Raw genomic sequence first — 144179 nt, 5'->3', positions numbered from 1 at the left:
CCCGTCCTTCACAAACGTTGGTCGTTGGCAATTTTTAATGTCAGTAAAGGCCTTTTGACTGACATTCCATTTATCTATTATAATTTGTAATTTATTCTTTTCGTTCAAAGCTTTTTCTAATCTTTCTGTAAGATCGTTAATGATAAAATCTTTTCTAAACACAAATTCTTTAAGAGTTTGCATTTCAGCTAAAGTTGAATTCAACTTTCTCTGATATGCAGCCTCGTTCTGTTTAAGCTCATTGTTAAATTTTAAAGCTTTGTCTTTTTGTCTTTCAAATTCTAGATTTAAGGATTTGTAATGTGCCACGACATCAACGCATGCAGGTGTGCATAATTTTTCTTTAAAACTAAGTGGAATACTGTTTACCAAGTCCTTGTCAGCCTTCTCCTTTGATGAGTCTGCTTTCATGGCGGTTGCTGGGACCTTTTCCTTACCCTTCTCAGATGCCTCTTTCGCAACATGCTCCTCTGCTTGTTCACACTTCTTTTCATTTTTAGGCTCCACTGAAGTTAGAATGCTTTTCAAACCTTTGTCTGCAGTATTGTCTCCTTTTGGAATTCCAGCTGTCTGCTTTTCGAACTGCCTTGATGAGGATTCACCTGAGATCTTGGCCATCAGAGCTTTGTTGACTTGCTCCTTTGCTTCAGTAATTTCCTCACTCCAATCATAGTCTTCGACGACCAAAGCTTTTGGCGTACTAGGAGACGCGTTGTTCTTGTTCTCTTCAACTGTGATTTGCTTTACAGCAGGAATGGTTTCACTGTTTCCTTCTTTCAACAGAGGACAATCACGCTTGAAATGTCCTAGATTCTTGCAGTTGTAGCACCTAAGTTTAGATTTGTCAAAGCCAGCTTTTCCAAGACCCAAACGCTTCCCTGTTTTGTCTTGAAATTTCTTTAGCCTCAAGGTGATCATGGCCATTTGCCATTTCAGATCCATTTCCTCCATGTCATCTGGATCCACCTGATACATGTCTTCAGCAGTGAACATCTCCTTCTTTAGTTCTCCAGACATCAGGGCTTCATAGCTGCTCAGAAATGTGTTGAAAAGTGCCACGTTTTCAGTGGACACTTTTAACGCTTGAGTGTCAACAGTGATATTCTTCTCAACAAGTTATGGAGCTTTCGATGCGCTTGCGGAAGCGTTTGCGTAGATTAAGTCAGAGGCTTGTGGAGTGATGCCCCCTGAAGCAAGAAATGCCACATTTTTCAAACCAGCGGTGGTTTGAGTTGACTTTGGTGGGTAACCAGCAGTGTTCATTTCTCTTTTGTTGACATCCATTTCAAAGGCTCTTAGGGTATTGATCAGATCAGATAGAGTGACGGGATTTGGATTGTTGAGGAAATCCTTCTTGATCATCATGCATTGTAGGCTCCATTCCTTGGGAAGTGAATCTAGCAGCTTCTTTATTGCAGCACGATTTGTGACAGGATTTCCCGCCTTCTTCATTTTGGTCATCATATTCAGGAAACGATTGATGTGGTCAGAAAGACTTTCTCCACGAACTCCACAGAACATGTCATATTGTTTCTGCACCATATCTCTCTTGCTTTTGATCAACTCTTCATTTCCTTCATAGTACTCAATCAATGCATTCCAGAGTGCATTTGCAGTTCGGTGTTCTTCAAACATGTTGCAGTCGTTGGTTGATAGTGCCATGGTTAAGGCAGCATGAGCACGACGATCACGTTGGATTAGAGCCTTGTCTTCATCAGTAGTCAGTAAAGGGCTGGATTTTTACAATACATGATCCTCACGTGTGATCCTAACCAGTGATCCTTGTTTCTTTGGCAGGTAGTGATCCTCAGCAGAGTTCCAGGATCAGGATCACGGACCATTATAGGATCCTCATGCTAACAGTTGATTTCGTTGAATTTAATGTTGTTTTGCAGGACATCTAGCAGGATCCGCTCTTAAGCATCACAATTAAAGGACACGTCTTTACAACTATGGCATGTGCTTAATCGGAGATGGACGTTGTGAAGGATATGGAAACATGGCATGATTTAAGGGCGATAATTTAGGCTAGATTTACTTTTATTTCTAAAGGGGTAATGAGCTGATTATTAGTCTTTTTACCTAAAATAGGTCACCTACACTTGTATATATAACACTCTTCCTCATTCGGAAGAACACACAACACAACTCTCACTCGCTTAGACACTCGAAACTATAGTGATCCTTGTACTCAGCTCATTATCATCCAAAGTTGTAACCATTTTTCTTATATTGAAGTTTGGTGATCGGTAGTTGCCATCACCCGAGGTTTTTTATGCCGGAGATCATACATTGATCAAGGGCTTTTTCCTCGTATAAATCATCGTGTCTTTGCATATTTCACATTGAAGTGATCCTTTACTTTTTCTACAAACCAAGCATCATACCCCGTTTACATAAAGTTTGGTTGCATTATCCTTATGTGATTTTTGACCAAAACAGTTTGGCGCCCACCGTGAGGCAATTGGTGCTTCATTCATAAGAAAACCTTTTGTTCGAAATCATTTCAAAGAATTACATGGCTTCATCATTGAAAAACATGTCCACGGCGATGTCTGCAGTCACCTCATCTCAGAACACTCTGCCTCCTCCACCGGCAGGATCCCAGAAGAATGCTGAGAAGAGACCAACTCCTACTAACTCTAAACCCCCATCTTCCTCTGCTATGAATTCTTATACTCCCAGTACTAGTGACGTATTTACTTTGATTTTGCAGATGAAGGATCGCATGCAGCGGCAGGATGAAACTAATGATAGGATCCTCAGGGAAATTGGAGATCTCAAAAGACAAAAGAGAACGGCAGAGGATCATTCCCCACTGATGCCCAAATCCTTGAACTTTGATACTCCAATGATCACTTCTCAGCCATCGGAAATTCCAGACGTGCAAATTATGGGAGAATCAAGAGGATTGCACCTCGGATCAACAGCAATGACTCAGGCATCAGGCTCACACTTTCAGCCGGCAGGATCCTATCCCCAGCATATGGGATCCTTCATGAATTCGGGAGCCTATCCGGGAACACAGCAGTTTCAAGGATCCTACTTTGTTCCAGGAGCATCCCAGGGTCAAGGATCCTACTTTGTTCCAGGATCATCCCAGGGTCAAGGATCCTCCTTCGCTCCAGGATCCTTCCAGATACCAGGATCCTTCCAGATGCCAGGATCCCTAAAAAGTTTGCAAACAGGAAGTCTAGATGTCCATCAAGGGGACTTCATTCCAATGCAGACCATTGCTTCCACTGGTCCATCCGTTATTCCAGAATCCCAGCAATATGGATTCACTAACTTGAATCCAATGGGAGGTAACACTTTAAATAATTATCTTACCCCTAACCATGGATTCATGCAGGATACAGGTATCAATCATGCTATGGCCAGGGAGTTGCAGAAGCTAAAAGATATGATCTCAAGTGTTCCAGGGGTAGTCAAGCCTATCCCAGAGATTGCAGATGGAAGCCATAAGGTATCTCGCTTTGCACCACCAATTTGTGATGCAGAGGTACCCAAAAGGTTCCATATCCCTACTATGAAGCTGTATGATGGTACAACGGATCCAGAGGAACACGTAGCACAATACAGGGAGAGGATGGAGATCAATCCTATCCCAGAAAAGCTGAAGGAAGCATGCCTATGTAAAGGATTTGGATCCACTCTTACTGGATCAGCTCTTAAATGGCTGCTAAGTCTTCCCCCTTACTCTATTACTTCATTTGCTAATTTAGTTAATTTATTCAATAACCAATTCTCTTGTAGTAGAAAATTTGAAAGATTAACCAGTGATTTATATAGGGGAACTCAAAGTCATAATGAATCATTAAGGGATTATATAACTAAATTTAGTAAAGAATCCTTGGACATTCCCAACTTGGATATGGCTACGGCTGTTGAAGCCTTCAAAATGGGACTGCTTAAGGATTCATTATTCTATGATGATCTTGTTATGACACCATGCAGGAACCTAGATGAAGTAAGAACTCGGGCACTCAGGTTCATCCGGCTGGAGGATGACAAGAGGATCCAGGAGAGACAAGTAGGATCCTCAAAACAGGAGAAGCAAGGATCCTCCTTCAAGAACAACAAATTCAAATCCTACCATAGAAATGAGAACCAGAATGTGCATGCTGTTGACCAAGAAGAGGATGATGAAGATTATCCTCCAATCTCAGAATATTGTTTTTCCGTTGATAATCATGAACTAATCCTTGCAATGCAGAATCTAGGTGAAAAAGCTAGGTGGCCCAGGAAGAATGATAAACCATCCGGGACTAAAGACAAGTCAAAATGGTGTGCATACCATGAGGATTTCGGGCATCTAACTGAAGAATGCATAGCTTTAAGAAAAGAGATTGGATATCTGTTAAGCAAGGGGCACCTAAAAGAACTGTTGGGAAGAAAAAAGCAAAGGACTCAGGATCCTGAAAGGATCCCTGAAAAGGCTCCAGCACCTCCGGCAAATGCAAAAGTGATCAACTTTATTTCCGGAGGATCAAACATCTGTGGTACATCCTTCTCGGCGGCCAAAAGGCATGCAAAGGAGTCAAAAATGGATAATGGAGAAAGACCTATTAGAACATCAAGTGTCTCAGAGGGGAAGATGATAACGTTTGATGAGGATGATCGCATTAACATTCAGGATCCTCATCATGATAGTTTGGTTATTACTCTCTTTATCTCTAACCACTTTGTCCGCAGGATCCTTATCGATGGAGGAAGCTCAGTGAACATTATCCAGCTTGATGTTCTGAAGAAAATGGGTATTCCAGAATCAGACATCACACCAAGATCCTCCGTGCTTGTAGGATTCAGTGGAGAAACGAAGAAAACTCTGGGGGACATCAAACTCCCAATCTACGTGGAAGGATTACATAATTATCAAAAATTTTGTGTTATTGACTGTTTATCTTGTTGCAATGTTATCCTTGGCAGGCCCTGGATACATGATATGAAAGCAGTCCCATCCACCTATCATCAATGTGTGAAACTCCCTAGCCCATGGGGGATAATCAAGATCGACAGTGAACAGCAGGAGGCTAAGGATTGTTATACCTCATCCATGAAGCCAACCTCGAAGCCAAGGGAGCAATAGCAATTACAGTATCCTCTGAGGAATGTCTTGGAGGCAAGGGAACAAGATGTGGACGAAATCCTCTTGGATCCTAGTGATCCTGAACCAAAAATCTATAGCGGATCAGGGATCCTTGGCAAGATGAAAGAAGACTTAATATCCTTCCTCAAAAGAAGAAAATCTACCTTCGCTTGGAAACATGAAGATATGACAGGTATATCTAAGGATATTATTACTCACAAACTTGGCATTGACAGGTCTATCAAACCAATCTATCAAAAAAGGAGGAAGTTTGCACCGGAAAGGAATGCCATTATCCAAGAAGAAGTAGAGAGACTACTTCGAGCAGGTATGATCAGAGAGGTAAAGTATCCAAAATGGTTAGCCAATGTGGTCGTTGTCCAAAAGAAAAACGGAAAGTGGAGGGTATGTGTCGATTTCACTGATCTGAATAAGGCATGTCCCAAGGATCCTTTCCCATTACCCCACATTGACTCCATGGTGGATGCAACAGCGGGGCATGAACTGTTGACTTTTATGGATGCATCATCTGGATTCCAACAAATTCAGATGGAACCATCTGACCAAGAGGATACAGCCTTTATGACCCCAACAGGTTTGTATTGTTATATTGCCATGCCTTTTGGATTAAGAAATGCAGGTGCAACATATCAAAGGCTGGTGAATATGATGTTCAAAGATCAAATTGGACAAACTATGGAAGTATACATAGATGATATGGTAGTAAAATCAAAGAAAGCTGAGGATCACCTAAGGGATTTGGAAGAAGCATTTGATATCCTTGATAATTATAACATGAAGCTTAATCCTTCAAAATGCCACTTTGGTGTTAAGGCAGGTAAATTCCTAGGATATATGGTAACTCAGAGGGGCATTGAGGCAAGTCCGGAGCAAATTAAAGCACTAGTAAACATCAAGTCCCCTGCCAATGCTAAGGATGTGCAAAGGCTAACAGGCAGGGTAGCAGCTCTGAACAGGTTCATATCAAAATCCTCAGAAAAATGTAAAGAATTTTATGATATCCTAAGGAAGAACAAGAAGTTTGAATGGACTGAGAAACATGAGAATGCTTTACAAGCCCTTAAAGAATATATGTCCTCAGCACCAGCATTATCAAAGCCCGAAAAAGGAGATGTGTTATCCTTATATTTGGCGGTATCCTCAACCGCTGTAAGTGCTGTCCTTGTTAAGGATCATGAAGGTACACAATATCCTGTCTACTATGTAAGTAAGAGTTTACTTGATGCCGAATCCAGGTACTCACACCTCGAAAAACTTATTCTTGCATTAATCATGGCATCAACTAAGTTAAGGCATTATTTTGAAACCCATACTATTGTTGTTAGAACTAACTTTCCAATTAAGAATGTCCTCAGGAAACCAGAGATGTCAGGAAGAATGGCTAAGTGGGCAGTAAAGCTTAGTGCCCATGATATAAGATATGAGCCAAGAACAGCCATTAAATCCCAAGCATTAGCTGATTTTGTGGCTGATTTCAGTAGTGATCTACAAAAAGAAGCAGAATTGGAAGTCCAGCAGCTGGATGAGACCAAGGATCCTTGGATACTACACACTGATGGATCCTCAAATGTCAAGGGCACAGGGCTCGGGATACTACTAAAATCGCCACAGGGGGACATAATACCCCACTCCATAGCCTGTGAGTTCCAAGCAACTAACAATGAGGCTGAATATGAAGCCTTAATTGCTGGTTTGCAAATTGCTAAGGATATGGGGGTGAAATATCTTAAAGCATATGTAGACTCATTATTGATCACCAATCACTTTAATGGATCCTATGCTGTTAAAGGTGAAAAACTAACCAAATATTTAGAGGTAGTCAAAAAATTGGCACTTTCTTTTGTTTCTTTCAGCTTAACACAGGTACCAAGGGAGGATAACACGGAAGCTGATGCATTGGCCAACCTAGGATCATCCTTAAAGATTCCAGAAGATATAAGTATCCCTATCATCCATATCCTGGCTCCTGCTATTGAAAATCAGGTGGCCATGAAAATAGAAGAGGATACTGCAGTAATCCCTAGTGAAGAAGATCAATCTTATGCAGGATCATGGATCTCACCAATCATGAGATACTTGCAAAACGGGGAGATTCCGATGGGAGAAAATCCTAGAGCCTTCAGGATTAAGGTATCTCAATACACAATCTTAAATAATGTGCTATATAAACGATCTCTTGCAGGACCATATTTAAGATGTATCGAGGATCCTGAAATTAAAGAAGTGTTGAGAGACTTCCATGAAGGAGATTGTGGAAATCACACTGGGGGCAGGGCATTGTTCTCAAGGATCCTTAGAACAGGATACTACTGGCCAACCATGAAAAGGGATGCTGTAGAATATGCTAGGAAATGTGATCCTTGTCAAAGACACAGCAATATCCTTCATCAACCAGCTGAATTGCTACACCCCATACCATCCTCTTGGCTATTCATGAGATGGGGGATGGATATAGTTGGCAAGCTCCCTAAAGCACCTGGTGGAAAAGTATTTATGCTTGCCATGACTGACTACTTCTCTAAGTGGATAGAGGCTGAAGCTTTTGCTCAAGTCAGAGAAAAAGAAGTTATATCCTTTATCAAAAGAAACATTATAACTAGATTTGGCATTCCCTCTTGTTTTGGTCAAAAATCACACAAGGATAATGTAACCAAACTTTATGTAAACGGGGTATGATGCTTGGTTAGCTATGAAAGTAAAGGATCACTTCCGTGATAAAGATACAAAGACACAGTGATTTATACGAGGAAAAAGCCCTTGATCAATGTATGATCTCCGGCATAAAAAACCTCGGGTGATGGCAACTACCGATCACCAACTTCAATATAATAAAAATGTAGTTACAACTTCGGATGATAATGAGCTGAGTACAAGGATCACTGAGTGTCTAAGTGTTGAGAGTTGTGTCGTATGTTGTGTGTGTTCTTCCGAATGAGGAAGATGGGTATTTATACATGTGTAGGTAACTTATTTTAGGTAGATAGACCACTAATCAGCTCATTACCCCTTTAGAAATAAAGATAATCTAGCCTAAATTGTTGCCCTTAGATCAAGCCATGTTTCCATATCCGGCACAACGTTCATCTTCAATTCAGCTCTTGCCATATTTGTAAAAGCGCGTCCCTGGATCATGATATGTAGGGCATATCCTGCTAGATATTCCTGCAAAATAATATTGTAGTAATCGAAAATGACCGTTAGTATAAGGATCACCATATCGTCCCATGATCCTGATCCGGAAGTCTGGCTGAGGATCACTATCTGCCAAAGAAACAAGGATCACTTGTCAGGATCACGTATAAGGATCATTTATAGTAAAATCCAGCCCCAACAATTGCCCCCAAAATATAAGGAGTTAAATGTAAATGGATGAGTTATATTTTGTTTCGAGCTTATCTCTAACGGACGATTCCGATTTACTAGCCGTTGCACATGGACTAGCCGTTGTGATATTTACGTCACTGATGTGACGATCCCTGCAAATCATCATTATAAATAGGAGATAGGGTTAGGATCATTTTGTATTTAAATTCGAAGTATCTCCCTTTATAACCATCATTGAAGACTCTTGATCAGGTATCATCCTCCTCTTTCTCTTCTTTGCTCTGTTCTTTCGTGCTTTTACTCTGTTTTCATCTCGAATATGCTTCTTCGTAATTCTCCGCACAAGAGTCCCAAGGAGAGTCCCTTAAAGAGCCAGGGAATTATCAAGGATTCTCTCGTGGAGAGATGCTGCTTTACTGATATCCACATAGACAAGATTCGCCATTGTTTCCCAGCGAATGTTGTTTTCAAACCCTTTGATCCTACTGCTTTGAGCGATCTTGTCTCAGATGTCTGGGTGGCTTTTCCTGCTACTCCCTTCCTCATTGGGTATTCATATCCTTTTCCGATGTTCACCCAATCTTTCTTTTCTCTTACCGGCATCTCATATATCCAAGCTATGCCGATGATCTGGAGGGTTCTATATACCTTTGAGAGGATCATCGAGCAAGAAGGGATTGATTTGGGGATATCAGAGTTAGCTGAACTTTATGATCTCACCACCTTTGGTTCTCACCGGTACTTGTTGAAACGGAAAGCTGGGGAGGATCATCCAATTTTCAAAGTGACCAAGAATGATGCCAACTGGAAACGTAGATTTTTCTTTGTTAAGAGGGATTCCATCCCGGATGGGAAGGATCTGCCCAAGGAATGGGCCACTCATGGTAGGATAGAGGATCCTCGAAGGATCACTATCAGTTCTGTCTCATATGATGAGGATCACTGATGTCTTTTCCTTTTTTTGTCTTTTTATGCAGCTATCTCCGTTGCTCACTTAAGGTTGACCCCTGCTGCCAAAGAAAGAGTGTTAGCTTTCAAGAAGCTTGATCCTGAAGTTCGAAGCTTTCAGATTATTATCCAAGATTCTCAAGAGATATCCTCTGCATCTGCCACAATGTCAAGTAAGTATCCTCATAGAAAATAAGTTTTATGTGAAAGTATTTAATTTAACAAGGGAACTTATCTTGTTTTTGAATTGTGTAGGTGCCGGAAAGTCTGCCAGGTCTGTTAAATCTGCCTCCATGTTTGGGATAAGTGACCTTGCCAATGTCACGTCTTCTAAGAAGAAGAAGGCTCCTGCTGCCAGCCCTTCAGTCTCAGCCCCTAAAGCGTCCATTCGGGGCAAAGGAAAAAAGAGGAAAGCTTCTGATGAACTCCAAGGATTCCCTCTCCTTCGCCAGCAGTTTCTTGATTACGTGAATGAGGTAAGGATCACTGCCCCTGTAGGTTATCCGCCTATCATATTTTATGTATCCTGCTTTTCTTGAGGATCACCTGAGTCTGAGCTTGTCTTTATTCTCTTGTTTGCAGAAACTTGCTGAGATCGAAACTTATCTTGGCAATGTTGAGGACCAGGAGAACCAGGTTGCTGATCTTCAACAAATGGGCGTGCTTAAGGATCTCAAGATAGGAGATCTTGAGAAGGAGCTCCGGGTCATGAAGGCTGAGGCTGCTCAGAGGTTGATTGATATGGATAACGAGAAGCAGGAGATCACCCAAGATGCTAAGGTCTCCGCGGCAATTGCTATGTATAAGATTCAACTTCAGATGGCCGAGGAAGCTCAGGATCCTACCTTTGACAAAGGCTCGTGGGATGTTGAAGGTTGGAAGGCAAGGCTGGCAGACCTGGAGGATGAGGATGAGGCTGAGGAGATCCCCATGCTGGAAGGTGGTGATGCTGGCAAGGATCAGGGTGAAGCGAGTGGAGCTGGTGGTGATGGTGCAGCGAAGGTTTGAGCTGCAAGATTGGGCAATGATGGAAACTTCTAGACATAGCCGGAGCCCAATTTTTTTTTGTTTAGTGGTTGTGATGTTTTTAAAACAATGATGGTCTGTATTTGAACAATAGTTTAGGGTTGAGGATCCTGGATCCTTTGAACAACAGGTAGGATTACAAAAGGTGGAGGGATCCTCTGTTTGGGGGATGAAGCCTTTGTGATCCTGCCGCTTTTACTTTCCTGCAAAAATGCTAAGACCGCATAGACAATGGACACCCTTTGCCAACCCATGTGGACGGGCCACGTTTTGCTGGTAGAAATGTGGGTTGGCAATTTTGACAAAATTTTTTTTTTTTTTTTTTTTTTTTTTTTTTTTTTTTTTGAAAGGGTTAATGATCCTTTGGTTTAATAATATAACTTTAATCTTTCTGGCTTATCTTGTGTTGTTATCCTTTTTGATTTTCAATTGTTTTGACACATGTTTGTTTGAAAAGTTTGAGCAAATTATGTTTAAGAAATTTAGGATATGATCCTGGATCAAATATCCTATAATCGAAAGTTTCCAAGATAGTTTATTTTAAGGATCATAGGTTCAGTTGTCAAGGTCTAAAGGTTATTCAAATGAATAATGAAATTAAAAGTAGTTAAGGATCATACCTGAGGATCCAAGTTTGGATCCTAACCTTTAATTGGAACAACCGTAGGTAAAACTTTAATGGATAATAAGGATTAAGGATCCTTAATCGTTTAACTTCGAAAACCTGAAAAAATGGAATATAACTTGGGACTAAGCCAATATAAAAGATAAGTTAGTAACTGGGGACAAGCCCAAAGGATAACTGAGAATGATCCCGGAGGATCACTGGGGACAAGCCCAAAGGATAACTGGGGATGATCCCGGAGGATCACTGGGGACGAGCCCAAAGGATAACTGGGGACAAGCCCAAAGGATCGTATGTAAACTGGAGTATGGCCCTTTCTGGCAACTATCCAAACTTAGTGACATGAAAATGTCAAAACCTTAGCTAACGTGAAAACGTTAGAAACCTTAGGAACGGATGTATGGTGCGTCCACCATTATACGTAGGATCCCAAGTATAGCCAGTACGATGAGGTCGCCAGCCCCGAAAATGGGTACTGATCCCAAAGACATGAACTATATCAGGATCATCGTGCGCTGCTGGCGGAAACTGGGGATAATCCCAAGGATAACTGGGGTTGGACCCGAGGATCTGTGATGCTTTTGAAGATCTTTGATGATATGCTGGAGATACCTGAACTATCATAACTCAAATGGTTTGTGAGTAGAGGATGAAGGATACATGATCCTTATCCTTAGGCAAAAGGTAAGAAAATGCAATAGTTTTAGGATAAGCATATTACCTGAGTAAGGATCAACGATATCTCCAGGATCCTTCAAGGATATTTCAATGTAAGGATCACATGCAGGAAGGATCATGTTCACATGAAATATTTCTTTAAGTGAACAGCATTCCAGGCTCTTGGTAACAAGTTTCCTTCCATGGTTAGCAACCTGTATGCCCCCTTTCCTGCTTCAGCTTCAATCAAGTAGGGACCTTCCCATTTTGGTGCTAGCTTCCCGTCAGCAGGATTGATGGTGTTTTGAAATGCTTTTCTCAACACCATATCTCCGACTTGGAACTTCCTTATCCTGACATTCTTGTTGTAGGCACCAGCCATCCTTTGTTGGTAGCTTGCCATCCTTATCCTAGCTAGATCCCTGTTTTCCTCAATAGTATCCAAATCCTGAGCTAGGATTGTAGCATTTTCTTCAGGATCACGAGCACTTGTTCTAGCGGTTGGGATCACCATCTCTGTTGGGATCACTGCTTCTGCCCCAAATACTAAAGAGAAAGGTGTTTGGCCAGTGGCATTCTTGGGAGTTGTCCTATCAGCCCATAGCACATAAGGTAACTCCTCTGCCCATTTTCCTTTCTTGGATCCTAGCTTCTTCTTCAGATTGTTGATGATGATCTTGTTGGATGATTCTGCTTGACCATTGGCTTGTGGATGAACTGGTGTTGATGTTATCATCTTGATTCCCCAACTGTCACAAAAGTTAGTGGTTCTCCTTCCAATGAATTGAGAACCATTATCACATATAATTTCAGAGGGGATGCCAAATCTGGTTATAATGTTTCTTTTAATGAAGGATATGACTTCCTTTTCTCTGACTTGAGCGAAGGCTTCAGCTTCTATCCACTTGGAAAAATAGTCAGTCATGGCAAGCATAAATACTTTTCCACCAGGTGCTTTAGGGAGCTTGCCAACTATATCCATTCCCCATCTCATGAATGGCCAAGAGGATGGTATGGGGTGTAGTAATTCAGCTGGTTGGTGAAGGATATTGCTATGTCTTTGGCAAGGATCACATTTCTTAGCATACTCTACAGCATCCCTTTTCATGGTTGGCCAGTAGTATCCTGTTCTAAGGATCCTTGAGAATAATGCCCTGCCCCCAGTGTGGTTTCCACAATCTCCTTCATGGAAATCCTTCAACACCTCTTCAATTTCAGGATCCTCGATACATCTCAAATATGGTCCTGCAAGAGATCGCTTATATAATACATTATTCAGAATTGTGAATTGAGATACCTTAATCCTGAAAGCTCTAGGATTTTCTCCCATCGGGATCTCCCCGTGTTGCAAATATCCCATGATCGGTGAGATCCATGATCCTGAATTAGGTTGGGCTTCTTCACTAGGGATCATTGCAGTATCCTCTTCTATTTCCATGGCCACCTGTTTTTCAATAGCAGGAGCCAGGATATGGATGATAGGGATACTTATATCTTCTGGAATCTTCAAAGATGATCCTAGGTTGGCCAATGCGTCAGCTTCCGTGTTATCCTCCCTTGGTACCTGTGTTAAGCTAAAAGAAACAAAAGAGAGTGCCAATTCTTTGACTATCTCTAAATATTTGGTTAGTTTTTCACCTTTAACAGCATAGGATCCATTAAAGTGATTGGTGATCAATAATGAATCTACATATACTTCGAGATACTTTACCCCCATATCCTTAGCAATTTGTAAGCCAGCAATTAAGGCTTCATACTCAGCCTCATTGTTAGTTGCCTGGAACTCACAAGCTATAGAGTGGGGTATTATGTCCCCCTGTGGCGATTTTAGTAGGATCCCTAGCCCTGTGCCTTTGATATTTGAGGATCCGTCGGTGTGTAGTATCCAAGGATCCTTGGTCTCATCCAGCTGCTGGACCTCCAATTCTGCTTCCTTTTGTAGATCACTACTGAAATCAGCCACAAAGTCAGCTAGTGCTTGAGATTTAATGGCTGTTCTTGGTTCGTATCTTATATCATGGGCACTAAGCTTCACTGCCCACTTAGCCATTCTCCCTGACATATCCGGTTTCCTGAGGACATTCTTAATTGGAAAATTAGTTTTAACAATAATAGTATGAGTTTCAAAATAATGCCTTAACTTCGTGGATGCCATGATTAATGCAAGGATGAGTTTTTCGAGGTGTGAGTACCTGGATTCGGCATCAAGTAGACTTTTACTTACATAGTAGATAGGATATTGTGTACCTTCGTGATCCTTAACAAGGACAGCACTTACAGCGGTTGAGGATACCGCCAGATATAAGGATAACACATCTCCTTTTTCCGGTTTTGCTAATGCTGGTGCTGAGGACATATACTCTTTTAGGGCTTGTAAAGCATTTTCATGCTTCTCAGTCCATTCGAACTTCTTATTCTTCCTTAGGATATCGTAGAATTCTTTGCACTTTTCTGAGGATTTCGATATGAACCTGTTCAAAGCTGCTATCCTGCCTGTTAGTCTTTGAACATCCTTGGCATTGGCAGGAGACTTGATATTTATTAATGCTTTGATTTGTTCTGGGCTTGCTTCAATGCCCCTCTGGGTTACCATGTATCCTAAGAACTTTCCTGCCTTAACACCAAAATGGCATTTCGAAGGATTAAGTTTCATGTTGTAACTATCAAGGATATCGAATGCTTCTTCCAAGTCCCTTAGGTGATCCTCAGCTTTCTTTGACTTGACCACCATATCATCTATGTACACCTCCATAGTTTTTCCAATTTGATCTTTGAACATCATATTTACCAGCCTTTGATATGTTGCACCTGCATTTCTTAGTCCAAAAGGCATGGCAATATAACAATATAAACCGGTTGGGGTCATAAAGGCTGTATCCTCTTGGTCAGATGGTTCCATCTGGATTTGTTGGAATCCAGATGATGCATCCATAAAAGTTAACAGTTCATGCCCCGCTGTTGCATCCACCATGGAGTCAATGTGGGGTAATGGGAAAGGATCCTTGGGACATGCCTTATTCAAATCAGTGAAATCGACACATACCCTCCACTTTCCGTTTTTCTTTTGGACAACAACCACATTGGCTAACCATTTAGGATACTTTACCTCTCTGATCATACCTGCTCGAAGTAGTCTCTCTACTTCTTCTTGGATAATGGCATTCCTTTCTGGTGCAAACTTCCTCCTTTTTTGATGGATTGGCTTGATAGACCTGTCAATGCCAAGTTTGTGAGTAATAATATCCTTAGATATACCTGTCATATCTTCATGTTTCCAAGCAAAGGTGGATTTTCTTCTTTTGAGGAAGGATATCATGTCTTCTTTCATTTTGCCAAGGATCCCTGATCCGATATAGATTTTTGATTCAGGATCACTAGGATCCAAGAGGATTTCATCTACATCTTGTTCCCTTGCCTCCAAGACGTTCCTCGGAGGATACTGTAATTGCTATTGCTCCCTTGGCTTCGAGGTTGGCTTCATGGATGAGGTATAGCAATCCTTAGCCTCTTGCTGATCGCTGTCGATCTTGATTATCCCCCATGGGCTAGGGAGCTTTACACATTGATGGTAGGTAGATGGAACTGCTTTCATGTCATGTATCCAAGGCCTGCCAAGGATAACGTTGCAACAAGATAAACAGTCAATAACACAAAATTTCTGATAATTATGTAATCCTTCCACATAGATTGGGAGTTTGATGTCCCCCAGAGTTTTCTTCGTTTCTCCGCTAAATCCTACAAGCACGGAGGATCTTGGTGTGATGTCTGATTCTGGAATACCCATTTTCTTCAGTACATCAAGCTGGATAATGTTGACTGAACTTCCTCCATCGATAAGGATCCTGCGGACAAAATGGTTAGAAATAAAGAGAGTAATAACTAAACTATCATGATGAGGATCCTGGATGTTGATGCGATCATCCTCATCAAAGGTTATCGTTTTCCCTTCTGAAACACTTGATGTTCTAATAGGCCTTTCTCCATTGTCCATTTTTGATTCTTTTGCATGTCTTTTGGCCGCTGAAAAGGATGTACCACAAATGTCTGATCCTCCGGATATGAAGTTGATTACTTGTGCATTTGCCGGAGGTGCTGGGGCTTTTTCGGGGATCCTTTCAGGATCCTGGGTCCTTTGCTTTTTTCTCCCCAGCAATTCTTTTAGATGCCCCTTGCTTAGCAGGTATCCAATTTCTTTTCTTAAAGCTATGCAATCTTCAGTCAGATGGCCGAAATCCTCATGGTATGCACACCATTTGGACTTGTCTTTAGTCCCGGATGGTTTATCATTCTTCCTGGGCCACCTAGCCTTTTCACCTAGATTCTGCATTGCAAGGATTAGTTCGTGATTGTCAACGGAAAAACAATATTCTGAGATTGGAGGATATTCTTCATCATCCTCTTCTTGGTCGACAGCATGCACATTCTTGTTCTCGTTTCTATGGTAGGATTTGAACTTGTTGTTTTTGAAGGAGGATCCTTGCTTATCTTGTTTTGAGGATCCTACTTGTCTCTCCTGGATCCTCTTGTCATCCTCTAGCCGGATAAACCTGAGTGCTCGAGTTCTTACTTCATCTAAATTCCTGCAAGGTGTCATAACAAGATCATCATAGAATAATGAATCCTTAAGAAGTCCCATTTTGAAGGCTTCAACAGCCGTAGCCATATCCAAGTTGGGAATATCCAAGGATTCTTTACTAAATTTAGTTATATAATCCCTTAATGATTCATTATTATTTTGAGTTATCCTGTACAAATCACTGGTTAATTTTTCAAATTTTCTACTACAAGAGAATTGGTTATTGAATAAATTAACTAAATTAGCAAATGAAGTAATAGAGTAAGGGGGAAGACTTAGCAGCCACTTAAGAGCTGATCCAGTTAGAGTGGATCCAAATCCTTTACATAGGCATGCTTCCTTTAACTTTTCTGGGATAGGATTGATTTCCATCCTTTCCCTGTATTGTGCTATATGCTCCTCTGGATCCGTCGTGCCATCATACAGCTTCATGGTAGGGATATGGAACCTTTTGGGCACCTCTGCATCACAAATTGGTGGTGCAAAGCGTGATACCTTGTGGCTTCCATCTGCAATCTCTGGGATAGGCTTGACTACCCCTGGAACACTTGAGATCATGTCCTTTAGTTTCTGTAATTCCCTGGCCATAGCGTGATTGGTACCTGTATCCTGCATGAATCCATGGTTAGTGGTAGGATAATTATTTAAAGTGTTACCTCCCATTGGGTTCAAGTTAGGGAATCCGTATTGCTGGGATTCTGGAATAACGGAGGGACCAGTGGAAGCAATGGTCTGCATTGGAATGAAGTCCCCTTGATGGACATCTAGATTCCCTGCTTGCAAACTTTTTAGGGATCCTGGCATCTGTAAGGATCCTGGTATCTGGGATGATCCTGGAACGAAGGAGGATCCTTGAACCTGGGATGATCCTGGAACAAAGGAGGATCCTTGGCCCTGGAACGATCCTGGAATAAAGTAGGATCCTTGAAACTGCTGTGCCCCCGGATAGGCTCCCGGATTCATGAAGGATCCCATATACTGAGGATAGGATCCTGCTGGCTGAAAATACGAGCCCGATGTCTGAGTCATTGCTGCTGACTTGAGATGTAATCCTCTCGTCTCCCCTGTGATCTGTACGTCTGGGATCCCTGATGGCTGAGAGGTGACCATTGGAGTCTCAAAACTCAAGGATTTTGGCATCAGTGGGGAATGATCCTCTGCCGCTTTCTTTTGTCTTTTGAGATCTCCAATCTCCCTGAGGATCCTGTCATTAGTTTCATCCTGCCGCTGCATACGATCCTTCATCTGCAAAATTAAAGCAAACACATCACTAGTACTGGGAATAGAAGAATTCATAGCAGAAGAAGATGGAGGTTTAGAGAAAGAAGGGGTTGGTCTCTTCTCAGCATTTCTCTGGGATCCTGCCGGTGGAGGAGGTAGAGTGGTTTGTGCTGAGGTGACTGCAGACATCGCCGTGGAAGTGTTCTTCAATGATGAAGCCATGTAACTCTTTGAAATGATTTTGAACAAAAGATTTTCTTTATGAATGAAGCACCAATTGCCCCACGGTGGGCGCCAAACTGTTTTGGTCAAAAATCACACAAGGATAATGTAACCAAACTTTATGTAAACGGGGTATGATGCTTGGTTAGCTATGAAAGTAAAGGATCACTTCCGTGATAAAGATACAAAGACACAGTGATTTATACGAGGAAAAAGCCCTTGATCAATGTATGATCTCCGGCATAAAAAACCTCGGGTGATGGCAACTACCGATCACCAACTTCAATATAATAAAAATGTAGTTACAACTTCGGATGATAATGAGCTGAGTACAAGGATCACTGAGTGTCTAAGTGTTGAGAGTTGTGTCGTATGTTGTGTGTGTTCTTCCGAATGAGGAAGATGGGTATTTATACATGTGTAGGTAACTTATTTTAGGTAGATAGACCACTAATCAGCTCATTACCCCTTTAGAAATAAAGATAATCTAGCCTAAATTGTTGCCCTTAGATCAAGCCATGTTTCCATATCCGGCACAACGTTCATCTTCAATTCAGCTCTTGCCATATTTGTAAAAGCGCGTCCCTGGATCATGATATGTAGGGCATATCCTGCTAGATATTCCTGCAAAATAATATTGTAGTAATCGAAAATGACCGTTAGTATAAGGATCACCATATCGTCCCATGATCCTGATCCGGAAGTCTGGCTGAGGATCACTATCTGCCAAAGAAACAAGGATCACTTGTCAGGATCACGTATAAGGATCATTTATAGTAAAATCCAGCCCCAACACCTCTGAAATTGTATGTGATAATGGTTCCCAATTCATTGGAAGCAGAACTACTAACTTTTGTGACAGTTGGGGAATCAAGATGATAACATCAACACCAGTTCATCCACAGGCCAATGGCCAAGCAGAATCATCCAACAAGATCATCATCAACAATCTGAAGAAGAAGCTAGGATCCAAGAAAGGAAAATGGGCAGAGGAGTTACCTTATGTGCTATGGGCTGACAGGATAACTCCCAAGAATGCCACTGGTCAAACACCTTTTTCTTTAGTATTTGGGGCAGAAGCAGTGATCCCAACCGCTAGAACAAGTGCTCGTGATCCTGAAGAGAATGCTACAATCCTGGCTCAGGATTTGGATACTATTGAGGAAATCAGGGACCTGGCTAGGATAAGGATGGCAAGCTACCAACAAAGAATGGCTGGTGCTTACAACAAAAATGTTAGGATAAGGAAGTTCCAAGTCGGAGATATGGTGTTGAGAAAAACATTCCAAAACACTATTAATCCTGCTGACGGAAAGTTAGCACCAAAGTGGGAAGGCCCTTACTTGATTGAGGCTGAAGCAGGAAAGGGGGCATACAGATTGCTAACCATGGAAGGAAACTTATTACCAAGAGCCTGGAATGCTGTTCACTTAAAGAGATACTTTATGTGAACGTGATCCTTCAAGCATGTGATCCTTATATTGAAGTATCCTCAAAGGATCCCGGCGATGTCAGTGATCCTTACTCTGGTAATGTCCTTATCTTAAAACTATTACATTTCCTTACTTTTTACCAAAGGATAAGGATCCTGTATCCTTCATCCTCTTCTCACGAACCATTTGAGTTATGATAGTTCAGGTATCTACAGCATATCGTCAAAGATCTTCAAAAGCAACACAGATCCTTGGGTCCAACCCCAGTTATCCTTGGGATTATCCCCAGTTTCCGCCAGCAGCGCACGATGATCCTGATATAGTTCACGTCTTTGGGACCAGTACCCACTTCCGGGGCTGACAACCTCATCGTACTGGCTATACCCAGGATCCTACGTATAATGGTAGACGTACCATACATCCGTTCATAAGGTTTCTAACGTTTTCACGTTAGCTAAGGTTTTGACATTTTCATGTCACTAAGTTTGGATAGTCGCCAGTAAGGGCCATACTCCAGTTTACATACGATCCTTTGGGCTTGTCCCCAGTTATCCTTCGGGCTTGTCCCCAGTTATCCTTTGGGCTTGTCCCCAGTGATCCTTTGGGATCATCCCCAGTTATCCTTTGGGCATGTCCCCAGCTACTAATTTATCTTTTACATTGGCTTAGTCCCAAGATATGTTCCATTTTTCAGGTTCTCGAAGATTAACAAATAAGGATCCTTGATCCTTATCATCCATTAAAATTTCACTTACGATTATCTTGATTAAAGGTTAGGATCCTAACTTGGATCCTCAGGTATGATCCTTGACTATTTTGATTATACTAACCAACCCCTACACTTTGACAACTAAAACTATGATCCTTGAAAATTTTCAATGATAGGATATTTGATCTAGGATCATATCCTAAATTTATTAAACATGGTTTGCTCAACTCTTGTCACTCTAACAAATATGTTTCTAAAAACTGAGAAATAAGAAGATAAATAAAGGATAACAACACGAGATAAGCCAGAAAGATTAGAGTTATATTATTAACAAAAGGATCTTAAACCCTTTCAAAAAGTTGTCAAAATTGCCAACCCACATTTCTACCAGCAAAACGTGGCCCGTCCACATGGGTTGGCAAAGGGTGTCCATTGTCTATGCGGTCTTAGTAGGTGCAGGAAATTAAAGGCGGCAGGATCACAAAGGCTTCATCCCCCAAACAAAGGATCCCTCCACCATTTGCGATCCTACCTATTGTTCAAAGGATCCAGGATCCTTAACCCTAAAAACTATTGTTCAAAGTACAAACCATAATTGTTTCAAACATCAACAACCACAAACAAACCAAACTCAAAAAATTGGGCTCCGGCCTAGTCTCGAAATATCCATCATCGCCCAATCCAGCAGCTCACACCTTTGTTGCTCCATCACCACCAGCTTCTCCACCCTGATCCTTGTCAGCATCACCGCCCTCCAGCATTGGGATCTCCTCTGCTTTGTCCTCATCCTCCAGCTCAGCCAATCTTGCCTTCCAACCCTCCACGTCCCATGAGCTCTTGTCAAAGGCAGGATCCTGAGCCTCCGCAGCCATTTGTAGTTGTATCTTGTACATAGCAGTTGCGGCAGAGACCTTGGCATCCTGGATGATCTCCTGCTTCTCGCCATCCATGTCAATTAGCCTTTGAGCAGCCTCATCCTTTGTAGCCCGGAGTTCCTTCTCAAGATCGGCTATCTTGAGATCCTTTAACACGCCCATTTGTTGGAGGTCGGCGATTTGGCTTTCCTGATCCTCGACATGGCCAAGGTAGGTCTCAATCTCGGCAAGTTTCTGCAAAAGAGAAAAAAAAAGGGTAAGTTCAGGATCAGGTGATCCTCAAAGAAGCAGGATATACAAGCAGAATACACAAGCAGGATACTCAACCAACAGGGGCAATGATCCTTACCTCATTGACATAGTCGAGAAACTGTTGGCGGATCAGGGGAAATCCTTGGAGATCCTCAGAAGTCTTTCTCTTCTTTCCCTTACCCCTAACAGGTGCTTTAGGGGCCGAAGCAGAGGGACTGGCAACAGAAGTCTTCTTTCTTGAAGACTTGACATTGGCAAGTTCATCAATCCCGAACTTGGAGGCAGACTTGGCAGACTTAGCAGATTTCCCAGCGCCTACACAACCAAAACAAGATAAGTTCCCTTACTAACTAAACAGTCTTACATATAACTTACTTTTTAATAAGGATACTTACTTGACATAGTGGCAGATGCGGAGGATACTTCTTGTGAATCTTGGACGGTGACTTGAAAACTTCTGATTTCGGGATCAAGCTTCTTGAAAGCTAAGACCCTCTCTCTGGCAGCAGGGGTTAACTTGAGATAAGCAATGGAGATAGCTGCACAATAAACAAAAAAAACAAAGAAAGACATTAGTGATCCTCATCATAAGAGACAAGTCTGATGGTGATCCTTCCAGGATCCTATATCCTACCATGGGTGGCCCACTCCTTGGGCAGATCCTTCCCATTAGGGAGGGTATCCCTCCTCACAAAGAAGAAACGACGCTTCCAGTTTGTATCATTTTTGGTAACCTTTAGAACAGGGTGATCCTCCCCGGCCTTCCGTTTCAGCAAGTATCGATGAGAACCAAACGTGATAACATCATAAAGCTCGGCCAGCTCTGCCATCCCTAAATCAATCCCCTCATGCTCGATGATCCTCTCGAAGGTATACAAGACCCTCCAGATCATCGGCATAGCTTGGATATAAGATATGCCAGTCAAAGAAAAGAAAGATTGGGTGAAGGCCGGAAAAGGATACGAATATCCTATGGTAAACGGAGTTGCAGGAAAGACCACCCAGGCGTCTGAAACAAAGTCACTCAAAGCAGTGGATGTGAAGGATTTGAAAACAGCATTCGCCGGAAAGCAATGACGAATCCTATCTACATGAGCATCGGTAAAGCAGCATCTCTCCGTAGGAGAGTCCTTAATGATCCCTTGGCTTTTCAGGGGACTACTCTTCTCGTGATCCTTATGGGGAGAATTTCGGAGCAACATACTTGTGGCGAAACAAAAACAGAGCAAGAGCAGAAAAAAACAGAGCAGGAAAAGGAAGAAAGAAAGAGAATACCTGATCAATCTTCGGTGGAGATTATAAAGGGAGTATATCCTGAATTTAAATGCAAATCGATCCTTACCCTATCTCCTATTTATAATCATGATTTGCAGGGATGTCACTTCAGTGACGTAATGATCGCAACGGCTAGTCCGGTTATAACGGCTAGTTATCCGAGTTGTCCGTTGAAGATAAGATCAGAACAAAATATAACTCGTTAATTTACAATGAACTCCTTATATTTTGGGGGCAATTGTTAGGGCTGGATTTTTACAATACATGATCCTCACGTGTGATCCTAACCAGTGATCCTTGTTTCTTTGGCAGGTAGTGATCCTCAGCAGAGTTCCAGGATCAGGATCACGGACCATTATAGGATCCTCATGCTAACAGTTGATTTCGTTGAATTTAATGTTGTTTTGCAGGACATCTAGCAGGATCCGCTCTTAAGCATCACAATTAAAGGACACGTCTTTACAACTATGGCATGTGCTTAATCGGAGATGGACGTTGTGAAGGATATGGAAACATGGCATGATTTAAGGGCGATAATTTAGGCTAGATTTACTTTTATTTCTAAAGGGGTAATGAGCTGATTATTAGTCTTTTTACCTAAAATAGGTCACCTACACTTGTATATATAACACTCTTCCTCATTCGGAAGAACACACAACACAACTCTCACACGCTTAGACACTCGAAACTATAGTGATCCTTGTACTCAGCTCATTATCATCCAAAGTTGTAACCATTTTTCTTATATTGAAGTTTGGTGATCGGTAGTTGCCATCACCCGAGGTTTTTTACGCCGGAGATCATACATTGATCAAGGGCTTTTTCCTCGTATAAATCATCGTGTCTTTGCATATTTCACATTGAAGTGATCCTTTACTTTTTCTACAAACCAAGCATCATACCCCATTTACATAAAGTTTGGTTGCATTATCCTTGTGTGATTTTTGACCAAAACAGTGGTCAGAAAGACTTTCTCCACGAACTCCACAGAACATGTCATATTGTTTCTGCACCATATCTCTCTTGCTTTTGATCAACTCTTCATTTCCTTCATAGTACTCAATCAATGCATTCCAGAGTGCATTTGCAGTTCGGTGTTCTTCAAACATGTTGCAGTCGTTGGTTGATAGTGCCATGGTTAAGGCAGCATGAGCACGACGATCACGTTGGATTAGAGCCTTGTCTTCATCAGTAAAGGTAGTTGCATCATTGTTGGCAACTACCGCATCATTGTCTTCATCTCCTTTCAACTTTGGTCGCCGAGTAGTGGTTCCAGTCTCAAGTTCCGCTTGAGCAATTGGACTTAGTTGATTCAATGACATCTTTGCTTGATTTTGACAAAATAAGGCTGATCAGAAGCTAATTTCGCTGACAAGTCACAGAAAACCAGTGACAAGTTAATTTCGCCGATGACCGAAGAAGCTTGATCAATTTTGCTGACAGATCTTTAACCTTCGCTAGTACTCTAGGTAGTCCTGCACGAGCGAGCAAGCTAATTCCACTGACAAACACAACATAGACGTTAGTTGGGTTAATTCCGCCGATTAATGTGATAAGAACGCTGTGGTTCAGTATCACAGTTCTCGAAGTCGCCTTCGATAATTTCGCTCAAAGGTCACTGGACACTATTTCGCTGATGATCAGTAATTTCGCTCGAATGATGATCGTCGAAATTAATGATCCTGCGATGAGTTTCTCAACGATTTGGCTATGTTCGCTATATTCAACACTATATTCGTATTCAAAAAATTAATTTCGCTGCCTTCATAAATTGTTCGCTGCATTTATGTTAATTTCGCTGGACAGAGGGTTTAACACGAACTAAAACCCTCTAATCCCTCAAAAACAGCTCAAAAACCATGTTTTGATGCATCAAAATGTCCAAAATGACTCCCTAATCATGTATTAACAACAACCTATCGATTAAACACACCAAATCAATCCATTTTAAGTCCAAAAATTTGAAAACTTTAAAACTCTTGAAAAACCTTCAAAATTATGAAAAATCTCAACAAGAACACAACAACCAAGAGCACTAAGGCTCTGATACCAAAATTGTAAAACCCAAAATGAATCCGGATCACAGTGGTTGGTTGTTTTAACCCAAAACACCCATTGATTAAGTGTTTGAGCTATGAAAAGTTAAAAATGATCAAAGATGAAGGTGAAGCTAATGGATTAATGAATACAACCAGTGTTGTATTGAATCCAAACAATAAGATAAAGCAATAGAACATCTTGGATATCAGATTTGAGCACAAGATCAACAATAGAATGTAACAACACCAATATTCATTCAAGAGCCAAAAGCTTGACATGGTTACAATGCTTGGGCTATTTATAGTGCTCCTGATTAGCCAGCAAATTTATAAATTTGCTGGAATCTTATCTACACTAGATCAGGAACCTAACTTCTAGAGAATTACAAAATAAGCCCTTGTACATTCAAAATAGCTACAAACTATGACTAAAACTAATCCAGCACAAGTATCAACCATCTCAAAAGTTCTAACAAATCCTTGGATATCCCGCACCTTGATGTCGCAACAGCTGTGCAGGCTTTCAAGATGGGATTGCAGAAAGATTCGAATTTTACCAGGATCTTGTGATGAATCCCTGTAGGAATCTGGATGAAGCTCGTAACAGGGCATTGAGATATATCAGGCTGGAAGATGATAAGAAAATGCGAGAGAGGATGAATGCATCCTCAACATATGAATCAACTAACAGGAAGACAGAATCCTCGTACAAACCATACCGTTCTAAGCCATATGGTAGAAATGATAACAAGAAAGTGAATGCTGTTGAAGACGAGGATCCTGAAGAATATTCTGAATTATCTGAATATTGCTTTTCTGTTAACATTCCAGAATTAATGTATGCTATGCAGGGTTTAGGAGACAAAGCCAGGTGGCCTCGAAAGAACCAACAAAAAGCTGATGGAAGGATAAATCCAAATGGTGTGCCTTCCACGAAGATTTTGGTCATGTGACTGAGGATTGAATTGCTCTAAGAAAAGAAATAAGTTATCTCCTGAGCAAGGGATATCTGAAGGATCTCCTAGGAAGAAAGAAGAATAAGGGTCAGGATACGGAGAAGGATCCTGAACGAGCGGCATCACCTCCTGCGGATGCCAAGATAATCAACTTTATCTCGGGAGGATCCGACATTTGTGGGACTTCGTATTCTGCGGCCAAGAGGCATGTAAAGGAGGCTAAGACTGAAAGGGGAGATAGCAGCCAGGATGACGACCCTTACAACTGATAAAGTGATCACTTTCGACAGTGGTGACCGGGATACTGTGCAGGATCCTCACCATGATGCTCTCGTAATAACATTATATGTTGCTAACCATTTTGTACACAGGATATTGGTGGACAACGGTAGCTCTGTCAACATAATTCAGCTGGAAACATTGAAGAGGATGAATGTATCTCCGATGGACATTACTTCGAAGTCTACTGTGCTCGTCGGTTTCAGTGGAGAAGCTAGGAATACCGTGGGAGAGATAAAGTTACCAGTATATGTTGAAGGGGTCAACTCAATACAACGTTTCTGTGTGATGGATTCCCTATCTTGCTATAACATTGTACTGGGCAGGCCATGGATCCATGACATGAAGGCCGTCCCATCAACCTATCATCAGTGTATCAAGATCCCTACTCCTTGGGGGGTTGTCAAGGTGGAAAGTGATCAACAGGAGGCAAAAGAATGTTACTCATCCTCAATGAAATCCTCAACCAAGCTCAATGCAGCATAGCAATTAAAGATACAAGCCCAGGATATCGCAGAGGCTTCAGAACAGGATGTTAAGAAAATTATCCTGGACCAGGATAATCCGGATATCTCGGTGCTCGTAGGGACCAATATCCCTCAAGATATTGAGGATCAGCTTACTAACTTTTTGAAATGCAGGATGTCAACATTTGCATGGAAGCATGAGGATATGACAGGTATATCCAAAGATGTTATTACTCACAAGCTTGGAATTGACAGGTCTTTCAAGCCTGTCCAGCAAAAGAGAAGGAAGTTTGCTTGAACTAGGATATGAGGGTTTATCCCCAGCATATTAAGGGTTTATCCCCAGCATATTAAGAGTTTATCCCCAGCATATTAAGGGTTTATCCCCAGCATATTAAGAGTTTATCCCAGGATATCAGGGGTGATCCCTGGATATTCAGGATCTATTCAGTAAAGCTAAAGTATGACTGTATCTGCACTCCTATGTTAAAAACAGGGGGACATATATCATACAATTTAAAGGATGGATCCAAGTTTGTAAGTGTGCACTGGGAACATTTCTATGGTGGAAAATTGGAGCTGATTCCTTAGGGAATTCCTGGTATGATCTCTCCTTTTTATTTGGATAACTTACAGATTGTGTGTCAGTATCCTGATCAGGATATCTTTCAGGATACATTTACAATGTGTTCCCAAAAATGTCCAGAAAAAATTATCTTTGCAAGTAAAATTCGTGTAATGAAAATATAACAACATAAATAAAGCCAAAAAAGGGTTATATTATTAACATACCATAAAGTTGTGCTCTTGGTTTCACCTCAAACCAAGGACCATCCACCAAGAGCACAAATAGTTCCTAGCCATATTTACTTAACAATTAAAGGCTTCGTCTTGGAACCCAAGATACCTCCACCTTCAATTGTTAAAAGTGTTCAAAATAAACTGTACTAACTGATGACCAAGGGCTTTGTCCTGAAACTCAGGATCCCTCCACCTTTGGCCATTGTTATGGGTGAAATTCTGAGCCCATATCCTGGAAAATATTTTGATATATATCCTGTTCATATTGTATCTGTTTACATCCGGGATGCTGATTCAGGATATTGGTAACATCCTGAATGGTATTCTCAGGATCACTAACGTATTAAATGCAGGTACGTGGGTTAGAAGCTAGCAACGTTAACAAGACCTATTCCACGGAGGACTCGGTCCAAGTCGTTCAAGGAAAGACGTTGGAGCCGTATTACTCGGTTTACAACGTCTATAATGGAATATTCGGAGTAGCCCATATTTGTAGGGATTATTGTTTGTAATTCGTTACTATAAATAGTGGGTATATCAGATCAACTAGGACATCGCAATCACACTCTCTACACTCTAACACTTGCTCTCTCGCAACTTTCACAAATTCATTGTAACACTTAGCGATCTGATCTATATCCTGCACTGTATCCTGAAGTTTAAAGCAATAAGAAGAACTAGGCAGCTGCGATTGTCAGCTCCCGAGGTTTTATGCCGGCGGTCTAGATTGATCAAGGGCTTTCCTCGTACATCTCGTGTCATTTACTTTACCTTTTTGCTCATTGTTTGATCGTAGATACAGCTCAATATCCTGAGCCATATCCTGAACACTGTTTTTCCAAAGAACATAACCAGCATATTTTCAACACACTTTTTAGCACACTACCTCACTTAACTAATTTGATCACTTAATTGCTTCGGTAATTTTTGACCAAAACAATTTGGCGCCCACCGTGGGGCAAGTGGTGCTCTCTTTACTAAAAATCTCGGTGAAATCGTTAATTGGTTTTCTGTTTTCAAAACTTTTTGCCACATTGTTTACAATGGCCTCAAGATCAAACATGAGCTCTTCTACTGTGTCTGCTACAACTTCTGCAACAGTTGGTTCGGTGCTTCCACCACCTCCTCCAAGGATGCCAGCCTCTACACAATCTCAAGATGTTATCCCTACTCCGAGTGTCCAGGGATCTGCTCCTGTTTTAGCTTCTAACGATGAAATTCTAACCTTATTTGGAAGTGTGCAGGAACAAATGAGGTAGCAACAGGAAACGAACCAAATGCTTTTAAGAGAAATACAACTCCTGAAGTCTGGCTCGAGCAGATCTGCTGAGGATAATGTCACTCCATTACATCCCAGAGCGTTGAACTTTAGTTCAGCTGTGTATATTGAGGATAACAGGGGGAATATTGTACCCAGCCTTCCTCAGAATCATACTCCTGAAATACCCTCCTCGGTCAGGATATCAACCATGAGGAACTCAGGATATGCTTCATGATATGGGCTAAATCCTCTAACGGGTAACGTATCAAATAATAATAATGTTATTGCCACTAACAGTGTTGGATCTCTGCAGGATACAACTGTAACGTCAGAATTATCCAGGGAGCTTCAGAAGTTAAAGGATATGATATCCAGTGTACCTGGGGTGGTGCAGCCAATTCCTGAAGTATCCCAGGATAGCCACAGGATATCTCGGTTCGTGCATCCCATATGTGATGCTGAAATCCCAAAAAGATTCCAGACTCCAAACATGAAGCTTTACGACGGAACCACAGATCCTGAAGAGCATATTGCCCAGTATAGGGAAAGGATGGAGATCAACCCTATCCCTCCGGAGCTCAAGGAAGCGTGCCTGTGCAAGGGTTTTGGTTCAACCTTGACAGGATCGGCTTTGAAATGGCTTTTGAATGTTCCTCCACATTCGATTACATCTTTTGCTCACTTAGTAAATTTATTTAATAGTCAATTTTCTTGTAGTAGAATCTTTGAAAAATTAACAAGTGATCTCTACAGGATAACACAAGGGCCTCAGGAATCCCTTAGGGATTATGTGAACAAGTTCAGCCGGGAATCACTAGACATTACCCATCTTGATGTTGCAACGGCTGTGCAAGCTTTCAAGATGGGGCTGCAAAAGGATTCTCAATTCTATCAAGACCTTGTAATGAACCCATGCAGGAACCTGGATGAAGCCCGGAACAGGGCTCTAAGATATATTCGGTTGGAGGATGACAGAAAAATGCAAGAAAAGATGAATGCATCCTCAACATATGAATCGACTAACAGGAAATCGGAATCCTCATATAGACCATATCGCTCTAAGCCATATGGCAGAAATGATAACAAGAGAGTGAATGCTGTTGAAGACGAGGATCCTGAAGAATATCCTGAATTATCTGAATATTGTTTTTCTGTTAATATACCTGAACTAATGTATGCTATGCAGGGTTTGGGAGATAAAGCCAGGTGGCCTCGAAAGAATCAACAAAAAGCAGATTGGAAAGACAAGTCGAAATGGTGTGCTTTCCATGAAGATTTTGGACATATGACTGAGGATTGCATCGCTCTGAGGAAAGAAATCAGCTACCTTCTAAGCAAGGGATATTTGAAAGATCTCTTAGGTAGAAAGAAGAATAAGGGTCAGGATACTAAGAAGGATCCTGAGCGAGCGGCATCACCTCCCGCCGATGCCAAGATAATCAACTTCATTTCAGGAGGGTCCGACATTTGCGGAACTTCGTATTCGGCGGCCAAGAGACATGCAAAGGAAGCTAAGGCCGAGAGGGGAGACAAACCTATCAGGATGACCACGCTCACAACTGACAAAGTGATCACTTTTGATGCAGATGATACGGATACTGTCCAGGATCCTCACCATGATGCTCTGGTAATAACATTATATGTGGCTAACCATTTTGTACGCATGATATTGGTTGATAATGGCAGCTCCGTCAACATAATACAACTGGAGACTCTGAAGAGAATGAATGTGTCTCCGATGGATATCACTTCGAAGTCTACTGTGCTCGTTGGTTTCAGTGGAGAAGCTAGGAACACAGTGGGAGAGATAAGGCTACCCGTATATGTTGAAGGAGTCAACAAGATGCAACGTTTCTGTGTGATGGATTCTCTATCCTGCTATAACATCATCCTAGGAAGACCATGGATCCACGATATGAAGGCCGTTCCATCAACGTATCACCAATGCATCAAGATCCCTACCCCTTGGGGGGTTGTCAAGATCGACAGTGATCAGCAGGAGGCAAAAGAATGCTACTCATCCTCGATGAAATCCTCAACCAAACCTAGTGCAGCATAGCAATTAAAGACGCGGGCCCAGGATATCGTGGAGGATCCGGAGCAGGATGTGAAGAAAATTATCCTAGACCAGGATAATCCCGATATTTCGGTGCTCGTGGGAATCAATATCCCTCAGGATATTGAAGAACAATTAATTAACTTTTTGAAATGCAGGATGTCAATGTTTGCGTGGAAGCATGAGGATATGACAGGTATATCTAAAGACATTATTACTCACAAGCTTGGAATTGACAGGTCGTTCAAGCCTATACAACAAAAGAGAAGGAAATTCGCCCCTGAGCGGAATGCAATTATCCAAGAGGAAGTTGAAAGATTACTGAAGTCCAGGATGATTAGAGAAGTTAAATTCCCTAGATGGCTAGCAAATGTGGTGGTGGTTCAAAAGAAGAATGGGAAGTGGAGAGTCTGTGTAGACTACACAGACCTGAACAAAGCTTGTCCAAAAGACCCATTCCCTCTGCCTCATATAGACTCGATGGTGGATGCCACTGCCGGTCATGAAATGTTGACCTTCATGGATGCATCCTCAGGATTCCAGCAGATTCAAATGGAACCTTCGGACCAGGAGGATACTGGTTTCATGACACCAACAGGTATTTATTGTTATACTGCTATGCCTTTCGGTTTAAAAAATGCAGGTGCAACGTACCAGAGATTGGTGAATATGATGTTTAAAGACAAACTGGGGGACACCATGGAAGTGTACATTGATGATATGGTGGTCAAATCCAAGAAAGCTGAGGATCATCTTCAGGATATTAAAGGTGCATTCGATATCCTGGACCAGTATAATATGAAACTTAATCCTGCAAAGTGTCATTTTGGAGTGGGGGCAGGAAAGTTTTTAGGATACATGGTGACAAAAAGAGGGATAGAGGCAAGCCCGGAGCAGATCAAGGCTATCTTGAATATAAAGTCTCCCTCGAATATGAAGGATGTTCAACGGCTAACAGGACGAGTGGCAGCCTTAAATAGATTCATATCAAGATCCTCGGAAAAGTGTAAAGAATTCTATGATATCCTGAAGAAGAATAAAAAGTTTGAGTGGGGTGAGAAGCATGAAGCAGCCCTGCAGGATTTGAAGCAGTATCTCTCAACCGCACCTCTATTGATGAAGCCTGAGGATGGTGAACCATTATCCTTGTATCTGGCAGTATCAGGGAATACAGTAAGTGCAGTACTCGTAAAGGATCACGAAGGTCAGCAGTATCCTGTTTATTATGTTAGCAAAAGTTTGTTAAATGCTGAAACTAGATATTCTCACCTAGAAAAACTTATACTAGCTCTAGTAATGGCGTCAACAAAGCTTAGACATTATTTTGAAACACATAGGATTCATGTTAAAACTAATTATCCTGTTAAGAATGTGCTTAGAAAACCGGAGATGTCGGGTAGAATGGCCAAGTGGTCAGTAAAATTAAGTGCCTATGATTTAGTATATGAACCTAGAAATGCCATAAAGTCTCAGGCTTTAGCTGACTTTGTGGCTGATTTTATTAGTGACATTCAGGACGAGGTAGACCTAGAAGTTCAACAGTTAGGAGAATCCTCAGGATCCTGGACATTATATACTGATGGTGCATCTAATGTAAGAGGAGTAGGATTAGGAATACTACTAAAATCGCCACAGGGGGACATAATACCCCAGGCTGTTAGATGTGAATTCCCTGCTACTAATAATGAGGCAGAATACGAAGCCTTAATCGTAGGATTAGAATTGGCTAAGAATATGAATATTAAGAATTTGCAAGTATATGTTGATTCCTTGTTAATCACTAATCACTTTAATGGATCCTATGCAGTCAAGGGTGAGAAACTAATGGAATACCTCGGTATTCTTAAAAAATTAGCAGGATATTTCGATGTTTTTACACTTGAACAGGTACCAAGAGAGGATAACGCCGAAGCAGACGCATTGGAAAACTTGGGATCATCAATCAGGATACCGGAAGGAATCCCAATACCGATATTACATATCCTGTATCCTGCAACGGATCCTCAGCATAAGGAAGTTGCAAGTATTCAAGATCCTAAAGTGGTGTATCCTGGAGAGGATCCTAAATCCTGGACAACTCCAATTATGAGATATCTCAAGGAAGGACATATCCCCAAAGACGAAAATCCTAAGGCATTTAGGATGAAGGTATCACGATTCACTATCATAAATAATATTCTATACAAAAAATCTCTTGCAGGGCCATACTTGAGATGCTTGGAGGATCCTGAAGCCAAAGAAGTACTTCAGGATATACATGAAGGGGATTGTGGTAACCATACCGGGGCAGGTCATTATTTTCGAAAGTGCTAAGGACAGGTTATTATTGGCCAACAATGAGAAAAGATGCTGCAGAATATGCTCGAAGATGTGATGCATGTCAGAGGCATAGTAACATATTGCATCAACCAGCTGAACCACTATATCCTGTAGCATCCCCTTGGCCGTTCATGAAATGGGGGATGGATATAGTAGGGAAGTTACCAAAAGCTCCGGGAGGAAAAGTCTTTATGCTGGCAATGACGGATTATTTCTCTAAGTGGGTTGAAGCGGAAGCATTTGTGCAAGTTAGAGACCAAGAAGTAGTATCCTTCATAAAGAGGAATATCCTGACCAGGTTTGGAGTACCAGCTGAAATCATTTGTGATAATGGGTCCCAGTTTATAAGCAAAAGGACTACTGACTTTTGCAAGAATTGGGGAATCAAAATGATAACGTCTACTCCGGTGCATCCTCAAGCGAATGGACAAGCTGAATCTTCAAACAAGATAATAGTGAATAACTTAAAGAAGAGACTTGGAGCCAAAAAAGGAAGATGGGCAGAGGAATTACCCTTTGTGTTATGGGCTGATAGGACAACGGTAAAAAATGCAACCGGCCAAACCCCATTCTCCTTAGTATTCGGAGCGGAAGCAGTAATTCCAATGGAAATGGCAATACCTACTGCAAGATCTATCCTACAGAATCCTGAGCAGAATCCTGAAACCTTATGTCAAGATTTGGATACTATAGATGAAAAAAGAGATGCAGCAAGGCTAAGGATGGCAGCATATCAACAAAGAATATCCAGAGCATATAACAAAAACATAAGGACTAGGAGATTTCAAGTTGGTGATTGGGTGCTAAGAAAGGCTTTTCAGAATACTACTAATCCTGCCGATGGCAAGTTAGCTCCGAAATGGGAAGGACCATACGAAGTTGAATCAGAAGCAGGGAAAGGAGCATACAGACTCAAGAATATGGAAGGGGATATGCTACCAAGGTCTTGGAATGCTATACACTTAAAGCTCTATTTCAAGTAAGAATAGAATTTAATTTCTATCCCAGAACGGTATGTATTCTATCTCTTTTAAATATATTTGTTTATTATCTTGAACACAATACTGACTTAGGCATCGGAGGGGTGTTAGCCAAGCTAACACCCACCTTAGTTCACAATTGTTTTGCAGCATATGCTCCAGGATATAGCTCCAGGATGTATACTCAGGATAACTCGGAAGATTAGAGGATTGGCCCCCTCTCTCACGTTTAAGGGATACTGATCCCTTCACAGGTTTAAAGGTATTCACCTTTCTCCCGAATTGGGTTTAAACACCCCGCCTGGAGCGCAAGTTATCCAGGGATAGTTCAAGGTGGCGGGACCAGTTCATGTAAAAGTGGCTGACAATTTCGTTACTGTTGGCTATACCCTGGATCCTCAAGGTATATGAGGATTGATCACCCTCTCTCACGAAAGGGTATTTTCATACTCTCTAAGGTTTAAAGGTTTTCACCTTTCTAAGTCTTGGAGTTTATACACTCCCGCCTGTAGCGCATGAAACTCAGGGTTTATCCCCAGTATACTAAGGGTTCATTTCAAGATATCAAGGGTTTTGCCCTGGGGTATTTGGAATTCATTCGAGTCAAAAATATGAATACATTTGTGTTTCTATGTTAAGTACAGGGGACATACGTTATACTATTCTGAGGATGGATTCGAGTTTATAAGTATGCACTGGGGACAAGCATATAATGAAGAATTGAAATTGATTCACTGAGAATCTCTGGTATGATCTTTCCTTTTTATTTTGACAACTAATAGGTTGTATTTTAATCAGAATATCTTTCAGGATATTCACCGGGATACATTTATAACGTGTTCTCAAAAATGTTCAAACAAAACAATTTTCACAAGTGAAATTTATATATCAACAACAACAATGGTAAAACCAAAAAAGGGTTATATTATTAACATAGCAAAAGATTATGCTCTTGGCTTCGTCTCAAACCGAGACCCATCCACCAAAAGCATAGTTAGTTTCCTAACATATTTACTTAACAAATGAAGGCTTCGTCTTGGAACCCAAGATACCTCCACCTTCACTTGTTAAAAGCGTTCAAAGCAAACCATACTAACTGATGACCAAGGGCTTCGTCCTGAAACTCAGGATCCCTCCACCTTTGGCCATCATATTGTCTACGTGCAGGAAATTGAAATTGTTCAACAAACAAGAAAAGTAAATTGTTCAAGACATCAACCATTAAACCTAAAAAAGTGGGCTCCGGCCTAGGCATCAATATCCATCATCGCCCACTCTGCTGCCCTCACACAGCGGCATCCTCTCCTGCTTTCCCCGGCTCCTCAGCACCAGCATCCTCACCAGCATCCTGTCCAGCATCCTCACCAGCATCCGCTCTGGCATCCTTCTTGTCTCCAGCCTGATCCGCCACCTCTGCTGACTTGGAAGATTCACCGGCTTCAGATGGAAGTGGCACAGCTTTTCCTCCAAGCTCCTTTAGCTTGGCCACCCAAGAGTCAACCGGCCAAGCTGGGCACGCGAGGCCTGTCTCCTTGGCCTCGTAGGCCATCTTGATGCGTGCTTGTAACAGGGAGACAATAGCGGAAGTCTTGATTCCTTCCCGGAAATTGATCATGGCCTGATCATGATCCATTTGCACGGTGGCCAATTTGAGCTCGGCATCCTGGGTGACCTTTTTCAGCTTATCCTCATAGTGCCGACTCTTCGCTTCAGCAATGGCACCTTGGTCGGCAACAGTAGTTTCAAGCTGCTTAATCCTGGCTTCATGGAGTGCAACAGTACCACATGCATCATTGTACAAGTGGAGCAAATGCTGGAGGCCCTGCGCATCAATAACAGGTACAAATTAGAATATATGTATCTATAATGACCAAGATATCCTATCAGGATATCCTGTTAGGATATCCAGGCAGGATATATGTGCAGGATATATATGCAGGGTATGCGTCAGGATATTACCTTGTTAAGGAAGGATGTCATTGGCTCTAAGGAATCAGTAAAGCTGAGATCGTCATAGGAGAACCCTCCTGAGCTTGGAGCACTGACTTCAAGGCCGTTCCTCTTTTTCGCTGTGGAAGCACGAGTCCTTGGGTTGGCCTTGGGAGCTGGGAGTGGCTTGGAGCTGGTGGCAGCAGGAGCCTCCTTCTTGACTATGGTTGGAGTTGGATAGCTGTCAAGCTCGTCAAGGTCTAGATAGACTGGAACTTTGCTGGAATCTGCACACAGGGAGTAAAATTCTAAACCTTTCCTAAAGATATCAAATAAAAACATGTATCTACAGGATATCTTGCAGGATCCTTACCAGACATGTTTGTGCTTGAAAGAGGGCTTGGAGTTGGTGGAGATGGGTTGAAACTTCTCTCTGCTTCGGTAAGGAGCCTGATGGCGTCTATTCTTTTTTGAGAATCTGCAAGGGGAGGTGCTAGCTTCCTAAAATCAGCTGTACAAGAAAACGACAAAGTCAGTTCAGGATATAAAGCAGGATAACAAGCAGGATCATCTTTAAACCCTAAATCCTACCCTTCTTCAACCAATTCACCGGATAATCCGCTCCACCAGGGATTGAATCTCTTTTTACAAAAAAGAATTTGGATTTCCATTCCTCTTCGTTCCTGGTGGCTCGGAGGATCAATGGGTCACTGGAGGTAGAATAAAACAAGAACCGACAAGAGCCGTGGCACCTAAGTCGGTATGCTAGAGGGAGGTCATTAACAGAAAGATCGGGGATATGGTTGTTCTTGATTTGATCAAGAACAGACAAGACTCGCCAAAGCATTGGCATTGTCTGACTGAAGCAGATCTTTGTGACATTAAAGAACTCAGTGATGAAATCCGAGAAAGGAAATTGCAACCCTAAGGTGAAAGGAAAGGCATTAAAACACAACCACTCGTCAGAAACCATGTCTGATCGGATTTCCCGATCAAACGGCCGGAACACCGTCCCTTTTGGGAAGATGCCGGAGGTTTTGAGGGCTGACAAGTGTGCACCGTCGAAGGTACATATTTCTTTCTCCGGATCCTGGAGAATATTTTGATGGATGAACGTGGGAGCAGAGTCGCCGGAACTAGATCTTGTCTGCCTTGCCATATTATCACCGGAATATTGGGGAGAATGAAGAATGGAGTTGAGAGAGAAATCTTTACCTTTTTTCTCCGGTAGAGGTTAAATGAAGATCAGGATGAGAAGATATAGGGTATGATGAGTAAATATAGGCCGGGTGGTTGAAAGCTGTCACATCAATGGTCTTATCTCTTAATTGCCTCGGCCATTGTGAAAAATGTAACCGTTAGGATATCAAACGGTAACATTTTTGGGGACAATTGTTATGGGTGAAATTCTGAGCCCATATCCTGGAAAATATTTTGATATATATCCTGTTCATATTGTATCTGTTTACATCCGGGATGCTGATTCAGGATATTGGTAACATCCTGAATGGTATCCTCAGGATCACTAACGGATTAAATGCAGGTACGTGGGTTAGAAGCTAGCAACGTTAACAAGACCTATTCCACGGAGGACTCGGTCCAAGTCGTTCAAGGAAAGACGTTGGAGCCGTATTACTCGGTTTACAACGTCTATAATGGAATATTCGGAGTAGCCCATATTTGTAGGGATTATTGTTTGTAATTCGTTACTATAAATAGTGGGTATATCAGATCAACTAGGACATCGCAATCACACTCTCTACACTCTAACACTTGCTCTCTCGCAACTTTCACAAATTCATTGTAACACTTAGCGATCTGATCTATATCCTGCACTGTATCCTGAAGTTTAAAGCAATAAGAAGAACTAGGCAGCTGCGATTGTCAGCTCCCGAGGTTTTATGCCGGCGGTCTAGATTGATCAAGGGCTTTCCTCGTACATCTCGTGTCATTTACTTTACCTTTTTGCTCATTGTTTGATCGTAGATACAGCTCAATATCCTGAGCCGTATCCTGAACACTGTTTTTCCAAAGAACATAACCAGCATATTTTCAACACACTTTTTAGCACACTACCTCACTTAACTAATTTGATCACTTAATTGCTTCGGTAATTTTTGACCAAAACAGCCATCATATTGTCTAAGTGCAGGAAAGTAAATTGTTTTAAAGACAAGAAAAGTAAATTGTTCGAAGGACCACAACCATCAAATCTAAAAAAGTGGGCTCCGGCCTAAGCATCAACATCCATCATCACCCACTCAAATGCCCTCACACAGCGACGTCTTCACCAGCCTTCTTCGTCTTCTCAGCTTCAGCATCCTGAGCAGCATCCTCACCAGCATCCTCACCAGCATCCGCCTCAGCATCCTTCTTGGCTCCATCCTGGTCCACCACCTCTGCCGACTTAGAGGATTCACCAGCTTCAGTAGGAAGAGGCACAACCTTGCCTCCAAGCTCCTTCAGCTTTGCCACCCAAGAGTCAACTGGCCAAGATGGGCACACAAGGCCTGTCTCCTTGGCCTCATAAGCCATCTTGATGCGGGCTTGTAGCAGAGAGACTATTGCAGAAGCCTTGATTCCTTCCCGGAAAGAGACCATGGCTTGTTCATGATCCATTTGCACGGTGGCCAGTTTGAGCTCGGCATCCTGGGTGACCTTTTTCAGCTTATCCTCATAGTGCCGACTCTTCGCTTCAGCAATGGCACCTTGGTCGGCAACAGTAGTTTCAAGCTGCTTAATCCTGGCTTCGTAGAGTGCAGCAGTACCACAGGCATCATTATAAAGGTGGAGCAGATGCTGGAGGCCCTGTAAGTTAAAATTCAGGTATAAGTCAAAATTTACTAACCAGAATATCCTGTCAAGATATTCTATCAGGATGTAGTGCCAGGATATTACCTTGTTTAAGAAGGATGTCATCGGTTCCAAGGAGTCGGTAAAGCTAAGTTCATCATAGGAGAACCCTTCGGAGCCTGGGGCACTAACTTCAGAACCCTTCCTCTTTTTTTGCGGTAGAAGCACGAGTCCTCGGATTAGCCTTGGGAGCCGGAAGCGGCTTGGAGCTGGTGGCTGCAGGGGTCTCCTTCTTGACAATGACTGGAGTAGGGTAACTGTCAAGCTCATCAAGATCGAGAAGGATTGGAACTTTGCTGGAGTCTGCATACAGGGAGTAAAATTCTTTCCTAAATATTTCAAATGGAAACATGTATGCAGGATATCGAGCAGGATCCTTACCAGACATATCTGCACTAGAAAGAGGGCTTGGAGATGGCGGAGATGGGTTAAAACTTCTTTCGGCCTCGGGAAGGAGTCTGATAGCGTCAATCCTTTTCTGTGAGTCTGCAAGGGGAGGTGCGAGTTTCCTGAAGTCAGCCGTGTACAAGAAAACAAAAAAGTCAGTACAAGATATAAAACAGGATACAAGACAGGATCATCCTAAAGCCCTAGGTCCTACCCTTTTTCAACCACTTCACCGGATATTCCGTTCCACCAGGGATTGAGTCTCCTTTTACAAAGAACTTGGACTTCCATTCCTCCTCATTCCTGGTGGCACGAAGTATCAGTGGGTCGCCTGAAGTAGAATAGAACAAAAATCTACAGGATCCGTGACATCTAAGCCGGTAAGCTAGGGGGAGGTCGTGAACAGAAAGATCAGGAATGTGATTCTTCTTGATCTGGTCAAGAACGGATAAAACACGCCAAAGCATCGGCATTGTTTTGCTAAAAGAGATTTTTGTAATGTTGAAAAACTCGGTGATAAAGTCTGGAAAGGGGAACCATAACCCTAAGGTGAAAGGAAAAGCATTAAAGCACAACCATTCGTCAGAAACCATATCCGACCGGATTTTCCGGTCAAACGGCCGGAATACCGTCCCTTCTGGGAAGATACCAGAGGATTTGAGGGCCGACAAATGGGCACTATCAAAGAAGCATATTTCTTTTTCCGGATCCTGGAGAAGATTCTGTTGTATGAATGTGGGAGCGGAGTCTCTGGAACTCGATCTTGTTTGCCTTGTCATATTATCGCCGGAATGCTGAACCGAAAAAGAGAAGAAGATGGAAAAGAGAGAGAGCTTTTTACCTTTTTCACTTCGGTCAAGAATAAATGGGATAAGGATGAGAAGTTATAGGGTGGTGATGAGTAAATATGGGCTGAGCAGTTGCAAACCGTCATATCATGGGTCTAATCTCTTAAATTGCCTCGTTCTCTGGAAAAAATATAACCGTTAGTGCCAGGATACTAAACGGTAACATTTTTTTGGGGACAATTGTTATGGGTAAAATTCTGAGCCCATATCCTGGGAAATATCTTGAGTTATATCTTGATTGTATGATATCTGCTCATATCCGGGATGCTCATTCAGGATATTGGTAACATCCTGAATGGTATCCTCAGGATTACTAACGGGTTATGTGCAGGAGTACGCGTCCAGATGGAACAACGTTCACAAAGACCCTTTCTCCGGGAGACTCGGTCCAAGTCGTTCAAATGAAGACGTTGAAGCCGCATTACTCCGTCTACAACGTTCACAATGGAATATTCGGAGCATCCCATATTTGTAGGAATTTTTGTTTGTATTTCGTTACTATAAATAGGTGGGTATATCAGATCGAATAGGACATCACAGCTACACTCACTACACTCTCACACTTGTTCTCTCGCAATTTTTACTTTCACACAAAGCATTGTAACACTTAGCGATCTGGTCAATATCCTGCACTGTATCCTGAAGTTTGAAGTAATAAGAAGAACTAGGCAGCTGCGATTGTCAGCTCCTGAGGTTTTATGCCGGCGATCTAGATTGATCAAGGGCTTTCCTCGTACATCTCGTGTCATTTCCTTTACTTTTTGCTCATAGTTTGATTGTAGATACAGCTCAATATCCTGAGCCGTATCCTGAAAACTGTTTTCACAAACAACATAACAAGCATATTTCCGGTACACTCTTTGGCACACTACCTCACTTAACTAATTTGATCACTTAATTACTTCGGTAATTTTTGACCAAAACAGAAACGTCACAAGAAAACCGAGTTTTTTACTAAAATAAAGGGTTGAAAAGAAAAAGGTTTTGGTGGTAAAGGGTGTTTGTTTTATGGGTTTAGAAATGAAAAGGTTTAGGCTCAAAGGGGTTAACTAGGGGGATTTTGGGTAGGTGATAAAGAAAATGAAAAATAATGGTGTTAAAGAGAAAAATGGGTTAGTCCTAATGCCTCTATCATTACTTACTTGGGTTTAAGTTGGTAAGGATCGGGAATGTATCGTCGTGGCAAGTTCTAGAGTTGTAAGAACCAAGCGGCTATTCACACAAGAAACGAAAAATGAGCATTTAGTTTAAAGATGTATGCTTATATGCTCAATAAAGGCTCAAAACTCACTTATTGTGGGAATGGGTTTATAATGTGATCAAGTATATATAATCAAATTTTAACTAGATTTGTCATGCCGTTTCATAATTTACTTATGTTGGTTCTTTTTATCACGACGGTATCGGTTGTAAATTTGTAAAAATATAACCTTTTTAGAACTTGTTATTCCTAAATTAAACCAAGACAAGTAAAAAATATGAAAGTTTTTGAAAAAAATTTGGGGTGATTAACGGTTCCAATAGAGTTTTGTGTAAGGCTTGTTATTAGGAATTGCAAAATTCAAGGTTTTAGCATCCCCCACACTAAGATTAGACATTGTCCTCAATGTGTCCCAAAAATAAATTTTTAGGTTGACTGAATGTGTAAAAAGGTGTTGAAAAACAAGTTTTTGTGTTACTGGGTGTCTGGCCACGGGCCCGTGTTGGTCCGGGCACGACCCCATGGTTAGATTGCCAGTATCATAATTAAACAGAAGGCTAGGCACGGGGGCGTTTTCCAGTGAGCACGGCCCCGTGTCCAGTTACCTGAACTGGACATTTTCTGCAGAACCTCGGCACGGGGGCGTGTTGGCTGAGCATGGCCCCGTGTCCAGTTACCTGAACTGGGCTTTTTCTATAGAACCTCGGGCACGGGGGCGTGTTGACTGAGCATGGCCCCATGCTGAACTTGTTGTAATGATGAAAAATTGTCGGGAGGCTCTGTTTTTGTGCATGGGTTGTGGGTTTAAAGTTTCCTTGGTAACCTCCACCTTTTCGAGTGTGTTTGACCATTACAACATCATCCAAACACCATTAAGTACTTAAAAACCATCATTTATTCAAGAGTGAATTACATAATTCCTAGAAAATAAAAAGTACATACTAAAAAACTGGATAAATAGGTCATAAAATGCAAGAAATCTTAAACCACAAAAAAGTCCTAGCCTAGAGGTTTTTATTATAAGAGCAACAAAATTTCTGAAAATATTTTTTCGGTTGAATAAGGCATTTAGAACTTCTTTCCGGAAAGGGCCCCTCACACATCATTAAGCCACTCCTCTATCTCCCGGGGGAGAAGAAAAGCGGGCTCATTTCTTCCTCATGTAGAGGTGGTGCGACGTCAACCGGAACCTCTAGTAAGGTGTCTAGAGGAGGTTCCGAGGGGATGTCGTCCCATCCGGTGGGATTAATAACTTCTTGTGCCAAGTTCTAATCCTCTTGTGGGAGGATTGGTTCCATAGGCGCCATCGCAAGAATATTCAACCTTTGATGCAAAAGGTTGATTTGTTGGAAGCTACTCTCTAGCCCCATCGTTAGATAGTTCATACGGTCTATTAGGACTTCTTCCATGGATGTCATCTCGTCGAGTGCCTCTCTTAGCGCCGTTACGTAACGCACAAGGGTTGCTTCGTTCAATGTCCTTCTTTCCCTGAGACTGTCCCTTGAGTGAGCTAAAAAGGTTCCGCTATTCTGGCTCGACATTCTAAGAAAACAAGTCGAAAATTTCAAATTAATGAAACAGTAACTCCGGCCACGGCCCCGTGCTCGCTGAGTACGGCCTCGTGGTCACCAATCTGCAGATTTTTGAACTTAGGAATCTTGTAGTTTTAAATTATTTTTCTGAACTTTGAGACATTTTTAGTAGAAATAACTTAAAACAGTGTTATAAAACTTATTTTTGATAAAATTCCTTGGTTAAAAACCTAACAAACCATAAAGCTTAAAAACATGGAGATTTCAAGCTTTAATGGAGGTTTTGAGGAGTTTTTTAAAGAAGAAGGCAAGAGACAAAAGTAGTAAAGACAAGATGGTTGTTGAGAACCTTCTTTGGAATATACCTTATAGGGTATATGTGAAGATCCCACCAGATCTTTGTCTTTGGAATGGGTCCAAATGTGCAGGAATTTTGCTGCATTTATTGAAAACGACAGCACGCTGACCACGGCCCCGTGGTCAGACAAGAGTCTGACATACTTTGTCTGTATTCTGAACAAGGGGCGTGTTGGCCTGGACACGACCCCGTGGTTAATTTTTAGGTGGGCACCGGGCGTGTTGACCTGGACACGGGCCCGTGGCTAGAGAGCTTTTATCTTATTTTAAGGAATTTGTCCAGATCGGGTGGTTCCTTACTGGACGGAACAACACCGAAGTGCCTGAGGTATCTTAGTTGCCCTAGCTTTAGACAAGAACGCAAGAGGTTATCGGAAAGGGTAAAACCTAAGCTAAATACTGGTGGGTGAAACCAACCTTTATTCCCCTTATCCAGGCTCTCGTTAAAGAAGGTATATGTCGAATCGCTCAGGTCTATGAACGCATTGGCGTAGACCGATGGAGAGTCCTTCACGGCACAATCGACACAGGGACGACTATCGCTCAAGTCCTCACAAGAGTTAGAGGTGCTTTCGGGATCAACGATGTTGTTATATTCCGAATGTGATCTCAATAATTCTCCTTGATCGTCGTCTTGGGATGGATGACTTATTTCCAACTCAAGTTTTTTTTTATCAATTGGAGAATTACTTCTTTCATTTGAAATAATTCTTCAACAATCATATCATCTAGAAGAAATGATTGAGAACATTCGAGGGAGAGATATGGGTCGTTTTTACTTCCGCTCATCTTAAGGTTACAGGGAAACGATGGGTCTATATAGTGGGGAGCGTAATTTAAAAAGTAACATTTTAAATTTTCATGAGATCCACCACATATTTGACACCACGCACCATGAGAGGAGCGAAAGTAAAAATAATCAATATCACTCATGTTTGTGTCGGAAATTACCAGCCGTCGGGATCTTACGGTTCTGTTTTCAGTAATTGAAGCTTAGGCATGGGGGCGTGTTCAGTGGGCACGACCCCGTGTTCAACTACTGTCTGACTTAAAACAGGATTGCCAGTACTAAAGATTGGGCACGGGGGCGTGTTCAGCGGGCACGACCCCGTGCTGAAGTCTGCAGAAGCTGAAAAAATCTAGAAAAATCCTAAAAAAAAGAAAAATAAGAAAAATGATTAGGCCGTTGATTCCTAACTTTCTTAAAATCCTTGTGTCCCCGGCCAAACCTTACCAAACCATTCCCTTAACCCCCGACCAGGTAGCCAACATATCTCTATATAGACCGTAGAGATATAAATGGTGAAAATCTTTTACTTTATATATACAGTAAAGTAATGCCAAGACACCATGGAGAAATGATAAGGAAATTTCACCTTCAACATAAGAAACTAGTTATTAAAGTCATTAATACAAAACCAAATAGAAAGCGCGAAAAGATTAAAAATCAAAAGTAATACATTAAATGCTTGCCTTCACCAAGTGATGTAAGAGACTTAGCCAAACATGGCCTTTGATTGACAAGAACTCTTACGATCAATCTTGGATCCCGAGACTGCTACACACACTCTAAGGTGGATGATGGATGATGGTAGTGGATGTGGGTGTTGTAGTGGTGGTGGAGTGGTGGCAAAGTGGGAAAGAGGTGGTTTGCCAAGGGATGCCTTTGAAGTGAGCCAAGCACCCTTATTTATAGCCTGAACAGAAGCCCGGCCACGGCCCCGTGTCCGCTGGACACGCCCCTGTGGCCATCCCTTTTCTCTTCCTTCATTAATTGTGTTTGTCTGCATTGAGCTCTACATGGCCCCGTGTTCTCTGGGCATGGCCCCGTGTGAAGAAGCGTATCTGTACTATCAAGATTTGCAAGATTCTGCAAATCTTAGCGTTGACCACGCCCCATGCTGAGCTGGGCACGCCCCCATGGTGAGCATAGAAGCTTCCACAACTTTGTCCATTTCTGCAGACATCTAACCACGCCCCCGTGTCCAGTGGGCACGGGCCGTGGTCAGACCTATGTTTCTTGTTTTTGCTTTTGGAGATGCTGTCGAGGGGTCGGGCATGCCACGTTTATTCCTTTTCTTTGTATTTATGTTAGTTTTTGCTGCATATTTGTTCCTTTTGTTCATTTAAGCTCATTTGGTCCTGAAAATACAAAAGGAAAACAAAAGCACACTTTTTCCAACATTAGTACTAAAAAAGGGTTAGTTTTATGCCTCATTTGATGTAATTTATATGTTGCATTTTACACACATCAACAGGGTACTGTGATGTTGACACATGGAACTGAAAACCAGGAAGCTTGGCTATGGCATAGACGTTTGGGACACCCATCCACCGGTTATTCACATCTTTTGTTTCCAAAACTCTTCCCTTCAAATGGTAAAATAGATTGCAAAACATGCTTTCGTGCTAAAAGCCATCGACAACAATTTAAACCTAGCAATACGAAAGTTGCTTCAACCTTTTCACTAATCCATTCTGATGTGTGGGGTCCTGCTCCTGTTATGGGGGAGGGGGCAGGGTCTTCGGCACTTTCAACTATTCGTGGATGATTGCACTCGCATGACATGGGTATATTTTTAAAAAAAACAAAGCCGAAGTTTACGAGAAATTTATCACGTTTTATGCTATGATTCACACTCAATTCTAAACCCAAATTCAAATCCTTCGATCCGACAACTGGGGGGGGGGATTTGTCAATACATCCATGAAACAATTCTTTCAAACTAAAGGATTAGTTCATCCAACCTCTTGTTCTCATACCCCCGAACAAAACGGTGTTTCCGAAGGAAAAACCGTATTTATCTTGAAATGACTCGAGCTCTTCTAATTGAATCTCATGTACCTACATCGTTCTGGCCGGAGGCGGTTGCAACCTCTGTGTATCTCCTAAATCAACTCCCCACCAGAACTCTTAAGTTTAAGACTCCCTTAGATTGTCTATCTAAGTCTGCCAGTATTCCCCATCCTCTTACACTTGAACCTCGAATCTTCGTGTGTACAACATTTGTCCACATACCAAAAACCAACAGAAACAAGCTTGGCCCTTGTGCTAAGAAATGTGTATTTGTCAGCTATGGGATCGATCAAATAGGTTACCGGTGTTATAATCCAAAAACTCATCAAATGTTCACCACAATGAATTGTGATTTTCTTGAAACAAAATACTTTTATAACACCCAACTCAGTGGTCAGGGGAGAATGAATGTATAGACACTCTGAGTTGGCTAACTCAACTTCCATCATCTGAAGAAGTAACAATGGAAGACCATCATAGTACTTCGAGTCAGTCACCTTCAAACACAACCACACAATCTGCGGAGCACAGTACCACCGAAGAAAGTCCATCCAACGTGATACCAGAGGTAAGAAATGCTGAGAACCCTGAATGCCCTGTGCCGTCTTATAACTATGAGACAACAGGGGAACACATAGAACCGACAACAACAGAACCTACAGAACAGGTTGAACCAGATGTTGAACAGGTTGAACAAGATGTTGAAGAGATTAAACCAGTTGTTGACCATGTTGAACCAGTTGCAGCAGAGACAACCGGAAGATACTCTCTCCCTCCTAGAGCCAATAGACGGGTTCATCCAAAACGGTACTCCCTAGAAAGGGAAACCAGAAATTCAAGGTACCCTCTAGCTAATATGGTCGACAGGAACTTACCTAACAATGCAAAAGCATTTGTTACTTCATTATACTCTGAACAAATACCTAATTCCGTAAAGGAAGCTCAAGGTAAGAAGAACTGGGAAGAAGCAATGGAAATGGAGATGCATGCTCTTATGAAAAACAACACACGGGAGAAGTGCATTCTTCCTAAAGGAAAGAAAACAATTGGATGTCGGTGGGTGTATTCAATCAAATATAAACTAGATGGTTCCATTGGGTGATACAAAGCTCGGCTTGTAGACAAGGGGTACACTCAGACGTATGGGATCGATTACTCTGAGACATTTTCTCTGGTTGCAAAAATGGAGACCACAAGAGTTCTCTTCTCCGTAGCAGTCAATAAGGAGTGGCCTCTTCACCAGTTTGATGTTACAAACGCCTTTCTCCATGGAGACCTAACGGAAGAAGTCTACATGGAAGCACCTCCAGGTTTTTCAGGGGGTTTTAAAGAAGGGGAAGTTTGTAGTTGAAAAAGTCCCTATATGGGCTAAAGCAGTCTCCTCGGGAATGGTTTGCAAAGTTCACTTTGGCCATGAAAGAGTATGGGCATCAACAAAGTAACGCTGATCATACTCTGTTCCTCAACAGAAGAAACGGCCTTGTAACTTGCTTGATCATATATGTAGACGACATGATTATTATCGGAGATGATATAGAAGAAATAGCACGGCTAAAAAAGAATATGTTTTCAAAGTTTGAAATGAAAGACCTTGGGAATCTAAGTATTTCCTCGGGTTAGAAGTTCTCAGGTCTAAACGGGGGATTTTCATCTGCCAAAAGAAGTATGTCCTTTATCTCCTGGCAGAAACTGGGTTGATTGATTGTAAACCAGCAGCTACTCCAATGGTGGTGAACCACAACCTTCATATGGAACTCAATGGAGAACTTGCAGACAAAGAAAGGTATCAACGGCTCGTGGGCAAGTTAATTTATCTCTCTCACACTGGCCCTGATATAGCTTATGCTGTTGGAGTGGTGAGTCAGTTCATGCATCAACCACAAGTTGCCCACATGGAAGCTGCTCAGAGAATTTTTAGATATCTCAAGGGAATCTCAGGCCATGGAGCATTGTTTAAAACAAATGGACATTTAAATGTTGAGCTCCACACTGACGCAGACTGGGCAGGAGATAAGGGAAACCGAAGGTCAACATCAGGGTACTTTTCCTTGGTTGGTGGAAACCTCGTTACCTGGAGGAGTAAGAAACAGAAGGTGGTCGATCTGTCAAGTGTAGAAGTGGAATTTAGAGGTATAGCTCGAGGGTTAAGCGAAGTTCTTTGGATCAGGAAGCTGCTAGAAGACATTGGTTTTTCCCAAAAGGCTCCTAGTAAAGTTATGCGTGACAATACAGCTGCAATACAAATCTTAGAAACCCAGTTCAACATGATCGAACAAAACACGTGGAGGTAGATCGACATTTCATCAAAGAGAAGTTGGAAGAAAGAATCATAGAGCTCCCGTATGTTTCATCAAAAGATCAACTCGCAGATATACTCACAAAAGCCGTCAACGGAAACGCCTTTAGTAGTTGTTTAAGCAAGTTAAGTATTGGTGATCCCACTACTCAACTTGACGGAGAGTGTCGGAAAGTAAACAATATGTCATAGTGTAGGGGCTAAATGTATAAAATGGTGTTCTATATAAACACCTTCTTCTGTAACCCTAATGTTTGTTCAATACAATTCAAACCCCAATCAGAGTTTATTCTTTATACCAGACAACACTTTGATGATGAAGAACTCATGTCAAATAATAGTTGTCATTGGGCTGCAGTGGTAGTATGTGGTGGCGGTAAATAAAGGTTGAGATAACCTTTCGTGAGATGGTTTTTATAACAACCCTCCAAAAATATTTCCGACACCCCTAAAATATTTAGAACATCCATATACGTCCTAAAATACACCCCGTATACATAAAATGGCCCTAAACCTTCATTTATATAAAAATTAAATAAAAATCAAATTTTATGGTCTCTGGTGGGCCGCGAAGACCTAACCTTCGTCTTACGCGGGCCGCGAGTGAGGAGACATGCGGCATAACCCGAAAGCCACCACGTGTCACACGTGTCAAGCCTATACCGGTGACCGGGCCAAGCTAGGGCCTACCCGGCCTACGTCGTGGGGCGCGAAGGCCCCCTCTGTTTCTTACGCGGGCCGCGAGAAAGCCAAAATCAGCTCCTATAAATTGGGAGCATCGGCAGTCCATTTCCGATGTTTAAAACTCGAATTTCTCTCTCAATTTCTATAGTGTAGACATAATATTCGGGCATAATACCCCCTAATTAGCGAAGCTCTGCCTCGTCGTTGTCACACCCCTTTCTAAGGCGGAAGCACGAGGTGTGATCTTGAAAGGTTCTCATTGCATACGAATGGTAAACATACTACATGATCATAAAATAACTCCAAATGCCATTAACATTACATAATCGAAAATATATGTTAAGTTTAGAGTCTACATCACAGCATAAACATTGTCTGAAAAGTTTACAACTTTGTTTAAAAGACAAGCATAAAGGTTTTGATCCTTATGTCACCACACAGGATGGGACATAACAACCAAATCCCGCAAAATGGGCATAGGAGTCTTTGACACATGGTAACTAAAAACAGAAACAACATCCAGGAGCAAGGGTAAGACCGCACGTACATCCACTTTAGTTATCTGAAATACATGTAAGTTTTGGAAAATCGTCAACATAATGTTGGTGTGAATTCATACAGTATTGTGTAAAACATTTAAGCATTCGTTGTAGAAAACATGGTATGTATTTGTATGAAACAAGTATTTTTGTAAATGTAAGGAATACGAGATCGCTAATGGTTAGCTAGGCCATCAACATGTGTAACGACAAAGGAAGCATCCAAACCATAGGCATTTTTACTTGTCGATTCACGACTAGAGACACAAAAGCACTTCTTGGTAAAAGAGTGGCCAAGAGTGTGGTTGCCTGAAACCCATTAGATCTAACCTTTTGTTCTGCAGTCTTGGTATGTAATTGATTAATGGTGCTTATGGCACCCTATACGTCACATGATCTATGTATCATTCCTTAGTTTTTGTATTCTACATACCACAATACATGTATTTTCCCCAAGTTTAGAAAACAAGTAAAAGTTTAAAGTTGGGACATGAACTCACAAATTTGCGTATCCTGCGTCGTAAACTTCACCGGGTTTGCTTAGGGCGTCGTATCACTACCTACACACACTATGTTTTATTAGACGTTTAGGTCGTGTAACGACTATTAGTCTTAGTTGTATTATATAATCCCAAGGTATAATTTTTAGTTAAAATATTAATATTTTAACTTAAATTATATTTATCCAATTATTTGGAATATTGTTAAAGTATTATATTTTCGACTTGGTTTATTTAATGTATTCTACACATGTATAATTTCCAAGCATAGGAATACTTGTATTTGTGTGTATTCATACTTGTGTATTTTGCCAAGTATTGGTGGTGTATTCCGGTATGTATTTATACGTATGAGAATACGTATTTTCTTGTATTCATTAAGTATTTTATACTTAAACTTGTGATTATTTTTCCGGAACATTATTTTTAGACAACTAAAAATCACCACTTTATATTCTCAAAATATACATATTTTGAGAGGATTTTTATAGAAAAATATCTATAAATTTATTTGGGAAAAATAAGTATATTTTTCATAGAAATCTCAAAAATAATATATATTTTCAAGATTAGTCTTAGAAAATATAGTTTTCTCCATCAAAATAATATATTTTCTATTTGACAAAAATATGATATATTTTTGTAATACTTGTAAAAATTCATATATTGCCGTTTCCGTGGTTTAAAAAATACCGTTCATCACGTTTGTTAAGTTACGGATTTATTTCCGGAATATATTACTTATAGTCCATAAGTCCGTTCGTCCGATTATCTGATATTCGGGTATAATTCATATATGTGTTTTCTTGGAATTTTTTTGGTAGTATTTGTATTCCAAATTTTGGTATATTTGTGTGTTATATTATTTTCAAGTTCCTAAAATAATATAACTACTACACATAATATACAAGTAACACACATATTGTGACATCTAAATATATTTTCCTAAATATATACTTAGTCACTTTTATTTATCAAAAATCAACCTCCAATGTTTGTAATTTTTGTAATAAAAATTATGACAAACTTTTATATGAAAACCATGTTCAAAATTTACTTATAAACACTTGTTTAAAAATATTTTTCTAAGTGTTTAATTTCTACAAAAATTTTGCCATAGTTTCCCCTTAAAAATGATGGTTTCCATGCGTTCAAAACATATCATTTTCTTTTAAAATCATCATCAATCATCAATAACTCAATCAAGACTTACCATGAGCCAAGATCATGTAAATTACACTACATCATGAACTTGAAATTTTTGAAAAAACTTGTAGTAACTTACCATGTTATTTAGTAGGTTTAGTTACCCTTTAAAACATGGTTATTTGTTTGTAAATCACACTCTTGAAAGATTTAGTCATTTACAACTTGTAAGATGATTTTTCAAAAAATATTTCTTTTGTATTTTTCTTGTTACAAACATGTTTCTAGTCTTGATTTAACACTAAAAACATGATTAGTTTACTTAGAAACCATGACTTTGTAAATATTGTAAATAAACTTGGTTTCTTGAGAAAGTTATTTTTGTAATCATCTATTTACAAGACTTTTAACATATATCAACCATCATCATACTCTAAAACATTTTTATTTTCAAGTTCATGTGAAACATGAAGGATGATCATTATGATTTCTTCAAGATCCATCCTTATACTAGCTAGATCATGTGTTTAATCATCATCTAGCAAGGTTATTATGATGATCAACATAATAAACACATGAAATCCACAAACAAGTTTCATACATACACTTAATCATCTTAGATTTCATGTTATTTAACTTTATGTTAATGATCATCTCCTTATTTCTTTGTGATTTTTGAGTTTAACCACTTACATAACACTTAAACCATTATGATTAGAAGTAAAAAACAAGATCAAGAAGCTTACTACTAGCTCTAATGGCTAGGGAAGTGGCACAAGAAAGTAGATGATGAAGATGGAAGAAAGTGAGTGGTTAAAAGCTCCACAAAGAGGTCCTTCAAGTTCTAGCACCTCACACCTTCTTTGATAAGCTTCTTACACCTTGTAGTAGCCTTGGATTGATAGGAAATGAAGTGAAAATGGATGATGTATGGGTGGTGAAGGTGAGCCGAGAGCAAGGGGGAAGGGAAGGGAAAGATGGAGTTGAAATGGTTATGAGAATGATAAGTTTCAACACTAAAGGTCCTTATAACGTAATCTTCCAACAAGTTAATCTTTACAAGATCTTGTGCACACTAGTTAGGAGACATAGTTAAATAAAATAATAAAAGTCATGTGCGGCCCATAGGGGCCGGCCATGGTAAAGGGGGGGGGGGTAAAGTGTAATATTTTGGTAGTTAAGGGTTTAAAGTGCAAACGAGGGGGTTTAAGTTAGTTTAAGTGTGTTTAGGTGTTTTTATGATGTTCAAGGTGTTCTAGCACCAATACTAGTTTAATATCATAAAAACAATACTTCTAGTCAAATTTTGATATCCCGGTTATTGTCCGGCTTAAAGTGCTAAATTGCGCAGTTTCACTAAGTATGAAGCACCTTTTGTGGCAGTTTCAATTCCCGACACTTTATAATTTATTCTGGACCATAAAACATAAATTCTGCATGATATTATTGTGTTAAATAGCTGATTATAGCTGAATTATGGCTGTTTTATGCAAAATTCTGCATTTAAAGTGAGTTTCGGGTGCTTTTTAGTGCATAGTTTGGCTTCCGGAAAGTTTATATGTTAACCCTTGTATCCACACTTGGGTTTCAATGTATTTTAGATGTTGGACCTATTCCTAGGCCCTGATTCTATTATCTGACTGCCTCCTGCAGAATTGCTGACACAGTGTGTGTTGGTGCAGTTGTCTGTCGACTACATCTTCGTTCGAGTCTTAGGGTAGGGCTAATTGTAGTGTGCGCGGAAATCGGAAAAACTTGTATTAGATAGATCCGCTTATAGGGTAGATGAGTTGGTCCGCTTATGTGTCCTTCATAGGATCGCTTATGTGTCATGTTGGTCCGCTCGTCTGTCACATACTAGGATCGCTTATATGGACATGTCCATATAAGCGAACCGGTGTGACTATATATATGGGTCATATGAGCGGTTCTAGAAACGGTGTGTGTGTGTGAAACGGCGAAGCTCTGCCCGTTTGTCTCCAAGAACTTGTAATTTGACAAATAATCAATAAAGGAGACGTTAAGTAGTGAAATCAAGCTTTACGAAGACTAATTCAATGAATTCCGCCTCTGAATTAGTCTAAGCGCTCTTCTGAACGACTCGTCAGGTCTCGAAACGGTCCTACAAGTGGTATCAGAGCTCAGGAGGAAGAGTTCTTATCGTTTAGCTCGATTTTTGCTCAAAATTCTGATTTCTACACCTTCTTTTCTTCGTTCGGAATGTTTTAACGGTCGGAATCGTCTCAAAATTGCACAGTACGCTCGGAATCATGAACTAATAAACCCTTGAAGTTTTCAGATCTAAAATCGACCTAGAAAGTTGATTTTTAGGGGGTTCGCTTTTACGGTTTCGGTCAAAAGGTGACATTAGCATTCAGGTTCGCTCCAAAAGCATCCTGGTTCGCTTGAAAGTTCAAATTGGGTTCGCTCTTTGTGACAGTTTTGAGTGTGGTCCGCTCCAACGAACAGTTTCTAGTCCGCTCGAACGGACATTGATTGGGTCCGCTTATTTGGTCCGCTTATTTGGTCGGGATTGCTTGGTTCGCTCATTTGTCCAACAACCTGGTCCGCTCTAAACGACACTTAGTTTGGTTCGTTTATCTGAACATTGTTTGATCCGCTCAACCGAACAAAAGTTGATCCGCTCATTTGGTCATCAGTGGTCCGCTTTTTAGTCAACAAACACGTGTCGAGTTTTTGTGAAAAATGACGATGGTATTTGATGAACAAGAAAACAATAAACTTGAAGATTTTAATAATTGGTATATGAGAAATATGGATACCGATTATAGGAATGTGAGTTCGGATATTTGGGCTAAAAGTTTTGAACTATTCATATGTCAAAAGGATGAAACGTTGAAAGAAATAGAAAAACGTTTTAAAATTCTAACGGACAATATGTGGAGAACGGGTATTAGGATGTCAAATGATGAACATATATCAAAATTGACAACTGCATTACCTGCAAAATGGGATGAGTTTATGGTTGAGCTAAAACAGAAAGATTTCTTTCCAGAGCTTTTTCCATATCAGTTCTTTAATGAGGTCAATGCAGAGTATTATAAGGAAGAAAGAAAAAGGAGGGATTTTGTGAACGAAATGGAAAAGAATTTAAATGAATTGGAATTGGACGTACTCATTGAAGTTGATAGAAGAATTCGTGGGTTTCTTGCAACAAAGAGAATTCTGAAATATGATATTAAAAGAAAATGTTATATTGATGAAAGTATGAATGCTGTTGATTTTGTTAAACTCTTTGGTGCAGGAATATGCAAGATGGAAAAAGAACAAGATTCAAAGATTGTAGAATCTGTGAAGAATGACTCTTCAAATTCTGCATCAGTGTGCTCAAAATGTGACAGTTTCAAGACTGAAAATGACAAACTCTTGATGGATGCGGAAAGTTTGACATCGAAAGTCAAGAAGTTAGAAGATGTGAAGCATGCTGATGATAAGCAGATTCTTATTTTGAAGGAAAATTGTGAGAAGTTGAAAGCTGAAAATGACAAACTGTTAAGTAATTTGAACAGTTTGACATTTGAAAACAAGAAGTTGAAAGAAAAAGAAAAGGTTTTTGAAGAGAAAATTAAGGATTTTGAAATTGAAAAATCAAAAAGTGAAAAAGAATTTCAAAATCAACTGAAAATTTTTGAAGATGGGAGAAATGTTTTTAGCCAAAACAACATTGAGAAGCAAAAATTGATCAATTCACATCTTCAGAAAATTATAAATTTGGAGAAAGAATGTGAATGTGCTAGAAAGAAAATTGAAGTGTTGGAAAAAGAGTTTGAAAGCAAAAAGAAATCTTCAGAAGATGAGGATTTCTGGATTAAGCTGGAAAACAAGAATCTGAAAGCGAATGAATCAAAATTTCAGGAACAGATAAAAGTTTTGATGAATGAAAAATTTGTTCTTGAAAATTTGAAGAATGATAATGAGAAAACAATCAAGTCTCATTTTGGGAGAATATCTCAGCTTGAAAGTGAAGCTGAGAATTCGAGGAACAAAATTGATGAACTTGAGAAGAAATTGATAGGTTTTGTGACTAAATCAGACAGTTTGAATTTTCCCTGTCCAAAACCAATCAATTCTGTTCCAATAAGTGACGATGTCACAAACTTTGACAATGTCAAAGTTGAAGATTGCGATGAGAAATCTGATGATGTAAATGAAAAAATAGAAAAACAAAAATTATTTTTGAAATCAAAAGAAAAATTTCAGAAAACTGTTCTACAATCGACTGAAAAAGGTGAATGTTCTAAACAAAGACCTTTGAAGAAGAAAGTGGAACATAAACAAAAAGATAATAAAAGTTCATCAGATCGATCATCCAATCAAAATAAAAAATTACAAAAAGTAAAAAATGAAAACTCAAAAACTGTTGGTAATAAGTGGTGCAGGTCGGACCACAGTGCTTCAAAGCCAAATTCAACAAATTTGAGAAAGGAATATCACCAAGCCAAACAATGCTTTGATCTGAGCGTTTGGACTCAAAATGGTGATTGGTACGATAATAGAGTGTGTTACAGCTGTGGTTATCACGGACACATTGCTGTTAACTGCCAGTATTGGAGTTATGAGACCAGGAGGTGTTTTAACTGCAACATCAAAGGTCACATTGCCAGAGATTGCCCAAGGAAATCAAGTGAAAGATTGAGGGTTAATTCTCAGAAAGTGGCCAAGATTCCAGTCAAAGTCAAGCCCCAGGAACAAAAGGTTCTGAAACCTAAAGTTCAAGAACAGTCAATTCAAGAAAAGAAAGTTAAACTTTCACAGGGGCAGAAAGATAGACTGAGGAAGAAAAGAAAGAAAGAAAGAGAATATCTCGAGAAGATATTGTCCTCGGGTTCACCAGACAGATCGAATAAGAGTTCTGATGAATCAACTTCCTCGGCTGCAAAGTCAAGCAAGATGAGTTCATCATATACAAATCTGAGAACAAAAGAGGATAAGAAAAAGGTCGGCGATGAATCTGACAGGTCAAAGTCAGACAAGCCACCTGCAGGCAATGATTCTGGTTCGTCAAAACCAGAGGAGCCATTGGTTGAGGTAAAAAAGGAGAATTCAAGTTTAACAATGGATGATGCAAACTTTCCACCATTGTTGAACAAGAATTCGAAATCACCCAAGGACCGTCAGGCTTGGGTGAATCTGTTTAAGTAAAAAACCTGACTTGCCGGAGCTCCCAGGTTGGTAAGCGTGGAGCATGAATCGGCATATTTCTTGAGAAATTTTACTTTGGTGATTTTTCGCCTCAAATGTGGTAAATCAGGGACATTAAGTTGTACTTGATTTTCTACAAATGTTGTTTGGGTTTTGAAACTGGAAATGATAAATCTTTAAAAAATGTTTGAAGAAAACAAGATGATGAGATAACCCGAACCTAAAATGTTTGGTAAACAAACTTATATTTTCTGGAAAAACCATTTTGATTAAAACAAACTTAAGTGTTTTGAAATCACAATGGGAAAATAGTTTGTTGTGAGGGGGAGTTCTGATTGTTTACGCCATGTGGATGGAGAATTGATGCGATTCTCATCAAGTTGTCAACTTTGTACAGTTTGTTTCAAATTTTCTCAGAAAATCAAAGCTGAAACATATTTTGATTTTAGGGGGAGAAAAATTTAAAAAATTAAAAACATTGAAAAATTAAAAATGAGTTTTGTTGCTTAATAAGAGGAAATGATAGTAAATCAGTGGACTATCACAGCACGCTAAAGAAATGTAATGCCAAATGTGATAAACGGTCTCACTGATGATGTGACGATAGGTTTTCGTACATTTAGTAGATTTATTCGGGATATAAACCTAAAATTTCAAACTTGTAAAATTCGTGGGGAACACTACTTGGATATATAGGTAACCCCTGAAATCTCGTTTGAAAGGTCTCGTATTCTGATATACTAGGTGTTCATACTCTATGATGTCTGGGGTATTATTCCGGGACTTCTGCTGAACGGTAGTTCTGACCTAGTCCTTGGCTAATACTTTATCCAAAATGCTTGAAACATAGCATAAAGCCCTCAGCTGATTAGACAATAAAATTGATAATCATCTGTTGTAGCTGAAAAGATCCTCTAAAGGGGACACACTGCTAAGTCGAAGCTGATATCTCTCTGCTGAACGGAAGTTCTGACCTGAGATCCCTCAGTTCTCGCATCTTTCCCCTAATTTATGTACAGACATCATTGTAGTATTCATACCTGTAAGACTGAATATTGGGATTCTGGATACGGGAGTATATTCAAGAGGTGGGACACATGAATTGAACTAAGTTCATAAAACACTTAAATAGTATCCTGAATAGATTGAAAATTGTAAGAAAATTTAAGAGGACAAATATATCGTCAATCTACGTGAATCGTTTAGAACTTAAAACGATTAAAAGCTTAACGGTGCTTGTAATGTGTCTCAAAACTAATATGATTCTCTTGCGCAAACTCACAAAAATATGTTTGTTCTGCATTTAAATTTTTGTCTGTGAATTTATGTTTCATATTTTGAAAAATCCAAAAAGATTTTCGACAACTGATGTTGAAGAGCTGATTTTCAAAATCTCAAAAGCTAAACTTGATGAACAAACAGGTTGGTTAAGTGGTTTGAAATGTTTAAAATGATTCATTAGGTTGAATCAGTAATTGGAATGTTTTAAATTTGTGATCAATGTTGAATTGTAAAAATTATCAAATGATTAATTGATTCATTAAGTTGAATCACAATTATTTTGATTTGTAATAGAGTGTTTGAGTGTTGTAGATTTCTGATCCTGTGGCTAAGGAAAGCCAGGAAGTATAGCAAAACCTGAGGAGAGCTTAAACTGATAAAGCCAAGATTTGATTTCAATGGTGATAACAAATGCCAGACAGCGATCCCAGCTCGTTGATAGGGGGAGTCTGATGAAAGTTAGAGCCAGAGAAAGTCCCAGGCACATGATTCCAGGATGAAATTTCTAAGAAAGATATAATTCTAGGCAGAGTTCCTGAAGAAGACTAAACAAGATTGAAGAGCTGTGAATGATTGAAGACTCTCACTGAAGATTCCGTCAACATTCAAGGGGGAGTCTGTTGGTGCAGTTGTCTGTCGACTACATCTTCGTTCGAGTCTTAGGGTAGGGCTAATTGTAGTGTGCGCGGAAATCGGAAAAACTTGTATTAGATAGATCCGCTTATAGGGTAGATGAGTTGGTCCGCTTATGTGTCCTTCATAGGATCGCTTATGTGTCATTCATGTTGGTCCGCTTGTCTGTCACATACTAGGATCGCTTATATGGACATGTCCATATAAGCGAACCGGTGTGCCTATATATATGGGTCATATGAGCGGTTCTAGAAACGGTGTGTGTGTGTGAAACGGCGAAGCTCTGCCCATTTGTCTCCAAGAACTTGTAATTTGACAAATAATCAATAAAGGAGACGTTAAGTAGTGAAATCAAGCTTTACGAAGACTAATTCAATGAATTCCGCCTCTGAATTAGTCTAAGCGCTCTTCTGAACGACTCGTCAGGTCTCGAAACGGTCCTACAGTGTGTCTTACCTGTGAGTTTACTAGTCTTTCTGACGCAACGCTTACAGTAATGCATAAAGCAATATTTGAAGTATAATACGTGCATAAATTCACATGTATAGCATGTAATCAGAAAATGTTAACATTTAAGCACATAATTGCATATAATAAATAATAATTAAAATTGTACGGAAATTACCAGTTTTGTGCCAGTTGTCACAGTTGTAAGTATTTTAACCCCCGGTTACGTATTGGAGATCTAGTGCTCCGTAACGGCTGTTGAGGCTCTGCCCGACGTAGTCATTGGAGTTCTGTCTCGGGGAGGGTATAACTAATGTAAAACTTAGGTTATTATACTAACGCGTGTGCATTGTTTAATTAATAAATAATAACCAGGAAATCGCAAAGGAAAACCCTAAAGTTGCAGAGTAATCTCCTTTTTGTAAACCTTTTTGCAAACTATTTTTACAAAACATTAAATATTTTACAATGTGATTAGCAGTGATTGAGTCTTTGTAATTCTTCAATTACTGCCGGTATGTTGGGGTTTTGTATACAAAATGTGGAACTCTCCTTGATTAAATTGGGATTCACTCACCAGTATTTCCCACTGACAAAATGTTTTTAAACGCATTTCAGGTAACAAAATGTGAAAGCCAATTAGAAGCCAGCTGGACAGCACTGAAGGCTTGGAAAAAGTGGCTATAAAAGTTACCTAAATAAAGAAGATGTTTTTATTCAATAAATTAGGGTTTACCCCTATAAACATGTTTGTAATAGAAACTTAGGAATTTCCCACGTGTTTAATATTATAAAAAAATGTGGTATTTTACTCTGATAAAATATTTCCTAACTATGGTCCTGATGTAAATTCCGCTGCCAAATTGAATAATACCGATACCACTAAATCTGAGTTCGCGGCCACCCGCTCCCCGGTAATTAGGGAACGGGGGTTGCGACAGAAGGTGGTATCAGAGCTACAGCCACTGATTCAGCCATAGAAGTGTTCTGCTGACACCAAAATTTTATCTGTTATGTTAGGAAATTATCTCCAGGATTATGTGCATATATTATCATGTAGTGTTATTTGACAATTTGTTAGTTTACAGTATGAGTGACCAAGGACCTTCGGACACTTACCGTCAATTGTCCAACTCTCCTAGGGATGAAGGAACCTCTTCCCAGCCTACCCCCTCGGGGTATTCGGCTGACACCGAAGAAGGGATTTTCGTATTCAAAGCACAATCTGAAGAGTTATTCCCTCCCAAGAAAAGAGGATGGTTCAGCAGAGGAGCTCACGAGCGTAGAAAAAGGATGAGAAAACTACAGCAGCAGCGAGCTTTAGCAGCCGCGAATAGAGAAATGAATGCTCAAACTCAGAATATAATCAATAGGAGACTAGCCAATTTCCACATACTCGCTACTACAGCCGCAGACCCGAACCTAGAACAACTTATAACACCACAGCCACTACCCTTATTCCCAACACAACATATGGAAATCGAACCCAACCCAGGAAACCAAATTCCAATGCCTGCTTTTGACCCAACTAAAATCCCTAGAGTACCAGCACCCATCCCCCAGACTATGACCCATGGTTTGACGACCATAGGAGCTACCCAGAACTTCACCCACAAGACGAACCCATGCAAAACCTAGTAGCACCCTACCCAGACCTTGACCCTCTAGGCCCCTACTGGGATAATGACCAATATATCAGGGAGATCCTAGAGAACCCATACCCTTACGAAGAACCAATGCCACAATACCCTGACCCGATACCAGCACCCGCACCACCCATGAGCACTGAGAATGTGCAAGAACTCCGCACCTTTGGTGAGGAGATATTAGAAGGAAGTGAAAGGATGAGACAGATAGGGGAGAGACTCGTCTGGAAATATGACGAGCGTAACATGCAATATTGGATGAAACCCTATCAGTAATAGTAATAATATATATATATATATATATATATATGTATATATGTGTAAGTTTGAAAAAATAAAAAATAAAATATAATATATATATATATATATAATCAACTGAAATAGATAATCCTATAGCTATTGATGCATACTAGTATTGTACTTTAAATTTCAGTTTAGTTTGTAATAGACGCATATATAAAATAGAGTAAAGGTCGCAATGTTCGACGATTTTGATCAATATGCTTGTTGTGCGATTGTTTGCATTAAATATTGTCCTATGATATTAATACATGGTAAATGTTTATAATCCAGATGGACAACGAAGTGAATCAAGAAAATCCGAATAACAATAATAACGGAAACCAAGTAGATAACAGTGCCATCCAGCACATAGTGGCACAAGGGATTATAGACGCAAAGCCATATATTATCAAAACAGTTAAGGAAGCGGAAAATAATAAAAGTAATAGTGGAAGTAAAACCACCTACTGAAGCTGATCACAACGTAAACAATGGACCTTACTTCAAGTGCCCATTCCAAAAAGAAGAACTATGTCTTATGGTTCTTCTTACAAAGAATTCTGGTCTTGTAAACCAATAGAATTCTCGGGCAATGAAGGAGCCATTGCAGCTTTACCCTGGATAGAAAAGACTGAGGCAGTCTTGAAAATAAGCAAGTGCGCAGAAGAGGATAAGATAATGTTTGCTTCCAATTTGTTTAAGAACTCAGCTCTAGAATAGTGGAACACTATCCTCCAGTCTAGAGGAAGTGACAGAACTTATAATATGAAATGGACTGAATTTAAGAACATGGTTGAAAGGAAATTCTGTCCTCCCAATGAAAAGGAACAGATAGCTAATAAGTTCTTAAACCTTAGAATGAATGGAGTAGATAGTAAGGGTTACACTACTACTTTCTTCGAATATGCTAGAATAGTGCCGACCCTTGCATCACCAGAACCAGTATTAATCTCCCGTTACATCTGGGGATTAATCAGTGAGATTAGGCATATAGTCAAGGCAGCTAGACCACAAACTATAGAAGAAGTTGTAGAACTAGTAACACCTTGACTGATGAATTAGTGCGTACGCAAGAAGAAACCCAGAGGAAGAACCTAGCACAAAAGCTTACCCAAGAATTCCGCTATGGAAATTCCAATCGTGGGAAAAATGTAGGTTCTACTTCTGCTCCTTACTGCTAGTATTGCAAAAGGAAGCATTCTAGAAGATGCTCTATATACTGCAACTTCTGCAAAATATCTGGACACAAGGAAGAAGACTGCAGGAAGAAACCTAACAATAGGAAATGCTACAATTGTGGAGAAAAAGGTCATATTAAGCTGAACTGTCCGAAACTAGCTCCAGCCATGAACAACAAGACTATTAAAAATGCTAGAGCATTTGTCCTGACTGCAGAAGAAGCCACGATGATCCCAGACGTGATTGCCGGTACGTTTTTAGTTAATGATGTTTTTGCCAAAGTATTATTTGACTCTGGTGCAAACCAAAGTTTTATTAATACTTCGTTTTGCAAACTTCTCAATCAACCATTAACTAAACTTGTAGGATCGTGATCTTGACCCGAACGAGTCATTCAGAGGCGTTATTCTATGTTTCAGGTGCGGAATAACAAGAAACGTAGATAGAAATAGCTTGTTCTTCACTTAAACTACTGATTTCATTGATTTAACAACGTTTACAGCCCAAACGTCACACCGGCAGCACCTCGATATGGAATCCGTCAAAAGTTACAAATGATTTCGCTTATCAGGTATATATAGGGTTTAGGTTTCGCTTCAAGTGACATGTTCACATAAGCGAAACCTTATGTGAACACATAAGCGAAACCACCTAGGACCGTTCAAGCGAAACCTCTAGACACTGTCCCTATAAGCGAAACCTCCCTATTATACACATACAATCTTCAGTTTTCTCGTAGAATGTGCCTTAATCTATACAATACAATGTTTGACTTGATCCAAGACGAAATCAACAGATGTAGTGCACCAACAGACTCCCCCTCAGATGTTGATGGAGTCGTTCATCGAGTCACAACAATGCTGTATCTTCACATATTCAGTCTTGATAAGTCTCTGGGTTTTTCTCTCTCTCTATCTTCATCAACAGACTCCCCCTCTCGATTTGCTGGCATTCCTTTGTTCTTCAGCAACATCTTCAAGATCGTTGTCTGGCCTACACAGTTTCTCAGGATTGATCAGCCTGACTCAAACAGAGGTCTTCAGAAATCGAAACCTGGCACTCTATCTTCAGATGCAAGATTAAAACCTGACTATACCTGCACATTCTTAACCCAGCAATAAAATTTCTAATTTTAACAACTTGAGTGCACCAATACTAACTCCTTCTCGAATTCATGTGCACCAACTACAACTCTTCCTCAGACGATGATGAACCATTTGTTGATTTGACAACAATATTTAATTGTTCATTACGCACTCCTCCTCACAACAAGATCATCATGTCTAGCACTCGGAATTTTGAAAATCTGCTTTCCAACATCAGTTGTCGAAAATCTTTTTGACTTCTCAAAATAAATTATGCTAAAATCCACACAAAATCTTTTTGGATTTTTCTAAAAAAAATTACTAGCATCATTTGTAAAAGCATGAGAATGTAAAAATGAAATATTTACAAACATATTTTTGTGAGTTCGTGTAAGAGGATCATATCAGTTTTAAGACATGTCACTAACACCGTTAAGCTTGATTACATTTTCATTTCTAAACAATTCACCTAGATTGTCAGTATATCGGTCCACTGAAATTTTCACATAATGTTCAATTGATCTGAGATACGATATTAATGTCTTAGATACTAACTTATTCGTGTGTCTCACTACTTGAATATACTCCCGTATCCAGATCCCAATATTCAGTCTTACAGGTGAGTATACCGCAGCTGATATCTGTATAGGGGTTAGATGCGAGGGCCGTGAGAGCTCAGGTCGATACTTCTGTATACGCAGAGAGATGAAGGCTTCGACTTTTGGTGTGTCCCCTTTAGAGGATCTTTTTGATTTCAACAGCAGCGACTATCAATTTTATTGTTTCATCAGCATGCTGAGGGCGAAGCTATGTTTCAAGCTTTTGCAAAAAGCATTATCCGGGGACTAGGTCAGTACTTCCATACAGCAGAAGTCCCGGGATAATACCCCAGATATCACTGAGCATAAAGACCTAGTATCTCAGAATAAGGAACCTTTCAAACAAGATTTCAGGGGTTACCTATATATCCAAGTTTGTGTTAACCCACAGAATAAGCAAGTTTGAAATTTAGTTTATATCTCGTCACAACTTACTAAATGTGCGAAAACCTACTGACATATCCGCAGTGAGATTGTTTATCACATTTTATCTTTACATATATTTAGCATGTTGTGACAGCCTACTGATGTACTATCATTTCCTCTTTTCACAACAAAACTCATTTTTAATTTTTATCATGTTTTTGGCTTTTTCAAATTTTCTAATGTTTTTGGATTTTCTGAAATTTTCCTACTCCCCCTAAAATGCAAACACATTTCAAAGGAAATTTGAAAACTACTAGACTCTTGACCCACTTGAAAACATAGAAAACAACACAAACTGTATAGAAACTTGACAACTGACATCGAATCACATCAAATCTCCATTCACTAGGCATAAACAATCTGAACTCCCCCTTTCAACAAACCATTTTCTCATTTAGATTTCAAAACACTTAAGTTTGTTTTAATCAAAATAATTTTTCCGAAAAATAAGTTTGTTTTTACCACTTTTAAGTTTTCCACTTGTGAAGCATGGGGATATGGTTCATCATCTTGTTTATCAATCTCATATGAATAGTAAATCAAGTACAACTTAATGTCCCTGATTTACCATTTGTAGTCCAGAAACCTCTGTCTCACTTGTGAACATAATCTCTTCAAAGTATAACCAACAACTACCACTTGTAAGTAAACCCAAACCAATACCACTTGTAGGAATATTACGTCTACATTTTACCCATCAAAGTGTCGATTCCTTCTTCGCACTTACCAACCTGGAAGCTCCGGCGTAGTCCTTTCACCTGTAAAATTCAAACACTATTCAAAATCTTTCAAACAAACTATTCAATCACTAGAATGATGCCGATTCCTGATCCACAATATAAACTTGGGATCTCCAGCGTAGTCCTAAGACTTATGGAAAGCAGACTTCCATCCAAGTCTTTTCAGACTTGATGGCTTTCAACTCTTGCGTAGTGGGGTTGTATGTTGCCTTTTTAGTTGCGTAAAAGTCTTTAACCCCCTTCGCTTTCCCATTCAACATTTTCCCAAAAATTTTCTTTACACTTCCATTAAAAGTTTTCTCGACATCAAATTCATTTTTCTCAGTGCAAAACTGTTTCGAGATATCAACTTTTCCAATTTTCTTTTTAACTTCTTCAAATTTCAGTGATGGAAACATCATTCACTGAAATTTTCTCCTCAACCTGTGGCTCTTCTGGTTTTGTTGAACCAGATTCATCGCTGATATTCACATCATTTCTTTTAACAACCCACACTTGGTTGTCTTTTCCTTTCTTTTCATACATATTCTTTTTCGAACATTCACCAACCTCATAAGTTGAGTTTTCAAAAACTTTAAGTTTTTCAGTTGGTGGTTCAATATCAACAACTTTTTCTTTTACTTTCTGAGAAACTCCCTATTTTATTTTTGCATTCTTTGAACAATTCCATGCAATGTGACCAGCTTCACTGCACTTATAACAGGTTCTAGTCTCTCTTTGATACATCACTTCAGCTCCATTCTTCTTTCTTTCAGCAAGAAACTCTTGATTTGACTGTCTCCAGAATGGTTTCTTCTGTTCCTCATCTGAGCTTCCACCTGACACAAATTCTGTTTTTGTTTTAGAATTTTTATCATTTTTATAATTTTCTGGTGGAATAAAACCAAGACCTTTCTTTTTGTAGCAACGATTTTGGTTAGGTTTCTTTTGAAAACGAGGACCAAAATTGTAACCTTTTTTCTTGTTTAACCGTTGTTGAACTTTTGAAGTATATTTTTTAGATTTTTCAAAACTTTTTAGAACCTTCAATTCAGGAATATTAATCTCTATTAGTTTGAAAGTTTTGTTAATCAATTCTGTTTTAATACTCATTATTGGGAACTCTTTGTTGTAATATAATTTGTCAGAACCATTCAAAGTATAAACAACTTCGAATGTTTCATCATTCAAATTTGCTTTTGATAACAAAAATTCTTTACTATAAGACCGTTTGACCGAAGAATTTTCCCTGTTGACTGACGAATTTGACTTTCCAGACTCAGACTTTGACTCAGATTCCTCATCAGTATCCAACACCTGATCGACCAGCTTTTTGATTATCTCAGACTCATGATCAGTATCGGATGAGGTAAACGTGACATCAATATTATCTGGTAAAACGTCAGTTGTGTCGGTTTTTAGCTTTATATTGACTGCTTTTTCCAATTGCTCCTCGTTTAGTTTTCTAGGAGAGTATCCTTCCCAAATTAGAGGTGGACATTTGTTATAACTAACAGTCGGTTTCTTACCACAATCTTTCTTCTTCTTTGGCTTCTCGTCTTGAAAAGCTTCCATTCCTGCAATAGTTGGGTAAATACGATCAATGAGATAATCAGAACTTGAATAACTTTGTAACAAACGTCTAATCCTCTCATTCTCAATTTTCTCTGTTTCCAACTCTTGCTTCCATTTAGCACTTTCTTCGATGTAGAAATTTATGGCTTTTTGCTTTGACATCATGACTGCATTCATCATCGTCAGTGCTTGTTCTCTCTCTGAGTTTGTCTTTTGGAGGCCAGTCTTTTGGAGGCCAGTTCACATAGTTGAGGTTAAACAGTAACTGCTCCTTCTTCTTCTTCTCATACTCAGTAATGATGTCGTCTTTTGCTGCACAATCCTTGCAAGCTTCCAAAAACTTCATACAAGGCTTGACGACTTCAACAATCTTTTCAACTTCAATTGTTTTCACAACTTCTATCACTTTTTCTTCTTCTTTCACCTTCTCAACTTCAGATATCTTTTCTTCACTCACCAACTCAGTCTTATCATTCTCCTCAGCAACACTTTCAGTCTTCATTTCCATGTGTTCTTTTTCAGCTCTTTTTTCCTTCAACTTTTCCAAGCGATCTGCAAAATAGAAATGAAAACTTTCAGGAAAAAGATGAGATTTTGCAACATTTATATGTTTCTCTTCCTCATCATCACTGCTACTATCAACCGGTGATTGATCAAACTTTACAGACTTTTCAGAATCAGCATCTGATGAACCAGAATCAGATGGTGTTTGATCAAATACAACTTCTTTTTCTAAATCAACAGCATTTTGTTCATTCTCATCTGAACTTTGTGACTTTTCATCAGAACTTTCTGAACTTTCATCAGAAGTAACAGATTTTTCATCTTCACTCGCCACATTCACACCAATAGATTTCATCCATGTAGCAAACATGTCTGGTTCTCTGACAATCTTGGCGATGAAGGCTTTGAACTCTCCTTTCTCATCAACAAACATATCCCAGCTGAAGCCTTCAGGTAGTCTCTCATCATCTTGATCAACTATACAGGCTTTGCTATCAGGAGATATGTAGTTGCTCCAGTTGAAGTCCACTAAACATGCTCTCTTAGAATCTTCAATCTTCCTACCATGAGCCGTCTGTGAGTCTTGTGATTGACCAACCTGCTGATAAATGGCTTTCCGGTAGTAGTCGTCTTTTCCGAACGGATTCTGAGCTCCACTAGCTTCTCTACCCTTGCACTCCCGTTTGAAATGACCTTTCTCCCTGCAACGAAAACAAGTAACTTTAGATTTATCAAAACCTAAAGTAGATACATGAGCATCAAGAAAGTCATTTCTCCCAGTGATTGTTTTGAACTTTTCAGCACGTCGAAGAACACTTGCAAAACACCATTTGATATCCATTAATTCCATCTCTTCGGCATCTATTTGGTCGTAATCCTCTTTGGTGAGCATTGGATTTCTGATCCGACCAGCTACTAGACCCTCATAAGATAACAATACGGAACCAAGAAGTGCCATGTGGTCTTTAGCAGTGTCTTCTGAAAAACTTTGACCTTCTGGAAGATTTAGAGCTATGTTGCACTGAACCACGTATCCATTTCCTGTCTTTGTACCCTGAGACTGAAAGTTTGTATTTGTTTCTTTAGGATTTACACTTGGAAATGATGAGAATCCGTTGCTGCTTTTGGTTGAACTCTGATAAGCTTTTCCCGTTGAATCACCAGCACTGAATGCAGTTTGGATTTTCGGACTTCTCTCAGCTTCAGGAACTGGAATGCTACCTTTATAGTACATCTTCACATCCTGCTGACTACTCGGACTGTTCATCCTAGCGATCTTCTGCTGTTCCAGATCCTGACTCTCGATATTTTCAATGAACTGTGAGATAGTTAACCCATCATAAACACCCGTATTCTTCAGAATCATCAGATAAGTTCCCCACTCTTTTTGCGGTAGTGCATCAGCCAACTTATCCACCCACTCTTCACGATCTTTAGTAATGCTCAACATAGACATGGATCGCACTAAATGACAATAACGTTCGGTCAGCTTCTTTGTATCCTCTCCCGGTAAGCTGCTGAACAAATCAAACTCTTTCTTAAGCAGCGCCTTCTTGCTTTTTATCATGTTCTCGCTTCCCTCAAATTTAACATTAAGAGCATCCCATATCGACTTTGAAGTTTTGTCGTGCTGTAGCAGAATGAATATATCTTCTTTGATCGCTTGCTGCAATAAACTGATCATCATTTTCTCGGCTTTGTACATCACCCGTTCCTGATCTGTGAATTCGGATAACTGTTTGATAACCTGCAATTCTGTTCGAGGCAACACATACTTCTTCAATATACACTCCCATGATCTAAGATGATTCGCCTGAACCCAGTTCTCAAATCTATCTTTCCACCCGTAATATTCTTCAATACTCATCAATTTCGGGGGCTTTTGGGTGGTTCCCGTCTCGTTCTCTAAGTTCATGGCCTGAGCAATCGCAGCTGGAGTAGACGGTGTTGCAAATGCGTTGTAGAATTCTGTATCCATGATGACTTAGCACGTTTTCCAAGAAAAATGACAAATAAGCGAAACTGGTTGTTCACTCAAGCGAAACTAGGTTTGTCTGAATAAGCGAAACCAGGATGATCAGATAAGCGAAACCTTGAAGCGGAACTCTTAATGGCTTTGAAGCGGAACCTCACTTATGGTAACACACACGCGGAACTACAAAGTAACTTGAAGCGGAACCTCTGATGATTTGACCGAATAAGCGGAACTATGATGCAGTTTGAAGCGGAACCTATCAATTGATGTGAGACAGAAGCAGAACTAGCTGTCCAAATAAGCGAAAGCTCTGATGTCCTTTGAAGCGAAACCAATTCCGAAGGTCATTTCATCCATTTTAATTTCGAATTTCGGTCCAAAACTTTCCAGGGTTTATCTTTGTTCTAATGCGCACAATCTGAGAAATATTGAGCCAAATCTGACCGTTACAACTATCTGAATTGAAAATAGAAGATGTAGAAGAAAGAAACAATGATGAAATCCAGCTAATTTCTGTAGAAAACATCCTCCCAAGCTCTGATACCAATTGTAGGATCGTGATCTTGACCCGAACGAGTCGTTCAGAGGCGTTCTTCTATGTTTCAGGTGCGGAATAACAAGAAACGTAGATAGAAATAGCTTGTTCTTCACTTAAACTACTGATTTCATTGATTTAACAACGTTTACAGCCCAAACGTCACACCGACAGCACCTCGGTATGGAATCCGTCAAAAGTTACAAATGATTTCGCTTATCAGGTATATATAGGGTTTAGGTTTCGCTTCAAGTGACATGATCACATAAGCGAAACCTTATGTGAACACATAAGCGAAACTACCTAGGACCATTCAAGCGAAACCTCTAGACACTGTCCCTATAAGCGAAACCTCCCTATTACACACATACAATCTTCAGTTTTCTCGTAGAATGTGCCCTAATCTATACAATACAAATGTTTGACTTGATCCAAGACGAAATCAATAGATGTAGTGCACTAACAAAACTCTCACAAGAATGTCTAGTAGAGACAGCAAATGGAGAATCCATTAAGATTACTGAAATCTTGCAGGGAGCAAGAATAGAATTTTTAAATCAAAAGTTTATTGCAAATCTTTATCTAATGGATCTGGTAGGATTTGATGTTGTATTAGGAATGGATTGGTTAGTAGCCAATAAAGCCAGTATTCTATGTGATCAAAAGTCAATACAAGTAAATTCACCAAAAGGTGAAAAGATCACAATTAAAGGAGATAAGCCATCTAGATCCACGAAATTTATCTCTGTGATAAAGCCAACAAGTTATGTTAGGAAAGGATCATTAGTGTATATGATTTCCATAATCAATTAACACTAAAGGAAAAGAACTGAAAGATATTCCCGTAGTATCTCAGTTTCCAGAAGAATTACCAGGACTACCACCAGACAGGGAAGTTGAATTCAGAATTCATCTACTACAAGGGACAGCACCGATTGCCAAAGCACCCTACCGTTTGGCACCAACAGAAATGCAAGAATTGAAGAAATAACTGGATGAACTTTTGGAGAAAGAATTCATACAACCCAGTTCATCGCCATGGGGAGCACCAATCTTATTTGTCAAAAAGAAAGACGGGTCAATGCGTATGTGCATTGATTACCGAGAATTGAACAAAGTCACGATTAAAAATCGGTACCCATTACCGAGAATCGATGATTTGTTTGATCAATTGCAAGGAGCTCGATTCTTCTCTAAGATCGATTTACGCTCAGGATATCATCAGTTAAAGGTACAGGAAGAGGACATTCCTAAGACCGCTTTCAGAACAAGGTATGGCCATTATGAATTTACTGTCATGCCATTTGGTTTAACCAATGCCCCAGCCGCATTTATGGACATGATAAACCGAATATGTAAGCCATATTTGGATAAATTCATAATTGTCTTTATAGATGATATTCTCATTTACTCTAAGATTAAAGAGGAACATGCAGCGCACGTACATGCACTCCTAAGTTTATTGAGAAAAGAAAAGCTTTATGCCAAGTTTTCGAAGTGTGAATTTTGGTTAGAAGAAGTGCAGTTTCTTGGACATTTAGTCAACCATGAAGGAATTCATGTGGATCCCACAAAGATTGAGGCAATTACTAAATGGAAAACCCCTGAGTCGCCAACAGAGGTTAGAAGTTTTCTAGGACTAGCTGGTTATTATAGAAGATTTATCCGAGATTTTTCTAGAATAGTCATCCCCTTAACTAAGCTAACCTGTAAATCTGTTAAGTTTGAATGGGGACCAAAACAAGAAGAAGCCTTTAGAATTCTTAAGCAAAGATTAACCAACGCACCCATACCAGCGTTACCAGAAGGAACTGAAGACTTTGTAGTCTATTGTGACGCTTCTAATTTAGGTTATGGATGTGTGCTGATGCAACGCCAAAAGGTTATAGCCTATGCGTCTAGACAACTTAAGAATCATGAAGAAAATTATACAACCCATGATTTGGAGTTAGGAGCCATAATTTTTGCCCTTAAGATTTGGAGACATTACCTTTATGGTAGTAAGTTTACCATTTTCACCGATCATAAGAGTTTAAGATACGTTTTTGGGCAAAAAGAGTTAAATATGAGACAGAGACGCTGGATGGAAATTCTCAGTGATTACGATTGTAATATCCAGTATCATGCAGGAAAGGCTAATGTAGTTGCTGATGCTTTAAGTCGAAAATACCACAAAGAGCCAAAAAGTGTACGCTCTCTTAAATTGAATCTGCAGATAGATTTAAACGAGCAGATTAGAGAAGCACAAGAATCAGTAATCAAGGATTATACTGAAAAATTGAAAGGAATGATTAAGGAATTAGAACAAGGAAAAGATGGAATTTGGAGATTACGTAAGGAAAGGATTTGGATTTTCTTACAATAACGGCTATCATACCAGTATCAATGCTGCACCATTCGAAGCACTTCATGGACGAAAGTGCCGAACTCCAGTCTGTTGGGTAGAAATTAGAGAAAAGCAACTATCTGGACCCGAGATAGTACAAGAAACAACAGACAAAATTATTCAAGTCAAGGATGAAAGGAGCACGTGATCGACAAAAGAGTTATGCTGATAACAGGCGAAAGCCGTTGGAATTTCAGGTAGGAGATAAGGTCTTATTAAAAGTTTCTTCGTGGAAAGGAGTGGTGAGATTCATCAAAAAAGGAAAGCTAAGCCCCAGGTATGTTGGACCCTTTGAAATCATCAGAAAAATAGGACCAGTAGCTTATCAGCTACAACTACCAGAGGAAATGGCAGGAATACATGATGTATTTCATGTATGCAATCTCAAAAAGTTCTTAGCCGATGAATCACTAGTAGTGCCTCTTAAGGATATAGAGGTAAATGAGAAGCTAAAGTTTATACAGAAGCTTCTACAGATTGAAGACAAAAAAGTCAAGAATCTCAAATACAAGAGACTAGTTCCAGTCAAAGTAAAATGGGATTCTAAGAGAGGACCAGAATACACATGGGAGCTTGAATCAGAGATGCAGAGAAAATACCCACACCTGTTCCAGTAGACCCCGAGGACGAGTTCTAAAACAAGGTGGGGAGGATATAACAACCCTCCTAAAATATTTCCGACACCCCTAAAATATTTAGAACATCCCTATACGTCCTAAAATACACCCCGTATACGTAAAATGGCGCTAAATACCTTTATTTTTATAAAAATTAAATAAAAATCAAAATTTATGGTCTCTGGCGGGCCGCGAAGACCTAACCTTTGTCTTACGCGGGCCGCGAGCGAGGAGACATGCGGCATAACCAAGAAGCCGCCACGTGTCACACGTGTCAAGCCTATACCAGTGACCGGGCCAAGCTAGGGCCTACCTGACCTACGTCGCGGGGCGTGAAGGCCCCTTCTGTTTCTTACGCGGACCGCGAGAAAGCCAAAATCAGCTCCTATAAATTAGGAGCATCGGCAGTCCATTTCCGATGTTCAAAACTCGAATTTCTCTCTCAATTTCTGTAGTATAGACATAATATTCGGGCATAATACCCCTTAATTAGCGAAGCTCTGCCTCGTTGTAAGTATTTTAACCCCCGGTTACGTATTAGATACGCTGCCCGATTGATCTAGTGCTCCGTAACGGCTGTTGAGGCTCTGCCCGACGTAGTCGTTGGAGTTCTGTCTTAGGGAGGGTATAACTAATGTAAAACTTGGGTTATTATACTAACGCGTGTGCATTGTTTAATTAATAGATAATAACCAGGAAATCACAAAGGAAAACCCTAAAGTTGTAATGTGAGTAATCTCCTTTTTGTAAACCTTTTTGCAAACTATTTTTACAAAACCTTAAATATTTTACAATGTGATTAGCAGTGATCGAGTCTTTGTAATTCTTCAATTACTGCCGGTATTTTGGGGTTTTGTATACAAAATGTGGAACACGTTACCATTGGACAACGAGATAGCCAATGTGTAATATGACCCACCAGTCAGGATTGGCAGTACTGAATGAGTAATTGTGTAGATATAAACATTGTAATCGCTCTCAATACTGTAAATTGATAAAACTCTCCTTGATTAAATTGGGATTCACTCACTAGTATTTCCCATTGACAAAATGTTTTTAAACGCGTTTCAAGTAACAAAATGTGAAAGCCAATTAGAAGCCAGCTGGACAGCACTGAAGGCTTGGAAAAAGTGGCTATAAAAGTTACCTAAATAAAGAAGATGTTTTTATTCAATAAATTAGGGTTTACCCCTATAAACATGTTTGTAATAGAAACTTGGGAATTTCCCACGTGTTTAATATTATAAAAAATGTGGTATTTTACTCTGATAAAATATTTCCTAACGACGGTCCTGATGTAAATTCCGCTGCCACACTGAATAATACCGCTACCACTAAATCTAAGTTCGTGGCCACCCGCTCCCGGATAATTAGGGAACGGGGGTTGTGACAGTTTTCAATGTGATTAAATAATTAACCTTCAATTCGTTCATAAAGAAATCAAATAAAAGAAAAAAAAGGTTTACTAAATAGTACCTCCCTTAAATTATTATTTCGTTCCTCACTTCAACCCAACTCGTTCACAAAAATAGCTAGTGACTAATCATTATACTTAACTAACTGCTACACATTTAGGGACTGTTTGGTAACTTTTGAATGGTTAATTGTTGAACCAGTAAAAGATCTGAATCATTAAGTGTTGAACCAGTAAGAGATCTTAACCACTAAGAGCTAGTATAATGCTCAACCGTTCAGAGGCAAACTTCTGACCAATTTAGATTAGAGGTCCTAACCATTCAGACTTAGTATAATGCTTAACCATTCAGAGCTAATTGTTTGAACCATTCAGGCATCTGCTGGCGAAACACCCCAACCGATGGCGGAAACATCGAAGGGAGACGAAAACGAGATTGCTCAAGACTTCATAACACTATTTACGACAATATTTAATCAAAACCGTCATTTCAAGTTAAATTGTCAAGTACAATATTTTGGAAATAAAAGTACAACAAGAAGCAAATTGCAACATAGTTTAAAAACAAAATACAACAACATAATCTAGAAGTCTAAATGTGTTATTAGGCATCTCTACTAGATTCCATGTCCATCAAAATCATCAACCTGCAACAAGTTTAACGTATAGTTCAATACAAAATGTATTGGCGAGTATATAAGTTTAAATAATAGACTAAGTATAAAAGTTTTAAACAATCAACATGGCAAATAGTTATCTAAAATTAACATATGATTGTCATGCGTCTATAAATGTCAACCCAAAGATTACCGCTAGCGTAATCCTAGCGTAGCAACGATAGGACCATTCTGTTTTAACTTAACATGACCACAAGTCTATAGGCGGTACGTTAATCCTATAGCCCTATACATGTTAAGGGGAGGCTTGTACAAACTTAATGACAAGTATATCACATAAGTATGTTCCAACACGCATAAATCAAAGAATAACGTATAAGCATGTATTGTAACATCCGCCAATAAACGGATCCTAAAACCAGACCCGTTGTAACCCGAACTTGAACCATAATAAATGAACATTTGATTTTTTTATTTTTTGTCAATGTCTTATGCAATTTTGTTTGGTAATAATTAATTGTTATTGTTATTTCATTTTATATTAAAATATATTATTTGACCCTACTCCGATTTTTATGAAACTTAGGTTATATCATAGAGAAAAATGCGCTCGTTCCAACGGTATGTTCGTACTTTTATAAAACGTTATACTTTTCAAGTTATCCGAGAAATAACGAGTTAAGCAGCTGAATTAATTATATTATATACAAAATAATATATAATAATTATAACCTAAATGAGGCCGTCGACTTAATTATTGTTATTATTTTTTTCCTTTTTCTTTATTTTCTTTTTCGTACTTTTTTTGCAAAAGATATATAGAACTCATGATTTTTGTCAAACCCTTTTTAAATGGTTATCTTATCAATCAAAGATTAATACATTGCTTTTAAAAATCAAATTTACAACCTTATTTCTTTGTCTTTTTATAGCACCTTTCTCTCAAAGAAAACCCTAGCCACCTTCATCTCTCATTCTCCCTCACTCAAAGAAACCCTAGCCACCACCATTGAATTCTTTCAAGTTTTCCAAACCATCAAGAAGGAGGAGCAAGAATCCAACATCACTCTCATCTCTATCTCTTTACACTCTCTTTATAGGATGTAGTTTTAATTCCATTAATTTTTTCCTTATTCCTTATTGTTTTATGTTCATACTTTAGTTTTCTTGCAATTTACATTTTTATAATACTTGGGGTTTATGATAGTTTGAGTTATGAAGTAGTTATAATTGTGTTTTGATTTAAAATAGAAATTGTGTTGGTAAAATATCATAACTCTAAACTAACGTCATAAAAATATTAAGATTTCCTAATTTTTGCTGTTATTAAAATTGGTGTCATAATCATGTTTTAAAGTTGTTTTCATTTTGATCTAATGATGGTGGTGCTAGATGTCACATGAATTTTGATTCCCAAATGTTTAGAACATTTTATTTATTTTTAGGACTTTATACAAAAAATCTGATTTTTATAAAAATAAATATATATATCTATATTTGCATATATATATATATATATATATATATATAAAGGTAATTTTGGGAAAGAAGAAAAATATGTATATATAAATCATGGTTATTAAAATGGACATACAAAAAGATACATTTTCTTGTTATCAAGGCTATCTCATGAAAACCTATAAATATATATAGTTTTTCGGTAAATGATTTTTGATATATATACAAAGGTCACAAAAATAGTTAATAACATTTCAAATAAATATTTATTATTAGTGGGATTAATTTGTCACATAAAGATTAGATATATTTACATATGACATTTAATTTCATAGTAATATTGTTAATTGTTTAGTATTTATTTTTAAGACGAAAACCCCAAGTATTAGGTTGTAATATTTTTATATATATTTTTTCCTTGTGTTATTTTATTTAAGTATTTTGGTGTTATAATATTTAGGGTGATTGTGTCTTTTGGTGTTATCTCTATTTTGTTACTCATGCGGATTAGCGGGTTTTAACGGAACGCAAAACTGTGAGTAGATCTTACTTTTCCCCTTTTTGTCACTTTAACTTTTTTGGGATGTTTCATGTGTCACGATTTCTATGTTTCGTATAACATGCCAAGTTAAGTGTCATATGTGCTCACCTTTATTTTGTGTGTTGCAATACTTGTTCCATTCATATGCTATACGTGTTTACCGCTTTATGTCATGGGTTTCACAGTTGCGCTTTTAACCTTTCGGGGCTTGAATCGCATCATCGTTTCATAGTTTCGCTTTTTCCCCTTTTGGGGCTTGAATTGCATCATTGTTTCTTTTCTTATGTTTTGTTATGTCATGTTACATTATTTACTTATGGATTGGTTGATTAATTGGTTAATTGATTTATGTCACCTATTACACTTAATATTGCATGTTAAATAGTTTTTACTAAACAAAATCAACTAAACTTTTAAGGTTAAATAAAAACAAATAAAGATCTATTCACCAGCTATTGTTGATCCAAATTTCTTTTACATTTGAAGCAGGTACACAAGGTTGATAGCTACTTGAGAAGACACATAGGATTGCGCCTTAGAATAATTAAATCAAGACCTATGTTATTTTTTATGTATTTTGAATATTGTGTGGCTGTATTTGGAACAATTATTTGGTTATGTGAGATAAATTAATATTGATGATATTAAATATTCAAACTTTAAATAAATTTTAAAAGCTATGAAACAATCATCTCATACCCTGTGTCATATCCGCTGCGGGTCGGGGTGTGACAGATTGATATCAGAGCTCGAGACTATAGGGGATTAAGATAGGTTATTAGACCCTAGACTTAGACTATAGTTTCTCTTTTAGGGAATTTTTTTCAATAATAGGTGGTTTGAACCACAAAAGAGTGGCATTAGGTGCTCTGGCATATTGTTTACACTTTTAGGTAAGTTGCAAGATCATACAGCGACCTTCTATGGCATTTTCTGCAAAAAACAGAAGTCCCTGCAAAAGCTGCAGCAAGTTCTGAATGATATTAAAGGTCGCTATTTCATATATCAACTTTGATAAAGGTCGCTGTTTGATCTTGCAATCTTTGAAAAGTCGCTGTTTCATCTTACAAGCTTATTAAAGATCGCTGTTTGATCTCACAAGCTTATTAAAGGTCGCTGTTTGATCCTGCAAGCTTGATAAAGATCGCTGTTTGATCTCACAAGCTTATTAAAGGCCGCTGTTTGATCCTGCAAGCTTGATAAAGGTCGCTGTTTGATCTTGCAAGCTTGATAAAGGTTGCTGTTTGATCTTGCAAGCTTGATAAAGGTCGCTGTTTGATATAGTGTTCTTAATAAAATAACTTTCATGTTTGCAGAATTTACATGCAACTTTCGTTTGCTAGTAATAGGTGACTGTTTCACCTTGTTGTCTTTTTGCAGCAAGAAATGTGAGTGGTGAATGTAAAGGTGATATGACTAAACCCTAGGCTCTCACATGATATGGAATCAAACCTGCAAACTTGAATAGTTTTGTGTAAGAATTCAGCTGTAGTGTAAGAAAAATATTGTGTTTTCAATATGAATTCGAAAACTGATGCACAGAATGAAGTCTTTAGATATGAACATAAAGCAAAGCACTCGAGATACATTTTCAATATCAAACGAAGCTTCAATCCTTTCATTACCGATAAATATTCAGTCAACTTTTATCAGCCGAAGATGAATTTTGAATGTCATCCTGGTCCTCTTAATGCATCGGTGTTGTTCTTGGACAAGAATCACCGTGCGTTTGAGGTATTAAAAAATCCAACAGAGTATAGTAACCCAATAAATATTAGACGATCAGATCGAGCGTTCTAGCAGTATATGAATGAAAATCCGGTTGGTGGAAGGGTAGAAGGTTTAATACATGCAGCAGGATTCAGCGGGATACTGCAAATTGGGTACAAGTATGTAGACCACTCCTTAATAACTGCGTTGGTTGAGAGGTGGAGGCCAGAACCTCACACGTTTCACCTTCCTTTTGGAGAAACGACTGTGACAAAAGGGTAATAAAGTTGTTAAATAGGTTTGAAATTTTGTGTGTTTTGACGTTGTTTATGGTTGTTTAGATGATTTTTAGGGTGATTATGCTATTTATATATTTTTAGGGTGACTATGTTGTTTATATATTTTTAGGGTGATTACAACTTATGTTATGATTTCTAGGGCTTGTACAGTTGAAAATTAAAATTAAAATTGAAACATTATGTTATGGAGCGCGATAGAACTTATGTTTTATAGAGAAAGAATTGCTTAAGAAATTAGTTTTAGATGATGTTTTGGATAGATTTCAAAAAATGAAAACCCGTAGGGCGTCGACGTTTTAATTATGTTTGTAACAAGGTTTGACATGTTTTTGATGATTATATAAATTAGTTTGATGTTCGTTTGTTTTACATGACCCGACCCGATACGAACCGATTTTTTTACTTATATACCTAGGGGCCTAAAATTTTTAAAAATGTTCTGCACCCCTATGGAAAAATTCCTGGGTCCGCCACTGCTTGGAGATGTTGTCTTGTTAAAAACATTGTTAGGAAAACCCAGTGTGATAAAACCATAGCTAATGGAAAAGAGCGCCACTTGTAATGCATATTTTCTCCACCTGATACTTTTGGATCAGGTATGTTGGCTCATTATAAAGCTTGCTAAGAAAACTCAATGGGACAAAACTTAGTTAAAGGAAAAATAGTGCAACTTGAATAAACCTCTCCGCATTATAATATGTATCCTTTAAATGACGTGTGTCCCTCTTCCTTGTAAAGTTGCTCAAAACTTTTGTAGAATGACTTGTCGCTTGATGTCTTGAAGTGCAATCCTTTATGTTTAGTAACTAGTTCAAGTTCTCGTGTGTTACACGGGTTGTAAAAATAAAAACCTCTTATAATCGGAATTACATTCCATGATCTTGAATGATGACGGCTAGGGTCATGCAATATCACATGTCCACATAAGAGATGTGCTCGTCGAGATAGTTTTTGACGAAAATATCCTTACGGAGCTACGTGATAAAGACATACATTTCCGGCTTCGGTGTGATCTTGTGGAAGATCTACCCTACCTTAACAAGTCAAGACTCGGAATAGTTTATTTATGTTTTTATTATTTTTAATATATAACAAACAACATATATTAACTTGTTAAGTAAAACAAAACAATAATATACGTACAAACAAAATAATATAGTTATGTCGAATTATTTTTTTTAAATTAAGAAAGAACTTTTTTAATGATAACCTTAATTTACCTTAAATAACAAAACTATCTACAAATTATACTTACTATATTAACAAAATTCGCTCGCAATTTTTAGAAAATAATAAATGTTGCCAAAATTAATGGAATATGAAATTTGAATGTTAACAAATTTTTTTGATTGTTAACAAACGTTGAACACAATTATTTGAATGTTACCAAACTTGTAAGGTTTAAAAGAAAAAAGATTGAAAGGAACTGATTAGTAATTTAGGAAACTCGAATTTGATTGAGAGAATAGATGATACGGGATTGAATAACAGGAGAGAGAAAAAGTCTTGAACATCCTTATTTTCTTACCGCTCAAATACAGTCAATGCCTCATAATATATTGTCACGTGACAATTAAATGTTTAAGAGAAATCCATGTGGCCTAAGACGGTTTTGATTTATTATAATTTATAGATTATAGATGCTGTAAAATCTTCTTTTTCTATTTCTACTGTTTCCTCTTGCGAACAAATATCATAAGATCCACGACTATGTTTTGTTACACTCTTTAAATCTACAAGACTAATGAAACTAGTCTTTATGGGTTAGTAACATATAAACACACATCATCCTTACCTTTTGGGTATCGACATATCTGCTTTACCATTCGAATGTCTCCTCATCGGACATGTTCTATATCATGTTGATAAATTCAAATAAAAGATATATATAATCACACATAGCTAGAAAGAAATACTAATGCACAATTGCACTTTAGCCACAATACTTTTGGAATGAGAATCCCTACTTTAGTTGGAGATGATGATTGTCATTATTGTAAAAAGTGTCTAAACAACATTTAACATACTCTAAGGTTGAACTTTGTCCATACTAAAATATCCCAGCATCTTTTGGATGTAGTATTGTCGGTGGATAAAAATATGATCACAAATATACTCGAACTGCAGGTCGAGTAATAACTAGACGGTGCCAAGGTCATTCACAACCCCCTCTAAAAGCTCGACACTTTCTCTCGATGATGCTAGACATCATCACTATAAACTGAGATTGTAGTGAACTTTTAGGAAAAGACTTTTAATAAAGATGAATAATATTATCAAACTTATATTGCTCTTTATGAGAAGACTCATCAGTTGTACAACACTCAACCTGGCAATTTTAGTCCATATTATCTTTTTTTTAACTTTATCATGAGGTTTTGGAGTCAATGCTTCCGGCATTTACAATCATTCACGTACTTCTTTCCACTTTGAATAACAATGTATGTGCATACACTCTTTAGGAGTTATGTTTCATAAATCTCCTCATTGTTTTTTATATAATATACAAAGATGTCTTGAACAATTGCTTCATTTGTAAAATCCATATTGTTCCATGCTTATACATTATACATTGAGATGCCAAAATCATCAGGTACAAGTTTTCTATGTATGTTTCTTGGTGTACAAGAATTACTTCCATTTGATATTTCAATTAATCTTTAAACCACTCAAATGTTTTAGGATACTCAACAAGAATTCCAATTATATTCAACGTATTCAAATGTGAATCTGTATACAACAATCATATTGTTCTTGAGAACTTATTTTACATGATTTTGATAATTTAAATCCTTGAGAGACTTTCATGTAAACTTTAGTATCAAGTGATACATAAACATTCATAAGACACCTGTCAATTCTCTCGTTATATATTACCAGAATAATAAGATACTGGAAAGTCAACACATTCACCACTGAAGAATACATCTCCTCATAATCAGTCATAGGTCTTTGCAAAATTTCATGTGCCACCATTTTTTTCCTTATATCACTAAGGTGCTGTTTATTTTCTGAAAAGCTCTGCGCATGCTCTTTTGTCTGTGCAGGCTCTTTTGTCTGCGCCGCGCAGACCATGCACAGACATTGCCACGTGCAGACTGTTTGTTTTTCAGAAGACGTTTCATTAAATAACATCCGCGCGAGCTCTTTTTGGTGCAGACTTGGCCCAACGACTTCTAAGATCTTCTAAGGTCTGGGAGGGTTAAACACCACCACTCGCCACCACCACCCATCACCACCACCACCACCATCGTCCATCACCGTCCACTACCCACTACCGTCCATCACCACCACCCCCAATGTCCACCACCACCATCCACCACCCACCACCATCCATCACTGTGACACCCCAGGAAAACCAGCAAACGATATAACTTACCTAGCTTTGACTTATCTAGCTTTCTCAGTGAGTGCGTACCAAATTTCGGGACGAAATTTCCTTCAAGTTGGGGATGATGTGACAACCCGAACTTTTAAGGTCCTCTCGCTAACTTTGATTCCTCGTTATTCCTCCTTCACTTTCGTTACGACTAGTTAATTAATGTAAACGCGCCATAATTATGTTTAAATGTATTAGTGGGCTATATCACCATTGGGCCGGTCATGTGTATAGTTATCATACACATTGGGCCGGTCCTCACTACAATCAGTTAAGCCTATTATGAGGCCCGATAAGCTGATAGGTTGAAGTCCGCCAAGCATGATAGACTGTTAACCGGCCCAACATCCCATACGAAGTGTAATCTAAATCAAATTCAATCTAGTTTAAAACTATAACAAACTCCATATCTCTCTCTCTCTCAAACCTACCTACGGCAGCAGGAAACCCCTCCCCTCCTCGTCATCAAGGCCTGATTTCCGTATCTCCTACACCTTGGTTAGTATGTTATCTAATTCATGTAATCTGCTTGTTGCTATCTTTTAATGCTTGAACTATTGTAAGAATAATATAACATTTAATTGCATGGAATAATGATAGATGGATTAGCATGAACCGAAACTGATTGTATGATTCTGATTATGTATTGCAACGTATGAGTATAGTTCTTGTAATTGTTCTTGATTCAGAATCACGCTGGATAATGTTAGGTGATTAGATTGGGCCGATTAGGGGTCTACGGTTATAAGGGATATGGTTTGGGGATTAGATTGAATACAACTGGTGAATTGTCAGTAACATGTGGTCGGCAAATAGCTTCAAATAGATAAGGATCATGTGTGTGCAACAAGTTAATATCGTACATGTGTAATTAAATTGGATGCAATCAACTGAGTGCTCTTGTTAATCGATGAATTCATGATTTGGGTCTAATGATCTGCTTCAGAATATGTTTGTTTGAATAGGTAAATAATTATGGTTTGCGCATCTTAATGGCCACTGTTCGGTTTGTATATTAAGCAAGTAATAATCGGGTAATGGTTACGAATATGTGTATTGTAAATGTCTCGATTACATGCTAATGTTAAATCGGAAACTTGATAAATTGGGTATTGATAATAAAGATGAGTTAGTAGTTTAGGGTTGCATAATCATACTCTTTGGGTTAGTGGTTAAATATATGTTGAGTCTTACTTATGAATCAGGCCAAACCCAAAATGCAGGCCCACCCCATGACATCTGGGCCGCAGCCGAGCGAAACCAATGAGTTGGGTCAGCCTTAGGGTGGCCCAGCAGCGAAGTGACGGGCTGGTCACAGTTGGGCCGCACCGTCTTGATGTGCGCCGGCCCGCACAACAACACATCATTTTCTGTTGGGCCCAGACCCAACCGGGTCCAAGTAGGCTTATATGCTATGTTAGTTATGTGTTGATGATTTTATGAAAAGGAAAACGTACTGAATCGGTTTGGATCCCATACATAAAATGCATATGGTTGACCTATGATATGAACTTACGTGAAACTGTTATGCCATACGTGCAATGAAGTGATCAATCTGTGTTTACAACTTGCTAAAATAAGTGAATTTTGGTGCATGAGTCTGATCTTTATTGACAACCATTCTAGGAGTTGATTGATTGACTTGAATTATCGTGTATCATACCGAGCAATCCCAGGTGAGTTCATTGCATTTTCTCAAGCATGCGTCCTGGTGGTTTGGGACAACTGGTAAACATTGGACGGGAAACATTGGGTAAACAACTTAATCGGTTTTGGTTATTGCCTGGAGGGCAATGGGGGTAATTAGTTGATAGCGCTATTAGGTACTAATTATCTGGGTTTCACTATGGTTGTTCAGAGGCACACTCCTCGGTTACGTAAGGGCGGTTCCCCTAGGGTAACTAACCGGACAACATAGTGGGTTGCTTAGAGGCACACTCCTCGGTTACGTAAGGGCGTAGTCCCTAGGGTAATCTAACTTGAGCAACATCGTAACATATCATTGAATCGTATTAACACATATCTGGTAACACCACGCGTAATAACACCTTGAACTCACCAGCGTAGTCTGACACACTTGTTTGCATGCTTGTAGGTTATTAACGTTTGGAACATGGACTTGCTATCTGGAAGTGCTGGAGTGGTCATGGATCGAGACTCTTGGATTCACTTATAAACAATACATTGATTTGATTATTATTATGAAACGATTACATGCTTCCGCTACACAACTTTTGAGAATTGATATCATGTAGACATCTTGTTTGATAATTAACGTCATGGCTTATCTAAATATTTATCATTGGTTCAATGTGATTGGTGGCTCGAACTCTGATGCGTAACACGCCTCGCGGGGTTTCCGCAGGTGGAATTTTGGGGGTGTTACAGTTGGTATCAGAGCCACTGGTTATAGTGAACTAGGTTTTAAAACGTTTTGTAAAACCAGACTATAACCGAACAACTTCGAAAATCGATCATGACACTCAGCTCCAGATTGCAAGGTTCGTCTCTCTCACTTATTGCATTACTTGCTTAGCAGTCACACACTCACAGCACACATGAACTGAATCATTTAACACCATAGTGACTCGATAGCGTGACACTACTCTTTGACTCATGTAAACCATAGAACTGTGATATCATCTGTTGTGTTGTTTGAACGGGGGAAACTTCGAGCGTAAGCTAAGAGGCAATGAGATAAGCATGCAAATTGCCTTATTATTATGGGTGCACACTTAATAATAACGCGGGGTGCATGCAAGTCCCAGTGAGGCTTATCGAGCGTAAGGAGGGTTCTGCCTTACTATGTGTGAACTTGGTAGTACGTAAATATCAGCATGATGCTTGACTCCTATCTCGTTTCGATTCCTAAATCGGTTTATTCCCAACTATAGAAACATGAGCGAACGAGGACACGGACGTGGTAACATCACCATGACTCAGGCTGAGTTGACTGACCTAATCAATACTCGCGTAGCTGAGGCTTTAGCAGCCTATCAAGCTGGTACGGAATGTACCAAGTCCTCTTAACTCTTAAACCACGTACACGTCTTTTCATTTCTATAATGTGTTTCCTCCCGTTATTTAGGTCAGCAAGCGCAACCACAACCTAATCAGCCTGTGTGCACATTCAAAATGTTTATGGACTGCAAGCCACAGACCTTCACTGGGACTGAAGGGGCTGTGGGACTCCTAAGATGGTTCGAAAAAGCAGAGTCTGTGTTTGCTATCTGTAACTGTCCCGCTGGGGACAGGGTGAAATATGCTGCGGGTACCTTGGCGGATGGTGCCCTAACGTGGTGGAACGCCCAGGTACAGTTGTTGGGCATCGAGGCAGCGAATGCGACAACCTGGGAAGACTTTAAAGAACTGATCAGGGAAGAGTACTGTCCTCGGGACGAGGTCCAGAAGTTGGAAAACGAATACTACAACTTGAAGATGGTTGGATCTGAAGTCGAAGCGTATGTGAAACGATCGTATGAACTGGCTGACATGTGCCCGAACTTGTCTCGGCCTATGTCCCGGAGGATTGAGTTATTTATCAAAGGGTTGCCTCCTCATGTGAAGAGCTTGGTCACTGCAGCCCATCTCAATGACTTGACACAGATCGTTCGTCTGACTCACAAGATTGTGGATCAAGAGGTGGAAAGCGAATCGTTACCTCCGCGTATTTCAGCCGCTACTGCTGCTACACCCACTGCCACTGCGTTCACTAATGATAACAAGCGAAAGTGGAGTGATCATGACAAAGCATCTAGTGCTGGCCAGACTCAGAAAAGGCCAGACAACAGCAGCCGCAACATCAGCCAGTCGTCTTCTGTCAATCCAGGCCAGGGAAGCGACCACAGCCAAGGTTCGTATGCAGGGAGGAAGCCACGATGCAACAGGTGTGGCTATCATCATTGGGGGCCGTGTGGTCGGACGTGTAACAAATGTGGTAAGTCAGGCCATGAGGCCAGGGATTGTAGGGCCTCACAACCCAAACACCAGCAGCAACAGAACCATCAAAACCAAGGACAACAGGGGCAACCACCCCAGCAGAACCAGGGCTTCAGGAAGGGGTGCTATCAGTGTGGTGATGAGGGTCACTTTAAACGGGATTGCTCTCAGTTAAACCAGAACGCCAACAACAACAACCGCCAGAATAACGACAATGCTGGAAGCAACAACAATGGCAACGAGGCAAGAGGTCGAGCTTTCGTGTTAGGACAAGGGGACGCGATGAACGATATTTGAACTTATAACTTATTTTGGGTTTTCATTTTTATGTTTTCGCTACTCAAACAAAGTTTGGTTTGAACATCAATCGTATTGGGTTTTATGAATTATTTTAACTACTATACTTTATGTTTGATGTGATGGATGGTTTGATATTATTGAACGCACCTGCCGTATTTATGGACCTTATGAACAGGGTGTGCAAACCCTAACTAGACAAGTTCTCCATTGTCTTCATCGACGACATTTCCAATCTACTCCAAGAGTCAGGAGGAACACGAGCAGCATCTACGCCTTATTTTGAAGCTTCTTCAGAAGGAACAGCTGTGCGCTAAGTTTTTGAAATGCAACTTCTGGCTTCGTGAAATCTACTTTCTAGGCCACGTAGTGAACAAGGATGGGATCCATGTCAATCCATCCAAGGTAGACTCGATCAGGAACTGGCCTGCACCACGTACGCCAATGGAGATACGCCAATTCTTGGGTTTGGCAGGTTACTACGGACGGTATACCAAGGATTTCTCGAAGATCGCGCAGCCACTTACACTACTGGCACAGAAGGGTGTCACCTATCGTTGGGGAGAGCACCAGGAGACTGCTTTTCAGCACCTGAAGGATAGGCTTTGCAGCGCACTTATTTTCTCTTTGCCAGAGGGCACAGACGATTTTGTGACGCATCCATCCAAGGTCTCGGGTGTGTATTAATGCAGTGCGACAAGGTCATTACTTACGCTCCGCGCCAACTTAAGAATCACGAACGGAATTACACGACACACGATTTAGAGCTGGGAGCCGCAGTTTCCGCGCTTAGGATATGGCGACACTACCTGTACGGTACCCGGTGCACGATTACACCGATCACATGAGTCTCGAGTATACTCTTAAGCAGAAGGATTCAAACATGCGTCAACGACGATGGGTTGAACTACTGAACGATTACGAAAGCGTTATCAAGTACCATCCAGGCAAGGCCAATGTTGTGGCTGACGCCCTCAGTCGGAAGGACACTTTACCTCGGCGCGTGCGAGTGCTACAGCTTACGATTCAGCCTAGCCTTCCAGCACAAATACGAAATGCTCAGGTAGAAGCATTGAAACCTGAAAGTGTCAAAGCTGAAGTCATACGTGGCTCACGATAGCGATTAGAACAGAAGGCAGACGGCGCTTACTACATAACTGGACGCATTTGGGTCCCATTCTTTGGCAAGCTTACTTTACGACGCGTGAGGCATTCGGAATACAGGAACAAACGGTGATTGGGTTCACAAGCTCAGGCTAATTGATGACACGGGATAACTATCGTAATGGTGTGTATGCCTTAGGGTTACGGCAGTGGTGGCCCGATGAAACCCTGATGATACTCTTACCAGAATTGGAGGTCATCGGATCAGTTGTATATATCAGGGAATCTATCGAAAGCATGGGCTAAGAAGTCAAGGTTCGTTAGCAGGAGTCTTATGACAATCGTGAGGGCTTGTTAAACTCCAATACGTGGACAGAAGTTCACATAGGAACGGAAGGACATGTTTAAACTTCGATATTCTCAATTGTTCAAAGGATTGCACCAACTCTTGGTATCACTGGTGAATTTCGGGACGAAATTTCTTTCAAGTTGGGGAGGATGTGACACCCCAGGAAAACCAGCAAACGATATAACTTACCTAGCTTTGACTTATCTAGCTTTCTCAGTGAGTGCGTACCAAATTTCGGGACGAAATTTCCTTCAAGTTGGGGATGATGTGACAACCCGAACTTTTAAGGTCCTCTCGCTAACTTTGATTCCTCGTTATTCCTCCTTCACTTTCGTTACGACTAGTTAATTAATGTAAACGCGCCATAATTATGTTTAAATGTATTAGTGGGCTATATCACCATTGGGCCGGTCATGTGTATAGTTATCATACACATTGGGCCGGTCCTCACTACAATCAGTTAAGCCTATTATGAGGCCCGATAAGCTGATAGGTTGAAGTCCGCCAAGCATGATAGACTGTTAACCGGCCCAACATCCCATACGAAGTGTAATCTAAATCAAATTCAATCTAGTTTAAAACTATAACAAACTCCATATCTCTCTCTCTCTCTCAAACCTACCTACGGCAGCAGGAAACCCCTCCCCTCCTCGTCATCAAGGCCTGATTTCCGTATCTCCTACACCTTGGTTAGTATGTTATCTAATTCATGTAATCTGCTTGTTGCTATCTTGTAATGCTTGAACTATTGTAAGAATAATATAACATTTAATTGCATGGAATAATGATAGATGGATTAGCATGAACCGAAACTGATTGTATGATTCTGATTATGTATTGCAACGTATGAGTATAGTTCTTGTAATTGTTCTTGATTCAGAATCACGCTGGATAATGTTAGGTGATTAGATTGGGCCGATTAGGGGTCTACGGTTATAAGGGATATGGTTTGGGGATTAGATTGAATACAACTGGTGAATTGTCAGTAACATGTGGTCGGCAAATAGCTTCAAATAGATAAGGATCATGTGTGTGCAACAAGTTAATATCGTACATGTGTAATTAAATTGGATGCAATCAACTGAGTGCTCTTGTTAATCGATGAATTCATGATTTGGGTCTAATGATCTGCTTCAGAATATGTTTGTTTGAATAGGTAAATAATTATGGTTTGCGCATCTTAATGGCCACTGTTCGGTTTGTATATTAAGCAAGTAATAATCGGGTAATGGTTACGAATATGTGTATTGTAAATGTCTCGATTACATGCTAATGTTAAATCGGAAACTTGATAAATTGGGTATTGATAATAAAGATGAGTTAGTAGTTTAGGGTTGCATAATCATACTCTTTGGGTTAGTGGTTAAATATATGTTGAGTCTTACTTATGAATCAGGCCAAACCCAAAATGCAGGCCCACCCCATGACATCTGGGCCGCAGCCGAGCGAAACCAATGAGTTGGGTCAGCCTTAGGGTGGCCCAGCAGCGAAGTGACGGGCTGGTCACAGTTGGGCCGCACCGTCTTGATGTGCGCCGGCCCGCACAACAACACATCATTTTCTGTTGGGCCCAGACCCAACCGGGTCCAAGTAGGCTTATATGCTATGTTAGTTATGCGTTGATGATTTTATGAAAAGGAAAACGTACTGAATCGGTTTGGATCCCATACATAAAATGCATATGGTTGACCTATGATATGAACTTACGTGAAACTGTTATGCCATACGTGCAATGAAGTGATCAATCTGTGTTTACAACTTGCTAAAATAAGTGAATTTTGGTGCATGAGTCTGATCTTTATTGACAACCATTCTAGGACTTGATTGATTGACTTGAATTATCGTGTATCATACCGAGCAATCCCAGGTGAGTTCATTGCATTTTCTCAAGCATGCGTCCCGGTGGTTTGGGACAACTGGTAAACATTGGACGGGAAACATTGGGTAAACAACTTAATCGGTTTTGGTTATTGCCTGGAGGGCAATGGGGGTAATTAGTTGATAGCGCTATTAGGTACTAATTATCTGGGTTTCACTATGGTTGTTCAGAGGCACACTCCTCGGTTACGTAAGGGCGGTTCCCCTAGGGTAACTAACCGGACAACATAGTGGGTTGCTTAGAGGCACACTCCTCGGTTACGTAAGGGCGTAGTCCCTAGGGTAATCTAACTTGAGCAACATCGTAACATATCATTGAATCGTATTAACACATATCTGGTAACACCACGCGTAATAACACCTTGAACTCACCAGCGTAGTCTGACACACTTGTTTGCATGCTTGTAGGTTATTAACGTTTGGAACATGGACTTGCTATCTGGAAGTGCTGGAGTGGTCATGGATCGAGACTCTTGGATTCACTTATAAACAATACATTGATTTGATTATTATTATGAAACGATTACATGCTTCCGCTACACAACTTTTGAGAATTGATATCATGTAGACATCTTGTTTGATAATTAACGTCATGGCTTATCTAAATATTTATCATTGGTTCAATGTGATTGGTGGCTCGAACTCTGATGCGTAACACGCCTCGCGGGGTTTCCGCAGGTGGAATTTTGGGGGTGTTACCACCGTACACTACCCACCACCGTCCACTACCCACTACTATCCATCACCACCACCACTGTCTATCACCATCACCGTCCAACACCACCACTACCCACCCACCATGTCACACCCCAACCGATGGCGGAATCATCGGGGCATGGCACTGAGTGAAACAGATTGTCCAGAAGTTTCCATAACAACTATCATTACCATTCAATTTATATAACATGTCCCATACCATGCCTCAATTGGCAAAACAAATTATTACAAATAACATCTAGTCAAATATTCTGTTCCGACAACTCAGATTTAATAAAAAAAACGAATAAATATTGTTCAAATGCTCCTAAAGACCCAGTCGGACAAGATCTACAGACAACTATGCTTTAGACGCTTGTTCCTGACAGACAACTATTTATTGGGGGCCTCTAGAGCTTTATTCTAGCCTCGCTTTCCTAGCAAGCAAACATCTTAAAAACCTGTCACATACGTTAAAATAAAGTCAATACATATAATATAAAGGTGAGCATACAAGTTTGATAATAGCATAATAGAGTTCGAATAGTTTACGCATAACCAGCACGTACACAGAGGAAAACAAAGCATGTTAATTGTCGACATGGATCTATCGATACCAATGACTGCGGGTTGACTGTCAGAGACAGTTCGCAATACATGATTACCACCGTAATCCATGCAAGTAATTGTCCTTAACAACCCCCGTGTGAACGGGTGCTGAGTCCAAACTATAGTACTACGTCGTTAAGGCAGGTAGACAGCATTCCACGTGTAAAACACAATCAACGAGCATTCATTTTGGGTGTTACATACGTTACTTATCAAAATCACAATCGAACACACTACTCAATTTATTTGAACGCTAACCGACTTGCATGTATTACGTGACTAAATGAATGCTCGTTGATTGTGTTTACACGTGGAATGCTGTCTACCTGCCTTAACGACGTAGTACAATAGTTTGGACTCAGCACCCGTTCACACGGGGGTTGTTAAGGACAATTACTTGCATGGATTACGGTGGTAATCATGTATTGTGAACTGTCTCTGATAGTCAACCCGCAGTCATTGGTATCGATAGATCCATGTCAATAATTAACATGCTTCGTTTTCCTCTGTGTACGTGCTGGCTATGCGTAAACTATTCGAACTCTATTATGCTATTATCAAACTTGTATGCTCACCTTTACATTATATGTATTGACTTTACGTGCTAGTTATGCGTAAACTATTCGACATCGATTCATACAATCATCTATATTTCACACTATCCTTACGTTACCATTCGTCATAATTCGATTTCGATTGCATTCGATTTGAGCTTCGAGTTTCGATTCGAGTTTCGATTCGAGTTTCGATTGATTTGACTGATCACCACACAAAACATGAAGTAAACACGCACAGGTAACACATAAGGCACACACAGACGTATAACAACAACCAAAAGTTCGCGTAATTCGAGATTCGAGTTCGATGATGGTTAGATTGGTTTGATTACTGATTAGTTAACTTTATCTCATTGTTACTTCCTATTATTCACAGTCGTAAATTGGTTCGCGTTGATAAAACACTCAATTACTTCGATTATCCTGATTAACAACACTTACTCCACATAATACAAATAAAACATAAAATAGACTAATTATAGTCAAAGAAGTCAAAGTTGACTTGGACTTTGACTTTGACTTTGACATTCGAAAACACGGGGTGTTACACACCACCACCATCTGTACACCACCACCAGATTATTTTTGAAGTCTGCGTATGTTAAAAAAACAAACAACCTTCTTCTTGCAGACTACAAAGGTTTGGTCCACCTCTTCTTCTACAGATGTCTGCAGATGTGGTCCGAAGACTGCAGACATTTTACCTCTTAAAAAATAAACAACACCTTATTCTAATGTTCACGTGATTCGCATAAGACTCATTTATATCCAACATATTTTACAACTTCAGTTGTATGGACTGTTGATCCAGAAGCTTTCCATGTCATTAGAGAATTTAACTCTGTCTTATTTGCGTCTTTCCATTTTGGCCAATTATTTCTATGTATATGTTCATAGGCAGATCTCAAATCTTGATCCTTATGATATAATCATTTCAAGCGCTGCAGATCTCAAACAGTTTACCGACTACGGGATAAACATCGATTACTTCGATTACCCTGATTAACAACACTTACTCCACATAATACAAATAAAACATAAAATAGACTAATTATAGTCAAAGAAGTCAAAGTTGACTTGGACTTTGACTTTGACATTCGAAAACACGGGGTGTTACACACCACCACCAGATTATTTTTGAAGTCTGCGTACGTTAAAAAAACAAACAACCTTCTTCTTGCAGACTACAAAGGTTTGGTCCACCTCTTCTTCTACAGATGTCTGCAGATGTGGTCCGAAGACTGCAGACATTTTACCTCTTAAAAAATAAACAACACCTTATTCTAATGTTCACGTGATTCGCATAAGACTCATTTATATCCAACATATTTTACAACTTCAGTTGTATGGACTGTTGATCCAGAAGCTTTCCATGTCATTAGAGAATTCAACTCTGTCTTATTTGCGTCTTTCCATTTTGGCCAATTATTTCTATGTATATGTTCATAGGCAGATCTCAAATCTTGATCCTTATGATATAATCATTTCAAGCGCTGCAGATCTCAAACAGTTTACTGACTACGGGATAAACATCGATTACTTCGATTATCCTGATTAACAACACTTACTCCACATAATACAAATAAAACATAAAATAGACTAATTATAGTCAAAGAAGTCAAAGTTGACTTGGACTTTGACTTTGACTTTGACTTTGACACTCGAAAACACGGGGTGTTACAGCCTCCCGTTGTTTAGGGAATTTCGTCCCAAAATTAGGCTGGAAGCTGCACAGCACCGTGAATTACCAATTTGACGCTCCAGATCTTCATTTGAACAACTGCGGGTACTTAGCCTTCATGTCGCTTTCGAGTTCCCAAGTGAACTTCGCGCCTCGTTTTCCTTCCCATCGGACTTTCGCGATAGGGATGCGTGAGCGACTGAGTTGCTTGGGTTGGCGATCCATGATTTCGACAGGCTTTTCCACGAAGTGTAGCGTTTCGTTTACCTGAAGATCGTCGAGCGGTACAATCAGATCATGATCAGCTAGACACTTTTGGAGGTTCGACACATGGAAAGTTGGGTGGACGTTACTGAGTTCCTCCGGTAGTTCGAGTCTGTAGGCGACTTTCCTGATTCTTTCCAGAATCTTAAAAGGTCCAACATATCGAGGCGCTAGTTTCCATTTCTTGCCGAATCTGACCACACCCTTCCAAGGTGACGCCTTTAGGAGTACGTAGTCGACAACGTCAAATTCAAGGGGCTTGCGTCTTCTATCGTCGTAACTTTTCTGTCTATCCTTGGCTTTCGACAAGTTGTCTCGAATCTGGAGGATTTTGTCAGTCGTTTCTTGCAGCAACTCGGGACCGGTTAATTGTGAATGACCGATCTCGTGCCACACAATAGGCGAACGACATCTTCTTCCATATAAAGCCTCAAATGGTGCCATTTGTATGCTGGCATGATAGCTGTTGTTGTACGAGAATTCGACTAACGGTAGGTATTTATTCCAACTACCACCGAAGTCTATGACACACGCTCGGAGCATGTCTTCAAGAGTAGGGATCGTTCTTTCAGTCTGTCCGTCAGTTTGGGGATGGAATGCAGTACTTATGTTAAGCGACGTACCAAGAGCCGCTTGAAACGTTTCCCACAATCATGAAGTAAACCGAGCATCACGGTCTAAAATGCTATCACGAGGCGTACCATGATTACAAATGATCTCGTCGGTGTAGATTTGGGCTAGTCGTTCTACCTTGTAGTCTTCTCGTATTGGCAAAAAGTGGGTTGATTTGGTCAGACGATCAACTATAACCCAAATGCTGTCGTGACCTGATGGCGTGGGCGGTAATTTGGTTATGAAATCCATAGCTATACTCTCCCACTTCCATATGGGGATTGGAGGTTGTTCGAGTAAGCTAGAAGGTCGCTGATGTTCAGCCTTAACTCTCGCACAAGTCAGGCAACTTCCAACATAGAGGGCGATATCCCGTTTCATACCCGGCCACCAGTACTTATAACGAAGATCCTGGTACATTTTATCGGCACCGGGGTGAATAGAATAGCGGGATTTGCGGGCTTCGTTCATTATAATCTTTCGCAAATCGGTCCGCTTAGGGATCTAAATTCGGTCCAGATAATAGAAAATCCCATCTGCTTTGCTTACAAGCTGAGCTCCATCGTGATAGATTCTCTCCTTCTCCAAGGTGCGTTCATTAAAGCAAGCATGTTGGGCTTCGCGGATGAGAGTTTCGAGGTTGTGCTGGGCTTGGGTATTGCGAATAATGAGCAAATAACTCCGTCTGCTGAGTGCGTCGGCTACAATATTTGCCTTGCCCGGGTGATAACGAATCTCACAGTCGTAATCGTTAAGAAGTTCTACCCATCGGCGTTGACGCATGTTAAGTTCTTTCTTATTAAAGATGTGTTGTAAACTCCTGTGATCGGTGAAGCCCAAAACAACTACGCCTAGCTCGAGATCGTGGGTTGTATAGTTCTTCTCGTGGATTTTGAGCTGACGAGATGCGTAAGCTATAACCTTGTCCCGCTGCATGAGAACACAGCCAAGACCAAGGTTGGAAGCATCACAGTACACAATGAAATCGTTGTTTCCATCCGGCAACGTGAGAATAGGAGCATTGCAGAGCTTGCGCTTAAGGGTTTGAAAAGCAGATTCTTGTTCAGTTCCCCAAATAAAAGACATGTCTTTATGAGTAAGAGCGGTAAGCGGCACAGCGATCTTAGAGAATCCTTCGATAAATCGTCGATAATAGCCCGCTAATCCCAGAAAAGATCGGACTTCAGACGGGTTCTTTGGCATAATCCAGCTCTTAACTGCTTCAATCTTTGCGGGATCGACATGTATACCCTGACTATTCACGATGTGACCCAGAAACTGAACCTCCTCCAACCAGAATTCACACTTGGAGAACTTGGCATAGAGTTGGTTCCCCTGGAGTAACTTGAGAACCAAACATAGATGTTGCGCGTGTTCGGCCTTCGACTTGGAATAAATCAAGACATCGTCGATGAACACGATGACGAAATGGTCAAGATAAGGTTTACACACGCGATTCATCAGATCCATAAAAACCGCGGGCGCGTTGGTTAGACCAAAAGGCATAACCACGAATTCATAGTGGCCGTATCGAGTGCGAAAGGCCGTTTTGGGTATATCCTCCTCTTGTATGCGTAACTGATGATAACCTGCGCGTAGATCTATCTTCGAGAAACACGATGCACCTTGTAGCTGATCAAACAAATCATCGATTCGAGGTAGGGGATAACGGTTCTTGATGGTCAGCTTATTCAATTCCCGATAGTCGATGCACATCCTGAACGACCCATCCTTCTTTTTAATGAAAAGGACTGGTGCGCCCCAAGGAGAGGTGCTCGGGCGAATAAAGCCTTTTTCAAGTAACTCCTGGAGTTGGTTTGAGAGTTCCCTCATTTCGGATGACGCGAGTCGATAAGGGGCTTTAGCAACAGGGTTAGCTCCAGGAATGAGGTCGATACGAAAGTCGATATCACGACTTGGCGGTAGTCTGGGAAGATCATCAGGGAATACCTGAGGAAATTCACGAACCACTGGAACGTCTTTGACTTCAACCTTCTTTTTCTTTTCCTTTAGCCAAGAAAGCTCTGTATTCCTTGCGGAGATACTTGCTAGCTTGGATACATGACATGAGCTTGAGACCTTTTGAATCTATGTCACCGTATACACATAAGAGATCACCATTTGCGAGCGAGAATCGAATCATCTTTTCAAAACACACAACTTCAGCATGGTTTTCACGAAGAAAGTCCATGCCTACTATGACGTCAAAACTTCTGAGTTGCATGGGAATAAGGTCGATTGGGAAGAGGTGATTGTTGAGCTCGAGGGTACAATCATGAAGGACAGAGTTAAGTGCGACGATTCTTCCAGTAGCAACTTTGACTTCGAATGACGAGGGGAGATAAGAACGCTTACGACTAAGGAGCTTCTCGAATTCAAACGACACAAAGCAGTTATCGACTCCAGTATCAAACAAACATGATTCATAAATACCATTCACAAGGAACGTACCATTAACCACGTTGTTGTCAGCCTGGGCTTGACGGGCGTTGATGTTAAAGGTTCTGGCACGGGCTGCTTGCTGTTACTGCTGAGGCTGCTGCTGTTGCTGCTGTTGCTGGGGTTCTTGTTTCACAACCCGGTTCGGGCACATGTTTGCAAAGTGGTTAGGATCACCACATGCAAAACAGACTCGAGCATTGAACACCAGTGCTTGAGCTGCAGGTTGGCCTTGAGGGGCTGGGAATAGAGCTTGATGAGCGGCGGCTTGAACTGGGGCTTGTCGGGGACCATAACGACAATTCGCAGTGAAATTCCTGTAGAGGTTGTAGTGGGCGCAGAAATGACAGGCGATTCCCACCGGATGATGGTATGAGCATGTCGGGCAGAGCGGGTGGGGACCTGTGTAAGCGCGCTTAGCTGGCGGCGCATTGATCACTGGAGCTTGTCGGTGATGAGACTGCCGCTGAGCCTGTACGGCTTGCAAAGGAGCAGCAGTTGTTGTCACAGCACAGTTCTTGTTGCTGGAGTTGTTGTTGTGCTTCTTCTTTCTTCTTGATGACTTGGAGGGTTGAGCAGTGGTGGTGTCGACGGTCGATGCGGTGGTGGCTTGATGCAGAGACTTGGTATGCTTATCCCAATAACCAGACTTTACCCGCTTGTCATTGATCTCAGCGGCAAGCAGGTAGGTCTCTTCAATCGTTGATGTCTTGGCGGCATGCATGAAATCGGCAACACAATCGGGTAGAGCTCGAATATACTTCTTGATGGCCATGTCTGACGTCTTGACTTGATCAGGACAAATGATGCTGAGCTGTTTAAAGCGTGCAGTCAAGGCAACATTATCTCCATCCTTCTGCTTAATGTTTCAAAACTCGTCCTCCAGCTTTTGGCGTTCATGGGGAGGGCAGAATTCGTCCATCATGATGGCTTTCAGCTCCTTCCATGTCAGCTCATAAGCTGCATCATTCCCGCGTTTGTTTCGTTCGGCCGTCCACCAGTCTAGAGCTCGGGACTGGAAGACGCCTGTAGCATTGAGGGTGCAGAGATTTTCTGGACAGCTGCTTTGGCGCAGAGTGACTTCGATAGAATCGAACCATTGAAACATAGCTGTTGGGCCATTTTCTCCGGTGAATTCTTTTGGTCCGCATGCCTTGAACTGTTTAAAGCTGAAGACAGTCTTGGTAGCATCTTTGGGAGCTTCAGTTCTCGACTCCTCCAAAGATTTGCTGACGTTTTCATAGACATCGCTCACAGCTTTTGCCACACTCTTGGCAATGATAGCAGGGAGACACCTGTTTCTCTTCTCTTAGCGAGTAAGTGGGGTTCGGTGTCCAGATGACGACATGGTCTGCAACAGACATCGTCGTAGGTCTCAGACACAACAATCGAATCTCACCTCACACGTCTACTACTTACTAAAGCTCAGGAACACGATAGGGCATGAATCACATAAAGACACAGGCACAAAACCACAGATTCATGTAATCATAGAAGCACAGAAGCACATAGAGCACAGAATCATAGAAGCACATAAGCACAGAATCACATAATCACAGAAACACATACACATTTAATCACAGATGTAGTTAATGTCACGTAATTCTCCTACCCGCACATAGTAGCACATTCAGTATCCTGACTGCATCTAAATTTGTGATTTTTCGAATATAGCGATCGCGTATAGCATATCGAGTAGTATAGTATAGTCGTATAGCGTGTCGAGAATCACATAATCACAGAAACACATACACATTTAATCACAGATGTAGTTAATGTCACGTAATTCTCCTACCCGCACATAGTAGCACATTCAGTATCCTGACTGCATCTAAATTTGTGATTTTTCGAATATAGCGATCGCGTATAGCATATCGAGTAGTATAGTATAGTCGTATAGCGTGTCGAGTAGTATAGTAGAATCGTATATTGTTGCATAATTTCATCTAGATTTGTAACCACATGTTAGCATTTTGAGGTAGAAGGGCAATGCGAGTCGTGTGTGTTAATCGAAGTGATAGCAAAAATCGAGCGAACATCAAAATTAAACACATAAACAGGTAAACACACTTAAAACACATAAAATCGACGAATTATCAGAGTGACAGTTGCGGGCTCAGAATCGAAACACATAAAGTCGAGAAATAGATTGTCTGCGGCTACTAGACATCGACTACCCAAAGCGATTCGACTATTCGCAGTAGACTTGTCGTCACTTTTCGACTTTCGGGATCGCATTTCTGCCTCGATTCTTGGGCATTCAACGCGTATTCCCTAGGTCATACTTGTGAGTTCAGGTCGTTGGTTAGGGTTTCACCCCTAGCTTAGCAATTTCTTCCTTGTTTTAGGAAAACTTGAGGAGATTATTCATCAAAATATGGATTTCACTCTTGATTTGGTATAATTCTCCTCGTTCGCATTGAAAATAATGAGGAAATCATTGATAAATTGATAAAATCAGCATTGACCAAGCAATTTAGTCGAGAGTTTGCGGCTTTCACCCCTAATCTCGACTGAATCGCTTGACTCTATTTGAAAATTCGAGTGTAGTGATAGTGAAGAAGATTAGAATATAGCACTTAAGCTTGGTCTGTTGGCTCCTACTATAATCTAGGTCTCTAGAACAACGACCCGGACTAGGTCGTGTCCAGCCTAATTCCCTATAGTTATGGCTCTGATACCAATATGTCACACCCCAACCGATGGCGGAATCATCGGGACATGGCACTGAGCGAAATAGATTGTCCAGAAGTTTCCATAACAACTATCATTACCATTCAATTTATATAACACGTCCCATACCGTGCCTCAAATGGCAAAACAAGTTATTACAAATAATATCTAGTCAAATATTCTGTTCCGACAACTCAGATTTAATAAAAAAACCGAATAAATATTGTTCAAATGCTCCTAAAGACCCAGTCGGACAAGATCTACAGACAACTATGCTTTAGACGCTTGTTCCTGACAGACAACTATTTGTTGGGGGCCTCTAGAGCTTTATTCTAGCCTCGCTTTCCTAGCAAGCAAACATCTTAAACACCTGTCACATACGTTAAAATAAAGTCAATACATATAATGTAAAGGTGAGCATACAAGTTTGATAATAGCATAATAGAGTTCGAATAGTTTATGCATAACCAGCACGTACGCAGAGGAAAACGAAGCATGTTAATTATCGACATGGATCTATCGATACCAATGACTGCGGGTTGACTGTCAGAGACAGTTCGCAATACATGATTACCACCGTAATCCATGCAAGTAATTGTCCTTAACAACCCTCGTGTGAACGGGTGCTGAGTCCAAACTATAGTACTACGTCGTTAAGGCAGGTAGACAACATTCCACGTGAAAACACAATCAACGAGCATTCATTTAGTCACGTAATACATGCAAGTCGGTTAGCGTTCAAATAAATTGAGTAGTGTGTTCGATTGTGATTTTGATAAGTAACGTATGTAACACCCAAAAGTGCTAAAAGCAAAAAGGGATCGAGTATACTCACAGCAATTGATTGATGGATTGAAGGGAGCGCTTGAGAGTAGGGTTAGCCTGAACAGTTCGATAGCATAACGATGAATACATGTAAAATGGAAACAAGTGTAAGTGGGTCGAACAGCCTGGTCGATCGAACAGCAGGTTCGATCGAACGGGTTGTTCGTTCGGTGGGAAGGTCCGTTCGGACAGTCTGTTCGATCGGCCGGTAGGCTTGATCGGCTGGACTGTTCGAGTGGACTGTTTCTTCCTTTGAGTAGGATGTGTTTGTGTATGATGGTTTGACCTTTTGAAGTTTTCGTTGTAGTATTTGAGAACACTGAAGTGTCCTTACCTTTCAGGTCGATCGATCGAACGGCCTGTTCGATCGGCCGGCTTAACCAATCGGTTAGGAACTTCAAAAGTGAGTCCACAGCTGGAGGTCACCTGTTCGATCGAACAGCATGCTCGATCGGGTGGCACTCCGTACTACTACGAGTTATAAATCGATTAAGGGTTGAAGCATAGTATCTCATGATCCGATGAGTAATGTTTACCAAACGGTGCGTTCGATCGGACATTACCTCGTTCAATACTATAATTCATGAAATTTTCAAAGTGTGGGGCCACTTGCTAGCCGATCGGCTGGCCTGGTCGATCGGCTGACATGTCCGATTGGTTGGGCTGTCTGTTCGGACAGCCTAACCGTTCGGTCAGCATCCTGACCTGGTCGGCCTGTTCGTCTAACTCTTGGCTGTTTTGGTTATTTGACGTTATTTCGAGGTAGTTTGACAACGAGTTAAACCATGGAACTTTCGTTCTTACTTGTTTCCCCTGCTTGGATAGGAATCACCCGAGTCCGGCCGGTAAACTGTTCGGAATGGTAGTTTGATGTTTATCCCGTAGTCGGTGAACCTCGTAGATAGAATCCGAATCTTGAACCACTCATCCACTAGAATGATTGGTGAGTCGGCTCAAGCTCCGTTTCTACCGGTTTGAAGGCATTGAGTGTAAAAGAGTTTGAAAGAAAGTTGGAAATCCATCTTTCAATCCTTTACATCATGTAAATGTTTAGATATGTGATAGATCTTAGCTTATTTGTGTGGAAATCGGTCAGATCCGAGCTATTCATGGTGGATTGAGGCCAAAACATGATGCTCTTGAAGAACACCATGATGACATCATACTAGAATGCTTAGATCTTGATGATCTCACTGTTAGAAATCAAGATTTGAAAGATAGAAAGGTGTAGGAGTGTGTAATGATCAAGAAAGTACAAGATTTAGGATGAAAACTTACCGAAATCGGAAGAAATCTGAGAAAAGATGAGGAGCACGAGCTAGTCGGTCAGAGAGTTTCCAAAAGTGGAAAGAATGACAATGACAGCCCTATTTATAGGCTCCAAAAGAGGAAAGGCTGGGCGATCGGTCAGGCATCCCGATCGGACAGCCTGCTCGATCGGACAGTCCGTTCGATCGGCTGGGCTGTTCGGTCGGCTGACAGCCTGATCGATCCACAGCCTGGTTCGAGCGTTCGGTGCGACGATTTTCGATATTTCGATTTCGATTGAAGACGATACGAGTACGATAGAGTTTCCTATTCAAATTACTTTCAGTCCCAACTACTGTATCTAACATACAATCATCTATATTTCACACTATCCTTACGTTACCATTCGTCATAATTCGATTTCGATTGCATTCGATTTGAGCTTTGAGCTTCGAGTTTCGATTTGAGTTTCGATTGATTTGACTGATCACCACACAAAACATAAAGTAAACACGCACAGGTAACACATAAGGCACACACACACGTATAACAACAACCAAAAGTTTGCGTAATTCGAGATTCGAGTTCGATGATGGTTAGATCGGTTTGATTATTGATTAGTTAACTTTATCGCACTGTTACTTCCTACTATTTACAGTCGTAAATTGGTTCACGTTGATAAAACACTCGATTACTTCGATTATCCTGATTAACAACACTTACTCCACATAATACAAATAAAACATAAAATAGACTAATTATAGTCAAAGAAGTCAAAGTTGACTTGGACTTTGACTTTGACTTTGACATTCGAAAATACGGGGTGTTACACACCACCACCATCTGTACACCACCACCAGATTATTTTTGAAGTCTGCGTACGTTAAAAAACAAACACCCTTCTTCTTGCAGACTGCAAAGGTTTGGTCCACCTCTTCTTCTACAGATGTCTGCAGATGTGGTCCGAAGACTGCAGACATTTTACCTCATAAAAAATAAACAACACCTTATTCTGATGTTCACGTGATTCGCATAAGACTCATTTATATCCAACATATTTTACAACTTCAGTTGTATGGATTGTTGATCCAGAAGCTTTCCATGTCATTAGAGAATTCAACTCTGTCTTATTTGTGTCTTTCCATTTTGGCCAATTATTTCTATGTATATGTTCATAGGCAGATTTCAAATCTTGATCCTTATGATATAATCATTTCAAGCGCTGTATTATATATAAAGGTATAACGACATCGATTTATATTTCGATTCCATAGATATCTTAGACATGATACAACTTATTGAGATCTCTTTATTTTCAGGTACTTGATGTTCTTCTTGAAGTATCATGTCAAATGTCTCTCCACGAGATCTTATTACTATAACCTCGATTTGACCATCTTAATTACTTGCTCCAATTTTCGAGAAATTTTATTATTGGAATCGACTAATCTACCCCACTTCAGGCATGCAATAGACTCATTACAAAATATGTGGTTATCCTTCTAGGACACAAATATAACTGGAGCATAAGTAATTGATTGTGCGACCTACTTAGTCAGTTTATTTAGGACAGTGAACCCGTGTGGTCATTTATTCTTTAATATTGATAAATGAATTATCCTTTGAACTTCTGGTTCACAATTCTTTAATATTTTTAAATGAATTATCCTTTGAACTTTTGTTTCACAGTTTATAGTTTAAGGATCAAGGTAACATGATAATTCATTCCACTTTTTACATTCCAACTGCTTGTTATCTCCCCCTAATGTTGGGAACATTCATTCACTAAGTGAAAACCAATGAGTCGTAAGCAAATCTCTCACCAATGGTTTTAAGTAGTTAATCATAGACAATTATTTTTTTACCGATCGTACGAGAGTATCTCGAAAGGATTTTGTCCTCGGATACAACAAGAAAATCAGAGAAGATTTCTGATAAATCGTCTTGCTCTCCAAAGAATGACAAATCAAGCAAAACGAATTCATCAGATGCAAATCTGAGGACATAATAGAGTGTGAAGAAAAGAAAAGTTCCTGGTGATGGATTTGTTTCTTCGGAAACAAAGGAGCCACGTTCTGGCGATGATTCTGATTCGTCAAAATCAGAGGAGCCACAAGTTGAGCTCAAAAGTGAAAATTCAGTTCCGCCAATGGATAACACAAACTTTCCACCATTGCGAACTGAAAATTTTAAACAAAAAGTTGGTAAATTGAAAATTTCAAATCAATTCTATTCTGAAAAGAAAGAATCCGATGTCGAAAAGGCTTTTAATAACAAAGTGAAAAATATTTTTCGAAAAATGGTTGGGGGGAAGGAACAGATTGAGATGAAAGATGATGATAAACAGATATTGGGTTTGAAGGAAACTTGTGAGATGCTGAAGTCCGAAAATGTTAAACTGTTAAGTGATTTGAACAGTTTAACATTTGAAAACAAGAAATTGAAAGAAAGTGCAAAAATCTTTGAAGATAAAATCAAAACTTTTGAAAATGAAAAATTAAAATTGGAAAAAGAATTTCAAAGTCAAATAAAAATTCTTGAAGATGGGAGAAATGTTTTTAGTAAAAATAACATTGAAAAGCAAAAGATGATAAATTCCCATCTTCAGAGGATTATTCGACTTGAAAAGGAAGCTGAGTGTGCTCGAAAGAAAATCAAAGAGTTAGAAAATAAGTTGAAAGGTTTTGTGACTTCTGTACCATATGTGTGTCCAAAACCGATCAATTCAGTTCCAATTAGTGACAATGTCACAAACTTTGACAATGTCAAAGTTGAGGATTGTGATGAAGGAGCTGATGCTGAAAATGAAAAACAAAAAATATTTTTGAAATTAAAAGAAAAATTTCAAGAAACTGTTTTACATTCTACTGAAAAAGGTGAATCCTCTACGCAGAAACCTTTGAAGAAGACTGTAGAACAAAAACAAAAAGTTAAAAATTTGAAAAATCCCCAAAAAGATAATAAAAGTTCATCAGTTCAGTCATCCAATCATATTAAAAAAACACAAAAATCAGAAAATAAAAACTCAAAAATAGTTGGTGAAAAATGGTGCAGGTTGGACCACAGTGCTCAAATGCAAAATCCAGCTCAAAGGAGAAGATGGAATGGGAATTCACCCAAGACTAATCATTTTCAATGATAGCAAGTTGAGAAATGATCAGTACTTCAAATCAAATCAATGCTATGATTTGAGTATTTGGGTTGAAAAAGAAGAAACGGTATGACAACAGAGTGTGTTACAATTGTGGCTATCAAGGACACATAGCTGTTGATTGCCAGAGAAGGAATTTTGAGATGAGAAGATGCTTTGAATGCAACATCAAAGGTCACATTGCCAGAGATTGCCCAGGGAGATCTATGAGAAGATCGAGGGTGGTATCTCAGAAAATGGAAAAGATTCCAGTCTATGTCAAGCCCAAAGAACAGAAGGTTCAAAAATCTAAAGTTCAAGAACAGACAATTCAAGAAAAGAAAGTTAAACTTTCACAAGGGCAGAAAGACAGACTGAGAAAGAAGAGGAAGAAGGCGCGAGAGTATTTGGAGAATATTTTGTCCTCGGATACAAAAGGAAAATCAGATAAAAACTCTGATAAACCAATTTGCTCTTCAAAGACTGACAAATCAAGCAAACTGAGTTCATCAGATACAAATCTGAGGACAGACAGGTTAAAAAGGAAAGTGAAAATGGTCGGCGATGAATCTGACATGTCGAAGTCAGACAAGCCACCTTCAGGCGATGAATCTGGCTCATCAAAGTCAGACAAGCCACATTCAGGCAATGATTCTGGTATGGTAAAGCCAGAAGAGCCATGTGTTGAGGTAAAAGTAGAGAATTCTGGTTTAACAATGGATGATGCAAACTTTCCACCATTGTTGAACAAGAATTCGAAATCACCCAAGGACCGTCAGGCTTGGGTGAATCTGTTTAAATAGAAAAACCTAACTTGTCGGAGTTCCCAGGTTGGTAAGCGTGGAACATGAATCGGCATCTTTCTTGAAAAATGTTTTATCAAGGACATTAAATTGTACTTGATTTAACTTTCGATAAAATGAATGAAGAAAACAAAGTGAGGAAGTGACCCCGAACCTACAAATGTTTGGTAAACAAACTAATTTTCCGGAAAAACCATTTTGATTAAAACAAACTTAAGTGTTTTGAAATCATAATGGGAAAATAGTTTGTTGTCAGGGGGAGTTCTGATTGTTTACGCCAAGTGGATGGAGAATTGAAGCAATTCTCGTCATGTTGTCACTTTATTTTGTACAGTTTATTGTTTTCAAATTTTCCCAGAAAATCAAAATTGAAACATATTTTGATTTTAGGGGGAGAAAAGTTTTAAAAAAATTAATTAGAAAATTTGAAAAATGTCAAAAACATCGAAAAATCAAAAATGAGTTTTGTTGAGACAAGAGGAAATGATAGTACATCAGTTAGACTATCACAGTACGCTAAAGAAATGTAAACTCTAAAAGTGATAAACGGTCTCACTAAAGATGTGACGATAGGCTCAGCTAGACTAGTAGATTTGCGATAACGATACAAACATAAATGAAAAAGCCTAGTTCTAGTGGGAAACATGATCAAAAGCGTAGTACTTAGTTTTATCCTTCTTGATTGTGTACCTACTCAGTAATTGCTGATTGTCGAAAGACATAAAACTGGTTAAGTTTGTGAACTTTCACTACTTTGCTGAAAAATCGCTGTGATTGTGCATTTCATTTTGCAAAGATTTAAAATTTGTTTGATTTCTTTATTTTGTTTAAGCATTGGACATCCTCTGCGTATACGTGAGTATCGAGCTGGATGTTATTGCCTAAACGTTCTACTTTATTTTCTTTGGTGTTTCATTTAAGCTTTGGACCTCCTCTGCGTATACGGAAGTATCGACCTGGTGGTTAAAGCCTAAACAATTTCAACTTGTTTTTATTTCTTATTCTGTTTAAACATTGGACTTTCTCTGCGTATACGGAAGTATCGACCTGATTGTTAATGTTTAAACATTCTGCTTTATTTTCGCACATATCACAGTTGATGAAAGTTTAGAGGCATTACTTAAGTTAGTGTATTGCATGATGAGGGGATATGCTGAGATCGTGGGGTCCATAAGAATTTAGTGCAAAATTAATATACCTTAACGTATCGGTAAGCATTTTTGAAAGTTTTTAGATTGAGCTTAAGAGGACAACTATATCGTCAATCTATGTAAATCGTTTAGAACTTAAAATTATTAAGGCTTAACGGTGCTAGTGATTTGTCTCAAGAACTGATATGATCCTCTTACACAAGCTCACAAAAATAGTGTCTGTAAATATTGCTTTATTGCTTTATTGCATTTTTGTTATATTCAAAAATCCAAAAATATTGTGTTTTAGTTTTAAATTCTGAAAAATCCAAAAAGATTTTCGACAACTGATGTTGGAGAGCTGATATTCAAAATTCTAAGTGATAAACAGGAAGAACAGAAGTTTGGGGAAGTTTGTTAGAAATGAGAATTGTTTTTGAAATGGATAAATGGCTCATTAATTTGAAACCAATTTAATCATTTTAAATACAAGTGATAAGCATAAAGTCAAATCTTACTGTTGGTTAAAGTATGTGTAGGTATGAGGCTAATGAAAGCCAGACTACGATCCTGACATCTGAGTCTAAGGGGAAGTCTGAAGACAAGCTCAACGCAATGGGGAGTGTGCATTCAAGGAGCCAGATAACTATTTTGGAGGAGCTTGTATACGGAAAGCCAGGTGTCGATCCCAAAAGCACGGAAGCTTGACGAAAGGGGGAGCCTGAAGAAAGAGACTACCGAGAGAGGGAGCAACGGAAGCTCGAAGACAGATCCACGGGGATTCTGTTCGAGAAAGAGAAAGACAAGACGCTACGAGATTGACTGCGGCAATATCCAAGGGGGAGTCTGTTAGTGCAGTAATGTCTATCTCCTTCGTCAATCCAAGTCGTAGCGAGAAACAATTCAAAATGAGCTTTATATTGTAATAATTAGATAGAAGTAGCAAGGTGGCATTTTGGTAATTAATGAGAAGTCTCATTAATTCCAAGGGCTATATATAGGAGAGTTATGTCATCATTTAGAAGACTTTTGCTCATTTGTGATCTAGGAGCTTTGAACTTAGAGAGAGAAAGTCTAGAGAGAGAAAGTTCTCTCCACGTGATTCTTGCATTGTACACGTCATCTTCTTCAATAAGAATCACGGTTCTAGTACGTTCTTCTGTGTTTGGTCACGCACATTCACGGATTCCGCTCGTCGAACGTTCGTTACGCAATCGTACGGTGTCAAAACCGATCCTACAGAAATCAAGTTTATTCGCTTACAAGGACTAATTTCGACAAACTGCGAAAGTATGCCGATTTGTACTGTAATAAACATTCCGGAACATGATCATAAGATAAACATTCCCTAAATATCCTTTACATAGTTTAGAACTAGGCTTTGAGGTGTTTGGTGTGCTAAAATAAACTTATTTGATCAATAGGGACTAGAAGCGTCAAAAAGTGCATAAGTTTGCATTTTCGCGCATATCTTACGTTCTGAATATATCCGAACATCCAAAAATTTATGTAAATATTAAAATATTTTATTTTAGTGATTGGCATTGGATCGTTATTCGCGTCCGTTCGTGTTTCGTCGTAATTAACCAAACAACATGATCGTACGACCAAACGAACTGACATCCGACATATTTTTGAGCATGTTTCATGTCCCCTATGCTTAGTCATCATTGTAAAACCTTGAAAATGGCTTAACGGGCTTAAATGGGTCAAAAATCAAGTTTTTACATTGCAGGGACCATTTATGCATTTATGCCAAACTTGTTTAGGCTGGCCGCGTAAGCCATCCTTGGCTTCTACGCGGGTCGCGACAGAACCCCCAGATCAGCAAAACAAGCTGCTTAAATCAGCAGCTGGGTTTCTTTGGTTTGCAAATGGTTTTTAAGCAATCTATGGGCCATTTTGGGGTACCCATGGTATTCTAAAACCATGGGTGCACTTGTACGGTCCAGATTTAAGCTCGGTTTTCGATGAACGATCTTAACGGTTGTCCAAATCCTATATATACCCAACCCCATTTTATTTGCAACACACTTTGATTATGATTTCTCTAAGTTGAAGACTCAAAACCTTCAAACTAGAGAAAGCTTGGATCAAATCTTCATCGCTTAGACCTCTTGTAAGCTTCTTTCGTTCTTTTATGCGTTTTTAAGCGTAAAAGTCAATCAGTGTTTGACTTTCAGCTTTGACCAGTCAATGGTCAACACGAAGTTCGTTTGAACTTCGCAACATGAGTGTAATCACGATGGTCATAGTCCTTTGTGACTATACCTACTGATTACCTCGTTATTTAGGCGTAGTGACGAGTCGTAGTTTCGGTCAAAATGTGTATTCTTGCGTATTTTGCAACCAAACTACTCTTGGGTATCAAGACCGTTTTTTTATACCAAACTTGTTTTCTAACTTCGTTAAACATGTTTTAACATGTTTAGCTCGTCACTTTTAGATTAGTGCTTATATAGGGTCGTAAGGTAAGCGGTCTAAACAACCGCTTAGACTTTCGAACTCGACCCGTTTGGTCGATCTTTAGGATCCGACCAAGCATGTTTAGTGAACATAGTTGTATAGGGAATAACCTTCCGAGGTTATACCTTATGGTCACTTCTTTTAAGTAGTTGTATGATAGGTAGTTTATATGCCTTAGGAAAATGACCAAAATGCCCTTTTTACGCATAAATTCATTTTAAGCATATGTAATCTAAATTTTCACATCTAAACTAATTAGGTAACATTATTAGACATGTTAAGGCATATAATACTTGTCATAGGACTAGTTAGCGTTCCGAATGCGTTTTACGCGAACGACGCGTTAAAGTAGCGTAAGCTATCTTAACGAGTCGTAATGGGTCGTAAGCACTTAGGATAGGTTTCGTTTTAGAATGTAGGATTTGTTAAACCATATTAGATGAGTTCCTATACTCATTTGGTTTACGAAACCTCATTCTATCCGATCTTCCGATTTAGGTCCGTTTATTTACATAGTTACCTATATTAGGTGCCGTTTGATTTTGTGATCCCTCTAGCTTTGCTTGGTTGTTATTCAAGACTTCTAAGCACCATCAAGTGAGTAGATAGTTCCCCTCTTTTACTGTTTTTCAAACATTTTGGGGTGAAACACATGTGCCTACTTGTTACTTTCATGCTTTTCATGCTTTTATATCATATGCTTGCTATGTTCATTAGTACACTTATAGTACATGATTTCATTATGTTTTGCTATGTATGTTCACTTAGCATGCTAGCACATTGTTTTACGTTGCATTTCTGTTGCATATGTTTACTCAGCATATGGACACATTGTTTTACATTGCATTTCTGTTGCATATGTTTACTCAGCATATGGAACACATTGTTTTACATTGCATTTCTGTTGCATATGTTTACTCAGCATATGGACACATTGTTTTACATTGCATTTCTGTTGCATATGTTTACTCAGCATATGGACACATTGTTTTACATTTCTACTTCGTATGTTCATTTAGCATATTAAAGTACATTATTTTCATAAAACACGCTTACATTTGGTATGACATTTGGTTTGTTTAACGGGTCATTATTACATTCATTAACACCGATCATGCCGCTCGGTAGTAGGTAGTGGTATCATAGGACTTGACAATTCCCGTTCCTGAAATCCTAGGTTTGTTTGGGTGGAAGGAATGACCGAATCCGAAAACATTTTTGGTAGACCTTGACATTGTTTAGGGTTTATCTTACAGTCTCAAGGCTTGAATGTAGGCGTTTAACAATACCGCATAGATGTTTGTATCAGTAAAGCATGCATGGATTTTACAAAACATAACTTTTGATTTATTTCAATACATTGTTTTGTACATTTTACATATGGTCACTTTTTACATGCCATACATGACATTCGTTTACACACAAGTTAACGCTATCCGCGCGTTGCGGCGTGAGTTGATTATTAAATATTTTATTATGAAATTCGAATATTTTTTTTGTATACACAAAAGAATTTATTCCTAGCATCAGTTATTGGTGCAAATGGATGTAAACAAAATTTGGCACAACCATTTATACAAAAATTATTAATGATTGTCGGTTATAGGTTCCATGGGCAGTGGTTTCCTATTCCAAATTATAAAAAAAAAATATTTACTGGTTTGAAAAAAAAAATCCACTGAATTAAAACCATAATCCAAAAACTTATATGTATGTATATATAATTAGTGATGTTATAAATTTCTGTATTCTAACCGTCATTGCATGAACATAGGAGTACACTAAATGAATCTATAGATATCCACCGAATTCAAACCATAAACTAAAATGGTGTAAAATATGATTTAATGATTATCTAAATTTATATTATGTTATTGTGGTTGCGTGAACAGTAAGTAAGAAAACATCTAGAAAAAGTTGTGTTAAAAAGAAAATTCAAACAAAAACACATAGTTATAAACATGTAAATACATATTTTACTTTACCATGATGATGAGAGTTGAAATAATGAAACAATTTGAAATATTAAATAACATACATACACTACTTTACCATGATGATGAGAGTTGAAATAATGAAACAATTTGAAATATTAAATAACATACATACACTTAATCGAAAACATCTAAGGTTTAAAGAACAGCTGGGGAGATATGATGAACATTTTTTAAAATAGTATTATATAATAGGTACTATAATAGTAATATTATATCATATTATTAGTTGTAATTAATTAATTATGAGCGTTTGCAATTCGATACGTATTTAATCGGCGTTGTGTGAGTTCAAACGGTGGGAATCCCGCGGTGGAACCATTTTTTCCCGGTTGTTAAAATCTAAGAGATGCCTTTAAATGAAACGATGTTATCGGTGCATCACATCACGTTGATTTAGAAATGATGAAAAGGTTACTTAATAATTTTGAAAAGGTTATTCAATTTTTTTTAGAACAGAAATTTTGAAAAGGTTATTCATTTTTTTTTTTGAAAAGTTTATTCATTTATTTTTAGAAATTTTGAAAAGGTTATTTAATTATTTTTAGATTAAAAGTGTTAACGAATTTAAATGTATTATTCAAGGGGTGTGTATATTGAGACATGTTGGTTTGGGAGGTAATGTTTAAAGGATGTGTATATTTGGATATGTTGGTTTGGGTTATGTGTTTATTAAGGCAAAAGTATTAGTTAAGGATGTGATGTAGAAAGACACAACTTTTAAGTTATCCTAAGTAATGTATTATTCAAGGGGTGTGTGTATTGGGACATGTTGGTTTGGGTTATATATTTTAAGGCAAGGGTATTTGTAAAGGGTATGATGTAAAAAGACACAACTTTTGACTTACCCTAAGGCACCCCAAGTTACTTTTTGTAGGGTTATGTAATTTCATGATTTACATTTGACAATAGACATAGTTTTCACACAAACATTTTGACATTTGATATACATGAACATTTTTATATTGGTGGTTTATTTGGTAAATGATTTACGTAACGAGGCGTGTGTAATATGATAAAAGCATGGTGGATACGCCGCTGGTACTTCCTATATATAAGTACTTTTATGATATTACATATCGTAGCGTTATTTAAACCATTTCAATTTTGACATATTACATTTTACACAATTAACATATCTTTACAAAACATTGTTTTATAAACAACATATTTTGTGCAAACTCATTTTTTTACTTGGTTATTTATTTAACCAAGTATTATTCTTTTGTATCATCTGTTTTGTTATTGATTTTTGTATGATTTATAAAAGAAAACATTTTACAAGGATCATGACTAACTTTTGTTAAAACATATTCTTTAAACTTATAAGTCATGAATCCTAAATCAATAAAACCTATGTATCTCACAGATGTTGACGTACCTATTTTCACATGTGTTTTCAGGAGATGATGCATAGGATTGATCAAGTTATACTTAGGCGCACTTGGGCTTGAGTGACAATAAAAGATGCAAGACTAGTTAATCATGTTATGTAATTTGTTTTTAAGACATTGTAACCTCTTTTAATTCAATAAAACAAAACTTCAATTCCCGTGTGTTATGAAACAATGATTCTGTTACAACACTCCCTGACGATTCCGCCGCGATTTGTTGTTTTACGCGGTCGGGGTGTGACAGAAAAGTTGGTATCAGAGCTCATTGTTATAGGGAATTAGGTTATTAGTAATGCTTTGACCTAGTCTATAACCTTCCTAGGACCCTAACACAAGATCCTTGTGTTTAGATCTTAAAACAATACCATCACTTATCCTTAGGTGACAACCACAACCAGAACACAAATTTCGAATCCGCTTCAAAAACCAATCATCTGTTGTAGGATGATTGATTACTAGGTTTTGAACCCTCTAAGTTTTCAAAATCTCGTCAAAGTTGGGTCTTATAATGTGAACACATGCAATCTGGAAGGGTGGATGCCTGTACTCTGAGTTTTCTGTCTAAGGCTAGAGTGTTCGTACAAATCCACATAATCGGACCAGTCACTCTTACCTGGGAACTCTTGGGGTGAGTGTCCACTTATAGGCTAAAGCATGTCTTCGTGATACATTAATATGACCCGATTACTTTGATTAGTCACCATCTCATTTGTTTGCCTTAGGTAACAAACAAATGATCGGAAATTTTTATGCATTGTCATTCTGTTTTGATTATCCGATAACATTTCACTTGTTTCTCCCTATGCCTTTCATTTCTTCTAGAATGTCTCTTCATCGCAACGACGCTCAGATATCCGAGCAGACTACCAAATTTGCCCAGCGAATAGGCAAAGTAGTCCTGAAGACTGTTGAATTAGCTGCTGCCATGGCTCGTCTCATGGATGAAGCTACTCAAGAGACACCGAAGGAAACAGAAGTCAAGCCTTCACCAAAAAAATCGAAGAAGCATAAGGCTTCAAAGAATCCCGCAGCGGTTGCACCAAAACAAGCAGGACCTAGTCAAGTAGCAGCACCACCAGCCAAGAAGCTATACAAGGGAACTGCTCCATGGTGTAAGCGATGCAACCGTCATCATCCGAATCACATACCATATTTCAAATGTACCTACTGTGGACGATGGGGACATTTGGTTAACATATGCCGCTACTTTGAATAGTTTGTATCTGTTGCTTTTGTTTCTTTTGTGGAACTCTGGAACAATGTGTTTAGTTTATAAATAAATCGTTGTTCGCAATTCTGATGTACAAGTGTAGTTGCATATGTGTATGACATTTCCCTATAATACCTACATCAAGGAACTATATTTTTTATAAACTACTCTTGTGATTCTCCCTTTCAAGTGATCGCTCATGATTTCCTCAAAAATTCTAAGTACTCCTTTCATTCTAAGAAACGAAGTACAGAAAATAAGTGACATTTTAAGTAATCACTTTAAATCTTTGGTTAGATAACTAAGGGTAATTTTTCGACCTCATACCCATATCATTTCATTTCAGTTCCATAACAACATACATAGTATAAGTTTTCAAAACAACCTTCATGATTTCAAAATATTCCATATAGTTTGAGAACATTTTTAACATAGTATATTTATTTAATATATCAAGTGCATGATTTCAAAAGCATCATTCATGTTTTCAAAAACCTTATAAATAATTTCAAAATTCATCTCGCATGATTTTAAAACATTTTATAAACATATTTACCTAATACATCTACCTTATGATTTCAAAAGTATTATGTAAAAACATTAAAACATTTCTAAAAGAACCCCATGCATAGTTTTCAAAAACATTTTCAAATACATTGACTTAACCTTCAAATTCTGCTTCATATGTCGCCTTGGCATATCTAGCACCTCAACTTCATGAGCATACTACCTCGTGTATCGACTTAAGCACGTCTAGTGCAAGGTTTTGAAACGCCTCCCGCTTTTCAAATCCCAAAATCCATATGGGATCTTCTTATCTTCACAATTAGATCCTTGTGGATGATTATCGTTCAAATCGGAGTCCTTAATTGGATTCCTTGTATACCTTAATTCGAATGTTACGATTCCTTGCAATCAAAATCGAATTTTTTTTTTTTTTAAGATCTTCCTATCCTTATAGTTAGATTCTTGAAAATGTTTGATGTGCCAATCAAAATCCACAGATTGGATTCCTGGTGTGCTTTGAATACTCGTGTGCACAGTTAACAAACAAATTAACAAAATGATAACAAATTGAAGATCAAGTTAAACAATTTTGTGGTTGTGTGATTATGTGTTATATGTTTCTTTTGTGTTTTTAGTTTTCGTTATCCAAATCCTCGTAGAATCTTCCATATTTACATGAGGTATTCCTAATAGGATATCCAAATGTACTACCTTAAATCCTTAATGGGCTTCTACGTAATAGTTAAGACCCTTGGATTATATAGTACCATTCCATAATTCAAAAGAGACCCCTTGAGTGGTCTAGTAAAAAAGAGTGATTAGGATCTGGTTAAGAATGGCATGTGATGCTCTAGCTGAAAAGACTCCTTGGTGGTCTATTTAAAGAGATCATTTATTGATTTAATTAAAAGGACCCTAGGGTGGTCTAGTCACAATCATCACAGGACCGTTCATTGTTTTCTTCCCCTACACATTATAAAATGCACTGTGTGGACTATGCAAGGAATTACGTAATTATGGATGCATACATAATTATGAAATTTAGTGCACGGAAACCACAGTAAGACTTATCATGTGTAAGAACCTATAGTGGCAAAAATAACGAAATGTAAACAATGTAATGGAGTTACGGTGGACGCACCAATGGCGTTTTATATACTTGTATATAAGTGTCCCTCTTACATTGCAAGCATGATGTTATTTAAAGTTACTAGATGTTTAGAACCCTAACCAGTGTTATTTTATCTTTTCGACTTCATGTTTTGAGCTCTCACAAGTTTCCTCTAAACAAAATTTCGGGATGAAATTTCCTAAAGTATGGGAGACTGTGACACCTGTGCCTCCACGGCCATCAAACAGATACCAAATCAATGAAATATTGTATTTCAGACTTGGGACTTCATGCTTAAACTTTCGAACCCGACCCGTTTGGTCGATCTTTAGGATCTGACCAAGCATGTTTAGTGACCATAGTTGTACAGGGAATAACCTTCCGAGGTTATACCTTATGGTCACTTCGTTTAAGTAGTTGTATGATAGTTAGTTTATATCCCTTAGGAAAATGACCAAAATGCCCTTTTTACGCATAAATTCATTTTAAGCATATGTAATCTAAATTTTCACATCTAAACTGATTAGGTAACATTATTAGACATGTTAAGGCATATAATATTGGTCATAGGACTAGTTAGGCGTTCCGAACGCGTTTTACTCGAACGACGCGATAAAGTAGCGTAAGCTATCTTAACGAGTCGTAATAGGTCATAAGCGCTTAGGATAGGTTTCGTTTTAGAATGTAGGCTTTGTTAAACCATATTACATGAGTTCCTATACTCATTTGGTTTACGAAACCTCATTATATCCGATATTCCGATTTAGGTCCGTTTATTTACATAGTTACCTATATTAGGTGCCGTTTGATTTCGTGATCCCTCTAGCTTTGCTTGGTTGTTATTCAAGACTTCTAAGCACCCTCAAGTGAGTACATAGTTCCCCTCTTTTACTGTTTTTCAAACATTTTGGGGTGAAACACATTTGCCTACTTGTTACTTTCATGCTTTTCATGCTTTTATATCATATGCTTGCTATGTTCATTAGTACACTTATAGTACATGATTTCATTATGTTTTGCTATGTATGTTCACTTAGCATGCTAGCAGATTGTTTTACGTTGCATTTCTGTTGCATATGTTTACTCAGCATATGGACACATTGTTTTACATTGCATTTCTGTTGCATATGTTTACTCAGCATATAGACACATTGTTTTACATTGCATTTCTGTTGCATATGTTTACTCAGCATATGGACACATTGTTTTACATTTCTACTTTGTATGTTCATTTAGCATATTAAAGTACATTATTTTCATAAAACATGCTTACATTTGGTATGACATTTGGTTTGTTTAATGGATCATTATTACATTCATTAACACCGATCATGCCGCTCGGTAGTAGGTAGTGGTACCATAGGACTTGACAATTCCCGTTCCTGAAATCCTAGGTTTGTTTGGGTGGAAGGAATGACCGAATCCGAAAACATTTTTGGTAGACCTTGACATTGTTTAGGGTTTATCTTACAGTCTCAAGGCTTGAATGTAGGCGTTTAACAATATGCATAGATGTTTGTATCAGTAAAGCATGCATGGATTTTTACAAAACATAACTTTTGATTTATTTCAATACATTGTTTTGTACATTTTACATATGGTCACTTTTTACATGCCATACATGACATTTGTTTACACATTTCATGATTTACATTTGACAATAGACATAGTTTTCACACAAACATTTTGACATTTGATTATACATGAACATTTTTACACTGGTGGTTTGTTTGGTAAATGATTTAAGTAACAAGGCGTGTGTAATATGATAAAAGCATGGTGGATACGCCGCTGGTACTTCCTATATATAAGTGCTTTTATAATATTACATATCGTAGCGTTATTTAAACCATTTCAATTTTGACATATTACATTTTACACAATTAACATATCTTTACAATACATTGTTTTACAAACAACATATTTTGTGCAAACTCATTTTTTTACTTGGTTATTTATTTAACCATGTATTATTCTTTTGTATCATCTGTTTTCTTATCGATTTTTGTATGATTTATAAAAGAAAACATTTTACAAGGATCATGACTAACTTTTGTTAAAACATATTCTTTAAACTTATAAGTCGTGAATCCTAAATTAATGAAACCTATGTATCTCACAGGCATTTTTATGCTGACGTACCTATTTTCACATGTGTTTTCAGGAGATGATGCATAGGATTGATCAAGTTATAGTTAGGCGGACTTGGGCTTTTGTGACAATAAAAGATGCAAGACTAGTTAATCATGTTATGTAATTTGTTTTTTTAAGACATTGTAACATCTTTTAATTCAATAAAACAAAACTTCAATTCCCGTGTGTTATGAAACAATGATTCTATTACAACACTCCCTGACGATTCCGCCACGATTTGTTGTTTTACGCGGTCGGGGTGTGACATGTGACACTTCAGGTGTCATATCTTATCATATTTATAGCCTTTTATGAAAACATTGATAAATCTCAACTTTGATTTAGTTGTTGTTTTCAACATTATCTAGTCTAGATAATAAACGATTGCATATAAAAGATATATAAAGCTTCAATAGTGATAACATACACAAAGTTAAATAGTGCAATAGGTACATATAACATGTCACTAATAAAACAAACTATGCTAAAAACACTAAGACATAAAGATGTTCATCTCTCATCAATCATAAGCATATATGTAACACCCCGACCGCTTATAAACAACCCATGGCGGAAACATCGGGGGGTCACGTTACAAATTGTTTCACAACATATGGTACTAAAGTTTCATTTTTATTGATTAATTAAATTACATTGCCATTCGAACATAAACAAAACACAAACAATTGTTATTTATTTTAAGGCAAAACTAAGGTTCGTGTCCATCCTATGTGTAGCATGCTTTCATAGTCATACATTTGCACCTGAAACATATGTGGAAATAATGTCAACTATGAATGCTGGTGGGTAACATAGGTTTTCAAGTCAAATTTATGGCTTTGAATTTGTATTGCAATACCTTGTCCAACTACGAGAGTCGATGAGTGAAAATCTTGTAACCAAACTTGTATTAAATGTGTTTGGTATTGCAATATGTTAACCAACTATAAAAGTTGGTAAGAATAAGAAAACCTTGTAGCTATGAATCTTGACAAAAGTGTTTCTTTTGTAAAACCATGAAATAATCGATAAAAGAAAACTTTGTATGGTTTATATATCTTTAATTGAATACCGTCTTTTTTTGTTTTGTGTAAATTAGATGTCCCATTTTTGTATAAACCAATCGTCCTTGTTATGTATAAAAAACCAATCGTCCTTGTTATGTATAAACCAATCGTCCTTGTTTTGTATAAACCAATCGACTTTGTTTTAATTGTCTTACTGTAAACAAGTGTTGTTGCGTGGTGAATACATTCAATCATGTGTTAACTCGACTAATAAACCACCAAAGGGTTTATCAAATTGTGTTTCACAGTTTATGTTGTTCCCTAAACTTCCCCACAAACCCCAGGAAATTTGGTAACGGGATTGTCAGTCCTATGGTACAATAACATACTACCGGTCGGCTTGGCCAAAGTTATTGAACGTACTCGTGTTATGGATAACGCACCACCAAGTTTCATACATTATTGAAAACATATTGTGTATATAAACCATATGAATTGTTTTGAAATGTTGAAAATAGTTACCACATATGAATCACCCCAAAACATTTGAAAAACGTAAAAGAGAGGAATTATGACTCACAGGTTGCGTAGATGTCTTGCTTAATCGTGGTAGCATGCTCAAGTGCTTCCTAATATTTCGGATAATTATATAGTTAGTGTGTATTGCGGTTTCAATGGAAGAACGGATAAAATGACGTTTAAAAATCAAATGAGCGAAGGATCTTGTGTAATATGATTTATTAAACCTTACATTCTGATTGGAAAGTGTCTAGGAGTGTTTTAACCCGTTACGACTTATTAAAGTGGTTTACGCCACTTTAACGGGTCGTATGCGTAATTACGGGTCCAGATGGTCAAATGAGTCCTATGACGAGTCCGATATGTCAAAACATTTTGACTAATGTTGTATGATTAGTTTATATGTCAAAAATATTGCTCACATAATTTATAAAACCATTTTACGCAAAAAGGATAATTCTGACATTTTAAAAGTATCTAAAGTTTACTCGTCACTTAACCTAGCAAACGGCATGACCATAAGGTATAACCTCAGAGGGTTATTCCCTATATAACTATGGTCATATAAATGGGATTGGTCGGATCCTAAGGTTGACCAAACGGGTCAGATTCGTAAGTCAAAGTGTAACACCCCAATCGCGTAATACAACAACACGCAGCGGAAACATCAGGGAGTCACGTTACAAATTGCTCACAACAACTGGTACTAAATTGTTTCATTATGATAACATTGTTTTACAATACAAAGAATACATGAAATTGTCTTTTGTTTAAAGAAGTCTAAGGCTCGGATGCGTTCCTATGTGTAGCATGCTTAAATAATCAAAACCTGAAACATATGTTAAAAAGGACGTCAACAAAGAATGCTGGTGAATACATAGGTTTTGTTAGCCAAATAAATGGCAAAAAGTTTGATATTGCAATACTTTGACAACTACGAGAGTTGTCAGTTGAAAATGGACTCTTTGAAACCAATAAATGGCAAAAAGGTTTAGCATTGCAATATATTATCTTGATTATGAAAACTTGTGGCAAAAGTGTTTTGTATATGGCAATATGATTATTACTAGGTAATTTTTATGCCATTGAAAATTGTACTTTGGTCCTTGTTCTCTTGGACATTGAAATCGGTCATAAACTTGTGAGAGTATTATTAGAAATCTAATCAAGGATTTATAATAGTACTTCGGATATCCTTATAAGAATCTAACATATTAAAAATACAAAGATTCTACAAGGATTTAGATATTTGAACATTTGAATCAACTAAACACAAAAATCCTAAAGTGATTTGGATAACGCTACAAGGGTAGTACATTAAGAACACTTATACATAGGAAGTATCAACGGCGTATCCACCATATTCTTATGGTATTATACTTGTTTCGTTATCTAAATCACTATTAATCACATAAACACATAATCATCAACTAGGTCATCAACTTGTACATACGCATTAAAGTACACAAAGAATCCAATCAAGGACTTCAATTTAGCAATTTAAGCATCCCACAAGAATCTAACTACGAAGATAGATAGATCCGATAAGGATTTGGTTTAGTCACATCAACTTGCACATACGCATTAAAGTACACAAAGAATCCAATCAAAGTCTTCAATTGTTGATGCATGGAATGTCTGTTGACTACGTCTACATAAGGTCTTAGGTCAAGATAGGTCAACATAGGGCCTAGAAAGTCAAAATTAGGTTATATGTTGTTAGGTTCGCTTATGTGAACATGGTTTAGAAAGAGGTCCGCTCATAGGGTCTCACATAGGTTCGCTTATAAGGACATCAGGTGGTCCGCTTTTGTGTCAAGTTAGTAGGTTCGCTCATTTGTCATGTCTCTTGGAGCAAACCTATCACAACTATATATACCTGATGTGTTCATTTGTGCATGGAACGTTGGAGCGGACCTGTATCATTGTTGCTGTAACGTAACTCTGTCAAATTTACATCAGAAAGCAATAAAAGAGAAGGAATTGAATAGGAAAAGCAGTGTAACTTCATTTATGTTGATTCCTCCTTCATACGTGAAGATGAACGTCCTTATACTGACTGTTTAGGGTCGGAACCCGGTCCAACATCAATTTAGCGCTTTAAACATCCAACGATAATTTAACTATGGAGATAGATAGATGCTATAAAGATTTGGTTTGGTCACATTTGAATCACAAATCCTAGTTCCTAATGGTGATTCGGATAATGCCAGGAAGGGTAATACAATAAGAACAATTATATATAGAAAGTACTAGCGGCGTATCCACCATGTGCTTATTGTATTACTCTAGTTTCGTTATCTAAATCACCAACAATTTTCTACGCATAAACAATAACCATCAGCGCGTTCATACGTAAAGCACTCTTAAAAATCAAACTATGAAGATAGAAAGATTTAAAGTTGTACTTTAAATATCCTACAAGAATCTAACTTTGAAGATAGATAGATCCTATAAAGATTTGATTCGTGTTCTCAATCGTCTTGTTTTGCTTAATAAGAATAATACACAAAAATCACTTAGTAAACACATATATGCCATACTTTGAGAAAAATTAATTACACATATGAATCACCCCAAAATATTTGAAAAACGTAAAAGAGGGGAGCTATGTACTTACTTGGGATTGCGTATAAGTCTTGTTCAAACGATCAAACAGAGCTCAAGAGATCAAGAGTTCAAGTGTGTCCTAATATCGGATAACTATGTTAGTGTGTCAGGACTTTAATTGGAGGATTGGATAAAATGAAGTCTTATAAACTAAACGAGTGTTGGAACTCATATGATATGGTTTAGTAAACCTAACATTCTGATTTGGAAAGGTTCCTAAGTGCTTTTGACCCGTTATGACTCGTTAAGGTAGTTTACGCTACTTTAATGGGTCATTAGCGTAATTATATGGTCGGATGGTTAAATATGTCCTATGATAAGTATTATATGCCAAAACATGTTTGATAATACTGTAACATCAGTTAAATTTCAAAACTTTGGTTACATATGCTTAAAATCAATTTAGGCGCAAAATGGGCGTTTTGGTCATTTTTAAAGAACATAAAAGCGACTTATCATAAAACTAACCAAACCTTATGACCATAAGATATAACCTCAGTAGGATTTTTTTTTTTGCCGCCATGCAGGATGCAGTCCTATAACGTCAGGTAATTATGGCGTTTTTTGAAAAGAAAAATAAATTCAAATACCGATGTAGTGGGTTTTAATTATAATGTTAGTAATAATTTTTCTGTCGCTTCAGTTTAGTGTTTGTTTCAGCTTCATCAGTTTTATGGCTGTAGCACGTCCCATCTAAAAAAATGCTTGTAAAACCCCAAGATGCCACAAATTTTATTATATTTGTAGAGTTTGGCGTTTGTGGCATCTTGGTGTTTTACAAGTTATTTTTTTAGAGAAACAATGTATTTTTTTTAATGTAAAATTAGAAAACAAATCACAGAAAGAAAGAAAATAGAAGCGAAAAAAATAAATTAAAAATCCTGATCGAATTTCTATTCCAAATCTTTACTGTCACCCGTCTCTTTCTTCTTTGAAACTACAAGAACTGTCACAAATATATGGCGTTTTTGACTTTGGTATGATTCATTTGTTTTTTTTTTGTTGTTGATGTAGCTTTTTTTGTGGATGTTTGGAACACAAAATGATGTGGGTTTTTTGTTTGAACTTCATCTTTATCTTCATCCCACTCTTCAGTGTCATCTGTCTCTTCAAATATTCTTGAAGAACAAAGCACATAAAATGACATATGTCTGTCATCAGTCTCTTTTTCTTGAATATTTGTCCATCTCATGCCGCAAAATGTTATTGAGTTACACCCCTCAACTAACAATCCATTCGGTGAAACTTCGCGTAGAACAATATTGAATATCCAAGAAACGATGTTTGCCATTTTTTATTTTTTAACTTTTTGGCGTTTTACAGTGAGTGGTTTTGGGGGAACCATAGCGTTTGTTTTTTGGTTTAATGAATGGAAGGTGCTGAGACGTTCCTGTTTATAAGAAGTTTTTGGCGCGTAGTTTAGGCGGGATATTATTAATAAGTGCAATTAATAAAATATCTGTCGTTTTTCAGTTACTGTTTTGTATTTTCTGCTTTATCTGTTAAGTCTGTAATACGTCCCATCTTTAATGACGTTTTATCTTTAATGGCGTTTTATATATGATGACGTTTTATTTAGTTTGCGTTTTGTATTTAGTTGGCGTTTGATATTTAATGGCGTTTATGAAGAAACGATGTTTTACCCTTTTTACCTTTAATGAAACACGTTCCAAGTAATAAAATTGATGTTATTTATGAAAATGTCACCGCGCCAGTCTTGTCCATAGATTGTTTTGATCTGACAATCCATAAGTGTTTTCACTGTTCTCACACTTTTCACCGTTTTCCCTAAATCCTGACCATATATATATATATATATATATATATATATATATATATATATATATATATATATATATATATATATATATATATATAGGGGACCGCTAAAATGAAAACCACCTCCAGTTGTAAGAACTGCGTGAACCACTTTCTAGCCATTAGATCAAGATGATGAATGGATGAGATTAAAAGTATTAAAAAATAATATTAAGTATTTTTTGTCTTATTATGTCTTTAATATTTTAATTGAAAAGGGTATTTAAGTAAAATTACTTTTTTTGTCTTTTTACATATATTATATTTAATTGTCTTTTTGTCCTACTCATTAATTACTTTTAATTACTTTTATTTTTTAAACATAATTTCTTTATTAAAAACATTTTTAAATTCAGATTTTTTTAAAAGATTTTTATACTTTTTACAATTTACGTTTTATGTTTTTCTGACGCGCCATTTTTAACGCCGTTTTTAACGCGCCGTTTTTTTACGAGCCATTTTTCAAGCGTCGTTTTTTACGCGCCGTTTTTTAACGCCGTTTTTTTACGAGCCGTTTTTAACGCGCCGTTTTTCACGCGCCTTTTTTACGCGCCGTTTTTCACGTGCCTTTTTTCACGCGCTGTTTTTACGCGCCGTCTCACGTAAAAGTTTTTACGTTTTACGTTAAAATTTTCACGTTTTACGTAAAACTTTTTACGTTTTACGAAAAACTTTTTACGTTTTACATTTTACGTAAAACTTACGAAAAAATTTACGTAACACTTTTTACGCTTCACGTTTTTACGTTTTACGATAAAAAGTTTACGGTTTACATTAACAAGTTTACGGTTTAATTTTTTTTTTTTACAAAAACGCTTTTTTACGTTAACGTTTTTTTAACATTTTACGCGCCAATTTTTTACGTTAACGTTATTCTACGTTTTACGCCCTGGTTTTTTACGTTTTACGCGTCGGTTTTTTACGTTTTACGCGTCGATTTTTTACGTTTTACGCGCCGATTTTTTACGTTCCACAACAGCCCGTTTTTTAGGTTTTTACGTTTTACAACAACCCCGTTTTTTACATTTTACGTTTTACAACAGCCCGTTTTTTACGTAAAACGTTCCACAACAGCCCGTTTTTTACGTTTTACGCACCGTTTTTTTAGCGTTCCGTTTTTATGTCCCGTTTTTACAAATAACATAAAAAAGTTTTACGTTTTACATAGAAGTTTACGTTTTACGTTTAAAATTTACGTTTTACAGGTTACATAAAATTTTTTTTACGTTTTACGTAAAAAAGTTTTACGTTTTGCGTTAAAAAGTTGTTACATAAAAGTTTTCGTTTTACGTTTTACGTTAAAAAGTTTACATTTTACGTTTTACGTTAAATTTTTAGACTTTTTACGTTTTACGTTTTACGTTAATCTTTTTACGTTTTACGTTAAAAATTTTACGTTTTACGTAAAACTTTTTACGTTTTACGGAAAACTTTTTACGTTTTACGTTAAACGTAAAACCTTTTTGCGTTTTACATTAAAAAAGTTTACGGTTTACGATAAAAAGTTTACGGTTTAATTTTTTTTTTTACAAAAACTTTTTTACGCAAAAACGAACGCACTCAGAAATCGCAAACTCGGGGGGGTGTCTCAGATTTATTGTTATCATCATCGACTAGGGGAAAAAATAAAAACCAACAACATCAAAACAAAGTGTATCTCGAAAAAAAAAACGGCGTTTGGCTCAGAATATCCGATAATCAAAAGGCTGCAAAAGTGGGGTTGCAGGTTTAAAAAACCTACCCTCCGCCGTCATTGTCGCGCCATCGTCATCAAAATCTACGTGTTTTAAAAAAAAAAAAATTTTGCATCATCGCCCGCCCAATCCATCAACGACAAAACGAGATCTGGGGACCAACAACATCGAAAAAATGTCATCAACAGCAAAAACGAGATCTGGAGACCAAAAAATACCAAGAGATCAATGTCAACATATAGACGTCATCAAAACAAACCCACAAAATTTCAAACCCCCAACATCAATAACACAAATCAAACCCCCAAACAGAATCAAACCCACAATAGAGAGAGAAACAACAACATCCACCAGATTTGCAGACGGCGGACGACAACCGGGGGCGGCCACCACTGTTACGGTGCGCAGGTATCGATGCTTCGAACTACCTGGGCTAAAGAAACCCAACTCAAACTTTTCTTTCTCCGAAACGATGGTCTCGCCATCTATGATATTTTTGTTCACAGCGATGGTGTCTAATGAAGTACATATTCTTAACAGTAGAAAGATGGAGGCAATATAAGGGAGTAACATTACTATTGTTAGATTCATATCAATTCACTAATATTCTTATCTACCTCACAAATTATTCTAAACTTGATTATTGACTTTTTAAGTGTTCTGGTTATTTCCAAGAAAGACTTGTTACAAAAAAATTTCAAAATAATAGTTTGAACAAAGACTTCAATAGTCAAAACTCTTACCTGATGAAATTGAGATAGATAATACAAAAAATTCAAAATAATAGTTTGAACAAAGACTTCAATAGTCAAAACTCTTACCAGATGAAATTGAGAAAGAAAATACAAAAAACAGATAATGATTTTGAGAGGAAAAGTGTACCTACTACTATTGAACCCCACACCTCCACATCGTACCACCGTACAACCCCACCCCCACACCCCCACACCTCCACGACCACCACCGTACACCTCCACCCCACATCTGCAAAACCCTTGAACTACCCAGTTTTTTTGCGTTTGAGATGTGGTGGTCTGATTAAACCCAAAGACGAACTGAAGCATCTGATTTTAGGGTTTGGGGCTTATGAGTAGTGGATATGGCGGTGGTCATTTGGATGCAGAGAGGTTGAAAGGTGAAATGGAGTTTGGATTTTGAATTTTTAGATGAAAGAGAAGGGTTTTGCAAATGAAAGATCTGGATCTTTAGAAGAAGAGACACATTAAATAAAGAGAGGGGGGATGAGGAGAGAGACAAGCATTAAATGGAGAGAGAGAGTGAGGATTTGACATTTGGGGGAAAAGACTAAAATACCCTTTTAGTTGGCATAATCTGATTGGTTGAGAGTGGTTCTCACGGTTCTTACAACTGGAGGTGGTTTTCATTTTAGCGGCTCCCTATATATATATATATATATATATATATATATAGGGTTAGGATATAATAGGAAGTTTATTTGGCTAGGAAGGTTAGGAAGTAATCTTGACCATCAATTGATTTAATCAAGGGCTAAGATTAAATGAGGGAAATTGAAGAGAAGAAAAGTGGCGTGTGGGTTTGTGTAAGGGCATTCTAGTCAATCCAGGACAATAGTTTCTCTCTCCTCCAATTCCCCCCAATTTTTTAAAACGTTAATAACTTTTTCATATGACATTATTTTTTTATAAAAATTGCACCAAAAAAACGATCATTTTTTATCTTTAAAACGAGTATACTATTGCTATATTTTCGAAAACCCAATTGCGTAAAACGCAATGGAAAGAAACCCAGTTGCGTAAAACGCAATAGACAAAAAACGTAAAAAAATTACTTTTTTTTTAAAACGCAAAGCACTAAAAACACAAAGAAATGTCTTATTTGTAAAACGTAATGGCCAGAAAACAATTAAAAATGGCTTATTTCTAAAACGCAATGCCCTAAAAACACAAAAGAAAGTGTACTTTCTTAAATGCAATGGACTGAAAAAGCATAAAAATGTGTTCTACCTAAAACACAATGGACTAAAAACACTTCCAAAATGTGTTCTTCTAAAACGCAATAGCCAGAAAACACTTAAAAATGTCTTATTTCTAAAACGCAATGGCCTAAAAACACAAAAGAAAGTGTACTTTCTAAAACGCAATTGACTGAAAAAGCATAAAAATGTGTTTTACCTAAAACGCAATGGACTAAAAACACTTCAAAAATGTGTTTATCTAAAATGCAATGGCCAGAAAACACTTAAAAATGTCTTTTTTTTCTAAAACGCAATGACCTAGAAACACAAAAGAAAGTGTATTTTCTAAAACGTAATGGACTGACAACACATAAAAATGTGTTACCTAAAACGCAATGGACTAAAAACACTTCAAAAATTTGTTTTTCTAAAACGCAATGGCCAGAAAACCCATAAAACTGTCTTATTTCTAAAACGCAATGGACACATAAAACTGTCTGTGAATTGTCTGAACCAGGGAGTAGGAAATCAAAAACTATCTATGAATTTTTGTCTTCGAAATGAGGCAATTTTCTGCCCCTTGGACCCTGCTCCCAGGGGCGCTGCCCCCGGACCCCTGCCAAGATCGTAAAACGCAATGACTCAATTCAAAAACCCAGATCGTAAAAATGCAATTAAAAAATTTCTTTCATAGATCGAAGCCGATTACTTCAGATTTCTTCAACGATTGACGAAATTTGAATGTTAGAAACACTTATCAGCGATCGAATCGAATGAATCGAGTGATTCGCTTCAAAATCACAGGAAAAAAATGAGATATTGTATTAAATGAAACCGGGTTTCTTCAAAAAAGTTGAAGAACACATTGAGCGGGTGTTTGAATCATTGATTGGTGACTAAAATTGCACTATAATGTAGTGATTATTGAGATAGAAAGTGAAGAAATGATTGAAGATGGTGGGTTTTGAAAATGGTGGGTTTTGAAGTTACTGGGGAGAAGAAAGAAGAAGAAAGGATACGATTGACTAAAATACTCTTACTCTTTATTTTAAATTTTACCACATGTCATAATCCTATTGATTTCTATCCTTTCTAGCTAAAATAAACTTTTTATTTGATCCTCACCCTATATATATATATATATATATATATATATATATATATATATATATATATATATATATATATATATATATATATATATATATATATATATATATATATGCATAAACCGTGGACTTACTAAGAGCATTCTCATCCAATCCATCAAATTATACATACATTCCACTAAAAAACAACTCCTATATCAATATATTTCCACTAAAAACAAATACTTTTTCTCTCTCCTTTTCAATTAAATAATATTATCATCACATTTTTCTCTTTCCTTCACTCACAAAAAAATTATACTGGATGAACAGTGTCCCCCCAAATATACAGATGAACAGTAACAAATTCTCTCTCCTTCACTCACAACCACTTTTTATACCCTTTACAATATAAAAACTCACCCTCACAAGTTTTGATGGATTGGATGAGAAAGAATGCTAACACTAACATTACACAGATTGGGCTTCTAAGTTGTGTGTTGGGCCTGCTGGCCTAGAGTCTATGTGGCTACGCTATATGGACTAGTGACATATATGCTTATGTTTGTAGGTATTTTGGTGATTTACTAACGACTGGTTTTTTTTTTTTTTTTTTAAAGGTAAATATTATTCACATCACACCCTCAGAACAGTGGAGGGGGCCAAAAGAAACCAAGCAATTACATCAAATTAGAAGAGTATCAATTGGCCCAACAAATGCCTTTATTCTTAGATCTATTCCTATACTAAAGGAAACCGAGACTTCTAATATCAAGGAAAATGTCGTGAGCCGTCTTTTGAGTGTTGTTGAATCTTTTATTGTTCCTAGCTCTCCAGATGCACCAAACCCCAACTATAAGAATACCGTGAAACGCCTCTTTAGCCATTTCCCCGAGGCCCGAAATATCACTAAGACCGAGGAGATCTCTAACCGAAAAAGCAAAGTTAGGGCTGACCCGACACCAACGACTCACCATACTCCAAACATTGCTGGCCACGGAACAAGCACATAAAAGATGATCCGCAGATTCATCGAAATCAACACATAAAACACAGGTGCTATCCCCGCTGAAGCAGTTCCTACGTCTCAAAGCATCCACCGTAGCGATTCGCCCCCTCTCCGCTCTCCATATAAAAATGTTGCACTTCTTAGGAACCCATTTTGACCAGTCGAAAACGAAGTTGCTGCTGTAATCGTTATCACTCCAAAGGAAATTTTTCACCGTTTTGACCGAAAAATCAACTTGATCACCCCCGATCACTCCCATCGATCCGGAGCCTCCGTAAGGGAGAAAAACTTGTAACATCGACACCAAAATGTCCCACTCCGACACCTCAGCCACCGTACTCGGCCACCTCCTCCACTCCCATTTATTAGAGAACGAGAGAGCCAACCTGTCGTACCTATCAAACACCAAACACCTTTTGTGTGTTTCTAATCTGAACAGAGCTGGAAACATCTCCTTCAGGGGCCGATTCCACGCCCAAGGATCAATCCAGAATTGGATATCTCTCCCATTTCCAACTAACGACCGTTTATTATTCATCTTCTTCGTTATTCTACATACATGTGACCGAAATTATGTTTCATTAAATCTCAAGCCATTAAAAAGGGTAAAAGCATAGTTGTTATGTATAGTATTGTTATTATTTATTGGTTTAGCTATCGAAAAATAAAACAAAATACATGAGTGGTATAGAGACTGACCTTGTTGATAAATGCCATTGTTTAGAGCACATGATAAGAAAGAAAAGAAAAAAGAAAAATGAGAGTAAGTTGAAAAGAAAAAAAAAGGAGTTGATAACGTATGTATAGGCATAAGTGAAAAGACAAAGAAAAAAGTATTAAGATAGCAAACTAATAGTTTTTACATTGTTAAATTAAAAATCAACTACAAAATCATGAAAGAAGACATTTATGTATAACTAAAGTTTGAAATATTGGTGATCCATTTGATCGAAACTAAGAATGGAAAAGGTATATAATGGAGTCTCCAATGAGATCAATAGAACAAACCTCATGGGAAGTTAATGAAAAAGAAATTTGTAAGAATTGTCCATATAACGGTGAGTCGACAATCTATCACCTAATTCTTGTTGGTTACAAGGACATCAACATTCTTTTTCATAACCACCCCCGTCACCCCTTCTTAAATTATTTCTTGATGTACTTGTAAGAGCCATCAAAAAATAAGTGCCTTTATATATATATATATATATATATATATATATATATATATATATATATATATATATATATATATATATATATATATATATATATATATATATATATATATATAGGTAAAGGGTACTGTACAAATTCACTTATCGTACATTACGTACGCTACAATCTCAGCCGTCAGATCATCTTCCCGCAATAAAAATCGCATGTTGTTTTTTTTTTGTAATAATTTCGCATGTGATAAATTTGATGAAATAGCAGGTGTCTTTTTGTAACAATTTCGCATGTGTTAATACAATTTCGCATGTGATAATTTTGATGAAATAGAAGGTTGTTTTTTTTTAACAATTTCGCATGTGGTACTTCAATTTAGTATGTGATAATTTTGATGAAATAGCAAGTTGTTTTTTTGTAACAATTTCGCATGTGGTAATTCAATTTCGCATGTGATAATTTTGATGAAATAGCATGTTGGTATTTGTAACAATTTCGCATGTGGTAATTTTGAAGAAATCGCATGTTAAAAAACCAACATGCGAAATTGTTACAAAAAAAAAACATGCGATTTTCAATGCGGGGAGATGATCTGACGGCTGAGATTGTAGCGTACGTAATGTACGATAAGCGCATTTGTACGTTAACCAGCCCCTATATATATATATATATATATATATATATATATATATATATATATATATATATATATATACACACACATACTATATGTATGTATTAGGCCTAAATAAATACGTTTATTTCAAAACTAAACTGATTTTTCATTCAAGGAGTCCAAAATAAAATATTGTTTAGCAAACAAAGGTCAAGTTTCAAAACCCATTTCGCCTTGATTTCCAACTATTACAACACAACAACCATTGACCTAATCATCAACATTTAGCGGCCTAAAGCCCCTAAATACAGCAGCAATCATCGTTCCCACTTCCCATCACAACATGCTTTCAATTTCTAGGCTAGCGGCTATCACGAAACAAAAAAAGTAAGGGCAATCACCCATTGTGTCGGGATTGGAGGAGAGTTTATCGGCGAATTAGGGCCCCTACTTCATAGTTCGCTTTGGGTCTCTAAAAACCTAGGAACGGCCCTGGTTCGTTTCACATAAGACCTTCCGTAGTAGCAGGTGGTATGGCGCCACCCCCTGTCATAACGCCTTATGGCGCCGGAAAACACCGCCCCCGGGGGTGCCATATCCCGGATTCCGGCCTCCTCCGTGAAAATTATAACGGCGCCATACGACAGTTTGTCACACACACACACACACACACACATATACACAGGTGAATTATATGTGAAAATCCCATGTGAGTTGCAAAAACGTTGAAAACATAATGGATGGACATCATACTGCCATGTGTTACACTTTTTCGCTGCAACATTTTTACTAACACCTACAACATTTTTTGACACTGACACACTATTCGTAACAGTGGAGAGAGGAGAGAGAATGTGTTACATTTTTCAGCTGCTCACATTTTTTGTAACTCACCACTAACATTTTTTTTTGTTGGTGCATATTCTGTGACAAGAGCTTAGATTTGGTCTTTGGATATCTTGTAATTAGTTAAACGATAAACAGTTAGCGGGTTTAGCTTTGTATTAGTGAGATTATAGAGTTTGGGCTAAACAAAACCTATATTAGGTCTAGGGGGACGATTTGGGCTTGCCCATGTAGAAAACCCTAGTCCAATTAGCAACCTTGTGTTATATAAACAAGGTTAGGCTTTAGGGTTTAGGTTAATCAGCCAAAACAGTTGTGTGAGAGGAATTTCGTGAGATACATAGTCTTGGATGAAAATTAGGGTTTGATTGATTGTAATACGTTTGTTTGATAATCAATAGAAACCCGGTTTGAAAGTGATTTGCTGTTCCTACACGTTTTCTGCTTATTATGATCAAGAGGATTCCGCACTCTTGATTGGATTGACAATTCTGTGAAAGATCCATAAGACATCAAGGGGACCTACAATTGGTATCAGAGCATTAGGTTCTTGAAGGCTTGGTTCAGAATTGTGTTCTGCAGAAACAGGGAGTTTTTCGAATTTTGTGTTAAACCTGACAATTAGGGTTTCGAATTTTTTGACTGGTTTGATAAAAATTTTGCGAATTTTTGGCTGTTTTGATCTTCTGCTTTGTTTGTTTGCTAATTTCCAGGTTAGCAGGACAGTTCTTGGTTGATTGTTTGAAGGATTTTGGCTGGAAACGCTTGAAGATTCGAAGATTGTTCTTAGTGTTCTTCACGTTCTTCGTGCTGTTTATTACTGATTTTCGAAAATCACTGATATTTTGCTGTTTTGATTTTGCAGATTTGTGTTGGAGAGGAGATAAAATCTTCAAAAAGTTCAACAGATTAAGTTTCTGAATTTACCGATTCAGCGAAATTGAAAGACCTGCGAAATTAAGAGACCAGCATAATTAGCGGCGAAATTAAAATCCAAAGGCGACTTTGGTAACCGAATAATTTTCCACAGCGAAACTATCTCGGTTTCGGCGACTTTATCAGTCGTCGTAATAGCGAATTTGGCAGCAAAATTAACCAGCGAAATTGACTGATCAGCGAACTTAAACTTTTCAGCGAAATAGACTAGCAAAATTAACCAGTTGACCAGCGAAATTAATCTGCTACCCAGCGAACTTAAAAACCAGCGAAATTAAAGTGGTGGAATTTCAGTTGGCAAGCGTCGATAAAATTTGACTGTTTCGCAAATAGAAATTGGTCCGTAGCTCGTTTGACAAAACCGTTTGCGCCGTTGAATTCCTTGTATTTTTAGGACAAAAAAAAGACTCTGGAAAATCCCGAATTTGGTTTTTGACATTATATATCATTGGATAAAGACTCTGGAAAATCCCGAATTTGGTTTTCGACATTATATATCATTGGATTCGTCTTTTCGAGATGATTCTAACAGTGTAATTTGGTAACCACTGTTTTCGGAAAAAAATTGTACGGTTTTATCAGTCTGTTACGTTAAAAATGTCGAACATGTCTAGTTTGAATGAGCTGTTGAGAATGGAGCATGAGGTTGGCACTACCAACAAACCGCCTAAGATGATGAAGGTGGAAAATTATCTGACATGGAAGGATCGTTTTCAATCCTTCATTGAATATCAGGATACTCGCATGTGGATATGTATCGAAGATGGGTACACAAACCCTACACACGACTTTGAGGGCAGACCACGTAGAACAGCCTATGTGAACATGCAAGATAATGATAAAAAGAAGTATGAGGCTGAAAAGAGAGCCTTGGCTGCAATCAAAATGTCCTTACCTGATAGCATCAAGCATACTTTCAAGAAGTACACAAATTCAAAAGATATGTGGGATGCATTAGAGAAGAGATACGCGGGAAATGCTGATGTCAAGAAGAACAAGATTGATCTACTGAAGAAGCAGTTTGCTGTTTTCAAGTACATGAAACATGAGTCACTTGAGGACATCATCACTCGTTACTACCATCTGATGTCAGAAATGGAAAATTATGAGATCGAATGCTATACTGACATAGAGAAGAATGACAAGCTGCTCGATGCCTTACCAACCAAGTGGGATATCCACACTCTCATGATCAAGGGAGAAGCTGATTATGAGACAAAAGAGCTTGAAGAAGTCATTGGCAAGCTGAGAGCTTATGAGCTTAGTATGAAGAAGAAAGACACTGGATTTGATCAGGTTCAAGATCCAGGGGTTTACAATGGGCTTACATCTTCTTCATCTCACAACGCTTCTAGCGACTCTGCTACTGCATTTCTATCATGTGATAATGAGCAGGTTACAGTGAATGAGGATGGTGATGTTTGTTTTGTAGTTGCTTCAGAAGGATCAACAGGAACCAAGAGAACCTCAACTTCTAAGCAGAGTAGTAGTGCTAAGTCGATGCCTATGAGTGTGAAGTCTGCTGAAGAACATCTTGCTCTACTTGCCTCATTCGTTGCTTCTTATGGGAACTATATTCAGGGGAAGATATCTGATCCTGCTACTTTAGATGAAGACTATGATCAGATTGACCCTGATGATCTAGAGGAGATGGATTTACAATGGCAGATGGCCATGATTTCTAGGCAAGTGAGGAGATTCATGAACAGAACAGGAAGGAAGTTTGTGGGAAGGTCTGTTGGTTTTGACAAGACCAAAGTGCGGTGCTTTAACTGTCAAAGTTATGCGCATTTTGCTAGGGAATGTCAAAAACAAAAGCAAGAGAATTCGAGTCACAGTTCAAATAACAGGAATGCATCAAATAATACTAGCTCAAAGGCTTTGATCTCTACAGCACGAGAAGGTTCTTATGATTGGAGTATTCATCTTGAAGAAAATGAGAATGCCACTCAGGCATTCATGGCAGAGATAGTGCCAGTTGAAGATGTTGAAGTTATTTTGGGAGATGCTGAAGTGAAAGTGGATGATGAGGTGAAGATAGAGACACAAGCTGAAGCAGAGAAGGTTGATCAGACAACAGATGCAGAAGAGGAAAAGCAAAAGTCTGACCATGAAAGGGAAGCTGAAGAAAAGGATGCTAAATACAAGAGAATGGAAGCTCAACTTGCAGCTCTAATGGCCAACCTTGACAAACAAACAGGAGAGGTAAAGTCTAATTCTGTGTGTTTAAAATGTCGTGAACTACAGGGTGAAGTTGACAGGTTGTCCACACAAAACAAAAGTTTGGTAAGTGAGATGTCTAACATTAAAGAATCAAATTTTTTTGCTAAAAGAAATGAAACGTCATACTTGAAGAAAATAAAAGGATATGAAAGTGAAATTGAAGCCATAACTTGCAAATTAAATGAAAAACTTCAAGTCATAGACTTAGCTCATGAAATGATGGCTGAGAAAACAAAAGAGATTTCTGAAAGATGCAAAGAGTTGTCAGATGCACAACTCAAAATTGTTGAACTTGAAAAGAAATTAGGTCAATTCAGGGACTCTACTTTTGTTATGAAACACATGATGGGTGGGTTAAAGAAGAGTAATGACAAGAGTAGTTTGGGATTCAAGGGATTTAATGAAGTCCCACCTCCTCTTAGTCATGATTATTCATTCCTACCTGATGAAGATGAGCTAACCAATTTTATGTCAACAGCACCAAGTAGTTCCACATCAAGACAAGGTGACGAGTCTGCATGTGATGATGCTAAGAAGAATAATAACAACAAACCTGTTTTGAAAAAGAAAACTTCACATCCTAAGAATAAGAATCCAACTGTTGTTAAACAGATTAATTTTGTTCAAGGAAATGACATGAAAACGAAACAGCTGTTATTGAAAATGAATCTAATGTAGAGTTTGCTAAAAACAAGAACAAAGAAAATTCTGAAAATAAGCAAACTGAACCAAATTCTTCTAAGGCATCATCATCACAACCGGAATCTAGTTCAAAGGCTTCAGATAAGAAGTCTTCGAAAGAGAGATCGTGCTTCAAATGTCACACCAAAGTACATGTAGCAAGCTGCTGTCCTAATAAAAAGAGTGAAGCACAAGTGAGTGAAAGGAAGAGAGAGAAGTCACCAGAGAAGAGTGGTGATAAGTAAGTGAGAGAGTCCAACTCTCCAAAGAAGTCAATGCCTAAGCAACCAGATATTGCTGCTGTTGGTGTAGATAAGGCTGAAAAAGGAACTCCACAAGTTCCTCGTATTCAAAGAAATCAACCAAGATTTCAGCCTAGATCTCCACCAGGAAAAAATGCGAGACCTAGAAGTAGTTCACCAAGAATGAACAATCATAATTCAAATAATTTCAGAAGTCAAGGTCAATATCAAAATCGATACCAAAATAACGGTGGTCGAACTTTTTATAACAATGTCTTTAGAAATTATAACAATCAAGCTTCTTGGAATCAAAATTTTCAAAGGTCAAATAGTCCAAACACATATAGGAACCCTTAGGACCAAAGACCTAGTGGAAATCAAAATCAAATTCCATCAACATGTCTGAGATCCAAGACTCCAGTCAGGAGTAATGGATATTGGATGGATGTTCTAGTGGTTGGTGAATTTGGACGACCCAAGACCATTAAGGCTTGGGTCCCCCAATCTAACTAATTTCTTGGTTGGTGTGTGCAGGAGCTGCTAAGGAGGATTATCAACTTGTGGTATGTTGATAGTGGCTGCTCCAGGCACATGACGGGGGATGCGAGATTGTTGACTGAGTTTGAAGAATATGATGGAGGACATGTGAATTTTGCGGGTGCTAAAGGTGGTAGAATAACTGGACGAGGAAAAGTGACCAATGGGAAGATCACACTGGACAAAGTGAATTATGTTGAGCAGCTTAAACACAATCTGATGAGCGTGTCCCAAGTCTGCGACAAGGGTCACTCGGTCCATTTTACCAAGAATGAAGCATTAGTGTTGAAACCAGGTTTGGAGATTCTGGACGATTGGATAGTGATGCGAGCGCCAAGGAGAAATGACACTTATGTCATGGACATGGGTGCTAAGGATCCAACTGTTGTGGTGGCGTGTTTACTATCAAAAGCATCTGAAGCTGAATCGATGTTGTGGCACAGACGCATGGCCCATATTCACTATCGAAAAATGAATTACCTTGTTAAAAATGAGCTAGTGAAAGGGGTTCCATTGCAGAGGTTTCAAGTGGAAGATAAATGTCTTCCATGTCAAAAGGGAAAACAACACAAGAAACCTCATAAGTCTAAAACAGTAAATTCCATAGATACCCCTTATGAATTACTTCACATGGATTTATTCGGTCTAGTGAACGTTAGGAGCATAGGTGGAAAGTACTATTGTTTAGTTGTCACTGATGATTACTCACGTTATTCATGGGTTTTCTTTTTAGGTACAAAAGATGAGACAGCAGAGATGTTGATAGCTCTTTTTACAAAATTGGAAAACGTCCATGATGCAAAGATCAAGAGGATAAGGAGTGATAATGGCACGGAGTTCAAGAATCGTATTCTGGATCTCTATTGTCTTCGCAAGGGAATTGAACATCAATATTCTGCTCCTTATATGCCTCAATAGAATGGAGTCGCTGAGAGGAAAAACAGGACGTTGATTGAAGCCGCTAGGACGATGCTTTCAGATTCTAAGCTACCAGTTCTTTTCTGGGGAGAAGCTGTGAATACAGCTTGCTACGTTCTAAACAAAGTTTTGACTGTTAAACGTTTTAACAAAACTTGTCATGAGTTGATGTTTAACAAAAAGCCAAACTTAGAAGGCTTTGAACCATTTGGATTACCCTGCACCATTGTGCGAAATAAATATAAACAAAAATTCAGTGAGGTGGCTGACGAAGGCTACTTTCTAGGTTACGTACCTGGTGCACCGAATAAAATGGTTTTTAATCTAAAAACTGGTAAAATTGAGGTTGTGTTTAATGTGGAAATTACTTCATACAAACCTCAACAATCAACGAGTGGACCTGCTATATTATATGATTATGAAAGTGTTTTTAAATCATTTAATATTCCTGAGTTTTCCAATGCAGATGAGTCTCAGCTGATTCAAACAGTGATTGGTGAAGACGATGAAGGCAAGTTCATGCCTAGATCAAATGTTGATATGACAGATGCTGCGGAAACTTCCCAAGGTGCTGCTGATACTGATTCAAGCGATAGTGAGCCTGAACCCAATCAGTGGGAGGATTTCATTAATCCGTTTGCAAATCAGAATATTCAGGGGGAGGTTGGATCAAACCTGGGTGACAATATTGAAGTCGATGCTGTTGCTACTACACGAGCAAATAGAGATCATCCAGTTGACATGATACTTGGAGATCCAACTGTAGGTGTTCAGACGAGGAGAAGCATAGTAGCGAATACAGGGTTATTTGTTTCGATTGAGAAGACTGGGATTGTGAATGAGTGCTTGTATAGCTGTTTTATTTCCCAAGAGGAGCCGAAGAACATTCATATGGCTCTTAAAGACAATTCACGGGTTGACGCTATGCAAGAGGAATTGGCCCAGTTTGCTAAGTTGAAGGTTTGGGAGTTAGTTGACCTTCCTAAAGGAGAAAGAGAGATTGGCACTAAATGGGTGTTTTGGTGCAAGAAGGATGAAAGAGGAATAGTCACGCGAAACAAAGCTCGATTGGTGGTCAAAGGTTTCAATCAGCAAGAAGGGATTGATTACAATGAAGTGTTTGCACCAGTGGCAAGGTTGGAAGCAATTCGTTTGTTTCTAGCTTTCGCAACATTCAAGGGCTTTAAAGTTTACTAACTAGACGTGAAGAGTGCCTTTCTTTACGGGGAAAGTCCAAGAAGTGGTGTATGTCTCACAACCAGATGGGTTCGTTGATCCAGATTATCCAGATCGGGTGTACAAACTTGATAAGGCTTTGTATGGATTACATCAAGCTCCCAGGGCGTGGTACGAGACACTGTCTACACATTTGATCAAGAATGGTTTCGAAAGAGGTCAGATTGACAATACACTGTTCATCAAGAGGAAGAAGGAAGATTTTCTGCTGGTATAGGTGTACGTGGATGGCATCATCTTTGGGTCATCTGATGAAAACATGTGTAAAGAGTTCGAGCAGGTGATGAAGAGCAAGTTCGAAATGAGTGTTATGGGTGAGCTGTCTTACTTTCTGGGATTACAAGTTGAACAGAAGGAGGATGGGATGTTTATTCATCAAACAAAGTATGCGTATGACATTTTGAGTCGGTTCCAAATGAATGATTGCTCTACTTTCAACACACCCATATGTGAAAATCACAATCTTGGCCCAGATCATGAAAGTACTGAAGACGTTGATCCTACTCAATACAGGGCAATGATTGGTTCTCTAATGTACTTGACTGCTTCAAGACCCGACATCATGTTTGCCGTATGCTTGTGTGCCAGATATCAGGCGAATCCAAAAGAGTCACACATGAAAGCAGTGAAGCGGATTCTTCATTACTTGAAGGGGAAACCTAAACTTGGGTTGTGGTATCCAGCTGATAGTGATCTGAATTTTGTTGCTTACACTGATTCAGACTTTGGAGGATGCAAGTCGAACAGAAAGTCTACAACAGGTGGTTGTCAGTTCTTAGGAGGCAGGATTGTGTCTTGGCAATGCAAGAAGCAATCTTGTGTGTCTACTTCTACGTGTGAAGCTGAATATATTGCTGCGGGTAGCTGCTGCTCTCAGGTTCTCTGGATTCAATAGCAGATGCACGATTACGGTTTGGATTTCACTCGTACTCCTATTATGATAGACAATAATGCCACAATTTCCATAACTAATAATCCCGTGAAACACAGTCGCACAAAACATATTGACATTCGTCATCATTTTATACGGGATTGTGCTGAAAAGTGACTAATTGAATTACATCGAGTCGACACAGAAGATAACCTGGCAGATCTTTATACTAAAGCATTTGACAGGGCTCGCTTTGAACATTTAGTCGAACTCAACGGGATGAGGAATCCTGAATAACTGTTTTTTCATAAGAATTTTGTAAATAGTTTACTGTTTTTCTTAAAAATCAAAAATAAAAAAAATTGAAAAGTCAAAAACATAAAAAAAATTATTAGAAAATCAAAAATGAGTTATCACTGTGTGGAAAAGGAGAAATGATAGTACATCAGCAAGTTAGACTGTCACACTGAAATTGAACCTAAATTGCTTAATTGTGATAGCAGCTTCATCATACGATGTACCAGTAGGCAAAAAGCATGAAATAATCAACTTACCAAAGTGATATAAACATAAATGAACTGAATATGAGTGGGGAACACATCAGTGGTGTATGGTTTAATGACCTTAAATCGTGCGTTGATAGATTGCCAAAATCTGAAGTTTTGGGTCTTTATACTGTTATTTCATCTGGGGATATCAGGGGTGTCCTTCTGCTGCATCCAGATACATGCTAACCTAGACACACCCAGGATATCTTAAAAGAGCTAAAAATGCCAAAACCTTGAAAATGAAGAAGCTCGCATAGAGAGTCATTCAAAAAATGCAAAATGCATAATTCATACCAAAAATGGTATCTGTCTTAGCCCTCGATAAGATATTTTGGTCTCTCTGCTGTACGGAAGTACTGACCTGTTCACCAATTATCTATCGTTGAAAAATAAAACGGATGAATTCAGTATACTCACCTACTACGATGAATCTTTGTGCATACCTTGATCGCGGGGGTATATCCTGTTGTGGGACACACTAATATATCAGAAATTAAAATTACCTTAACGTATCATACGGTAATGGTACTTGAAATGTTCATGCATTTTGTTTAAGTGGACAAACATACTCGTAATCGTCTTGAACTGCTTTTCACTAAAAATTAAGTAAAGAATTACCTAATTGTGTGAAACAGTTTGATTGTGCTGATATGATCTTCTTACCGGTGATTCTCACAAAAATAGAGTGTTTATTGCTTTTGTATTTTTGCTTTCAGAAAATATAAAAATCCAAAAATAATGTCTTTTTCTGTTAAAAATTTCTTAATGTACGGAAAACTATTATTCTTGGAGGAATTGTTACTGATAGGGGGAGACAGTGTTAGAAAGTAAGTTCAAAATTTTTAAATCATGCAGGTTCTTGTGTGTTGAACAAAAAGTTTTGCATGTTGGTGATGAGTTGAAAATGCTTAATCTGTAATACAGTTTAACTATCTCTTGAATAATAATAATTTATTTAACTTTGTTGAAAAATTCTTATGGTTTCTCGAGATGTTTGTTTTATAGTATACAGATTGAAGCGGTATGTTGCTGAGAAGTTGCTGAGAAGATGAGAGTTTGATTGGATGCATGGTAGAACCTCCTTTCTACATTGCAGACAAGATTGAAGAGTTTGAAGATTGCTGTGCAAATGCTGAACTGGAGTTTACTCAAGTGCTAACGTGTTGAAGATTTGGTGATTGGATGCATCAGCTTAGGGGGAGTCTGTTGCTGACAGAAGCTATTGAAGCTGAAGCTATCCAAAGACCAAAGACAGTGCAAGACTACATGAAGATTGCAAGAAGACTGAAGACAAAGTTAATTTGCGAAGCTATTGTCAAGGGGGAGTTTGTTGGTGCATATTCTGTGACAACAGCTTAGATTTGGTCTTTCGATATCTTGTAATTAGTTAAACGATAAACAGTTAGCGGGTTTAGCTTTGTATTAGTGAGATTATAGAGTTTGGGCTAAACAAAACCCATATTGGGTCTAGGGGGACGATTTGGGCTTGCCCATGTAGAAAACCCTAGTCCAATTAGCAACCTTGTGTTATATAAACAAGGTTAGGCTTTAGGGTTTAGGTTAATCAGCCAAAACAGTTGTGTGAGAGGAATTTCGTGAGAGACATAGTCTTGGACGAAAATTAGGGTTTGATTGATTGTAATACGTTTGTTTGATAATCAATAGAAACCCGGTTTGAAAGTGATTTGCTGTTCCTACACGTTTTCTGCTTATTCTGATCAAGAGGATCCCGCACTCTTAATTGGATTGACAATTCTGTGAAAGATCCATAAGACATCAAGGGGATCTACATTTTTATTGTTTTTTATAGCAGTTTTATAGATTATATGAAGTGTATGGATTTTAGAACTTATAACTTACGAAGTTTATATTTGTAATATGCGTAAAAAGACATGTTATATTTTTTAAAACAATTTATGTAACAATGCAGTTGTTACATTTTTTTGTGTCAGATGAGATATGAGAGAGAAAAGTATAAAGTTTTTACACTTTTTGTAATACTGTAATATTCTTTAAAAAAGTAACTTTTTGTACACTGTTTAAAATCAACCATTAATCACATGAGATTGATGGTGGAGATGAAGTTTTATAGGTTTCTTTATCTCTGGTGGGTTTTTGATTTAACTCGGGTAGGGTTCATGCGATAACCACCTTTATTGCGAGAACCGCGAGAATGTGAACATAAGAAAATAAACCCACTACACCACCCAAAACCTAAAAAAAACTAAAAAAAAAAAAAAAAACCTAACCCCCACCCCAACCCCCAAAAACCTAAAAAAACCTAAATCCCCCACCCCCAAAAACCTAAACACACCCCCCACCCCCCAGCTATGCTAAAAACTAAACCATAAAGCTAAACCTCCAAAAAACCTAAAAAAAAAACTAACCCCCAACCCCCCCCCCCCACCCAAGCTAAATGCTAAAAACTAAACCATAAAGCTAAACCCTCAAAAACCTAATCTAAAAAACACACAATTTTTTTTTAATAAAAATCGCTATTTTTCATCAATATATTTTTTAAATTATTTTTTATTGACGAAAAGTAGCGATTTTTATTAAAAAATATTTAAAAAAAAATTGTGTGTTTTTTTAGATTTTTTAGGTACTTTTTGTTGTTTTCATATTGGTTCTCGCGGTTCTCGCAATAAAGGGTGGTTCCTAACCGATCCTTCTCCTATATATATATATATGGGGGATGGATCATGAGAAAACTAGTTTAAATGAGAAAACCAAAAAACTAACTAAAAAGCCAAAAAAAACATGCCAATTTTTTTTAAAAATTTTTATAAAAAATCCGCAGCTTTTTATGCATGGAAAAAAATTAAAAAAAATAAAAAAAAAAGATTTTGGCTGTATTGCACATGTGCACTATTACGGATATAGTGCACATGTATAGTACATGTGTAGTACACATATAATCACATATATTGCACATGTGCAATACAACAATTTGTTTTTTTTTTGAATTTTTTTATGTATAAAAACTAGCGATTTTTTGTTAAAAATTGTAAAAAAAAATGGTATGTTTTTTAGCTTTTTTTAGTGTTTTTTTTTTTGTTAGTTTTCTAGTTTTCTCATTTATATGTAGTTTTCTCATTATCCTCTCCCTATATGTATGTGTATATGTATAAAAACTAGCGATTTTTTGTTAAAAATTGTAAAAAAAAAAAATGGTATGTTTTTTAGCTTTTTTTTAGTGTTTTTTTTTTGTTAGTTTTCTAGTTTTCTCATTTATATGTAGTTTTCTCATTATCCTCTCCCTATATGTATGTATATATATATATATATATATATATATATATATATATATATATATATATATATATATATATATATATAGTAGGGTTCGCACGGAAAGTGTGTTTTTCCTAAAAAGTCTAGGAAGCGATCTGGTCCATCCGATTGGTGTGTTTAAGGGTTGAGATTAAATCAATGGCAATCTTGTAATATTTGAGTTATATAATTAGAGACTTTTAATATAGTGAGGGTATTTTGGTAATTGGAAGTGTTTTAAATAAGTCAAGAAACTGCCATATCAATAACCAATCCCTAAATTCATGCAATTTCCCCTCTTTCTCTCTCTCCCTCTCTAAACCGATCTCTTTCCCCTTGCTACTGGCGACGCAAAACAGGACCCCAAGAGCATTCTGATTTCGGTTCCATGGCTTGTTCATACCCCTTTTCTTCACTAGGTATTCATATCTTGTGTTGTGATTAAAGTTCTTGAAGTACATATACGTTTTCGGTCTTAATCTGCTTGTAACTTGGCTGCGCTTTTTCTGTTTTAATTGATGATTGTAGAGAGGCTTGTACCGCTGTTTCTGAGTCGTTCTTGATAAATGGAAGGTTTACCAGCATGGATGGTAAAATACGGCGTCAAGAAATCTGCTTGCAGTTAAAACACAGCGTCAAGAAATCTGCTTGCTGTTAAAACACAATGTCAAGAATCCTCCAGCAATCTGCTTGCTGTTAAAACACAGCGTCAATAAATCTGCTTGCTGTTAAAACACAATGTCCAGAATCCTCCAGCAATCTGCTTGCTGTTAAAACACATCGTCAAGAATCTGCTTGTTGTTAAAACACAGCGTCAAGAAATCTGCTTGCTGTTAAAACACAACGTCAAGAATCTGCTTGCTGTTAAAACACAATAGCCTGCTTGCTGTTAAAACACAATGTCAAGAAATCTGCTTGCTGTTAAAACACAATATCAAGAATCCTCCAGCAAATCTGCTGACTTAAAACACAATCAGATTTATTAAACTCCAGTATAAAAACAAACTGTTGTAAAACACATTATGATGTAATGTAATCATCAAAAAACACAATGTGATGTAATGTGACATAGACAACAACATAAAACACATTCAGAGTGTTAAAATGCAAAAGAACTGTTAAAACACAACCTGATTATATATTGACTTCAGAGTGTTAAAACACACTGACTTCAACCTCTCTAACTGGTAAAACACATCACCAAGACATGCTGATAGTTTTTCCAGATAAACACATTGACTTCCAGATTTGAATTCGAAAACAACAAAAATTACGAAAATCATGGAATGTTAGTTAATGAAAAATAAATTCCAAAAATAAAATTAAAATGTGAAATTACGTAGTTGCCCTTTTAGTTAAAATAACTCAATGCCACTTGTCCAATTTTCATTGCTTCCTAGACTTTCTAGGAAAAATACACTTTCCACCGAACTCCTACTCTATGTATATATATAGGGGACCGCTAAAATGAAAACCACCTCCAGTTGTAAGAACCGCGAAAACCAGTTCCTAACCCTTAGATCAAAAAGATGTATACAAACATATATATATATATATATATATATATATATATATATATATATATATATATATATATATATATATATATATATGTAGGGAGCCGCTAAAATGAAAACCACCGCCAGTTGTAAGAACCACTCTCCACCAATCATATTATGCCAACAAAAAGGGTAATTTGGTCATTTACCCCAATTATCAAATCCCTCCTCTCTCTTCATTTAAATCACTAAATTTTTAGTTTCCTCTCTCCCCTCTCATCTCTTATTTAAAGCTCATCTTTCACGTCTATTTTTGAGCAAAATTTGAAATCCTCATCTGAATCTCAAAAGTGAAACAAATATTATCTCCTTCACCTCCTTTTAAAATCCTCTCTCATTCAAAGTTCATCTTTCACGTCTCTTCTGGCCACCTAGTTACGAAGGTGCCGCATCAGCGGCTTATGGCGGCGACGATAGGGCGTGGAACAGGGGTGGTGAGGCTTTGATGGCGTCGGTAGTTCAGGTACGATGGTGTTGATGTCACCGACGACCAACGCCGTTCATGGCGGCGGAGTTGTGGTGGTGGTGGGTTTCAAGTCGGCGATGGGCGGTGTTGTGGTGGTGGTGGGTTTTGACGGCGACGGCGGTGAGGGTTTGAGCAATGACCGCGATTTGTGTTTTGGGTTTTGTGTGAGCTGATGTCGCCGGTAACCCCTTAGATCAAGACTCGGATTTCCTTTTTTCTTCATGGGAATCTCAAATAAATTGGGTTTGATCTGTTGATTTTTGATATGTGGGTTTGATCTGTTGATTTTTGATATGTGGGTCACGAACAAGAATCTGATGAACTTTGTGGTGATTTTACTTTTCTAGTGATTTTTGATGAACTTTTGATTTGAAGTT

This window comes from Helianthus annuus, chromosome 5 (assembly GCF_002127325.2).
Source record: "Helianthus annuus cultivar XRQ/B chromosome 5, HanXRQr2.0-SUNRISE, whole genome shotgun sequence".
NCBI classification, from domain to species: domain Eukaryota; kingdom Viridiplantae; phylum Streptophyta; class Magnoliopsida; order Asterales; family Asteraceae; genus Helianthus; species Helianthus annuus.
The sequence above is the reverse complement of the archived record's forward strand: the minus strand, read 5'-3'. Positions refer to the sequence as shown.